Source organism: Pelmatolapia mariae, linkage group LG22 (genome assembly GCF_036321145.2).
Source record: "Pelmatolapia mariae isolate MD_Pm_ZW linkage group LG22, Pm_UMD_F_2, whole genome shotgun sequence".
Classification (NCBI taxonomy): Eukaryota; Metazoa; Chordata; class Actinopteri; order Cichliformes; family Cichlidae; genus Pelmatolapia; species Pelmatolapia mariae.
This window is the reverse complement of record NC_086245.2, coordinates 10,186,912-10,331,090: the sequence shown is the minus strand read 5'-3', so window position 1 is coordinate 10,331,090 and position 144,179 is coordinate 10,186,912. Positions and strand designations below refer to the sequence as shown.

At 40.4% G+C, this 144,179-nt stretch overlaps 3 protein-coding genes, 1 long non-coding RNA gene and 3 other non-coding genes across 10 annotated transcripts; 1 reads left to right on the top strand and 6 right to left on the bottom strand.

Moving 5' to 3' along the window:
• The first annotated feature begins 42,859 nt into the window (after nt 1-42,859).
• si:dkeyp-92c9.2 (uncharacterized protein LOC571482 homolog) lies at nt 42,860-50,176 on the top strand. The gene is made up of 2 exons (XM_065470518.1): nt 42,860-43,406; nt 44,081-50,176. The coding sequence occupies exon 2, from the start codon at nt 44,217-44,219 to the stop codon at nt 45,207-45,209; it is 993 nt and encodes a 330-aa protein (XP_065326590.1). The 5' UTR covers nt 42,860-43,406; nt 44,081-44,216; the 3' UTR covers nt 45,210-50,176.
• An 11,462-nt stretch (nt 50,177-61,638) lies between these two features.
• Nucleotides 61,639-126,522, bottom strand: myo1g (myosin IG). The gene is made up of 22 exons (XM_065471803.1): nt 126,357-126,522; nt 121,457-121,665; nt 119,032-119,125; nt 118,711-118,876; nt 116,388-116,441; nt 116,097-116,192; nt 115,774-115,890; nt 115,472-115,678; nt 115,168-115,313; nt 114,951-115,065; nt 113,173-113,343; nt 111,086-111,156; nt 105,499-105,573; nt 105,186-105,318; nt 101,061-101,227; nt 99,499-99,706; nt 98,766-98,989; nt 97,392-97,536; nt 93,618-93,722; nt 92,858-92,971; nt 86,987-87,144; nt 61,639-62,924 (listed from the first exon to the last, which is right to left on the bottom strand). Exons 1-22 carry the CDS (start codon nt 126,449-126,451, stop codon nt 62,762-62,764), a joined length of 3,033 nt encoding a protein of 1,010 aa, XP_065327875.1. The 5' UTR covers nt 126,452-126,522; the 3' UTR covers nt 61,639-62,761.
• Nucleotides 126,523-130,981: 4,459 nt separating this feature from the next.
• Nucleotides 130,982-135,872, bottom strand: si:dkey-154b15.1 (uncharacterized). Of its 3 annotated transcripts, XM_065471799.1 has the most exons (4): nt 135,817-135,872; nt 135,270-135,359; nt 133,978-134,053; nt 130,982-133,878 (listed from the first exon to the last, which is right to left on the bottom strand). In XM_065471799.1, exons 3-4 carry the CDS (start codon nt 133,984-133,986, stop codon nt 132,703-132,705), a joined length of 1,185 nt encoding a protein of 394 aa, XP_065327871.1. In that variant the 5' UTR covers nt 133,987-134,053; nt 135,270-135,359; nt 135,817-135,872; the 3' UTR covers nt 130,982-132,702. The 3 variants fall into 3 exon arrangements, with proteins under 3 accessions (XP_065327871.1, XP_065327874.1, XP_065327872.1); XM_065471802.1 differs by lacking the exon at nt 135,270-135,359 and having other exon boundaries at nt 135,817-135,868; XM_065471800.1 differs by lacking the exon at nt 135,817-135,872 and having other exon boundaries at nt 135,270-135,799.
• Nucleotides 135,873-137,262: 1,390 nt separating this feature from the next.
• On the bottom strand, nt 137,263-140,413 carry LOC135933672 (uncharacterized). 2 transcript variants are annotated; one of them, XR_010573882.1, is made up of 6 exons: nt 140,319-140,413; nt 140,018-140,166; nt 139,831-139,892; nt 139,213-139,316; nt 138,427-138,519; nt 137,263-138,304 (listed from the first exon to the last, which is right to left on the bottom strand). It is a non-coding gene; the product is annotated as an uncharacterized LOC135933672 (long non-coding RNA). The 2 variants fall into 2 exon arrangements; XR_010573884.1 differs by lacking the exon at nt 140,018-140,166.
• LOC135933372 (small nucleolar RNA SNORA9) lies at nt 139,026-139,159 on the bottom strand. The gene has a single exon (XR_010573744.1). It is a non-coding gene; the product is annotated as a small nucleolar RNA SNORA9 (small nucleolar RNA).
• On the bottom strand, nt 139,658-139,792 carry LOC135933373 (small nucleolar RNA SNORA9). Its single transcript, XR_010573745.1, has one exon. It is a non-coding gene; the product is annotated as a small nucleolar RNA SNORA9 (small nucleolar RNA).
• On the bottom strand, nt 140,001-140,135 carry LOC135933371 (small nucleolar RNA SNORA9). Its single transcript, XR_010573743.1, has one exon. It is a non-coding gene; the product is annotated as a small nucleolar RNA SNORA9 (small nucleolar RNA).
• Nucleotides 140,414-144,179: the final 3,766 nt, after the last annotated feature.

Here is a 144,179-nt window from a genome sequence, read left to right as displayed (position 1 = left end):
GGTGACAGGAAATCCCCAAACAAGTCCAAGCCAAACACAGACTTTTGATCAGAGCAGAAATAAAGAACTAAAGTCAACCTTTGCAAAGTCTACCTCCCATTTCTCAGCCAGGAAATGTTGACAGAACAAGAGGAAAAGAAAAGGGAGGAGGAGAGAGATGGCATTGAACTACAGGAACTTTGACTGAAATGCCCGACAATGCCTGGCCTACTGACTGGAACTTAAGCAGTCGCACAAACAGACCGGCTGTGAGGACGGAAAGGTCGATAAACAACTCATAACTCGGCTTCATGCAGCTTGTGCGGTCTGTCCACTGCAGGTGGCACCTGGTGTCATTCATTCACCACCAAACTGTGTACAGCACCCCCTTCAGCAGCTTGCCACCTCTCTCAGCATCATCCTGACGCACCCAGGGTTTGTTTGTTCACTGGTGTGTTGCAGACCTTCCCACAGGTCTGGAAAATCTCCACCAACTGCAGAGTTCAGGTCGAGTGAAATCAGCTTAAAAACTTGAATGGAGTCGCTTGATGACTCTCGTACGCTTCAGGAAGATTTTCCACATAGCGGCTCGATATAATGAGCAATCTGTTTTCCATATTTTAAAGAATCCACTTCACTTCAAATGGCATCTGGGACTGCTGAACATAACACAGTGCTGAACAAGTCAGCCTGATTACAACTGTGCTTTTTCAGACATGCTAGGAGAGCACAGGTACGGCAGATGAGGAATGAAATTACCAAGAAGTCGAGACTTGCATGATATCAGGGCTCCATAGTCTCCTTAGGGAAGCTTACACGTACAGTTAGCATGTTTGAAGGCACCTGCTAAAGATTTTAGCAAACAAAATTCCTCACATTCATGTCCTGTGTGCTCAGCAGTGACCCCTCAGTTCAGACACCAGCATTCCCAAGGTGCTGGGAGAAGGAATGATAATTTCTTTCCAGCTTCGCTAATGCAACGAGCCACAGCTTTCGTCCTGCACACATTCCTCTCACACATGGAGCAGATTAACGGAGGCATGACAGCTGATCTGAGCGTCGTGAACATCTCCGGCTGCAAGCGGCAGAGTCTGTGATGGAAAGACATTCAATCAACCAAATAATTGCGCACAACTGACTTTGATCAGCACCACGGAGAGACAAATGATCTCGTAGACGGTACAGTTACTTCAGAACAGACAGAGCGTGAGTCTGAACACGACACAGCTGGCTGCAACTTTGTTGTGTGGAGTTTGTTCTCGCTGTGACCACAAGTTTTCCCTCAAAAAGAACAAAGAACGGAAAGTGAAAATGTCAGATTTCTTTTAGGTTCAGCTAACAACAAGAACTAGGATTGTTTCTGGGGAGCAATTTACTAAAAAAACTACTAAAAGAAAAGATAAATCACACAAGTGAACAATTCTAAAAGTCACTAAAAGTTCTGAAAGTTTACTCTATTCAGTGCCTACATATTACAGTACATAAAATCCACAGTTTATGTAAAATGATTGGCACAGACAAGGCAATGCTTACATCTTACCAATTAAAATGACAACTCCCAAACCATACTTGCTCTTCTTTATCTTTGAAGTGTTTTTACACATGATTTTGAAACAAAACATAAGATAAAGAGTCTTTAGATAAACAGATCATTGTCACCAGCTCTGCTAGAAATTTGTTTTACCGTTTGTTTGTTGTTACGTAATCTGGACAGTGATACACACTCGCCATAATAAGGACATTTATCATATCTTTATATCTCAGTTTAACTGCTTCTGTCCACTAAAGAGAACATAATGAATAGGCTGGGTCTCAGGAGGATAATACAATTAATTAATTAATTAAAATTATTTTTTTAATGTCAAAAAATACAACACTTGTATCCTTGTGCCTTTTATACCTTGCACAGACACACACAAAGTCAGATTAGTTTGCAGACTGTGGCTAGCATTAGCGGCTATAGAGTCCTTGCAGGTTAACGTCCACACAAATGTGCAAATGTGGCTTTCCACTGATGAAACCCTGGTTAATCATGTATGGTGCACTTTTAGCAACCTTTTAGGTTCAACAGTTACCTGCTGTTGCGCATTATTATATAACTATTGACTAGCGTTTCAGATGCTAACTAGCAAGAGTGGCATTTAAACACATGGCCTAGCATCCCTGTACTTCTTTGTTGAGAGCAGGCAGCAAATGTTAGCAGAGATAGAAGCAACATGTCAAACAACAAAACAAAACTGGCCTGTTGCATTAATCAAAATTAGATAACATTGCTTTTTAAGAGACTTGTTATGCTGTGACATTGCTACTATGAAAAAGTGGCATTACAGGATTACCGGCTGAGAAAGTTGCATAGTGATGTAGGTTGCAGAAATGCTCATTCCTTATATAAAACCTGGATCGGTTTGAAAAAAACAAAAAACAACAACAACAACAACATTGCGTGTGAACACAGGTCCTAATGCACAGGCTTAGGACAGAACTAACATCACCTAAAGTTGTTATCATACATCACTTCACAACCCACTCCTTGCACTGATTTCAACATGAGATATTTTCAAGCACGAACATTTTACATAAGAAGAAGAAGATAACTTCAAACAGAGACAACACAAGGAAAAAGGCAAACTAAAATTAGTTTGATGCTTATTTTTAGAATTTTTTCCACCAATAAGGGACCTGTCACAAGGTCAGAGCGTTTTAATGTAGCGCCTGTAGGCATCAGAATATAGAGCTGGTCATAAATAATAGTCCGAACTATGAGAAATAAATTCATATCAGTTAGCTTTATCAGTGGTAAAATGTATTTCTGAAACAGTGACGTCTGTGTAGACTATTTTCTGTAAAGACTTTCTTTCCTACAGAAAAAGATTGCATGAATTAATCTGATCTATAAACAGACACAATAATTCCACTGATATCATTGAGATTACTTTAATATTAAATCATGCATTTAAGCAATCTCACTGAGATCACGTGACAGCTATATATAGAAACATATGGAAGATATACTCTATCCTACCAAAGACATGCCACCAAACATCAGGTTCATTTCTTACCATAATGATAAGTCCATGTATTTTCTACCACTATGGAGAGAAAACAATACTGTACTGGCCTGAATCTAAATAACGGGAGACGATTTTTCCTGCTTAAAGCAACTTCATGAGGCTTTAGCCACATGCAATGGGAAGTTCCCCGTTGCAATGCCATAATAAAATTGTTATTTTTGAGAGTACTGTCAATTTAGGCTGCAGTAACCAAAGAATAAAGCTCTATTGCTCTACAAATTCACAGAACTAACCAGAAGATGCATCCATTTCTTTTAAATAACCTAAAAGTCCCATTGTCTTTAGCGTATGCGTGAACCAGTCATTCTTGCATCTGTGGCTAGTCATCCCCCAAAGGGTGATTCTTAGCCAAAAAACCCACTGTCAAACATTTTGTGACTATACAGATTCGCCTTCATGAGAGAGCGTAATTATGGTCTTCAGCAGAGTATCATTAGGGAGTGCTTATGAGGTGTTTGTAGCCTTGATGTTGCTAGGCTAGCAGGTGTGTTTATAGTAGTAATAAGCACTAAAAGTGTTTGGCTTGCTCCGGTTAATTTGCAGGAGTAACACGTTGTGCTTCCACAAAGGAAATAAATTCATGACAAGTGAAAACAAGTTTTGAGCTTCTCAAAACATCTTTGCAGCAGAAATGAACCGGGGAGAAAATCCAAATTAATCAAATCAAACAGCCGCGAACTGCAGCTGTCACAGATGATGAGCTCAAAGTCGGTTTAAGTCAGAGGAATGAGAGGAGCTCCTGCAGATGGCTGGTGGCTAAAAAACACTGAGATAGTGACCTGCAGGTGTTCATCAAGCAGTCATTTCAGTAAGTAGTTAAATTCTGATTAACCATCAAAGAGAACAACATCAAATTTACACCCAAGTGTCACCACGGCACCCAAGACTTTCAGACACTTTACGAAAACCCAGATTCATATCTATCACAATTTAATAACTCTGTGGTTTAGCAGCGATGAGTGTGGTGAAAGAAAGTTGATGAACTTGATTGGCATCACATCAGAGTGTCTTATTTTGTTTGTTTAAGAGGAGACTTGTTATGCAGCAGATTTGCATTCACTGATTCAAGATAATCTTTATCTTAGTGCGCCTCCGCAGAGCCCCACACTTCATTCAGCGGTGGGACTCGGAGCAGCTTGGAGCATTTTTATTTTTAACAACAACAAAAATCTGGTATGTGAGACCTTCTGAATGTTAGAACCCTAAAAACTACTAAAATAAGAAAAATGTTTTCTGATTGGCTGCCCCTCACAAAAAGGCTGTTTGTAGAACAGGTAGTGTAGCATCTTTGTTTACATCCAGCTCCATGTGCTTTGCTGTAATGACAGGGATGTCACATCTCGTTTTACATCGAGGGCCACATACAGTAACACACTGATCTTAACTGGGCTGGACGAGTGAAACTTCACTTTCTGTCAGCATAAGCACATTTAACTACACATTAGTTAGATATCTCGGGGGGATATCTCCCCGAGATATCTCCACGCAAGATAAAGAAGTGCAATTTCAACATCGCATCTCAGTTTTTCTGCATCATAAATGTTTAAATTACAGAAAAAGGCCTGGTAGCTCACTGCCCAGACTGTCCTATGTTTATAAAAATAAAGTTTTTGTTGATTGATGAAAACTTTCTTTTAACCGAAATGTCCTTAGTAGACAGTGAAAAACAGAAACTTGTCATTTAACTGTTTATCTATTACTTAACCACTTTGGTGAAGGTCTTTATCAGCAGGAAAAGCTATAAAACTTACAGTTAAGTTAAAAAAAAAATGCATGCCCTCCTTCATATTTAGTTATCCCGTGGGCCGGATTGGAGTCTTTGGCAGGCCGATTCTGGCCCGTGGACTTTATGTTTAAAAAAAATTCACAAAAAGTGGCTGCATTTCCTGATAATGGATTGCTACTTATACAGTGCTTTTCTACCTCCTGAGTCACAGCCACCCAAAAATAAAGGAAAAGTGCTTCTGCGTTGATGTTTGAACCTGTTCGGAAACCTCTGGTAGTAAGTCACTGTTTTTTAGGGCACTATGTTTACATACGTAAATATGTCTATATAGACATTTTAACTAATTATAGACAATTGCAGCACATTTATTCAAGCCTCTGAACTCCAATTGGTTAAATTAGATTTTTGAAAATTAGCCAGGTAATGCTGTCACTGTGTCTAAAATGCTGTTTTTACAAACTTTGTCGTAAACTTCACAAAACATTATGATTTTAGGAAACGTTGCTGAGCGTTTGGTTCACCTATTTGTTTAGGGTTGGCGTATCTGTGTGTAGCTGCAGGAGGTCTCTGCTCAGCGTCGCGGCGAGAACAGAGAGGCCCCACCTGGAAGTACTTCACTGGGTTCAAAGGTCAATACTATTGAACCTGAGTGACAACATCTATGAATAAACAGAAAACACTGAGTGAAATGAGAGAAAGGTTCACAGGAACAAAGGAAAATGTCTTCTCATGTCACATGAGACTGTCACTGTTTCTAAAATGCTGTTTTTACAGACTTTGTCGTAAACTTCACAAAATATTATGATTTTAGGAAAAGTTGCTTTAATTAAGTTTTCCTGAAAAAAGGAAAGAAATGCATATTTTTATTCAATTTGATCTTTTAAAGGTCAACTGTTAATATCTGAAAGGGGAATGGGCACAGCTCTAATAACAAAAATAAACTGGTTTATCAAAAGTAGTCAAATATAACAATTTTACTAATTTTCTATTACTCGATTAAAGCAAAAATAAAAGATTTATATGTGACACATATAAAATGACTGCAGCACTGCATCACCAGCATCACTAAAGGGGAAACTGTTCAGTGAGCTGCATTTTTCAGACACAGTTGTGAGACATCTTTTAGAGCGGTGGCCCGCAGGTTGTGGAATGCTCTCCTTCCATCATTACGTCGCCTTGATTGTATTTATTCTTTTAAAAAGCAGCTTAAGACTCATTTATTTAGATTGGCTTTTAATTAGATTTGTGCTGAACGTTTGACTGTGCTGTTTTTTTTTAATGGATATCTGTTTTTATATTACTGTGAAGCACTTTGTGGTTTTTATCCAGTGAAGAGTGCTAGATAAATAAATTGAACTGAAAAAAAGATTGCCATCTTTACTTCACTGCCTGCAAAAATCAAACACTGCCAACATAGGGAGGTTGCTCGTGATTCTGTCATTGCTTGGCTGTGTTTGTGCAAAGTGCCTGTCTTTAACTGTCGTTTCCAGTGTTGCGTCACAAATGTCTTTTATATTTCCCACTAAGCATCACATTTTCTATATGAATATGCTCCTTAAATTGTGTTAACCAGTCGCCATTCACTCCCCTAACACCAGTTTTGAGTTATATAAGTTCAGGAACTTCATATCCCATAGTAATAGCTTCCTAGGCTAACACTGAGACCATTTAACCTTCCCATTTAAAGAATGTCACACACAAAGGCCGATTGATGCATCTTTCTTTGTGTGTTAACTTGTAACAATCGAGAAATCAATTATAAGCCAAACGTCTTTTTTCGTCTTTGTAGCTTTTCCCTTTGTGTTACCGAATTGTTTCACACAATGATGGGAAGCATTAAAGGCTTTAATATCAGGAGGGGCATCTCTCCTGATATTGTTTATCATGTGCGCACGGAGCAGAAAACTGACAGCTACAGGAAGGCCTCCGCCAGCAGAGAAGAATAGGTGTCATTTTGCTAGCAGCTCTGCTGGAGGATGCCCCTAACCCAATATTAGAAAGTCCCTGATTAACCCACAACAATGCCAGCTACGCCAAACTAATATGAAGCCCGATGAAGCTCAGGAAAGCCCCGTCGGACTGGAAACAACAATATCAACAACAGCGCTTGTTCCCGCAGACCGAGTCCTTCGTTCTCATTGTCTGCTGGTGGTGATAAGACACATTTTAAGAAGCCGCGCTCCGCTGTGTTTTCATTCTCTCCAAAGAAAGACAACGCGACAGATAAAACAGCTTTTTACTGTGCACGAAGGAGGTCATGAGACTTTTTAAACTAGTTGGGGAAAAAAAAGCCTGGAAAACACGACCACGAGGAGCACTTTGACCCACAAAGAACAAGAGTCCATATTCGACCAAGGTCACCGAATCATCTCGGAGAGTATTTAGTCTATTCAGCGATGGCTCCTCATAACATCCACAGGGGGTTCACAGTCTTCGTGTCTCTGCTTATCGAAGCATGCCAGACATTCCCTGCGCTGTGTGTGAACGTACGCTTGGATGTGTTTGTGTGTGCATGCTCTGACCTGAGCACAGACATGAACATAACATGTGAATTCACCTCCTCAAAATTCCAAACACTTGTAGCTATCACGAGCCAAAACAAGGGGATGGTTTCCTGTTTTGTTCTCGGCCCTTTTGAAAGGAGAGACTCCCACCTTTCCACCGCTCACCGACCACCTAAAAAAAAAATAAAAAAATCCTCCCTCGAACACACAAAGCACATGCACACACTTCACTCCTCGGTCTCATAAGCAAAGGATGGAAACTCTGGAAAGGAAAGCTGAAAAGCTTTCAAAGTCTCCATCAGTAAGTAGTTTTCCATTTCAGATGGTGCTCATGTGGAGCGATTTCATTTGCAGCTTTTGTGTCTTATCTCGCTCACAAAAAAAGCTACGTAACCATCTGTGAACTACCTGTTCCACAAATACGCAGCACAGCTTCCTGTTGTTCAATCCAAGATCAAGTGCTACTACCCACAATGAGTGTGTTTACATGAACATGAATGCGCTGCTTCTGAGGCTTATCCAATTTTTGATCATATTCAGGATATTACACCTCCATGGGGCACAGAAAATGCCTGTGTACACACTAAACATTAGTCTCCGTGTTACTGATTAGTGCATTTTGTTTGTGCATGCAGCCGTAACTATACAAACACAAACTCTGAATTTTATAATGGGGAATGTGACATTCCTGGAAAAGTCACTGGCTTCAGCCTTGGCTAGTTCTTTAAACAGGAGAAAAAACCTAACTGGTGGACTGGACGATATTAAATGTTCTCCAAACCAGTTATTACTGCACTCAAGAGCCCTCTGAAACCATTAATCACATCCTTTGTGATCAAGTCATATTTTAATTCCTGCTAAAATGTGCAGGACTTTGAGCTATGTGCGTGTTGGATACACACGATGTCAGGTTAATTTGCAGAGTACTAATAATGTTAGCAGTGCAGGTAAACGTCCACACCCCTGTGCAGAATGTGATTACCCATTGCTCCAGTACAGCTTACTCTGACCGCGCCTTCATGCGCTCAATTTCTTCAGAACCAGTCTGATTCATGTGGTATCAGTAATACTTTCACCTTCTATGTTATAACTTCCTGATAGATAAAAAGGGAGGGAGAGAGAGAGCACAAGGGGCGCTGAGGGGGTGGCTTCATAGACCGAACCATTTGAGTCTAAGAGGTATTTTTATAGTGGCAGATGGCTGATCTCTCTGAGCCTTCTTCCTTTCAAAATGGAGTTTTTCCTTCCCACTGTTGCCAAGTGCTTGCTCACAGGGAGTCATCGGATCATTGGGGTTTTCTCTGTATTATTACAGTGTCCTTATCTTATAACATAAAGCACCCTGAGGTGACTGTTATTGGGATTTTCCCTTCATAAATAAAACAACTGAAATAACTGATTCTGTGTATTATTAACCGACTAGACAGGAAACTGGTCTTTAACTGTTTTTTTTAATTACACATATTCTAGCTGGGATCTGGTCTTCTAACTATGTGGCGTGAGACTACAGTGAATCTGGATTGGTCCAGACAAACACAGTGTAAAAGATGGATGCAGCCATTGTGACATCACCCATTGGACTTTCATTCTAAAGTCTCTGTGTTAACATTTATGTGAGAATGTGGAGTTAGCAGGTAATCAAGCAGCAACCATTAGCAGCGCGACTGCAAGCTTCAGACACACTTACCTGCTAAATAATGCTAACAGGCTAATAAAATATTACAATTTCACTCAGCAAAACTAAAACACAGACATCTTGGGCTGTTATTAGTCAGATAACTTCAACTTAAAATGCTTCAAAAGGCACCAAGAGCACAAACCTGGCAGAGAGATCTAATTAGCAGAGTTGAGGCCTAGAACATACTGATCAACTTCGGATTCAGGACAGCCCCAACTCCAGTAACCTGGTGGATCAAGTATAAAAAAGTACTCTTGCATACATGGGAATCTAAGAGATTTGGCTTTTGGAGCGAACCTCAAGTGGACATTAGAGAAACTTCTATTTTTGGGTTGTTTTCAAGCTTTCCGTATGAAACCATCACTTCTAAATCTACAGAGTACTTCAACCTGTAAGAAGAACCTGCCTTTTAAATTATGTTTACTATTTACTCCACATGAACACTTCAAAAAGAAATATAATGGTTTTGTCATTTGATAGTCAACATAAAATGCCAAGAAGGACAAAAATGACAATAAGAAATCTTGAATAAAGCCAGTTCAGATATTCATATCATGTGCAGGTATAATCAATGGCAGACTCGATTAACAGACTCTGCTGACTAATTTTAGATCTTCCCATGTGAGAGGGTTTAGATATGTCAAGACTCTGTCCTAAACTTATAGAATGAGGCAGGGCTGAGACTTTGCTCCCCTGGATGACAAACAATATCCTCTGACTGAAGAGTGGATGACAGCATCCACATAAAGAAAAATCACCAAGTCTAGGAGACAGATGACAGTGGGCACACTAATTGTTGCCTGGCTGAAAACATGTCTGCCGAAAGCTTAACTTTCTTGTTTTTTTCCCTAAACATAACCTTCACAAAGTTAGGATTTATGCAGGACTAGACTACATTAGCTTTAACCTTAGACTGTATATAAAAGATGGACAACATAATGTCACCCACTTGTTTATGAACTCCCAAAGTGAGGCTTATATTTACTGAAGAAACAAACACAAAAACATCCCGGTGAAATCATCTAAAACACAATTTTAGTTCGGTTAGCCCTGTGGTAAATGTTACCACCATACCAGACACCTTAAAACCGTCTTAAAACCCCTAAAAATCAGAAGAACCTTGAGGCCCCACTTTCACAGTCAAGATCATGTAAACATTTGCACTACTGCTCCACGTGAGGCTTCTGTCCTCTTTGACTTCACCTTAGGACATCTGAATTACAGTATGACAGGCGTACCACTTTGGTTAAACTGGCCGCATGCCACTGTCCCAGACTGAGTTACCCAGGGGTGCTGCTCCAGAGCTCCTCCTATGTGACCCTGATTTGAATAAAGATGGGTGGATGCTTTACTAAGATTTAAGATTTTTGGACTCTGGGAAACAGGTAGATGCTGACCTGGATGCTGTTTGATCTTGGATCCGTTTCAGGTCCATCAGTGTATCGACACACCTGGCTAACCAAGCTTGTTAGTGTCATCTTTAAAAAATAGTTTTTGAGTTTACTAACTGCAGTCACCAAACTGGATCCTCTACACCATGTTTGTGCTTTTTGGAGATCTTAAATAAACCCCATTCCATTATTTTATAACCTTGTTTTGTGCCATGAATTGAGAGGTTACTTTTTAAACAAGACACTAAAATGTGAGTTTAATTTGTGAATCCAGCAGCACTGTCATTATAGACAAAGCTCTGCCTGGCAAGCACTACAAAGGAGGTGGGACTTAGCCAGTTAGGTTAGTTACAGAGGATTCAAGTGAGTGCACTTTAGTGCAGTAAATGCACAGAACCATAAAGGCACTATGGATGTGCTGAGAGTGCAATCTGCTGTAAAAACTTTGAACATATTCATTTTACTTTAGTAACCAACACACCTGTACTGCAGTTTTAAGATGCCCTCATTCCAGTTTTACATAACACTTTACATAAAGTTTTAATTATTGATTAACTCGGATGTGCTGCTGACAGCTGTCAACACCGCAGGAAATTCCTACTTCGTTTCAGATCATAAAATGGAAAAGCTAGAGGAGCTTTATCTGGCCCAGTAAAAGTAAGACTGAGGATCTGAGAGTGACATTTTAAGAGGATTCCTTGCTGTAAATAAACAGAGAAGAGAAGGGGGTTAAAGGGAAGGGGTGAGTTGTGCAGGGAGGGAGGGAGAAAGGGAGGCTCTTTTATTGCCACAGTTGATTGTTCTCAGAGTCAAAACAACGCACGCTCAAGCCACTGTGGACTGGCATTGTAATAACAAACAGTCTTTATTTTCTGCCATTGAGGTTTATACAATCTGAATTTTCTTGCAGAGGAAAAAGAGCCCGGCCGCAGCCAAAGTGGGTGCAAGTATCTGCCTGCACGCCGGGGGATCGCAATAACAGGAACACGCACAGCGACTCCTGCAGCGCTGCAGATAAGAGCCATGCTGAATGAGGACCTCGGGCCACATGAAAAGTTCCAGTAATGAATAATGCTGATAATATTCAGCTATTTCAGACAACATAGTGCCTGGAATCTAAGGGGACAAAGCCAAAATGGAAATGACACACTCATCACCAAGGTCCCGCGTGCATCACAGACAATGTCACAGCTCACGGTGACGTGAGGTCGACGAGATGCATTTGTCTCCCTAATTGTTAGTTATTTTCTTCTCTTTATGTCTTTTACACGGCGCTGGCGTAATGGAACACATAAATGACAGCAACTTCTGGAATGCAGCTCTCTTTAACTGCTTTTCTCGCCCCTCCGCCTTCTCAAACCATAACACTCAACAGGAAGTGGTTATGAATGTAAAGGTGGAATAATTGTATACAACACACTGCTTTGCTGTACACTGTTTTGGACAAGAATCCAGGACCACTTCCAGTTAATGTCAAACATCTTCGCTGTCGATCTCTGTGAATGAAAATATTATGAAACTACTAACCAGTATTTGAAAAACAAATAGGCTTATCAGCTTTTATCATCAGCAAACAGAGGAGGTCTGAGGAAAAGAGCTTCCACTGTGTTATGCAATTCTAATAAAATGAGGTCAGGAGTTCCCTTTATTTTACATCTTGTTTACCATTTAATACAAGTTTGTATGCCCTGGGTGTGCTCCTCCTGACAAACTGCAGGAGTGAATGTAGACGCTCCACTCTGTGATTATGAAAAGCAAAATGAATCTGTTCCTTCGAAGGGTATACTTGTCATAAACAAACCCGTAGTTTGCGCAGAGTTGCGTTTCGAGGCCTCGTAATCATCACAACTTAGATTAATCACTTTAAATATAGATACAGGCTATTGCGTACAACTTTTCTCATGGTGGAGGTGCACAAAAATAACATCACAGAAAAGGAGGATATAAAAGGCGTATCTGTCAATTGCTGAAATTGGAGGGTAAACAGTAATTAGAACAGAAATTCAGTTCAATCTGAGATTTGTGACTAAAACTGTGGAGGTATACGCTAAAAAACCCCCGTCTGCAATAAATTACATTTATATGCTGCTAAACTGTTTTTCCAAATACATTTAAATGGAAACATAATTACTGCCTGGAACACCAGGAATTCAGTTTAGGCATCATTATGTTCCTGAACTGTGTGTGGTTTTGTGTACGCAACAAACCGTTGGCTCAATTAATACAGAATAAACTTTTGTGAGACAGTTACATGTAGTTACACACTTTCACTTGATCACAAAGACTGTATATAAACATGGACACAAAGATCTCAATTGCCTGATCTCGAGCCCCTGGTGGCTTGTTGCGGTATAAGCTCCACCCCCTACCACCTTAGCAGAGCTCAATTTACACAGCCAACTCGCATACAGGTAAACATTCAATGTGTAAAGGGCAAACAAGTCGTTTGAAAACTTTATTTAAATAATTTTGCCATTCTAACGAAGCCCCGGCCTCATCTGGTTACAATGGAACCCCCCAGATATTGGTTCTTCTCGACAGATACTACATCAGAGTAGAAGTTGGGTTCCCAGATTGGTGGATGAAACAAACGACACTAAAAATAAACCATAAAGTGCATTTTTTAAAAATGACCAAATATGGTCATTATAAGAAACACTACATATGAATGAATATCAAAATGAGATATCCATCCATCCATCCATTCGCTTCCACTTATCCTTTTCAGGATCGCGGGGGGCGCTGGAGCCTATCCCAGCTGTCATAGGGTGAGAGGCGGGGTACACCCTGGACAGGTCGCCAGTCTGTTGCAGGACCAACACACAGGGACAGACAACCATTCGCACTCACATTCACTCGCACATTCACACCCAGTGGCAATTTGGATTATCCAATCAACCTATCCCCACTAACTGCATGTCTTTGGACTGTGGGAGGAAGCCGGAGTACCCGGAGAGAACCCACGCAAACACGGGGAGAACATGCAAACTCCACACAGAAAGACCCCTGATAGAAATGAGCTAATGAGCTTCTATTTAGTGTTATATCTGTCCTCAGCTCTGTCAAATCATAACTATGTTTTAAAAAAATTAATGTATAAAATAATTCCAAATATATATATATTTTTAAATATGCCGAAGACAAATGCAAAGACTGAATACATATGAAAATCTATGTCTGAATTAATACAATTTGAATGTGGATTCTTTAGTGAGAACAGCAAAGTGATGTCTCACAAATTTTTCTGTGCATTTGTGAAGCTTTGCCAAAAATGTCCAGTTTTGCTCTGTATTGCATTCCTGGATCCAGATTCAAATCCCGATTGCTTTCAAAACTTAGTCATGCAAATTTGTCCATAAAACTTTGAATAATCCTGCTAACAAACACATAAACAAAGAAAAATAATAACCCTCTATGCCATCTTCCAGTATTTGTTAAAAATAGGGCTACTGGGACCAGGAACCAGTCATGAAAATCAGAAATGACAACCACACCAAAGAACATGAAACTGTGTTAAAAATTCAGCAAGTGTCACCCCAGGTCCCCATTTAGCCACAACTTTGTGTCTTTTAAGTCCTAATCAAAGAAACCATGTATAACAACTAGTACTTTTGTGGCTACGTGACCCTTACAGTTTCAGACTACAACTAATAAATCAACAAATAAACAACACATTAAAAAAAAAAAAATCGCTGACATGCTTGAGGATTTAGAATGAATTAGGTGCCATTTTCCCAACTACAATTCAAAGGTAATATACCCAGCAAACACGGTGAATAACTGTCGGCTCGTTGTCCCTTCAAGACGTTTAGTTTTGGTTCAAAAACAGCTCCAAAACCAAAGTTGTGCTAATGTTGAAGACATAACTTTCCTGAACAGCACCTGGATGGCCTTCTCGGGCTTTCTAGCAAGGGGAAGTTTGTGTACAGTAACCATTTTATCTTTATTGATGAGAACAAACCATAAACATTCTCAGTTGTAAAAAAGAATTTAAAAAGAAATGAAAAAGAAACTGCTGCACAAATGAAAGTCAAGCTGTTGATGTCTACCTTTATTGACATATCAGAACAGATACAAATTCATACCGCATAACACATTTATATGTTTATGTTTAAAATACACTCTTCAAGTAATAGTGGTTTGTGCACTTGAAGTAAACATTATCTATTCTAATGATTTATTTAACGTCTTTAAACTTGCTTTTTTCACTGCAAAAATGTGAACAATATTTCTTCTTTTTATGAGACGGGCTGACTGAATTACTATTGTCCTTAGAAACAATGTCAGCATCTCCATCGGCGGTGCGGTTTCTGTTCTCATACTGTGACCAGTTTTGACAGGTGTTATAACATAAAGGGAAGGGTTCAGTTGCTCAATGTAATTTTAACAAAGAATCTCAGATTAACTTCCCGTTTCAGGCTAGTAGCTATCATTATGTGTTGTGTAATAAAAGGACACAAACGTATGAAAGCAGTCATTTTGACCGTCTTCCATTAAACTCTAAAGAAGCACCTTTTTAATACTGCCAGTCAGCCATTAAGCTGCTGAGAACTCAATCTCTCTGAACTATGGATGCCCTGAGGACACTGGCATGCGAGCCAGAATCACATTCTTGCCACTCCTTACGAAGTATTCCCAACCAATCAAAACAATTAATGTGCAAAGAGGAAGTCGAGACGAAAGACTGCTTCAAATCGATGGCCTTCGAAGAATTTTTGTTGAAAAAAGATAAAGACAGGTCCCCAAAGCAGAAGCGAGAAACGCGAGTGAAGCATTGTCCCTTCAAACACTTCAAAACAAATTTGCCACCACTGTCCTGCACCCTACCTCTGCTAATGTTTGCTGGTTATTCAGGTTAAACAAGAACAATCACACGTTCCTCCTCACTGGGGACAAGGAACAGTGCCAGGTAATTCTGATAGGCGTAAAGGTTGTGTTGTGCTCGGGGTTTGCTGCTTTCTGACTTTGATCTATTAAGTGCTACTGTATTTCTAATTAGTTGTGAGAAAAAATGTTGCTATGGGCGAAAATGTTTCTACAACAAACCACTCCCTGTAAGTGCTGCAGTTGAGTCACTTAAGCTTCAGTGCAAGTTCTTCCAAGTCTTCAGTGTTTTGAACTAATGTAGCCCAACTCCTTTATGCCAAGTCTACAATTCACAGCCCACAAGATCAGATTTATCATAAATGCTTTGGCAGTTCTCCCATAAATAATTGCAATACCACAAAACAGGTAACAGCGGACACCCTTACACCTGTCCCACTATGTTTCTCATTACGTTTGGTAGAAAACATTTAGGAAAGACTATGAAAGAGTAAAAAAATGATTTTATATCTCTGTGTTTAAAAGGAGAGAAATATAAAGGAGAAAAGCAAAAACATAACCCATAATCATGAAAAGGCATCTGCACATTAGTAAGATCCATAGGCTTCTTTAGATGCCATAGCTCACGTGGTTAAGCTTGTGACCCATGACGTTTTTGCCAAAAGGCTGCAGGGGCCTGGGTTCGAATTGGCACTGGACCATTTCCTGAATGTCATTCCTCCTGATACTTGTTTTACAGTTCCACATTTGTGCCTGTGTAGGTATTTGTGTACATTAAACCTAAGCAAACTAGGTGAAGATGTGCAAAGCTGTCCATACATACGACCACCGCAAAAAACACATTCAACCCATCACCTACCTACTTTCCCATCTGTTCTCTACTATCCTGTCAAATAAAATATTATTATGACCAAAAATGTTAATTCAATTATAAAAAGAAAGTTTTAAGAGTAATCTTAAAAGCAGAGAGATTATCTCTATCCAAACTGGGAGTTGGACCCACGGACAAGGGGTTTGAAAGCTGAAGGCTCTGTCTCCCCTCCTACTTCTAAATACAAAGTACAAGTAAGCCAGTAGTCTGAAGGCGGAGTGCACTCACTGGACATGGTACTAGGAGGTCTTTAAGATGGGGGCTGATTATTCAAGACCTTGTATGTGAGAAGAATTTTAACTTTTAAACTGGATTTAACAGGGAACCAATACGGGAGAAATATGCCCTCTCGCTGCAGCATTTTGGATCAACTCGAGGCTTTTCACTTACTCTTTAGGACATCCTGATAATAATGAATTAGAATAGCCCAGACTAGAAGTCATAAATGTATGAACTCATATTTCATCATCACTCTGAGACAGGATGCTTGTAATTTTTTAGATATTGCGCAAATGGAAGAAAGCAGTCCTACATATTTGTTTAATACACGCATTGAAGGAAAAAAAATGACTTTAAGATTCCTCACTGTGTTACTGGAGGCCAAGGTAATGCCATCCGGAGTAAGCATCTGGTTAGACTAAGGAATTTAGGAGCAGGAAATTAGAGGTCATCATGTGTTTAAGACACTACTGCAGTCAAACTGATTTATGGATAAAGCTGGGTATCATCTGCATAGTAATGAAGATGTATGCTATGCCTATAATTCTGCCTGAGGGAAGCATGTATAATGTAAAGAGAAGTGGTCCCAGCGCAGAACCCTGTGGAACTCCATAATGAACTTTAGTGTGTCATTATGGCAAATTGGAGTCTAGATAAAATTAAAACCACTGCATGGCAGTGTCTTTATTACCTATGGCATGCTCTAATCTTGATAATAAAATATTGTGGTCGACAGCATTGGGCACCGCATATAGGTCTAGCAGGACAAACATAAGAATGAGTCCAAATTATTAAGTCAATTAAGTCAATTCAATTGTATGTATATATGAACAAATCACAACATAGCTGATTCAATTAGCAATAATACAGAGAAAAGAGAAATATAGCGTAAAAATTTTCATCTTTGCTTCTGTTGTTTTTTGCTTTAATCACTTACCAGAAAGTTAAGAAAAGTTTAACTCAAGACCCACCCTCTCAGTGATGCAAACAGTTATTTTACTGTTATCCAGTTATTAAACTTCACAGACATTTAACCTCCTAAGACCCGAACTCTTCCACGGCATGCATTTTTAATTTCTCTTTGATATTTGGGTATATTGGGACCTGATGAATGTAAAAACAAAGAATTACCAGATTTTTTTTTTTACCTGATTTTTGTTTCTAAGAAAAATCAGAGCCACATATGAGGATATTCGTTTAAAATTTCGATAGAACAGTAGCAGTATAATGTCCTCGTAAGTGGATATCAGGCCCTTGTAGAGCAAAATTGAGTATTTTAGTCTAAATAACCCAAAATGCGATGTCCACATATGTGGACGCCAGGTCCTAGGAGGTTAAGGTAAATGTAAGGTAAAAAAGGTAAAAAAAAAAAAAAAAAAAAAATCCTCTGTTCTTTTTTTTGATACATATTAATTGGAGGTCTTAATAAATTAGTGAATATGATTTTTATTTAAAAAAAAAGGGTTGGACTTTGTCTGGTCATTTCAAATTAACATAATTTCAAGATGATTATTTTGCACAAAAGCATCACACACACACACACACACACACACGCGCACACACACCTTTTGTTTCTTTCATTTCAGCAGCTTTCCAAAACTATGTGTGGAATTTACAGTCATGAATCAGAATGACACGAAAAAATCTCACCATTCAGTAATCCACCGTGTGTCACAGACGAGGCTGTTGTTGGTGTCACGTTTCTTTGTTTTGGCTTGTTTGGACCGTTTCTGTGACACTGGTGGCGTCTGACCAAACCGAAACACTCGACGCCTTGGGAGTGAGAATGGGCTGAATGTATACGATACAATGCAAACAATAACGGCAACACAACAAGTTGTGAATAGAAAGTTTCACTGTCCATTCTGTGTACAGATTCAGTTGTAAACTTTACGTGTTTTCTCCTTTCATTTGAAAAGCTCTGTGGCACTGTTTGCATAATGGCTTTTGGTCTTTTGTGAATTATTTCAAACAGCATGAAAGCCGATTTGTGAGCTTATGGAGCTCTGAGTGCCGCGACTGCTGAGAAAAGAGAAAAGTATTACACGTGACTCGTTGTTTTTCTTGTTTTTTTTTTTAAACAAATAACATTATATTAGTTAATATTATTAAGTTAATTACCCTCTGGACAAAGTAATTAATTTCACTACTCGTTACATTACTTTTGTATTACCCTGGAACATGTCCTGAAGCGTCACATAATTACTAGGTAACAATACAAAAATTAGGCAATATGATTTAATGACATAAATTCTTCTAATGAGGATGCAGATCCTTCTTTTAACGTATTAACACAAATTGGACGGCAAATTTCACAACCAGAGCAAAGAGTTTACAGAGATTGTGCTGTAGAGACAGGAACAGGCTACCATCCTGCTTATTGATGCTGTTCTTACTCATCAAAGATCAGACTCTGATTGCTTATCTGGGCTCAACATACAATCACTTAATAGGCCACTAACATTACTCTGGGTTCTTTGCTAGCTCTTGGTGTAAATGCTTGCAAACAGCCAGTGCCCTGTTAGTGGTATAATGCAGTAATTGAAGTAAATTGCAGATGACTCTGACTTTCTGCCTTCTTGCACATGAACTGAAGGCAGCTGCCTGTAGGGCAAGCACGCAGGAAAAAAAGAACGTTTTTATTACTTTTTCCTTTGTTTGATGCAGATATTGGCAGAACCTTTGCAATGCAAGTAATGACAACTGTAACTACAATTTGATTACTGAATTTATTACAGTAATGACTTACTTACTGCATTACAGAAAAATGTAATTCGTTAAAGAAAAATGTAATGTGATGACAGCAACAGGTTATGCCTAAGGCGTAACGTGTTACACCCAGCGCTGCCCATTGCTTACTGGCAAAAGTAACTTGTTTGCCTTTAATACCCAGTGCATCCATGTGTCTTATACTGGGATTCTCCTCCCTACTGATGCCCAACATTCAGCCATATTCTGCTTTGTTACATCAAAATACCATCAGAACTATGCAGCGCTCAGCTCTAAATGTTAGAGGTGAGGACTCGGTGCAGAGCTACAGGACACAGCCAAAACTCTGGCACTTTTCAAAAATCTCTAACTGTAATTGATGCCCTTAGTGGCAACTACTGTCTAAAATCAACACGATGTGAAGAAAAGACGTGCTTTTATTGCTAACCTATAAATTATTTGCAGGATTAGATTGAATAATCTTCTCTCAATGTTTTGTCTCTGAAAAGGAAAGTCTTAGAAATGCATGATTAAAAAAAAAATAGAAAAACAAAGTAAGAAACACCAGTTGTAAAATTAACAACAAGCTTCTTCAGCGGATCCTAATAATAGAGCATAAACTTTTTTTTTCTTTTTTTTTAACGGACCCCAATAGACCAGGTGTTTTATCTGCACTTACTATCACCATCCCAGATGTCGTTGTCCAGTATCTCCAGTTTGGTACCAAAGAAAAGTGCTAGCTAAGAATTCTGGCATCGACTTGGTGTGAAGTATCAGCTCTTGGAATTTCATTGTGACTGGAACAGACACTAAAATGGACTTCGGGGTCGGCTTATTCTATCAACACAAGTTAAGAATTATCTTTGAGGTTTAATTTCATCTTAGTTAAAGACAATTTAAAGACAACCCATCATTATTGCTCTCTGAAGAGAAGTGCAGTGCAGTTCCATACATGACAGTTAAACTACATTGATCTCTACACACACCCACACTCTTATTTAATACCTCTGAGGGCTCTGATTAGGCAAACGTGTTGCATGTACACAAACACACGGGCACATGCACACACTTCACTCTAATAATACCATAGCGTGCCGGCTGTGCTTCTGCTTCCCTACTCTCTCGCCGTGACATCACAGGGTTAACATATTCGTGTGTTACCGAGCGGCTCGTCTAAAGTCAGACTGACAGCCGGTGACATTAAGCAGCATTCCTTACGTGCTGCCCTGCTGGGGAAAGCAGTTAGAAGATCATAACATATTTGAGTGAAGTGTGATGAGCGTGCAGAGCTGAGGGGGAGAGGCTTAGAGAGGATTTCACTGATCACATTAGAGCCAATAAATGGTGTTGCTCAGTTCAGCTCAGAGTGGAGCATATTAGACAGGAAAATCACTGTGACATCGAAAACATTCAGAAATTTAATCTGTTTCAACAGGTCTAATGTCGAGACACAAAAACTGCAAATAGGCCGGTGTGTTCCAGCTGTTTGCCTCAAGTTCTTTAAAGCCATTTAAAGGTAATGATACTTCTAATGTAACTAAAGTGGCCTTTCACTTATGAGTCCAAAAGACTTCTTTAAAATCTCTAAAGATATCAAGTGTGATGTAAAGTATTTACTGAGGTGATTCACACACACACAGCCGCACCAAATCCTCAAGCCTTTGATCAGCAAAAGCAGGCCTCTAAAGGCAATGATGTCCCAGAGCACAATTGTGTCAATGGCTCCATCATCTGAAACAAGAAAGTGGGTAAAAAACAAACAAACAAACAAAAACCTGTTTTTGTCTGATACAGACCATCCAAGTAGTTTATTCTCCCATTTTAGTAACTGAAAATCTTTTATTACAGCTTGCTGATAACTTAGCTCTCACTTCTGGCATCAGAACAACTAACATGTGGGAGCCAAAGCGCTAACACAGAGGCAACAACTGCAGAGTGCAAAGTGAGTTGGTGATGCCACTGAGGCAACTTCTATCTGTTAAACTGTCTGTGATACATCTACATTAAATCCGGTGCATTATTATTTGGCGTTATTATAAATTTTACTTTATATTTTTGCACACACCGTTTGAGTAAAATGCATTTAGAACCACTACATACAAAGAGCAGAAAACTTATTAATTAAATTAAAACAGACTATGAAGTGAAGACATAAATTTGCATTCTTTCTAATGGCCAGCAGGGGGCGACTGTGTGGCTTGTGGTTGTTTATAGAGCAAACACTCACCGTTTACTCTCCTGCCTGCAGAAACACGGGAAAAGTGCTGCACAAACCAGATATGAAGAATTTTCCACCTTTTAAGTCAAAGTTGTATCCAATTGCTGGAACCAACATAATTCTCTTAATACTCTCAAGACAGTTGATGTTTACAGTTTGTGTTGCACTTTTCAAAACTCGTAGGCCGCATCCTCCTGAGGACCCAGCCTTCACGGTCTACGTGGGCCGGATCCTCCGAAGACCGGGTAGGCCGGAAGTGAACGGCTGTGAAATTGGACAGTCTAGCCTTCAGTTTTGCATCAACAGCTGTCTCGGTGGAGTTTAATAACCTCAGCTGTCTGCTCCTTGCTATGTAAAATATAACAGGACACTACCGTAAATTCTCGACCAACTCACACTTCTGTTTAATCAGTTTTCCGTTTGACGTTTAATTAGCTGTAATCTAAACCAAACCGATTTACTCAGAACAAATAAAACACAGAAAAAAGCCAAACAATAACATTTTTAAGTGAAGTGACTTATATATCATGTTTAACCTGAGTAGCGAAAGACCGCAAGGGGTTTGAAAACAATGCAAGTTCGCTGTTCTCGCCCCAGTTAGCTATCGAGCTGGTGGGTAACAGACGTCTCCAAAAACGTCGGAGCACTTTTGCAAATATGTGATGTCTTGATAAACCCAGCAGATATTTGAAGTTTACACAGCTACATTCTCGCCTGAAAAAATCTTAAAAGTTTATTTTGTGACCCAGAAAGAGTAATAAGAGTAATATTAACACTTAGTAGCTGCCGCCATTTTTGGAAACTGGAATTGGCTGGGCCGCGTTATGAATTCTGGGACATGGTGGGCCACGAAGGATACACCCGACCCATCCTTCAAATCTGGGGAAAAGGAGGACGCATTTGTCGGCTGCATTTGGAGGAGTGTACGAATCTGACAGCCTTCGTCGTGTAGCTGTGACATAATTGGCCTACAAATGCGACCTCAGGAGGATGCGGCCTATGAATTTGGAGACCCCCAGGATGTGGTTTACAACATGGCTACACTGTTATTAACAGCTCACAGCATGAGTGTGCACTGTTCTTCTCTTGGTTTCTCAGTCACATCCATCCATCACTTATGACATCATCGATAAAAACAAAGAAACAAGGTGGCGTCTTGGCAACAATGAAGAATAAACAGACAAAGGAGTTACATTAGACAGGCATGTAATGTACAGCACTGAAGTCATGGTGGGTGAAGTTATGACATATATGTAACTAATATTTATAGAAAGCACATAAAGTGTTGATAATACACAGCATGATTAACAGAAAAATGATAGCTTTCTTATCATATAGTCTGAAAAAAAATACATTATCACAGTGAAAAAAAATTGGAAGATACTTCATCACCATCTAAGATAAGAGATTATATCCGATGATTGTCTACCTCCATAACTGCAAATGAAACGAGCTGAAAATTTGACACCGATGCATCATGATGACGCGCTGAAAAAGGACAAAGTTTACACAATCATCTGCTAGCACAAACCCCAAAAACGTCACATGGAACAAACGTAAAACGTATTCACATTCCTACTACCGTGTTACAATTATGTTTTTGTATGTTTTGCCATTGGTTGTGTAGGGGTTTGTCAGATAACAACCCGATCTCAAGAATATCCGCGGATAACTATGCCCTGGCTGAGACAAACGCGTCCGGTATGCCATCTGATACGCCTCGCCCAAACGGTGTGAAAACTCCTCCGCGTGAAAAGATATGGGGTGAATCATAAGAGAAGAAAAATGTATACAGTCACGAATACCCTCATTGCCGTTTTAAGCTCTAATTAATGCATCTTAAAATGTAATAAACGGTTCTGTCGGCAACATCGTGACAAAATCTTATTATTAACCACATAATTCAAGAAAAATTAGGGAAACAAAAAAAAATAAATTCTGAGGTTTTACGATCTTTGTGCAAAACAGAGGGGTGGCGTGCAGCCTGCAGTCATACGGGTCAACCCTGCCAGAGCAGAGTTGAGGTGGTATCACATTCCTGACACATGATGTCATGGACGCCACTACTGTCTGCTATCTTTGTCCATACCAAACGACTGCTCATCCCTATCAAATCAGGGTATGAGGGTTTGTAACATCCCTGCTCTGTTTTCACAGGCAAACATCATCTAATCACTGAAGGAAAAATAAATGTTACATAAAGAAATCAAAGACGGCAAAGTGAAGAAACACTTTGACCTGCTAAACATCTCTTTAAAATGGGTCCGTTGCCAGCCTTGTTTCCTCCGGCTTGTAAACTCTTGGAAAGACACAGCAGTGCAGGAAGCAGAATTGAATGCATCCCTCCAGGGTTAGCATGATCCCAGGAGAGCCTGCTCGCTTTGCTCCTTTCTCTGTTTGACTAAGCAGGATGAAAGTTTGGCTGGAGCTGCCATGCTGGAAGCTGACAAATGAACATTGTGCTGGCAAGCGAGAGAGTGGTTATGAAAGAAAGCAACTTTGATGCAGTGTTCACCCAAAAACGAAACAGTAAACAGAGTGAAGCGAATGCACGGTCTAGAAAAGTGAGCACTGATTTGCTGATTAAAGCCGTTTGGGTCTTTCCACGAGTGAAAGACACAATTCATCCAGACCTACTTTACTGTTTTTACTCACACAACCACACACATTGCACAGACACTCACACATGCAAAGCCACCTTTACCTAACTTTATCCTAAGTACTTTATACATTGGCAAAAGTAAAAGGGGCACTACATTCACTCACAAAGACAATCATCTGCACCCAAACACGCTCTAATGAACAGAAATCTAATGATCTTATGATAGGCAGAATTGATTTAAAACAAATAAACAGTTTTACCTCAGTTACTATCAACTATTCTGTCTGCACGTGTCAGATTGCACAATCCTTTAAAATACAGTCAGTGTCTTTTTACTTGGTCACAGATAAATCATGTATTAGTCATGTCACTCTCAGTAATAGGGAATCTAATTCAAATGAACAAATATGTACAATTAGAATGAAACTAAGGAAAGCATTAAAGGTCATGATCCAGTGGATTTGTGCTTGTATTTTTAGGCTTTTACACTGTGCATACATGTTATTTAGCTAATGTTTACCACAACTCTGCCATCTTTGATTGCTTTTTGCACATCGTTAAAGTCCACCCAGTGACTACAGACGAAAATGATCTTTTTGCTACACCTGGCACAATACATCTATTATCCAATGTTCCTGCTGAAGAAACTAAATATGCAGCCATAGCTCGCTCTACCACAATGAACTCAGACTACAAATGCACTACTATAGTATCAAATCTTGTGCTTTGCCCATTGTCGGCAATTAAACATAACATAACAGGGAAAAATTGAAATCTGTCTTGTGGCTATTTTCAGAAGCAACTGTTCAAACCTAGACTGAAGAAGCTTTCTCCTGGCACCTCTAACAAACAAGCCGCACTTGTTCAGTCTTTTTCTAACTTTACTCTCATGAACTTCAACATTCAACGTGCTAACTGAGGCCTGTAGAGTCTGAGATGTAGCGCTTGGGTTTTTTAAAATTCCACCAAGAATTGCACTGTCTGACCTTCAGATGAATTTGCTGGGATTTCCACTCAGACTGAGAATTGCCTTGAATGTTTTCTACCTAATAATCTTTCTCACAATAGAATGATAGACTTTAAATTGGTTGACTTTATAACCCTTCCCAGACTGCTACGCAACAACCGTTGCTTCTCTAAGATCATTACTGATCTTTCCTTCTTAATGCTCTGTTAACACACACCTGAATGCTTCATAGCAAACTGCCAAAATGTCTGTTTTTACTAAGGTGTTCACACTTGCTGACGATCAATTAATCAAGTGCATTTGACTAGCAGCAACTGGCTGCTACTTACACTCTTAATTCCTATGGAAGAAGTAAGAATTTGCTTTTCACACAACAGCGAGAAGTCCTGTGAAAACTTTCTTTTTCAAATGAATGCATATATTAAAACAGAGTATTTAAAATCTCAACAATATTGCACACAGTAGTGACTGGACCATTTATTCTCCTTAACACAGATGATGCCTGGCCAGTATCTCAGATATGTTGGAGAAGATGGGTACAAAATAAGGCACAAAAACAACATTTGTATTTGATAGAAGGGTGCAGGCAGCAAAGCATAAAGTCTTAATGACTCACAAGTCTCCCTCAGTCTTAACATCACAAGGAATGAATGAAGAGAAGCAACAAGCCGGTCCAGAAATTAAATGATATGCAGTCAGACTCTCGAATAAAGTTATTCTAATAGCAGTAAAGCTTGAAAACTGGATGTTAGAGGTTTGAAAAAAAAAAACAAACAAAACAACTACAAGTGCCATCAGCGCTCTGACTCACATTCACCAGGCCTGAAATTATCAAACAAGCATGCATTGTGTACACATGCTGTAGATGGCAGTGTGGAAATTACAGAAATTATAAGGTGACTCTCACAAACACAATGTAAATGTGAGACTTCTGCCAGATCTTTGCTCCATAATCATCCGAGCGTTACCTGTTTGGGTGCCTATTAAGCATGACTACACTGTTTTCCAGTGGCCATGGCAACAAAGGAGCCTGATTGAGCTGCATGAGCAGGAAGTGCTGCAAGGACAACAGGATGTGCCCTGGCTCCGCCGCCGGGGGTCGAAGAATTCAAGGAAGTTATTGTACTTTGTGGAATGAGCTCAGGAATGCAAGATGTCTGCCATTTCTTTTTTTTTTTTCCTTTTTTTATTTTGAGCTCTGAGTCGTATCACATGTTGAAGGCGACAGGCTTTGAAGATAATGCGACCCCGTTGGATGCATGCGTGGCACGGTGCTGGCACACGGATGTTTGCGGTCACCCACCTCCACATTCCCCGACGACGGCCTGAAGGATTCACAGACAGGAACAAAACCCTCCCTCAGCAGTTATTCGGCTGGGGTACGCAGGCATCCAGTCAAGCCACCGAGGTGGATGGAAAACTTGTCACCTGAAAAAACAGATTGAAATATGCACCTTGTAACCTCACTGGAAGGTAGCTAACAACAAAAACAGTGATAAAATTCAGTGCGGTGTCACCGTCTGATAGATGCAGAGTTTCAGAGAAGATAAAGAGCAGGAACACTGACCATATCGCTTCAATGTCCCATTTAAGTTTGGCTTTCATTAGCTGGAGCTAAAAATTCTTTCCACGGTGGAAAACAATGTACTGTATACAGTGCATTGACTGTGTGGAGAAAAAAAGGAAAAAAGCTTTAGGCCTGCAGCACATGTGGGTGAAATTTCTTGAATTAAAACAATGTTTTAAATGCAAGAAATGAGAACATTTAAATGTGCATGATTTTACACCTGTTATCCTCTGACCCACCCGAATATATTCAACACTGCTTCGAAAACAGGGATAGGATCTTACTGTAAAAGAGTTAATAGATAATCATCAGTTTTTAAATCAAGACAAAAAAAAAAATGTCACATGCAACGTCAGTGCAAGCTGAAATTTTTCCACTTAGACTGCAAATAACCTGCGACTGGAGGATACATCACTGGGAATTTTCCACTTTCCACTCCTTTGACGTATTACCCAATACAGCAACGTGAATGATTTGTTTTATGCACACTTTTACATATGATCGCCTATCATTTGTCTCATAATAATGTTATTGTCTATTAATCATTTACCAGTGAGGAACGCCAAAGACTAGCCAGTTAAATGTGACGATTCCTTCTGCCTGTCCCCAAATAGTTCACACTGAATTTGGAAAACGAGCGCTCAGATTTGTAGCTCCTTCCTCCTGGAACCAACTGCAAAATCAACTAAAACTTGATTGATTACTTCATGCTGATGTCAATTTAAGATTTTGGGTTTTGAATTTAAGGAATTTGTGATGAATATTTTTGGAGATAAAATTTATCAAATAATTCAGAAGGCAGCACAGATTAAATTGATTGGTGATTATTTAACATTTCCCTGATCTTATTGACCACTTAAAGCTTTTACACAGGGATCCATATTAATTAATCACTTTATCACACTCACTAATCAATGTATGCAAAGTGTAAAATTGGTCTCTCAGTTAGTGAGAAACACACTCTACCTAGTAAGCTAAAGCTATTCCACAAAGGCAGAAACAATTAGTTAATAATAGAAGTGTATACGCGTCTTCTAAATTCTTAAAATTAGTCTAAATGGATATTAAAAGTAGAAAACATCCATCCACTTCCATTTCCCCAGCCACTTTCTCTTGCTCTTCCAGTAGTGGGCACCGATGAGTTCCCAAGCCAGCTGAAAGATATAAGAAAGAGGAGCAGCTCTACTCTGAGTCTGAGCTGCTCACCCAATCGCTAACAATGAGCCCAAATGCTTTATGGAAGACACTCATTTTGGCTGCATGCATCAAATATTTCATTTTTTCCTCTCACTATCCACAGCTTGTGGTCATAGTGAGGGTACCTGTCACTAAGCACCAGTCATAGGCAGAGGCCTTTTACATTTAATAAAACATTAATATTTTGTGGATGTATAAGTCTGATAATCCAACAAGCTAGGCCCATGTGATCAAGCTATTTTAGCAGCTAAAGCGTTTTTAATGTGGTTACTTATGACTAATAAAATTGATACCTAAAAAACAGGCAGCCATTCACACCTATGGCCAAATTCTAAGTTAATCTAACGAGCACATCTTCTGGCTGAGGAAGAAAACTACAGTACCCAGAAGCTCTGTACTCACAGGCACAGAGACAACATATATCTTCAAACCAGGAACCTTCTCCCTGCGACGGGTTAACAATTTCAAACTAGAAAATAGTTTTATAACTAGACATATCACAGTGGCACATATAAATATACAGCTAGGATCATAAATGAGCCACTTGAATTGAATTCAACTGAGCTTTATTTAAATAGCACCAAATCACAACAGCCACATCAAGGTGCTTCAGTACCAATGATAAAAACGACCCCCTGTGAGCAAGCACTTTGCGATGGTGGGAAGGAAAAACTCACTTTTAACAGGAAGAAACTTCTGACAGAACCAGGCGGTTCTGCCAGGGGGGCGGCCATCTGCTGAGACAGGTCGTTTGGTGATTGGAAGGAGAGGGGAAGAAAAAAAAAGAGTGCTGGGATGTCAGGACAAAATATAGACTAAAGCAAAGACTAAAGTTTACTGACGTGATGCAGAGGTGTATAAACATGTGGGGAGTGAAAAGAAGACTCAGTCGGAGCCTTTAGAAGCTTAATGACGGGGTGGGTATGGAGTCACCTGAACTAGCCCTAACTTTAAGCTTTACTTTTCCATAAACGTTTGAGTCCAATCGTAGAAGCAGAGAGGGTGTCTGTTTCTCAAATCCAAACTGGGAGCTGGTTCCGAAGGAAAGGTTCTGCCTCCCATTTTAATCAGTCGTTTAATCCACTCACTTGCTCCACAGAAACCTCCAAGAACCAAGCTGCTTGTGGCATCTATTCGCATATCCTGTAGTCAGATTATGTATCCAGTAGCCTGACGTTGTCCTCTTGTGCGGTGTTTTTGATCCTGACTCTAATTGCCCTCCCTCCCGGCGAGACTTGCCCGTGTTCTGGATGTTTCCGCTGTGAAAGCCCTTCTCCCTGACGCGTGGATAGAGCTGTTGTGCTGGGGGTCAGAGGGCAGCGGGGTCGTGGGTTAACACCACAGGCTGCTCTACAACAACAAACAAGTTGTCCCAAAATCCCCAAAAGGGAGCTGAAAGGCTTCACTTTCAGGTCCCATAAATCCCATCACACCCCAAATAAACAGCTAATTTTTACGCTCAAGGCGCCACCGTGAATGTCTCTTTCAAAGCCGCTGATGAGTTTGCGAGCACGTGGATCTCGTCTTTCACAAGACAAATCTATTTTCCACGCTGCCGTCAGCTCTACTGCATCTCCTCGCTCTGTATCTACAGCATTAAAAACGGGTAATGGAGTGAAACACGTCGAGCTAATGGGGGATGAGGGTGAGAGGCCTGATCCGCTGACGGAAGAAATGTTTGCTCGGCGATGAAAGCTACGTTCTGCCTGTGGGATCAGGGTGTCTGTTTGTGCCCCTGGAGGTGTAGTGAACTGCACCAAATTCCCCGCTGATGATGCGATCTTCAATGGAGAGGTTAACAAGTTTGACCCCAAAGGCCTCATGGTCAAAGACAGACAGACAGGCAGACAGACACACAAACATACAGGACGCCAGCAGAGAGGATGTGTAGAAACTTAAGCTGTGATTAAACAGCGTACAGGAACATGTAGCACAAAAATGTTAAGCTATCTGAGCTGTTTTGTTTCTTAGCGGTGTTGGCAGACCACAAACCTGCGTCACACAATGTATAGACAGCTTTAGAGTACACTGATCACTGCTGAAAAACAGTATGATCATTTCCAGGATTATTCCATTAGAAGTACTTTGTAAGAGAAAACGAAAGTCAGAAAAAATAAAATAAATAAATAAATTCATAGACTAATTATTTATGAATGAATTAATGATTTAGGCAGTTTTGATCCTGATGCCTTGAAATAATGGATCTGTGGTCTCATCTCTTGTAGAGCACCTTCAATAATAAAAGTGGTGATATCTGATGGATGGAACAATGATTATGCACTCAAACACAGTCACCTCAAGCTGCAAAAAGCTGATCACTGTGTAAAATGCTTGATAATCTATTAATCAACCGAGATATGAGAGATGTTTGGACTATATCTGAGCTACTTTTGGCACTTTTGATCTTTCAAGTGCCATGTGGGTTAAACCTAATGACACATCTGATCTGGCAAATATTAAGTGTGTGTAGCAGTCAATACGTTTGACTTGATTCATGCACTACTGCCCGGTCACTATAATTATTATTTGTGTGGTGGATCGGACACAACAGCAGATTAGCATATGTACAAGAAGAGGAGGGAAGCAAAGATTTAACCTTGTTTATAGAATTCATTGTATACAATGAATTATTTAACCTGCAAATATTAGTGGACATGAGCGGGTGAGAAAAATGAACAGGTAAAATGGAGTTTTGTCATAAACTTCTACTTGTTCGTTTAACCATTTTTTACTTCTTTGAGTTCATTTCCAGTTTGTTTGTTTTTTTAAATAACATTGTAGTAGGCTGAAGCTGGGCAATTAATCAAATCTCAATCTCAGGCAGGATTTTGGCCTTCAATGAGTCTAAAAACACCATAAAAGAAATAAAACTATGACTTATTTGCAGTAACTTTCCTTATAAAGCTTTCATTTTGTCCTGTTATAAATTCAGCATTTCCTTTTCTTTTACAGCATTTCTAAAAGCTCCAAATCTCTTATCGTTTATTTCAAATCAAGCCAAGATGACTAAAAGAGTGTTTTTGGTCCAACTAGAGGAAATAAAAGTCATAAACGGTTTCAGTCGGCAATTTTTTTGGATGGACTGTTAAGAACTGAATCTTTCTTTGTCTCTGGACGTTCAAGGCCCCCCAATTTTCTCTCTGTGGCAACAGTGCAGGCCCCTCGAGCCGGCCAAGTCTCTTGCCACATGGGCCTCCTGTTTCCTCTGTCTGCCACTGAAGACTTTACCTATGGTAAAGTTTTCAGGCTGGTAGAAAATCATGCAGTAACACGAGGTCACACTTATGATGAAGAACAGCTGCTAGTCCAGACTTAAAAGTCCTAAGTTGGACCAAATATACTGAAATATTCAGCTACTATTCACAGGCAACAAAATACTTCAGTTTAATATCAGAGGCTGCTAAGAAAAAGAGTAATTAATCACAGCGACAAGCATGAAGTCACAGAATGTACAGCATTTCTCTATAAAAAAAAAAACTTCAAAGCTTGACTGTCTTCTTAATCCAGTGATTAATTCACTAATTGTTTCAGCTTTTGTCTCTTTATCTGATAATGGTTCATTTATCAGGGAATTATTAAACAATTTACATGACAGGCTGGAAGAAAAAACTACACAACAATGATAGATGACTGAAATAAATGTGTTTGTTTTTTACTGTAGTGCATTTGTTTAGACAGGCGGATATGAAGCAGCCAAGGCCTCCAACCCTGCCTCGGGCTTCGCTCCAACATGGAGACCTAGTATCTCTGATCTTGACAAGTTCGGTGTTCCTAGTTATTATCTTCCTTGCGGGTGTTAGTATGACTCCACATCCAGGACCAGGGGCTAGCTACCCAACTACACTGTGATCACATGCTCACAGAACCCCTCCACCATGATTCATGAAGTAGCTCCTCAACATCAAACTGAGCCATTTGAGATGGTTTAGGCATCTGATCAGGGATTCCCCTGGTCACCTGTGAGGTGTTTAGGACACGTCAAACTGTGAGCAGACGTCAGAGCAGACTCGGGACACACTGGAGAAATTTTGTCTTTCAGCTGGATCGGGGAGGCCTCTCTATCCCCTCAGAAGAGCTGGAGTAGATGGCTGAAATTCCAGGCATCTCTTCCTTAATTACTACCTGCAACCTGGATAAACAGAAAACGGATGGATGGATGGATCTACCCTCTGTAAAACCCTGAAACCTCTTTTTGCTCCAGGATCCCAACAGCAATGCATGAAGCAGCTCCTCCAGTGTTGAAAAAGGCAGCGCAGTCAGTAAAAGCCAGCCCACACCTCATTTGCAACAGTCACACTGATGTAGCGTCACTACTGTTGTATTCTGCCTAAACAGGTTAGGTCCAGACTAAACTGGCAGTCAGTGATTTAAAATCACAAACAATACACTGAGAAGTTAAGGCTGGCGTGCAAGGGAATAATCATCATCCATGCACATGGATCTACTGCCCTCTACTGGGAAAGAATATTTGAAACAAACGCAGAAGCAAAACCCCGCAAAAACATTTCACCTCCCTGTACGAGCCATTTAAAGCCACTTGTGCAGTGCTCTCGTTACACAAAGATCACAGGAAATGAAATATACTCAGCACAAAGTGAGCAAAGGAAAGTCGTTAGGCTGTGGGACAGTGACATTTGATTTTTACGTGCAGCCATCACCTTAGAAATTAACAGCACCGACTGGAAATTCAACAATAAAATAATTAACATGAATTCAAATGTTTATTTTACCGCTTTATCTGCAACAATGATGGATGTTACTGCTGTATTTGTGTCTCCTGTACACATTTATAATCACGTTTTTAGCATCATCTGATAACGGCGCTGATTGGAGCAGCGGCACTTTTGCGATCCTTTACGCGCAGAAGAGTCACATGACCCGTTTAATCCAATCCATTACGACCGATTCATAATATTTTTGGTTCAAAATGTCTTGATATAATTCATAAGACACATATTTGACATATTATACTGTAGGTCAACAAGTAACAACAGTTTAAACATTTAATTACTTTCCGACACGAAATGTTTATGAGAGAAAGTTGATAACCACTGTGGTCGATGCCCATTATCTCCAAATGGGGTTTTAAGTTTTCTCGAGTCAGTTAAAGCTAAGAAAGACTGGCTATGTTTAGCACACCCAACGGGTCACTTAAAATAATGCTTAATATTCAATATATGTCAAACACAAATAGGTTTCAGCGCAGCAGAAATAACCTGCTGATAATAAAAATGGTAAACACACAAATAGTGACTGACTCCAACTGCTGCAAACACTCAAAGATGTTTCACCTGTGGGTTTCACTGTCCCCTCTTTATCCCGCTGAACAGGTGGTTGAAACCTTTAGAGAGCAGCTCTTTCACCTCTTCCATCATTTTTATTTCGTTTCACTTGAGAGATGAAAGTTTTCCGACCATCTGTTGTTGGTCTGTTAGCTTGTCAGCAGGCTAGCAGGCCACGCCCACCAGCACCTGGCTCTCCATTTTTATTTCTCTTTTGCTCAGCGGGGTCCTCCAAAGTTCATCCTCTCAGTTCAGTCATGAAACCCCCTCCGTGCAGCTTAAAGGTCAAAGTTCAAAGAACCTGTGGAACCGGTTCCCAGTTTGGGTTCAGGAGACAGACTCCTTCTCTAGTTTTGATATTGCCATGAACCTTTTCCTTTCCTAAAACTTCAGGTTCAGACCTTTATCTCCCTTCTATTGCATGTCATTAAATGTCATCTCTCTCCCACAGCTTGTGTTTTGGCCTTTTTCTCCTCTCTTTCGCCCCTCCTCCCTGAGCCTGAGTCTTTCTGTTTAAAAGGGGTTTCTCTTTCCCACCTTCGCCAAGTGCTCCCACAGGAGGTCGTCCAATTGTTGGGGTCTTTCTCTCTAACATTTTAGGGCCTTTACCTAAAAACACCCTGAGGCAACAGTTGTGTTGTTGTTATACAAATAAAACCTGTATAGGACTGTATATATGAGTATTATTTATATACAGTCTGATTGGTTTACATGAATGTTGCAGCTGTATAAAATATTCTGATTTTATCATCTACATGTTGTACTTTTTTATTTTATTGTATCATGATCACATTATAAATTCGGTAACTGTTATGAGCTTAAGAAGACAAATAACTAATGATGTAGAAGTCTCAAAAACCCTCAAAAACTCACGTATCAAAAATGACACTCTTGGCTTTAAAGGGTTAAATTGGAAAAGTAAACCAGCTTTCGCGCTACAGCTTTGCACAACCATTTTTACCCCCTAGATGGCAGCATCACCACATGGATCCACAGTATGGTTAGTCTGTATACAGCACAGCGGCAGGCTGCTGTAAAAGCCTTTTTGTTCATTCAAACAGAAGCAGGCAGCCTTGAACTCCTTTACATATGTGTTGACACAGAATTTTGAGGCTCTGTGAGGCACACACACATACTTTTGAAGGCTAAAACAACGTATATTTTCCATTTGATAAAGTTTCAAATGTGATGTAATTTCCTTCAGGATTAATAAAGTATTTCTGATTGTGAATGTTCAAACAGAATTTCTGCCCAATTGTGACAGGGAAGTCACCGAAACAGGATTTGCATCAGTGTGGCACGCAATGTAAAAACACACACACACACACACACACACACACACACACACACACACACACACACACACACACACACAAATGTAAAACACTTAATTTAAAGTGCATTCTAATTATTAAATGCAGAAGAAAAATACTGCATCCATTATTGCTGCTCCTGCTGAAAGGTGTATCCATCATATTAATTACATAATTGGTCAAAGCGAGGCTAATTTTAACATTTTCTTAATGTATTTGGCTAGTTTAATCAGAGCCCCTGCATATTTTATAAGTCTGTGTTTTTATGTAATTTCTTAGCTCTTTCCAATCTGCAGGTTGCTCTTCCAGAGTCACCTTGTCTGACCGTTATTTTAACAGGATGCCACATTTTTGTGCTTCCTTTCTGTTGCATGAAATGTGGTTAGAGGTGCACTTCAGAGCTTTCAGAAAAGCCTCAAAACCCTTAGTGTGAGAAACTCCTTATTTTATTGTTGTTATTTAACCTCCTGTTTAAAGTTTTGAATCATTGCAGCCTGGAGATAAGGATAAGGAGACTTATTTTGTTAGAGAATTCACTCAGGAATCTCTGATCCACAGATAAGCTACTTATCTGTTTGACCTTTGACTGAATTTGAGCATTTCAGCTTTAAGTTAAAGGAGTTCAAATCACAAAAAAAAACCTCTTTTATTGTTTTTCCTTCACGACAATACAAATGGATATCTGCTGTTTAATATGAGCCTGAAAACTGGCCTGAAACATCATGTAATCCATCTGCGGTGTGTGTTGTCTTTTCCCAGTGTGTTGTCTGCTGCTTCACGCAGGTCTCTAAGAGAGAGATTACAGAGTCTGGGTGAGTCAGACTGACAGATGTGTCATCAGGTGAACCAGCCTGACTTCGGCAGCAGCCACAGCTGAGCTTACCGTCCCTCTCTGACCGTCTGTGCCCTCGTTCTGCAGCCCCCGTTATTGTCTCCTCTCACTCTCGCCCTCCTTTATCCTCTCCATCCATCTCTCTCCTGCCGCTGTTCCCTTCTGTCTGTGTCCTCCTTTTTACGCCTTTCACCCACTCCCTTTCTGTGAAGTCCCTGCCCTCATTTCCCTCATGTCTGCATCCCTTTACTCGCTCTCATTTTGATTTGTTTGTTTTGATGTGGCTGGCTTTGTTTTTGTCCCTTAAAGAGCTCAGGGTGGGATCCTTTCCAACCTGAAGTGCCCCTGCTGCTGCTACTGCTGCTGCTACTGCTGCTGCTGCACAAACTGACTGAACTAAATGGCCTGAAAGAATACCAGTTGAGGATGTAGCACGCAGACAAGCCATTAAGTTATAAAGTATTAAACGCAAATGAATGAGAAAAAGCACCAGCGAGCCATAATTATACCAAGAAACACTTAGATGAAACAACTCAGGGAGCTCTGCTGCTACAAAAAAGGAAAAGAAAACACTGAAGGCTTCATTTCACAGCCTTCCTGTAAGTCTTTTAAAGAAATTAAATAAATAAAATAAGATCAGTGGGTGTGTGACAGACAGACGAGATGGATCCACTGTGTGTTTTGATGTGAGCAGAACAAAATACAGCTTGTGGGCTTCTTTGTAACTGAAGCCTTGCTGCAGAAAAAAAAAAGAAAAAGAGAGAGAGCGAGAGAGAAAACTGACAGGAAACAATTTGTTGACTGCACCCGCCTTCCTCTCCTGCTGCAAAATGTGGGACATGACAGTACAAATCACAATTGCATAATGGATCTAGGTCAAACAACAAAAAATGACAGACCTGTGGAAAAGCAGCTCAAAACAAGGGAACTTTGGGAACAGTTCAAAGATTTTTAGGCAAAAGCTAAGATGCAGCTAGGAGCCTTTCATCCACCTTTAATCTGAGGATTCAACAAAGTAAAACGCCATAAATGGGGATTAGGATGACACCACAAGTCTGTGCTTGTGATTCCTGCTGCTGTAAAGTGATGTTGTGCACGTGTGCTTGTGTGTGTATGTCTGTTTGTGTAGGGATACAAAAGAGGGAGCGGGTGGGGAGGGGTCACCAGTGGACAACAACAGCTCTTTTCATTGCTGTCAGTATATCCGGGTCAGCTGTGCGGGAGATGCTGAGAGTCCTGCAGCTGTTGGAGGGAAGAACAGCAGAGCAAATGAGGACGGAGAAGGAATAGCAGTGTGTGTGTGTGTGTGTGTGTAAGTGTGTGCGTGCTAATCATGTTGTGGGTACAAAAATCAGTTTTACACAGGCACATTGTGGGAACCTGCCTCCTTTTTTGGGGGGCAAAAAAAGTCCACATAATCATAACTAGAGTATGAAGACCTGGTCTGAGGTGAGAGTGTACCTCCGGGAAATTAAACAAAGATATAGACAATGTTTGTGTGTGTGTGTGTGTGTGTGTGTGTGTGTGTGTGTGTGTGTGTGTGTGTGTGTGTGTGTGTGTGTGTGTGTGTGTGTGTGTGAGAGAGAGAGAAAGAGAGACAGAGAGAGTGCATGTGTGTCTGTTGAATGAGGAGATCTCCCCTATACAGCTCGAGCAGCCAATCAGCCGGCTCACTCTGACATAAAACCTAAACAGAGGCGAAAACAAAGATGGCTTTATGCCAGAAGACGACAGCGTCTGCTTACTCAAACTATTCCCTCCGTCTGTTATTTGGGTTTAAGCATGTGATATGACACCATTTGAATAATCCACACACACATAACCTCGAATATGAAAAACTCTGCAGAGCATCTTCCCCTCTCATACACTCTGAATTTTGGCATGGAGCTACATCAGAGAGCCACGCTGTATGAAATTTGTTGAAATATGTGTGAATCTTGGTGCGTATAGTTGCTTTTTCCTCCATTTCTGTATTTTTCTTCTTTTTTTTATTTTCCCATCAGCACTCTCCTTTTGTGGTGTCACAGAGTCTTGCTGCTGTTGTGACAATAGTGGTGAGTCATGCTCTCAAACAATGTGCCAAATTTGTCCATGATTAAATTCAGATTTATTATGCACAGTGACTCAACTCGACACTTTGATCTTCGATCTTTATCCTCTGTATCTGGGCAGAAGGCTTCACTAAGACAGACGGTAATCAGGAAAGGCTTTTCAGAGACAACAATAAGGAAAACTCATATTTTAAACTGTATTGAATTTTCCAGGAAACTAGTCCTGTAAGAGCTAATTTCTTTAAAACAGCGTATACTCAGAAGTGCAGGGAGGCCACGAGACTGTTGGGTAAAAGGTTTAATTCACAGAAAATGATCACAATGTTGGTTTAAATATTCAAAATGTCATTGCATGTTGAAAAATAATCTTCAAGTCTTTAAGCTGAGCTAACTAGTTTCGATATGAGAGTGGTCTCAGTCTTCAGAGTGAGCTCCCAGGAACATCAAATTAAGCGTCTTCCCAAAATGTTGCACTATTCCTTTAATACGTCTATGTAGTTTATTTAGTTTGGTTCTTATAAAGCATTTGTTCTTTATGTGATGGGCCGAGTGGATCAGGATTTTGTTTTTAAATCTTGTTTTCAAACACAAAATCCTTCATGCGTCAGTGAACATTTGCTGTACCCATGAAGAGATGCTGCGAGTGCACAGTCGGGCAGTTTTATCTTATTAAGCCTTCACTCTTCTGGAGGATGAGTCAGTAATAAATACAGTGGAGGGCTGTTTTTGTGACAGCTTGTTAGAGAAGCTGCCAAACAAGCTTTTAGACACATTCTGCAAGGTTCAAAAGTGATTCATGATCAATCAGGTGAGTGGTTTCAACCAAAATAACTTTTGAGAGGTCCTTTGTTATGGTTATCCCTTTCACCATTATTCAGTTCTTTTATATTCAGTCTTTGGAAAAAGATCTAATTAACCTCTTAGAAATTTAACTACCATGTTTTTTATCTTCTAGTTGGGGCACCTAAATACTGGAACTTTAAACACTAGTGGAGAAAAAGCTGAGATCTGCTTTCATTAAATGAAGGGATGGTGCCGTTGACCTGACCGTCTCTGGGGGATTTTTGTCCTTCAGAGGTGCTGAGCTGGGGGATTTTACCACCGGAGGGAAGGAATGAAGAGTCTGTTTGACAGATTTGAAGACATCAAGGTGATCTAATTTTGCTGCTTTACTATCCTCTCTGAGAAGCTGATGTAGCCGTCCTTGAAAAGATTGAACTCCTCATATGTTAAAACTCCCCATCTGTGCACTCATGATGTCCTTTTCCATTCACTGCGATTATGGACAGTGGATGATACAGGCCGTATTTGGTGTACAAACATATGATATGATTTTATTCTCATCGCCAAGCAAACATTCACTGGACTTATAACAAGATAAATTATTGAATGTATTAAAAGATTCAATATTTCAGTTCAATATTTGTTTGAACTTGGTGAGAGTTACAAACCTCTGTGTCACGGCTAAATCTTTTTACTGTGCACAGGATTGCAGCCCGGTAGCGCTATTCACAGCTTTAATTGGATGATAGAGTGGTCGGCAGCTAAATTTATCTGATGTGTTTATTCTTGGACCTAAGCAGAGAGCATTTTACACTCTGATTAACTTTCTTCATGGAAGCAGGTTAGTCAGAATATAAAAGGAACCTGAGCAAGGGTTTAATGTTTAGAATGAACCTGAATTCCCAAAGAATTTAAAGGGGGGTCTACTGTAAGTTAAAGGGGAGCCTTCATAATGATTTTCAGCCTCAAATAGTTTTGCATGACTTAGAGTTCAAACTTAGTCTTTTTTAAATATCATACTCGGCTTTAGTTCAGACTCTCAGTTCATCTCAGTTGAGCTGTTTTGGTTCCCCACCCTTTAAGACAATGTTTTTTTTCTGGTTGGTTGCCACTCACTATCAGAAAGTCTAAATAGCATGTGGGTGGGGCTTCTGTGCTCACAGCCAGGTAGAAAACAGCATAAAATAAACTGTCTGGAGCTCAGGACAGAACCTTCATAACATTCATCACAGGCAACAGTGGGCAATTAATATTCCCAATGGGCCACGTGAGAAACTGGGAACATTGTGGAGGGCTGCACCAAAAAGCTGAACTCAGTTCTGCTTAATATTAATTATGTGTCTGTTTATAAAACTGCTACCAGTAAGACAATGAAAATGTAGTAGGCATGGTAACCAACATTCCCAAAACCAACTTTGACCAAAATGTCCATGTCTTTGCAAAATTTAAAATACTTCTAACTGTATGCAAAGGACTGCTGTTACTCTGCTTGTTCATCTGCAGTTTTTATCCTGTGTTTTCTTGTTCAGTGAGATAAGACTAGTCTGCTTTGGGCTTGAATAAGTGAATTAAAGTCAGCTTCAGTGTCTGAGGTGGATTTGTGAAGGATAGTTACATTAACAACAAATGAAAGATCTGCCCTCCATTCTGCATCTGAGATCTCGAATGTCTTTCAATTTTTTCTTATGAAGCTCTCAGATTTTTGCTCTCAGGTCCCAAACTCCTTTAGCACTTTGCCCAGGCGTAGCCACCAGACAGCTGTGTGGTAGCCTATGTCACCGTGCTCCTCCAAAACTTCAAACTGTGATTCAGCGATCTTGTCCTGATGAAGTTAACTATTTTAGTTACAACAAGAGCAACATGGTTAATTTTTGGCACTGACTCACACAGCACCTGCCTGTGAAAATACGAAAATACCAGTTTTGGGTTCATTCCACTTCATAATAGCAACATTTTTTCCTCACAGATTTGGACAGCCATCTTTTGTAACACCTGCCAGTTTGCCCATTTCAGCCGAAGCGTTTCCAAGCATGCACTTACCTCTGTGAACGAATCGCTCCATGATGTAGGGCCTTTCATTGAGCACATTGCTGCCAGCTCCTGCTTCATTTCAAACTTTCATTATCCCGTGTGCAAAGATAAGTAACTGGGATGTGCCGTAGTAAAGCCAAAGAAGTCAGAATTGTCCATTTTGTTTTCCAGTTGAAGCTCCAGATTTCCTCCATTGTCATTGATCTGTTTTATTACTCTTCACCATGGAAGGGGGCACGTTCTCAAATCAAAGTCCACCAAAATAAATAAACTGATAAACTGATAAACTTGATAAATTGATAAACTCCCCCATTAGAAAATGGTTTACTGTATTTTGTGTGATTGTGAAAATCACAAAGCTGATAAAGGTAAAGCACACTTTTTTCTTTTTCATGTGAGCCGACATCTTCCAGGAATTGCAATCTCACATCCTTTTCATAATCATCAGGTCCAAGACATTTACAGTGAAGCTTACACACATATGTTATATAAATCTTTAAAAAATATCAGTCAAACAAAAGCAACAACTGATTTGTGATTTCCCACAACTGCCAAAAAAACAGTTTTCTGATGGGGAGTTTATCAAAGAGTGTTTGTTGGTTTGACGTATACCTATATGTGTTTGAATCCTAATTTCACACACAGGTCAGTGTGGGGGACACACAGATGTGGCTCGCAAGAAATAGAATTTAATCTAAGGGGACAAATAAACCTAAACTGCACCAGGGAAAAATCACCTCTCTGCAAATATGTGGTCACATTCTCACAGTAACATCTAACAGTGTTTCTAAACTCCAAAGACTTCACCTCTGTCTTGTCTTCACTCCTCAACTGCTTGTTTATCTTCCGCCTGCTTCTTCCCGTCCTCTGCACAGTCCCTCCTTATCTCTTTGGCCTATTATTACTTGTTTAAAACTCTGGTTTCCTGCAATCCTTCATCTCTGAGGAATCCTTGAGATACAGTCTAAATTTATCCTCTGTTTTCCCAGAAAGTCCTGAGCTCTCCATTGATGCCAAAGTGCCAGGGAAAGCCTCTGAGTCCCTGGCATGGAAAATTAAAGAGTGAGCTAAACAAATGCACGGAAGCACTTTCCAACAGGAAATCTTTTTAAAGACAAAATTAAACACATTTTTAAGTTGCAGGTATATTTTGTTGTGTTCAGTGGTCAATACATTATGAGTGCTAAGTTTTTATAGAACTGTTATTTTATTTAAAGATACAAAGTTATAAAAGGAGCAGTAAAACAAGTTAATAAGGCATTAGTTCTGCAGTTGTAACTATTAGGAAGTTGGTAATAAGACTCAATGGGATTTTACAAAATCTAAAAACAATACTTATTAAAGATTTCTAAAGCTTTAGTAAATGATATCTTTGTTCTAGTTTAAAGTACTCGCAAGCACTAAAAAAACCTTTGGTTTCACAGCACGTGGCTTCATGACAAAGATAGACAAAAACTGTACAAGTTATTCTGCACGTGACTTCATTTCCTCACATATAGATCCAAAACAGTAGAAGAACAGAAGATATTTTATCATCCTTCCTTCCAAACAATGTATCCGATCCTCTTATGATCAACAGCTCAGGCTGACAAATGACCCGCAATACAGGATGGACACATGAAGACTGTTGCATAATACCAGCAGACCTGCCTCCACGTGAGGGAGGCTTACTCACTGTAACCCACAGTAAACCCTCGCAGGTATAGGTTACTCACTGTCATTTCATCATCATCATCTGATATTTCATTTTCTCTGTGATTTGATTTGTGTCCAAAGGGTTATTCATCTGAGGAATGTCACGAAAAAGATTATCGTGACCAGCAAGAATCGCACTGCAGCAAAAACAAGGCAGAAAAATACAATAAAAACAGTAAACAGGAGCAAAGGCTTCAGGGATGTGCTTCGTGTGCAGTTTCATATATCTGTGAGGAGGACATTTAATCTAACGATTTTACCTTAATGTTCCTATAAATCAACACCAACCGATAATTTTAGGCCCCCTCTTCCTCCTGTACTCGACACTTCTCTCCAAGCTTCTGGGAGACTATTATACAACTTCATTCAAGTCATTACACCTTTATTGGCCCGAATGCATTCTGCACCATTTGCGGTTTATGTAGCTGAGAGCGTTTATTAGACAATCCCATCATTCAGCAGGTGAAGTGCTGCTTTGCGCAGAGTTGGCAACAACATTTGTGCAAATGTTGCTTTACAAACAAATAATACTACAGCTGCTCCTGCACTGCCACATAGACCAATAAAGTAGCACTTGCCTGACTGTGCTGCTGTTTCTGAGCCCGGGTTGTGTTTCTCTGCAATTTAGCTTCATCACAACTTTCAGATGTCTTGAACACACAAATTCAACTTGAGAAAACACTCAGAAGGTTCAGGCTTGTGTCAAAGCGCAGCATCACTGATAAAAATCCAACACCTCTAAAAATCACGACATAAGAGCTACTTAATGGACCGTGTGTTGAATATGTTATCTCAAAAAGTTTTAAATATTTTTAGTTTACTGCGGCCTAAATTTTAATACCCATAACTTTTTAATTAAGTACTTTGTTGCTTTTTTAAAATCATAATTTTCTATCTATTATCAGCTATTTTATCCGTATAGTTTAAAAAAATATTATTTATTGTACTTATTTAATTTCTGCATCATTTCGTAAATTGCACATTAGGTTATTTTATGTTTCTTGAATTGTTATATTTTAACGTCACTTTTATTTATTTTAATAATTATAACTTATATGACTTGTACTATAGCCTGTTTTCTGAATAAACATACATTTTTTGCGCAGATACTATAAAAAACACATATTTAAGCAATCGGATGCATTGTGCTGCTGATGAATCTTGATTATGTTTAGCTTAATGTTTGAGCAAACTGTTTGTTTATTTATGTGACTGTATGTGTGTGCGCGTGTGCGCGTGTGTGTGTGTGCGCAGTCGAGCGCTGTTAGGAGGAGTCTGTGTCGGAGGGGGGCGGTGTGTGCCGAGCCGCTCCGTGAGCTCACTGGCTGCTCTGTCTCTAATGTGTGAGAGTCCTCTCAGAGGTCTGGCCACCGGGACCGACGTTTGGTCATTAGGTGACTGAAGCTCGCAGTGTGCGGACACTCCAGCACCGCCTTCAGTCCGACCCCGGGACCGGGAGAAGTCAGACAGAGGAGACTTTACGCACAGCTCTGCTGAGGAGATGGAATGCATTGAAAGGACTCCGACTCTGTGAAAGTTTGCGTTTTTCTCATGGGAAAGCAAATTACAGACAGTTAATCGGAATGCAGTCACGCTTCACATTCGCCTTCTTTTGAGGTGCAGCAGAGGATGACACCTGCACCCCCCTTGGCGCGGACCACACTTGGCATCTTTAAATAGTAGGTCAAAGCTTCTGCGAGAGTGACTTTCTGCCTCTCATTCTGCACTCAGATCACAGTTCCGCTCGCTCTGGTCCTTGGTTATTTTCTGCAGCTGCAGAATCAGTGCATGTGTTGCGCTCCTATAGCCTATGTCTTCATCTTTGCACCGTCGCGGACTGCGGCAGGAACACACAAGCGGGCAATCATCTCGTACCTGGACTGCGCGTAAACGCAGGTGAGCTGCTCTGAGGACAGTCATGTACATTTCTGGTTCTGCTGTCACATTTTTCATCTCTTTAAACTAAAGAGAAGGTTTAAAGCAAGGAATAGCCAGATATAGCTGTGTAAACAGCCTGAAGTGCATTCTCTGCTCACTGTGCTATATATTCACCATGTTGGTTCAAGCATTTGCTGATTAAGAGAGGAATCCCTTTAATAGTTTAAAATCCAGGAATCTGGAGGGAGATTAAATTAGACTGGTGGTTAACCCCTTACAGACCAGTTTATCCCGTGAGTTTTTTGCCCTTAAGGGTTGAAACAAATGGTGTTAATCCACATTGACTAAATATGTTAAACATTAAAAAAGCGATACACCAGCAGTTTCAATTAGCTCCCCAGAGATGTTTAGTCTTAGTGAATTTTTATCCCAAAATGGTTTAATTACTGCAAAAAATCATGATGTTTACCCAACATTTACAGGATGTTGGAGGGGCTTTTTGGGATCTCCTCTGAAATTCAATGCACAGTTGAGTCCTTTTTTGGCTGCACAAGATGAGCTTAAAGAGGTTACAGTCAGCCACTGGGTCACTTGGCAATAGAGGATGTGTTTGTGGGATTAGTTGGCTTTGTTTACGTTCATTCTACTTTGCATTAGATTAAACTCTTTCTTTTTTTGTCTCTGTCATTCAGCACTCTCTGACATGCCTGTACTACTCACCTCTTCATGAGATCACACCTCCTGGATATTTAGAATAAAAGAAAAGGAAAAACTTCCTCCTCATCACCAGTGAGGCAGTATAATCTGTGAAGCACTGACTGACTCACCATGGGCACCGTACTATCATTATCACCCAGCTCTCGCAAATCAGGCTACTATGACAACCGTCCCGGCTCTCTCAGCCACTACCCGAGCCTCAGCAGCCGCTCCCTCAACAGCCAGAAAGACCGCGGACTAAAGAGGGGCCAGTCCATCTTCCTCCCAGCACTCACATGGAAGAGACTTGTGGCCTCTACAAAGAAGAAGGGCAACTCGAAGAAAGGCTCTGGTGGCCCGGTGGCCCTCGGGGATCCTCTGAATAACAACAATAACATTAACATTTACCAGAAGGATCCCGTGCTGCACCTCAATCGTGAGAATGTGAAGAAGTCGCTGTCATGTGCCAACCTGTCCAGCTATGAGGGCCCAGCCGGTCTGGGTCTGGGGCTCGGCTACGGACTGGGGATGGGTCAGGGACATGGATATGGCTACAGCAAATCCCAGCAGCTTTCCTCTGTGAAAAAAGTCCCCCAGGGCACGGTGACCTCGTCTCCGAAGCGCGTCATCGTCCAGGCCTCCACCAGCGAGCTCCTCCGCTGTTTGGGGGAGTTCCTGTGCTGTCGCTGCTACCGCCTGAAGCATCTGTCTCCGGCCGACCCGGTGCTCTGGCTGCGGGCTGTGGACCGCTCGCTGCTGCTGCAGGGCTGGCAGGACCAGGCCTTCGTTACTCCGGCCAACGTGGTCTTCGTCTACATGCTGTGCCGAGACGTAGTGGATGGTGATCTAGTGGCGTCAGAGCACGAGCTGCAGGCCATCCTGCTCACCTGCCTCTACCTGTCCTACTCCTACATGGGCAATGAGATCTCATACCCTCTTAAGCCCTTCCTGGTAGAGGCGGGCAAGGAGGCCTTCTGGGACCGCTGCCTCGCCATCATCGACGCCACAAGCTCCAAGATGCTGCGCATCAATGCAGACCCACACTTTTTCACACAAGTATTTGCTGAACTCAAGAGCGAAGGAGGCTGCGGCCCTCAGGATTATAGCCGGGTGCTTGATCGGTGAGCACCCATCCTCACTGACCACATGCCTTTGTGTACACTCATGCACTCGTACACACACACACACACACACACATAATTGTCATGCAGATTGCTCCACCCCTTTTTCTTCTATGAAGGCCTATCTTAAAAGAATTATACAGAAATATTGAATCATTGCATTTGTGCTTGTTGCCATTGTCCCATCCGTCCACAGATAACTGGTTAAGTGGGGCTTACAGCTGTTTCTGAGTTTACTTTAACCATTTGGGGAACCATTTGGTCCACCTGCTCCCTCCCGTGTCTGGTCCCAGTCGTCCCAGCTGGTCCTCTGCATCTGCACAGCCTCACCTTAACATTATCAATCTGTATGCACAAGGCAAGGAGATGCCATCACCTTACGCAAAGCACTTTTTTTTTTCCAATAGTGACAGAAGAGAAAATAGGGCTCAGACAACATAGTCCACATGAAAATTTCATGGATAATACAAAGCAACATCTTGACATCCTCCGCGGTTGCCCGCGGTTCAGACTGACGGGAACAGCTGAGACGTCCATGTCTGCTCAGTAAAACAAAACGAACAGGCAGTGTGTTTTTGTGGAGCCTTTTGAGGGAACACTTGCTGTTTGTTTTTCCCTTCACTCACTCAAACCTGCCAGCGGCTCCCCCGTGTGTTAAAGTCTCATTTAACCCTGAGGAGGAAGCCGAACATGCGTTTACCGTGGGCATGTTTGGTGCGAGCACATGCATGGCTGTGTGCGCAGGCATCGTGCGCTGGACGGCAGCCAAGGTCATCAGCTGTTTACCCCATCCTTTGTTCCCTGCGTCTTGTTGACAGGGCACCCACAGCCGTGGTATTAATGAGATTAGCCGATTACTGCTGCCCCTCCCCTACGTCAACCTCTCCCCCCTTCTTGTCCGGTCGGCAGCCCTGCAGACCTTCAGTGGCTAATCCAGCCCAGGCAGGACTATAGACACACACACACACATTAAAATACTTTGCTGTGTGTGCTTTATTCTCCATGCTGCGTGAATGTGCGGCACACGTGTGCAGCTCGGGGTCCGAGGTGGAGGCAGGAAATCTTTCCAGAGGCCATTCAGGCAGAAATGACAGACGAAAGGCGTTTGTTATTGCTGCTTCTGAATTTGTCCCACTTTCTCATCCCTCACCTGCGCATCCTCATCTGCCATCAAGAGGCTCTCAGGAACTGGGAGTTCATTTCTCTCATGTTCCTCCCTCCGCTCGACTATTCCCTTGAATGAAGCCATTGGCATTTGTGCTTCAGTGGCTTTAATCCCTGGTCCTCGTGTGTTTTACTGTGCATGTCAGTGATGGGTCACAGATGAGCTCCAAGTTCATCGTTTTTAGATTTTAAGGGCTTATCAACTGCATTTGAGCCACTGTAGTCATAAGAAGATTTGGTTCTACAGTAATTTATATTTGGTGGCTTTTTATTTTTTTCTGGGAGCTCTCTCTTCTTTCACATGCATGCAGGGGAAGCCAGAGGAAGGGAGAGCAGCTGCAAGACCCAGCTGAGAACAGAGCAGGCATCAGCGGCAGCAGACGTGATATTTATTAAGTCAGACAGAGCGTGGAAGGACGAGCTGGGGTGGAAGTGGGTTGCAAAGTGACTTGCCCTATATGAGATAGCAAGTTGGCTCTGTAGAAGGGTATCGGCTGAGCAATCAGCTGATGTGGGCTGGCGTCAAAATCAACTAATCTGCCAAGATTACGGCTAAGCTTGACTTCATGGCCGCCCTGAACTAAAGCTACATCTTGTAATGATGACAGCACAATAAAAGCTCAATTAAAGCCTAAATGTTCAAATTTTCAGAAAAACGCTAGAAGTAGGGATTCTTTTAGATTTTTTAATCAAAGTTGATAAACTCACATATTTAAAGGGTTTTGGGGAGAAAAATGAAGAGGCTTCCCAACTTATTTTGGACTTATGCGCCTTTAAAAATGAAATGTGTGTCTGTGACTCATCACTGATGCACGTCTAATTGTAAAGCTTGTTTTTAAAAGAAAAATGTAAGTCATTTACAAAAAGAAAACAAATGTTTGTGGAAAATAAGATATCCTTTTGTTCTCCTCCTCTTTTAATCATCTCAAGATCCTTCAAAATCTTTCCTGTGACCCTTATTTTGGGTTCTTGAGGGGGTTTATGATGAATTTGAACCAAAAAGCTGTTTAAAACCTAAAAATCTCTTATTGTGTGAAGTGGAAATGCCTTAATCTTATTGTAGCAGGGCATTTGGAGGTTTTGGTGCTCCACCACCCTTCTCCACGTGGCAAACACTTTGCTGTGATGCTTCGCTATATTTTCGGCCACAAGGTCGTACGATACACGAGCATCCCTGCAACAGATTTGACCTTTACACACATGCAGACGGGCTGTTGCACATGTATTCTCCTTGGGTAATCCACTTCTAATCCTGCAGCCAAATCAAACAGAGAGAGGGAACCCAGGATGAAAACATAGAGAAATAAGCAAACAGTTCCCCTCAAGTGAAGCTTTCAAGCCCAGCTCTGACAAACTGAAGGCTGCCCCACCGCCTACTCCTGCTCATCCAAGCTTACTGGAGTCGAGCCTCCCTGCTCTCCTGAGGGGTCTCGCATGAGCTCACACCAGCCTGAGAGGAGCGACGGCGGTGAGTCACGCTCGGAGAGTCGAGAAGCGAAACATCGCTTTCTCTACAGCGTTGACCAGCAGCCATTTTGGACTTGTAGGTCAGCGCAGCTCTCTCTGCGGCCTGGTTTCGTCTCTAACAAGGACACTTGTGTCTTAACTCACCCCCTCCTGCCTCTCCCCTCCCTACACACACACTCAGCTGTTGTTCCCTGCCTGTTTCATTAGATTTGACACCCCACACCCGCCAGCCATTGTCAGGACGAGGAAGGGCAGAATGGGCCAGTTTGTTGGCACCGGCTTGGTTTGTGTTTGCGTGTGCATGCAGGTCAAAGTTAAGGGCAACATCTGCTTCCACCATGCAGCTCGTGCAGACCTGCTGTGATAATTAAATCATCTCATTGACATCAGCAAGAAATGAGGAGTAGAGGAGCACATCGCGACCCTTTTCTTTTAATGAAAAAGGCCTTTTTCTTACACGTGGCCCATTCTTCACTCTCTGTAGCAGCACAGACACAGCACAGAACCACGATTATATCAGCCTGATCGTTAGAATTTGACCCTAAACAAAAAGGCATCACCTCCCCCACCCCTTTTTTCAGCACATCTGTCCAATCAGTCGGCAGCTGGACGGTATAGCTGTTCCTTAACTAACTCGCTTTTTAGCTGGAACTGTAATTCTGTTTTATCCAATCAAAACCCCGATATGAGTCCCGAGCGGATTCTTGGTTCTGACTGACGGTGGACACACGATGCCTGTGACATCTCCAGAGATTTAACCGTGATAAAACATGACATTCAGTGCAGTTTGGACCTCGCTCTGTAGATGGGACCTCCGTCTGGGACTTTGGCAACTGAGAGTTGCAGAATATTTCAGGTGGCTCTTTGCAGGAGGCTTTGGCCGTTTGTGAACAATGTTACAAAAGACTTAAAAGATAAGTCTGGTGTTGTTCTTTATTTTTCTTACTGTCAACAAGCATCAGACTGGGTTTTTACGCTTTCAGACTTGTCTGCAAGCTGGTTCTGACTGAAGACGGGACGTGAATGTATACTTTTATTTTATGAAAAAAAGGTGGGCACTTTAGTTTATAGCAAACATCAATGACACAGGAGGAAATTAGTTGGGGAATTTACAGCTGCAGGGTTCGAGTTAGAAAAACTACAGTGCCTATGTTCATTAAATTAAGCAGCATGTGTTTGTGTTTAAGCTGCTGCGTATCAATAATTATTTGATCTGTTGACACTAAGAAATCTTGAAAGTACATCACTGCTTATCCTTTAAGCTGCCACAGCTCTGTGAGCTGTGTTATTTCAGTGCTGCTGTAGGTTGGTGTGTCATTTCAATGGCACGCCTTAGACTGATGATGTAAATATGAGGATGTGTAACAAAAAGAGCTGTTAAGAATGAAAAAATGAACAAAAACAAATAGTGTTGCTGTGTAGTAGCATGCATGCCAGCCAGGTAGTTTAGATATTTTTCTTTCTTTTTTTTTTACTTCTGCTTTTGTTGGATATGTGTGATGTTTTAAATGAATTTCTATGGTAATTTAAAACTGGATCTCATTGGTTACAGGAAACACGATGTCGTCAGTATTAAAGTCTGTCATGGCTGCAGGTGTAACGATCAACATTATTATGGTCTGCTCATGTTCAGAAACACTAGAGACATTTAACGAAACAGAAAAGCTCATTTTTCGAAAGTCCTGAAAGATCAAAGCGTGTCATGTGACTCACTCTCACACCAGGCTTCATTTGTCACTTCGCTAAGTTAGATGTGGTCAGCTGGAGTTTTTTTTAAAACCCGAGCTCGCCCCTTTCTTGTTGCTAAATTCGTAAAGAACTGATCGAGTTAGAGGCTTTTCTCATCAATGCACCAGCTGGTGAGACAAAGGCGTCCATTGTGCGTGCAGCAGTCGTCGCAGGCAGCTCCGGCTCGGCCTGCGTCCTCTCTGATGCAAAACAACACGTTAAAATTTCACCACAACTTCACTTTATTTCTGCGTCTTTTCCTGTGCCAGGAGTGGACAGATGTTAGTCCAGAGATAAATATGTGATTGTCCAGTCCATCTCCTCCTCCACCGCTGCTGCTGCTCCTGGGTTTCCATGGTTACTTTCCTCAGCCATCTTTTATAACTGTCACACCGAGATGAAGCAGCACCTCGAGCGACTTTTGTAAAGCCACTCAAGTGTGCGTCTCTCTAAAAGTGAAAATACTGTTGATGGAGAAAACTTGAAGAAAAACAAATGTGACTGTTTCATTTTTTTCTTTTTTTGTTGTTGTTTATTTCCTTTTTCATGATGATGACGATGATGATGTTTACTATATTGATTATTTAATAAAGTATTGAGCTGAAATCCAAACCTGCTGCTTCCCATTTTCCACTTAACTAAACTGCCTTTGTCCTCCACACAGCGCACATGATGATATATTCCCTGCATTCAATCCAGCGAACTTAAGGCTGGCTGTAAATTCATGTGGGACATAAGAAAAAAACTTAATGCACAGACACACAATGGCGCCGTGCTGCAGATGGCCTTTTGGCTTCCTGTCAGTGAGGGCTGGGCTCCATCTGAGCATTTCTCTGCACTCAGTTGCCACCCTTTCCTCTGTTACCACAGGTGGAATTGCTGTGATGTGAAGCTGCCTCTGCTCTCCTCCGAGTGCGATGAGAAGATTTTTATACGACATGAAAGAACAAAGTTGGTGCTGCAGAGCTGAGACGGCTTTGTTCTGCAAGCGTACACGAGTTTAAAATGAGAAACGCAGAGAGAAAAGCAGGTTTTGTGTTGCTGATTTAGTAGCTGTGGTCAGCAGAGCGTCTGCCTCGGGCTGCCTTCACACCCACACACACACACGCACGTATGCACACACACACACCGATATCTCTACATCTTAGCTGCTTCTCTTCCCACAACTTTGCATTTTTTAAATCATGTATCAAGTTAAAATTATGATTCAGAAACTACAAAATGTATTCCTTGTTACGTTTACATTACTTTAAAAAAAGGACACCTTCAAATTGGTGCACTGTTACTACCTAATAATAATAATTACATAAATGAACCGCATACATGAACTTTATATGTAATACTGTGAAAGCAGAATATTCTCCAATAGTTCCAATATATTCGAACTGGCACAAAATCACAGCACTGAGGGAAAAAACAATCATAGGCAGGTAATATTGAATCAGATACCCTAGCAGAAGCCATTAAAGGCGTTTTAATGGCTGGCTCAGTAATAAATTGAGCTGAAGTTTTAGACTGTTTTGCTTTATAACATTTAACTGAGCCATTGTTAGCCTGTTCTAGGCCTCAGTCACACAGGCTTAGAGTCTAGTTGCCAAACCTTTGGCAATCGCAGGTCAATAGGGAAAAATGCACATTCCCTAAATAGCTGGTGAGAGGATTGTTGTTTCTTGGTGATGGTTGCTGCACCAAAAACTCCGTGTGATTGTTTTGGTTGCTCGAAGAAAGCTTCCATCGCCTGGAGTTTGCAGCGAAGACTACCAAGTGATAATGAAACTTAAAACAGTGCGATTAAGAGCAGAAACGGTAAGGCTCGTGTTGTTCCCTGAGGCTCGCTGGACTTGGGAGCTCAATCCTTAACGTATTCTACAGATGTGTGGTGAAGGCTTCCTCTGCTCCTGCATCACTGCGTGGCATGGCAGAAAAGAAGGCTTTGCTGACGATCGGTCCACCACCACCACCATCAACTCCAGCAGATGCAGGAAAAGTGTCTTCTGCATCTTGAAAGACCTTACTCACCCAGCACACACACTGTTTGTTTCACTTCCCTCAGGCAGGAGGCTGTGGAGCATCAACAGCAGGACCCCCAGACTGAGGAAGACCTTCTTCCCTGAGGCTGTAAGACTACTGACCTCGGGTGGTGCTCTATAGTCTGCTGCTCCAAGCTAAAGATGACAGGCATGAGAAACCACTTGAGTCTTCACACTAGTCACTGCACTTTCTTTGAAACTTGTACTCTGTGACACTGTCATTTTATTATTTATAGTTAATTCACGTGGTAAAGATGCTTCTTTGGTCCCAAATAAAAGCCAACAACGTTAAAAATATAATAGAAATTTATGCAAAAATGAGGACTGAGTACAAATGTGTGAACATGGAATGACAATAAAACCCCCTGAATCCTTGAGAAATGCAGCTTTTAAGGCCTTTATATACTGGAAGCGTAACATCCGTGTGATTATTTTGTGCAATAAAACATTTTTCAGACTCACCAATCCTTAATGCGACCCTCCACACTGACCACAAAATTTACTTGGATGAGTTTATTTAGTTATTTTTTCAAACCAAGGTCGACTTTTCCAATTTTTCAGATCCGAATAAATAAATCTGACCAGTCAGACCACAGCATTTGGCAACAATACACCCATAGCTCAAAACACACACTGGTACTGAACATACAATGATATGAAAATAGTGAAATAACACTAGTTTATGTCAAACACTGTAATGGCCTTTTCTTTGATCTCCTCACTGTGTGACTGATTAGACAAGCTGGCATCTCCCATGCAAACTACAGGCAATCTGGTAGTGACTGGAGAGGTTTCTGGCAGAGCACCGTACCTTGTGACTAATTTCACCTAGCAACTGCCAGAAACCACTCCCCAACCTGTTGGTAGAACACACATTTCTCCATAGCAACGGGTGGTAACCAAGGAGTTGCAGACCACACTCTAAACCTTTGTGACTGAGGTCTTTCCTTTGCTATTCCTTTTACAGTGAGTCCAAATGTCTGCCATGAAAATAAAACCCTACGTTGAGTTACATTTTTTTACTTTAAAGCTTTTAAATGTCCCAGAGGAGACGGTTGCTAACAGTTGGCTAAATGACAGTGGCACCGTTATGGCTCGCTCATTAACAGGTACTTTTTTGTGTGTTTAATCCACGTTCTTACTTTTTACCAAAGCTAGAAATGGTTAAGTGCTTCTTAACAAATACATGGGTTTTCCTTTTAAATGCATATATTTAGCTTTTGTCATGTAACAGCTGTTCTCCATCTAACTATGACTGAGAAATGAGTTTCGGTGAAAGCAGCTTACTTGGCGCGGCACTATGTCACCCTGTCGATGATACTAAAAAATGATTATTTAAATGCCATTTATTATCTCTTCACAATGCGAGGGTGAGAGGGCAGTCGGGGAAAACAACACAGCGGTGGTCAGAGCTGGGGTCAGTGGCCGGCACGGGGGACCCTTCATAGGGCAAAGAGGTGAGGGAGGTGAGGCCTGGGGTGCTTTAATAAGAAAAAAAGGAAGAAGACAGATGAGACGAGATGGAGAGGATTCGCTGCAGATGGCTGCCGCAGCCTGACCGAGTCCTTTCCAGCTTTCTCCTGTCCTCAGAGGACACAAATCACCAGCTCTCTGCCTCCCGGTGTCACTCTTCTATAGAGCCTCTGAGCTCCCTGTGGCTTTTCAAAGCCTCGGCTGCTGTTCACTGACGTTTATCGGTCCTCTGGGAACCAACATGCACCAAAACCCTGCTGCCATTCTTCCCATAGATGGTCTCCAAAGACATTATCTGTCCAAGCTGTGCTGCACTTTTCTGCCTCAGTCCCTGCTTTAAGACACATATTTAAAAAAGAAAACATGTTCAGTTATTAATATGAAGAGCAAAACAGTTGCTTTTCAAACTGTATATCCAGCATATCCAGGTATTGGCAAGCAAGGCCAAGGAGCATATTACTGGGTAATTAGGTCACATTAGTGTGTGGTGGTCATAATAATAAAACCCTGTTTACAAGAACAAGCATATCCTCTGTGGCAGCTATATCAGTTATGTCTACTCTCCACTAATGTTAGACGCAGGGGTCATTTCCAACGCTCAATGCCGTGTTCACGTCATAGTGTAATTACCAATTTACCACTTATAAACAGCACTGGCGTCAACACTAATTAATACTGAATGGGGAGGCTGTTTGTTTAGTGTTTAAACAAGCCAACCGACTCATTATTTCCTGCTAATGGTCAATCATGGGAAATAACTGTAATCTCAAATCCCACTGGATTCCTACTGTAGAATGGAAATTCTTTTATGTCCATTAAAATGATCAGAGTGGCTGTTCTTCTAGGTGTTGCAATAAAGTTTGAAGTCCAGGAGGTTAGCAAAGCGGAGCTAGTTGATGTAAAATCACCGTGTGGCATGCTACAGCGCTACGGTTAAGCTAATATAAACACATTAGCAGACCTAGAATGGCTAAACTGCTTTCAGTGCAAGGTCCATGGTGCAACCAAGAGAACATCTGCAATGACCCCATCCACAAGACAAGGTTAGTCATTAATGCTACAGTCACAACAGCAGTCAGAGCCAAAATTATTGCGACTTTGTGCAACAAATTCCACCGTATTTGCACTGTTGGTGACTTCTAGAATATTTTTTAACTGGATTAGATGACAAATAAGACTGACTGTGTGGTAGTATGTGTCCAAAAAGTTTGTACTTCACTTCTGTTAAATAAAACTTTTGTCCTCTGGTAAAATTCTGAGGCAAGACCTTACTTGGAGCCAGTTTGATGCAGCTTGTTGGCTTATATCCCAGAGCGGGATGAAGCGCTTATCCAGTAAAATTCTAGTCTGTTACTTTGGATTCCACTTTCATCCAAACATGGCACCTTCGAAACCAGAGGGTGACATCATGGTTGCCATGTCCGTGTTTTATATACAGTATGTGAAGTGCCTTTATACTGCGTATTATCAACAAGCACACCACTTAGAGTTGCTTTGTCTGCTTTGACCACGTATTTTCACCCTGTCTGGTGATGTTCAACACGAACACCTGCTTCTTCACTATCGATGCACCATTCAAGAGTCAGTGTAAGAAACAAAAGCAACAGTTTAAGAAGAAGATTTTCTTCATATTGCACCTTTGCAAGCTACCCAAACAACATAAAATGTGACTCTTTTTTCCCATGTTTGGTCGCTGTGGTTTATCAAACGTTTCCTGATTAGTAAGCATTTGGGCTGATGGCATGCTGGCTCAGAGCGAGCCAAAGTAAAAACCAATCTCCCCCCTCATGTTACTGTAATCTGCAGCATGTGACCTCCTCTGACGGAGGGATGCTGGAAAACCTGCAGGGCTCACCAAACCAGTGGCCGCTCTGCACTGAGAGGATTTAAGGGGAAAAAACACAGCAGCTCTGGGACACGTTATATTCCCACTGGTAAATCCTCTCCAACTCATTACCAAATCCTCACTGCAGGGCTGCTAAGCTCTAAAGAGAGACGGACCAGGTGCCAGTCTTTTTGTAATGGAATTGCACGGCGGTTTAAGTGATTGCATCAACAATTGCCACCCCTGATAAATTAGATTAGACATAGAAGAATCCTGTTTGCACACTATTGCTGTAAGAAACCGAGAAACTTCATGATAATCCAAAGCAAACATCAGATGAAAGGCTTTTAGCGTCGATCTACATTCTAACCACATGGCTGATTGCAGTATTGTGTTTGTGCCGGCGAGATTGGGTTTTATTCACAGCGAGGAGAGACGTGATTGGAGCTGTCAGAGAGGAAAATGACTGCAAAAATGATGCAGAAGAAAAGCCTGGCAGCAGCTGTGACTGTGATGGGGAAACAATTGGGAAAATAACTGTTGCATTTGTGCTAATGGAAAAGATGCCATTAAGCTAAACCCATCAAAAAGCAGGGGGAGCACTATGAATTTCAACTCTGTTTTTGTGAAAAAGATGCTGATTTGGTGAGGCAAAATATCCCGGTTTGATCTGATGATTAACTCTTCATCTGTTCTGAAAACGTGTTTGCATGGATCGAAGACGCACGCGAAACACACTTAATAATCGGAGATGGAGAGGCTTCAAATGCTGCTCTAACACGTAATTGATAAATCACTGCTTTTACATGAATGATTAAAGGATTACACACAAACAAATGCAGCATATAATCTCTGTTTTCTAACATACAGCCGCCTCCAGCGAGTGATTGGTGGAGCTGTAACTGGGAGAAGAGCTGTGGTTTTCATCCACAGGAGCGACAGCAGATTAACACAGAAACTCTGGAGGCCTTCGTTTGGCGCCGAAACACAGAGCTCACGCTGAGGCGCTGCTCGTGGCATCTTGGTAAACAAATCTCGGTCAGTTGCCTGATCTTCCCTCTGCAGCTGTAGAGACCTTGGGATTCTCTCATTTTCTGAGACTCAAAGTCGAAATTAGATTTACAATTAACGTTGTTTTGCTACTAAATGCAATTTGCTGTGAAAATAGCAGCATGAGGGCAGAGGGCTGAGGTGTGCCGACGGCCGTGATTTCTGCTGCATGCTTACTTTAATTTTTCTTTGACTAATGAGATCTCAAAATAACGAGACGCGAAAGATGAAGCTGCTGACTTCGGTCACCTAGTTAATAAAACCTGAGGGTCAAAAGTTCACAAGAAGTTCAGAGAAGAAACCAAAAAGACTCACTCATCACTCATTGAAGTGATAAACACATTAATAAATACATAATAATGATCCAGTGAAGTAATGTAGTATAATAATTACTTTTACTTTGGGCATTTTAAGCATATTTTGATGCTAAACTTTTCTTACGTAGGATAATGACTTTTATTTAACAACCTAAATGATTCTTTCACTACTTTTCATGTAATCTAAACTTTTCATGTATTATGGCGTATGAAAGTGAAAATCATGCCTTGTGTTTTGTACACTATTCATTTGTGATTAAACATTTTTATTTATTCCACTGAGAAATGGGCACTGAGCAAAACCACCTTGTAATAAAACTACACAAAAAGTTGCACAGTCACGAAGGTGTGTTGCTTCAGATAGCAGTGAGGCATGAAAAACAATCCAATTCCCCCAGTTTAACAAAGTCTTCAGTCAGGTAGGAACACTGGGCATTTTTTTGTCAGTTCTTTGAAGCATAATCTAAATTAACTTTAATTTAGGTGGTCACAGGGATGTAAAAACTGCCTGTATAAAATTACCAGACAAATCTGACAAAAACTAATTTAAATAAGTTTTAAAAAGTAGGTTTTTGCCCTCTAGAAGATATGCCTCTTCCATCTTTGTTTCCAGGCCCCATGAACTTCTCTCTCTGTTATATATGTCACTATGCAGCACCACCAGATATTTGATCTTTACAAGGCCTGAGTTATTAGTCGCTTTATTTAGCTGTTTTATTCTTTAGAACTTCTCACACACCTGTAGCTCCCATTTTCCAGAGGAAGATTATGTGTTTTAAACTTCCTCTGGATCGTTCACACGTTAATGTCATGTTGCAGTCATGCGAGAGTCATTACAGTTGCAAGAATATAGGTGTGAATTGGCATCAAACCTCCTGAGACAGGATGTCAAGACAGCCTTGTAGTCCCAGCACCACTTTAAAGTGAAGAGAAAAAAAAAAAAGCAAGCTTTAGACTTTTTGATGTTTCACATTCACTAGCTGTTTAATTTGCAGTGTTCCCTAAATACACCTTAACAGTGCATTATTTATTTTTAGCTTGGTGATAGCTGAGCAGTGTGCCTCGAGTGTAATCTGTTAACGTTTTTGGAAACAACTTTGAAAGGCTCTACACATGAAGTCCAAACAGTTTGAACAGAATTAGGCTGGGATGTTTCCCACAGGTGTCCTCACTCACACGTGGCACACAGCAGGAAACGGTCCAGTTCAAACTATTAGAAATACTCCCCATCTCTTGAGCTTATTTGATGTCTGCGAGTCTGCTTGGGTCCCAGTGACGTAAATTTCATCATCGGCTACTGGCTGTTATCTTTATTGTTGTGTGCCCTGAAAGCAGTTACATTGCTTTTCTGAGCTTCTGAGACAATGATGTGGGCAACAAATCATTGTCATTTATTTTTATAAAGAACTCAGAAGCTTAAACACGGATTTAAATCAGAGGAAAGACATGCTTTTTCCGACTTCCACCCAGTATTCAGAAGGTGTGAGCATCCTGGTCCAGCATCACGGACGATTTTGGTGGCTTTGGTGTAACTTACAGAGCTACAATATTTTCTCCTTCCACATTATGCAGATCCTACTCATGAAAAATACACACACACATCTGTTCTCTCAGAGTATTATGTAGCACTGAGATTTGGGGAATCACAGCAGGGTGTGCGTCAAAGAGCAGAAGTCACGGCGAGGGCAGGACGTCACCCAGTCGCACTAACAGGTCACCGTGGAGACAGATAAAAACTGGCAGCACATCTGAGAATTAAGATCTCAGACTGTGAACAGAGACACGCACATATTTACTCAGAGGAAAAAAAAACTACAAGTGGAGCAGTAACCTCACTAAAAGAAAGTGGAAGTTTTGTTGTGTTTGAAATGAAGCTTTTGCAATAAAACACTAAATCTAATTTTCCACATTAAAGTCTGCTTGTCCTTCTTTGGAAACCTGCTGCTAATCTCGGCTAAAGGCTACATTAGCTGCTACTAGCATAACACACCCGAATCTGCAGTTGCATTGAGAATAAGGAGTAATAAAGGAATAAAAAAAAGTCCAAGGCTGTTTTAAATCCACTCTATAGTGGGCATGTATAAAAGAGGGACTGTTATGTTTGTGCATCCATCCATGCAGGCATTTTCTAGCACTTAAGCGGTTTTAGCTTGAGAGGGCAGCAGTCAAAGCAGAGAAACCCAGATCTTCCTCTCCCCCCACCTCCTCTAGCTCATCTGAAGGGGATACCAAGGCATTCCCAAGCCAGCTGAGAGATATAATCCCTCCAGCATGCTCTGGGTCTTCCCCGGGGCAACTCCTGGTGGGATATGCTTGTAACATCTCTCCTAAGAGGACACCCGAGATGCATCTGTTTAAGGACCCAACACACGCGATGGTGCTTACTGGTTTTCACTTTATTTATCAGTTGCACACACAAAGACACAGTGAGTCCAGACCTCTGTCTCTCCCTTCTTCGCTCGTCTCTTCCTTCACTATGAAAAGAAACGGAGACCATCATCAGTCCAGTCGCCACGACCTGTGGCCTCACCTGCCTCCCGGCACCGCCCCCTTGAGCTCACTGGACCACTCCTCGCCTGCAACTAAGTCAGGGACCACACCTCCGCCACAGCATCCTAGTCAGATGCATAAACCACCTCAACTGCCTCCTAGAGATGAGCAGACTGATCTAAACATCTATATCGATACCAACACTGGTAGTGGTATTTGATCGATGCTAGCGCTAGGAGTGATAGGATGCTTTGTTTCTATCCTCTTAGTATGAAGCCTACTGAATTGTGTTAAACATTTTTTTCTTTGGAAAATTAAAAAACATACAACCATTATAATCTGCGAAAAATGTGCAAACCTTTTTGTGCTGACTGTCATGTGAATTGTATTTATAGCCTGTAGCACATTTAAACAACAGTAGCTGACCCAAAGTGCTTTAGAGGGTGGCACAAAAAGAAATTGCTAACTGATGATGATTCATTTATAAATCATGAAACATAAGCTGCCTTTACAGGTTAAAAGTATCTGTATTGGTATCAGCACCACTGGCTGATTTTCATTTGAGCATTGGCCGCAGGTATAAACTGTGTGTTTACTGGTAGTTTAAAAATGACCAGAATGTGAAACTGAAGCAGACTTCTTGGGTCATTTGTTAGTACAGTAAGCCACACAACATTTTTTGGCTGATAATAAATGTAAAATACAGTGGCTTGCAAAAGTATTCGGCCCCCTTGAACTTTTCCACATTTTGTCACATTACAACCACAAACATGAATCAATTTTATTGGAATTCCACGTGAAAGACCAATACAAAGTGGTGTACACGTGAGAAGTGGAACGAAAATCATACATGATTCCAAACATTTTTTACAAATAAATAACTGAAAAGTGGGGTGTGCGTAATTATTCAGCCCCCTGAGTCAATACTTTGTAGAACCACCTTTTGCTGCAATTACAGCTGCCAGTCTTTTAGGGTATGTCTCTACCAGCTTTGCACATCTAGAGACTGAAATCTTTGCCCATTCTTCTTTGCAAAACAGCTCCAGCTCAGTCAGATTAGATGGACAGCGTTTGTGAACAGCAGTTTTCAGATCTTGCCACAGATTCTCGATTGGATTTAGATCTGGACTTTGACTGGGCCATTCTAACACATGGATATGTTTTGTTTTAAACCATTCCATTGTTGCCCTGGCTTTATGTTTAGGGTCGTTGTCCTGCTGGAAGGTGAACCTCTGCCCCAGTCTCAAGTCTTTTGCAGACTCCAAGAGGTTTTCTTCCAAGATTGCCCTGTATTTGGCTCCATCCATCTTCCCATCAACTCTGACCAGCTTCCCTGTCCCTGCTGAAGAGAAGCACCCCCAGAGCATGATGCTGCCACCACCATATTTGACAGTGGGGATGGTGTGTTCAGAGTGATGTGCAGTGTTAGTTTTCCGCCACACATAGCGTTTTGCATTTTGGCCAAAAAGTTCCATTTTGGTCTCATCTGACCAGAGCACCTTCTTCCACATGTTTGCTGTGTCCCCCACATGGCTTGTGGCAAACTGCAAACGGGACTTCTTATGGTTTTCTGTTAACAATGGCTTTCTTCTTGCCACTCTTCCATAAAGGCCAACTTTGTGCAGTGCACGACTAATAGTTGTCCTATGGACAGATTCCCCCACCTGAGCTGTAGATCTCTGCAGCTCGTCCAGAGTCACCATGGGCCTCTTGGCTGCATTTCTGATCAGCGCTCTCCTTGTTTGGCCTGTGAGTTTAGGTGGACGGCCTTGTCTTGGTAGGTTTACAGTTGTGCCATACTCCTTTCATTTCTGAATGATGGCTTGAACAGTGCTCCGTGGGATGTTCAAGGCTTGGGAAATCTTTTTGTAGCCTAAGCCTGCTTTAAATTTCTCAATAACTTTATCCCTGACCTGTCTGGTGTGTTCTTTGGACTTCATGGTGTTGTTGCTCCCAATATTCTCTTAGACAACCTCTGAGGCCATCACAGAGCAGCTGTATTTGTACTGACATTAGATTACACACAGGTGCACTCTATTTAGTCATTAGCACTCATCAGGCAATGTCTATGGGCAACTGACTGCACTCAGACCAAAGGGGGCTGAATAATTACGCACACCCCACTTTGCAGTTATTTATTTGTAAAAAATGTTTGGAATCATGTATGATTTTCATTCCACTTCTCACGTGTACACCACTTTGTATTGGTCTTTCACGTGGAATTCCAATAAAATTGATTCATGTTTGTGGCTGTAATGTGAAAAAATGTGGGAAAGTTCAAGGGGGCTGAATACTTTTGCAAGCCACTGTAGCTCAAACAAAGTGGATAGGTCTGGTTCAGTCACAGACTATTTGCCTTAATTGAGTTTAAAATGATTGGTTATGTAAAAAGCCCTCCGGGACTAAACGACAACAAACCCTGTTCAGTTGTTATAAGCACGTAAATCAGCTACAGAGACTGAAACCATGTTTGTAGCAGGCTGTAAACATGTTTATTCCTGCTGTAACATGGGAGTCTGTGGGGATTAACTCATATTTGGAGTTAGTCTCGAGTGGCCACCAGAGGAACTGTAGTTTATAGTCCTGGCTTTATTTTTTTTTGCCACTTGTATTATGTAAGTATCAGTTCCTTCCACGGGACAGTGGACAGTTTGCATCAAACATTGAGACAACAAACTTAAGGACTAATAATAACAATTATGCAGCAATCTTTACCATTAAAGGATCATTTTCTTTAAGCATGTCTGGTTCATACCAAATGATTTATCTGTTCTTCAGTTGTAAATATTCTGGGAAGAATTATACAAAATAGCTCAAATTTATCTGCAGCTGCTGTTAGTTAGACCCGGAAAACACTCATAATTATTAATGTAAAAAACATTTATTGTCACAATTATTGTTTCTACAAATCTCAAAACGTGAACAATGCAAAGGTAGCACGATTTTCAATGGCACTGTAGAAACACACAAGGTTCAACTTAATCACAGGTTTTCTATGATTGGTTAGCTTTAACCATGATAAACAGCTGGGCTTCAGTTTAGTGCGGCTTCTCCTGAGATGACAAATTTACATTTTATTTAATGCCGTACTTTATTTAAAGTTCTGTAAAAGATTCCAATAGAAGACGTTTGTATAAAAGCAGGTTTCATGGTGAGTTTGTTCACTATAAAAGAAACATATCTGGACAACCGGAAAGCACAATAAATAAACAAGGAATGTTCAGTTTCATTCCTCAGAAATCATTTAAATTACCTCTCCAGTGCTGGTTTCTGTTTATCAGTTCAGCTATCAGGAAAGGGGACGAGAGAGGAAGCAGCTCCTGCGTCACAGGGTCGTTTTCTGTGGACGGCGGGCTCATAGCTGCCACTTAGAGGACGGATAGAAGCGTCTTTACTGATTCATTATGTTCAGTATATTTGTGCAGGGAAGCCTTAAAGCCACTTAAGGCTGAACATTTTAATGGGTTTTAATTACTGCGTAAAGTCGACATTCACTCTGTTCATGTGGCAAAACACGAGAGAAACATTAACATACAGAGAACTTAAGTAAACATTGAATAATGAATTTTCCCCCACTGTCTTTTTTCTTCCCCCCTTTTATTACTTCTGACATAATTATCTCAGTCTGCAGGCAGCGGTGTGTTACAACACAAAAACACGTCCATATTTAACATCATAAAAAGTGCTTTTTGTTTCTGTTTTTTTAATCATATCTTAAAAAAACATCTTTATACTTCATAAAAATACAAAAAAAGCATAAACAGTTCGATACATATAAATGTGTTATAAATGAATATAAAAGTATTTCAGCTTTCAGTTTCCTCTGCGTGCTGAAGAAAGCAGATTCTCCCAGAAAATCTGCTCAGATTACTACTTTAACATCTTCATATACTGCAAAATTGTTTATATGTATTAAAAGAAATTCCTGCTAAAGTCCAGGGTTGTCTGTGGCTGATATTTTCTCCTTAGATATCGATGAGGTGTAGCTGTTAATGGTTTGACTGGGGGACTGTTAGTTAGCGGGGACCAGCAGGATGAAACCATCTTTACTCTTCTTGAAATCGGCGATGGTTTGACCGGCTTTGGTTTCCACCGAGATGTTCTTGAGCTTGCCTCGCATGTGAATCTCCAGACCTGAACGGCAAACCTTCACAGGAAACTGGACTTTTTTCACCCTGGAAGACAACAACGCAAACATTTGGGTTTTAATAACTTTGCCAGAACAGATACATGATTAGCTGATGGTTATCATGGTTACAGGGACCAGGATCATCCATTAAACTGCTGGGATATTGATCTGGTCAGTTAAATAGCAGAAGAGGTTCAGACACAAAGATGTCCACATCCATCCATGTCCATATACGGGCTATAGAAATCACTTTTATTGCCACTTAAATATTATCTTGGATATTAGAGGAAAATATGAAGCTGCTTTTGATTCACTTGGAGACAGACTTTTTGTTAAGCCTATTTTGACTGAATTCACAGATGCACAGATATAAAACTAACTTTGATCTTTATTTCATTTTTACCCAGACATTAAAAGACAGGTCTACACAAGCTAAGATTCAAGAGTCCCAAACCTGCCCACTGGTGCGTGGGTTTTAGGAACATCGCATTTATTGCTGCTAATCCAAAATCTTGGGATACCAAAGTTGCAGTCTGCTCCTCTTAGAAGTGTGTTTTGAATGTCTACCACAACATGACTACAACATCTCCAGAGCAGGTCAGAAAGTAAAAGACACAAAAAAAACCCCAAAACTGAAGCATCACCACAAAATATTTGTTATTGATCACCTAACACCTGGCTGTTTGCTGAGTTCCCCTGATCAAAGCAGTATCCAGCCCCTCTGCTGACAGCTGGGGCATGGAAGTGTGCCTGGGCTCGCTCGGCTGCTGCACAGTCAGCTGAAGATGATCCACTGTGAAGTCGCTGCTTCCTCCTCGACCCCCGGGGATCCCGCAGCCTCAGCGTGGCTGCCTTGACCCCGCTGCTCCACCAAACACAAGCTGGCCCGGCACATGGCTGGATCTGTGCAGCATGCTTATAAAGAGTCTAACACTGAATCCACCTACGTCATAGTCAGAGGCCCAGGGGAGTTTAAGGCTCAGACTCCTGCTTGTAAGAATGTTTCTCTTGCGAATGTATTCTCTTCTTCTCCAATCAGCAAACACTCTCAGTTTCAATTCAAGTTAATGGCTTTAAAAAAGAGATGAAAGGCAATATTTACATAATGACTATTTGTGGATGCCTCTGAATATTGGTAATGCGACTGATGATAAAGGCTGGCTTGTAAAGATAAGCCAACTTGGCAAGCTTGAGGTTAGTTTGGCAAGACAGACGAATGTGTTGTTTCAAAGTGTTTGTGTCATCTTCTCCCCAGACTGCATGGTCGTCTTCAAAAATATGGCTGGAAATCATAAAGGATAAAGTCCCATTTTTGGGAAGATTGCATAATTATTGTTATGCAACAGTGCTGGCAATCGTTGGTGCAAATCTGAGGAGAAACACCTGAAATCTTAGGTTTTAAATATACAGTTTATTATAGTGTTATATAAATATATAACGCTATATACATTAGTGGAATAGAGATAGGAATAGGGTGAACTGGATTATAAGTATGCGGTAATGCTTTTGTTTTGGAAGTGCTAGGTTTTTGTGTGTGCATTGTGTTTTAACCCTTCACCAAACTCTGGGGACCTCTCATAAAGTCAGTTAAAAGTACAATAAAAAAAATCTCCTGCATATTAAATATAATCTGAGGCTTTGCCCCCTGGCACTAGATTGCAGATATTGATTGCAACGTCCTGATCCAACATTGTTTGGACAAATATTTTTGCCTCCAATTAGGCTGAGGTTCATGAATACTCGAGTTTCTCTTTGACAAGTAAGCAAAAAAAATTTTTTTCTGGAAGTGGTATTTGCTGGAACTTTCAATTTTTACCTCATTTGTTTGAATTGTTTGAGTTGAGCAAAGACAAGTCTGTATTGAACATTTAAAGATGATGATTAGTATTAAATACATTTAACTTTCATTTTCATGAAACTGGTTGTCAAGCTTTTACTATAGCTAACCAACATGATTAGCCTAGCTTATTTGCTAGTTTAGCAAATTTGCTAAACTAGCAAATAAGCTAGTTCAGCAAATGAATTTTCTAATTCATTTGGTATAAACTAATCATGAAGTTTTTGTTTAGCCTAGCTGATGGTATTCAGGTTTCTCATGTGATGTCAGAGGCGCATTGCATGCATGTGTGTACTCCCTGACGGGTTGGTGAGTGGTTGCTGGTTGTCACTAGGTCAAATAATAAGAGTGCTTCACCAAAAACCTCCTTTTCTCTGTACTTTGATGTCTAGCAGATTGTCAAGTTTCTTCATGGTTTGCATGGAAGACAGCGGGTTGTCTGCAAACACTTGCTAACTTCTAGTTGAACTAGAAAAAAAATTGCAATGGAGAACATATGTCTTAGTGCTGTAGCCAAAATGTTAAAAAAGTGAAACTTTTGCTTTGAAGGTAAAAGGGCTTAATTTCCTGTTTTAGCTGCTTATATTATAACATTTATAAGAGAAAATGAAGCGTAGTCACTCTTTTATAACTATACAAAACTCATTAAACACGTTAAGCTATCAGAGGTGTGACATTTTACTTTGAAAGACAGCTTTTTCCAGCACACAAAAATTAAACAGAAATGTCTTTTTGCTAAGACAGTTCTGTCACTACCTCGTCACTGATGTGAGCCTGACAGGGACAACTTAGTAATGTGGATTCAAGGCCTATTCTGATTTAATTAAGTTGATTAGCTGTGCAGGCTAATGTAATAAAATAGTGACTTCCTTCTTTATTCCTTCCATTTATGTTTCTATTTAAAAGCCATAACAGACACCGGCTCAGACTGCTGGCACAATTACAGAGAAACGCAGCCGCATTCTGAATAAAACAAAAAGATTATCCGGTGGCAAACCTCATATTTGGATCAGGTAATCAAATTGCTTAAAAATATGTTTCAAGTTGATCAGTGGGGACATATTTCTTGAATTTTGTGACGGAAACTGAGATCTCTATTTTTAAAGTTGCAGATGCATTATTTGCTGTGCTCTTTCTAAAAGAGTTTGACCTCAGTCACTGCAATTTTCCAGAGCTGTGTTGCTATTCATCATGAATCACCCCAACAGGTGTGGCCCTGCTGTTTTTTTCTCAGCCAAGCCAACCCTTCCTGGCTGAACCCCCAAACCAGCTGTCCAGCCCTGCTGGGACTATGATAAACCTGACACAAAAACCCACTGACCTCCAGAGGGCTTTTTTAATTTGTGCACAATGCTGACCTCATCGTAGCACTACCAGAAGTGAAACCCAACTCCGGCAGCGCGCATTGAGAAAAGCCTCTGGCTGCGCCTGAGGACAGTGGATGACAGGCTGCAGAGGCCTGTGAAGTTTTCTGCTGCAGCAAGAGAATTTTGTTTTAAGGCTGAGATTGTCCACAATAACCAGACTGTCCTCCACCAATAGAAATCGGCCCAGATGTTGCTTGTGCAAACATTTAATGTTCACAAGCACTAGATGGGGAACCACCTTTAACTAGGGGGTCATTGGAGGACCTCACTTTGCAAATTCATAAAAAAAAAAGAACAGATTAGCCATCTTTAAGTCTACATAACATGTTTTAGATAACGTACATAGCAGGAAAGACATTCTCTCAAGGTGCATAAGAGGATTAAAGAAGTAACTGTGGACTGGGACAGATGGGAGTCACTGACCAAGTGCACGATTTCTCAACACATTTCCATTTTTTCCCACTTAAATGATGCTTTAAAGCTGCACAAAGCATGTTGTTACATTACAGCCAAACCTCCCAGGAAGCAGTTTGGGGTGGATGGATCGGTGTACAACCAAACCGTCAATGTCTGACACTGTGGTGTCCAGCCTGTGGTTTGCATCCAGCCTTTAACCAACAATTACCACGACCATGACCCTGCCCTAACCAAACTGTTTCATTTACCTAAACCCACCCTTTAGACAACACCCTTATGAATGATTAGTTTGTTTTGATGTATTGTTTTTTGCAGTTATGGACTGCTGGATAGTTTTTTTTAATATATGAAAGCTTCTCACAATAATTTTGTAGTTTTGAGTAATTCAGCTCAGACTACAACTATTTAACAGTTGTTTTTTTTCAAACAGACAAACTGCTCAGACAAACAATCCAGATTCTGGCCAAATTCTTGCATAAACCTGTTGCTCAGTAGCCAGAAATGCATCCTCACTCGCTCGGAAGTTTCTGGCATGTTTGAAACTATCACCACAAAATCACAGATGCTCTCCTATCAGCCCTGATTTATGAGAGCAGCAGTGAGCGAGAGTGAGAGCGAGTACGGAGCTGTATTAAATGTAGCGGAAAATAAACAACATGGTGGCTTTAATTTGATTTGATTTGTTTTCTCGTGTAAGGTCGCACGAGTATTGATTTCAGATGTCTCCAATCTTGTCTCACATCTATTAATGAACAACAAAATGCCAAACCCCCCCCCCCCAAGACAGAGACAGTTGTGCAGTTAAATAAGTGGTTTGCGGAGCTCTTGTGGTCTGAGTTTACTTGGGTGAAGGTTTGATTCTTCTATTCTCTTTGAAAACCTTCGATATTAGATGTTAGCATTCTCTGTTGGTACTGTGTACTTAAATAGAAAATTTAAATATGGCCCAGAAATGCAGCTCGACCTTGACATAAAAGTGAATTTTTGTTTTTGAGAAAAATGAGAGCCACATATGAGGACATTTGTTTCAAATTTTGATAGAACAGTGTAGTGCTGGGCGATATGGAAAAAATATTTATCACGATATGAATTATTTTATATCACGATAACGATATATATCACGATATACCACCTGACCTGTGGTCATCTAGAAAGTACGCAGTCTGTAAACAGCGAGTGGAGAGGGTGCAGTCTTTGTTTTGAGTTACCGTAAAGCATGTCGCAAATCCGGGTGCACTTAAAGCAGCACCATGTCGCAAAACCACAAGATGAAGTTTCTTTGCGAAAAATATAAAAAAAATTTTATACTTTATTATCTCTTGCTTAAAGTTAAGAATATGTATAGTGAGAAGACAACACTAATATATTTGCACAGGCTATTTAACCCTTTAAGATCTACCATAGAACCAAGTCCGCCAGAGCTTATCTTTACATTTTACATGCTGTAGTGCCATTTGTGGGAGCATTTCAAGTTGCTATACATCAATACAACTGTTATAGCCCAAATTTTAATAATATGTATGCATTAAGTCCATAGTAACTACATAAATTGCAAAAAAGTGCAATAAACTACAAAAAATTGAAAATCTTTTTTTTTTTTTTTTACATACATTTTTACATTTTCTAGTTAGAGAAATTTAAGAGGCTTATCCCTCAAAACTGTAAATACAAAAAAGTTGCACAAAATAGTTTCCAACCACAAGAAATTTATTTTGAGTGTCTTCATAGTTTTATTTTTGAGATATACAAATTTTTATATACTACAGGAAAAATGAAAATAAATAAATGCAAATTTGCAAAAACACAGTATGTGCATCAAAATAAACTATTTACAACAGTGTAATTTGACTTCTAAGCATCCCAGAAACGATACAGAAGAGCATAAAGTCAAACATGACTTTTAAAAACACCAACATAGGCTTTGAAGCTTAAAAAACTACATCTTCCGCGAAATGACGTCACTTCCGGTTTCGGACAGGTAATGGCGGACATGCGATAGTTCGCGCTGACTTATATTCCAACGTAGGAAGTGTTATGAACGGCAAAGCCTGTTTCTGGAATATTATGTTTTTGTTGCTGCAAGTCTGGAATATTATGTTTTTGTTGCTGGAAGTGCTTTTTATGCAATTTTTGCAAAGCTATATGTGGAAGGAAACCGTGACCTAGGGCAAGCTAATGGAATAAAATGTAAGTACAACTCCTACGGTTTCATATGCAAAAAAAACCATTATTGCACTACCTTACGTGGTTACAGTTCTACAGGGATTTAAAAATAGTTAGGGAAAACGGAGTGTGCCTGCTCCGACCGGTTGTAAAGAGTTAATGATATATTTTATGTAATAATTTATAAAATTCGGGTTAGAAACGATAGAAGACAAATGGCACGATAGACACTTTTCTATCGTCCACACGATATATATCGTCATATCGCCCAGCACTAGAACAGTGGCAGTATAATGTCCTCGTAAGTGGACATCAGGCCCTTGTAGAGAAAAATTAAGTATTTTGGTCTAGACGTCCCAAAATGTGATGTCCACATATGTGGACGCCAGGTCCTAGGAGGTTAATGTAATCATCTGTGAGCATCTTTACCTGCAGGAGGGGCAGTTAGTCAGAGGATAGTTAAATTATAGCTCTGTCAGTAGGATGACAACCTCCTTGCTACTAGGTTAAAGAGGTGGGTTGCCTGATGACCGCATTAAGTTTTTTTTTTGCTTAGGGAAACTGATTGCAAGCTGCTGCAGTGACCAGTTGGTTGCAAAGTGACTTCACAGGTCAACTGGTGGAAGACAACCGGTCTCCAAACAATCGTGCTCTGAATCAGACTGGCTGTAATCACTCTCCGAAAGACTGAGAAAGGTTTGCAAATCTTATTTATAAACCCAGGGAATACCAACACGATGCTATCAATCTATTAGTGTGACTCAGTCTTATTGCCATTTTATCAGTGTCTTGATGCACCAAACTCACTTTGAGGACAGGTCACAGATCCGGTCGCCTTCTTCAACAAGACTGCAAGCTCACTGAACAAGGTCGCAATAATTTTGTTTGGGCCATCGTCTACAAACAAATGTTTTCCAAATGTTCATACAGAGAGAAGCTAAAGCAGCTTGTCTCAGATAAACTGAGGTGCTGCACCAAGGCTTAGAATCAGGTAAATAAAGATTATTTTAACTTTGAGCTGTGGACAAGCTGCTCTATCACAGTCCACAAATAAAAAATATGCAGCTGGTAATGAACAGAACCAGTCGTCTTTTGTTCTTTCCTCTCATGAAGAAGACTCACACCTCAGGTTGTTGTGAACGCTGTGTGGCTAAAACAGTCACCATGATTGGAAAGCGTTAGCAGGGTTACACGTGCTGCTCTCACTGCCTATGACAGGAGGAGTGAAAAGCTGTTTAATACACAGAATGCTTCGATAATAATCTTTTTTCATCCATCTTTTTTTATATATATACAATTTCTTCACATATTTTCAAACAAAGATGTAAAGATTCCCCTCTGCAAACTACCCATCGTAGTTGTCATTGTGATAGCTTATTTTATGAACATCTCCCCTTTGGTATTGAGTTCAAAATGTCCTCCATGGAAATCATAAAATCAGTGACACATATTAGGAGACAGTCTGTACGGGAGCAGTGGGATGTGGTATATAAACATGGTCCACAGGCTCCTGTCTGCAAAAACGTCCTCATGCTGCAGTCAAATAATTCATGGAGACGACGGTGCAGACAGAACTGGGGCGAGCAGCAGCTCCTGGAGGAGCCCTTGGACCCTCCACTCCTCATCTCATCTCCCCTTTTTTTCTGCCTCCTCCTCCCCCTCTTCAGCTTTTTCTAGGATTTCTCCCTGTCATCCCCAATATGATGCTGGATGCTGATAATCCGATGTGAGTACATGCCTCTGGTGTCTCCATTATGGAGAATTACAGGCCATTTCATTTACAGCTGAGCTGCATGTGTGGTGAGGAATAGCCAGTGAGCCTGCTGAAACACAGGGCTTCTGATGCTGTGTGTCACTGTAGGAAAATCAGATCAACAACAACACTCCCATGCAGCATAGCTCAGAGGGAGTAATGTGCCAACACAGATAAAAGATGCTTCTAATGTCTTTTTACACAGTTTTCTTTAGAAATAGTTTGTCCTGCTGGAGGACACTGCTCAGTAAACTGAATATTTTATAATATTATCAGAAGCTTCTCTTCACTTTAAACAGAAAACGGGGATCAGTGCCTCCAAGGGACAAGCGGTGACACAGCAACCACGATTAAATCATGACTGATAATTAAAATGTAACTGCTGAACAATAAAAAGATTATCTGTCGCAAGGAGACAGAAGCATCACACACTTGTATGGGATATGCACAGTATGATTAAAACATCACCTGCATTTATGTTTATGAGCCTGTGTGTCTGCATCGCTCTGCCATCAAGACTTGGAGCTGATGAATACATATATCAACTGTTAGTTTCACTAAAACAGACTGGAGAGAAGACCTCAGTCTATACACGCATTGACAGAACTATGACTGGGAAAAAGAGCGCATGTCTACGGTGGATGAATATAAGCTATTTTATTATGGCCTATTACATTTTTGTTTCACAGAGGAATTATCCTTGTGCTAATAAATATGCTGTAACTAATACTATCAAACAAACTTATCGTAGCTGCCTCACCACGACTTATAGTTACAGCTGTGGGTGGATGCAAATCAGCCTGCTTAATAAGATAATGAACTGAATGGAAGTATCTGATTCAGGACATCCCCCAAACTTCACCACTAACAACGGCTATTTTTTATTCGCATAAGGCGAGTACGTCTGAAGTTCATCAAATAGCTTTATGTTAAATAATTTCATAAAACATTAAATCACAAGTGTGATTTGCATTTTAGAAAGCTTTGATTTCAATTCACACGCTGTTGCTACTGATTAGAAACCATGTGCTTGAGAGTTTATAGTAGATGGACTGTTTTACTTTAGCCTTACATTAAACTGAAGCACCTTCCACACCATGTGGATTCACTTTTTCTGTTGTGCCTTTAAGGTGGCAGTGTGGGTACTGACAGCTAAATTTATGTCTATACAAAAGAAGTCAACACCTCCATCTGAGGTGATGCAAAACATAACAGATGCCATCAATGTTGCTGTGCTGCGATGGTACCATGGTGACTAGCTGTGACCCTAAAAGATGGATGCAGTCACAATTTGAAACTAGACATGACACGTAAGGCGAGATCTGATGGCGGCTGCATGCTCACTGGCTAATGGCTTGTGACTGACTGATCCTTAGCCAATGATCTTAAAAGGTTTACCATACTTTAAGTCTAATGGGGACCATAACTTAAAAATAATGTTTAGCGTTTCAGTGTGACCTGAAATTAGTGATTGAGCTCATAAACTTTGCCATAGATATTTATACAGTTTTAAGTGTAAGTGGTTTAGCCCTCTAGAGTCGAATCAAATGACCAATTAAAAACGACGTGGCAGCAAGATACACTGCAACAACAAAACATAGTATTTTGCTTAAAGAAACCCCAAAAAGTACACAATAAAGGAGGAAATGCAGCGTCTGTTGGTTGTTGCTAATTCTCTGATGTAAAGAGTTTGTATCAGAGGCCTGTCAGATTAGATAACAAGCAGAGAGAGCGACAACGTCTGCTCCTAATGATCCCACAGACCCTAGACAACATCAGACTGTCAAAACATACAAATTCTCTTGTGAAGCCATAACTTTCACTTTCTGCTTCCACCGCACATAAACACACATGAACACACATAGCCTGCAGATAACACTTGGGTGTGTGAAAGAACAGGCAGAAACCTGTAAAAGAAACAACAGCTTGACACCTTAAGTCATGTAACGGCACCTTCCATCAGACACTGTTAATGAGAACTTTTTGCACTGTGCAAAAGATCAAAGGTTTCTTCTTCTTCTTCTTCTGGGTTCTCTTGCAACTTTTTTATCTGAATCCTCGGGTTTAGGAATAACTGGTTCTTGAACTACACAGGTGTGTACAGACTGACCGTGCAGAGCAAAATCTGAGCATGCTCTAAAGGGACTCCAGGTCCAAAGAGGAGGCAAAACTGATGACGGCATGTTGGACGACCAAGATGAGATGCTTTAGTTTGCAGACTGCGAACTATGTATGCGCTACACAAGATGTAGTCTGTTTATGTTCAGCTCATCTGACTGAACTTAAAGTCTTCTGGTTACTTCCTCTCCCACTCTCCTTTTCCTTTGGTCTGTGTGTTTTTATGAAAAAGATTCACAAATAAAATTTTCATACAAGTGGGAACAATTTCAGTTCATGCAGAAGCATTTTCACAACACTTCTTGCCACCCTGGACATATTTGCATTTAATAGTTTTTTTTCCCCATTCACTTTGTATTCAGTTGAAGCTGCACAACTGAATACAGTATGAACACTCAGTTGTGATTGGAAACTGGATTAAAGGAGAAGTTTGCCATTTATAAAACCGTGTATTTGGTTCATGATGTTAAAACTGATCTCATATTGTTGTCAGTTTAGTACATCTGAAAATGTTTAGCTTAGCACAAAGAAACAGAGGGAAACACATCGTCTGAGCAGGGTGATCAAAATAACCTGCAATGCTAACCATAAAAAGGAAAAACCATAGCAAATTTGAATTTCAGCCTCACAGGCTGTTTATTCAACTCAAGAGCACTTAAGTACTGTTTTGACCACTGTATGCAACTCACAATTTCACCACAAATCTCAAGTTTTGCTTTTGTAACTTTGGTTTCAAGCCAAGCAGATTTTAATGTTACAGCGGCAAACAGCAATTTTGATTGGACGAACCCACAGTCCCAGCCAGAAGGCAGAACATCAGTTCAAAAGGGTGACCAGAAACATGCTCATTTTTGTGCACAGCGAATGCATACTGCTGGATGGCCTGCACTGAAAAGAAAAAGTAACCCATTGTTTGTTCACACCCTAGCCTACCTGCTAAAATGGACAATGTCAACATATCGATGAGTTGGAGGAGATCCAGCACACACATGTGGCCAATGGACTTGTAGTTTATTTTTGTGGCTAGATGCACACAGACATCATCATGTCACCTGTTTTTGGACTGTAGCCAGACACAGAACAAAAAACTACCCAAAATACACCTAAAAACATCACACTACAAACACAAGCTCACACGCAGTCAACACGCAAGTAAAGACACTAAACAGAAACTGACATATACAATACTAACCAGAAACCAAACCTCTGAAATATAACAAAACCCACAGAGCCTTACACTATGGGGACTGACTTGTTTTGGTGCAAGACGCCAATAGGTGGGTATAATCTGTAAAACAAAAAAGTGTAAGAACAAGATGCACAGCTAAACCACTTCTTAGGTTGGAGCAATAAACTTCCTGAAGCTACTCACATAACAGGCATTCCCTTCAACACTACATTTTTTGTATAGATCACACACACATTACATAACATCAGTCGGTTACGATTAATTATTTGTCATTACTTAATGTGACCCTGTTTGCTGTCTCCCCCTCTTTGCAATCTTCTATCCCATCCATCTTCTTCTCAGAATTTGACACTCTGTCCTCGCAATCCTCCAGTTTTCCCCTTGCAGTCTTAATTAGCACTTCCCCAGCTGCCTGGCAACCATCGCTGGGGCAACAGCATCATCTGCAGCCCCCACAGCGGGGACAACGGGGGCTGAGGCCACTCAAGTCTTCGGGTATGAGGTGGCTGGGCAGGCGGGGAGCCGACCATCCTGCAGGGTTCGCTTTAGCGTCATAGCGTTGATCATCACCACCCATCCATTATGATAACCATCAGCGTCATCGCTAACAGTGGGCCTATCTTAACTGGCTGCACCCTGCGTCGTGAGCCTCAGCAGGGGGGCATTCTGGGAAAAAAAAGTGATTCATACTGTAACAACAGCAGAGTGGATGCATACAGAGCGACTTCTCCGAATGGATAAAATATGATTTAAGATGCGACGCCAACACTGTGCAGACTTAAAAATGGCTCATGCACATGGCTTGAATCACTGAGTGAAAGGCACTTAAATAATTTTCCTGGTCCTGATTAATTCTCGGGACCACAGACATGTTTCTGAGATAACAGCAAATCCGTTTAAGAGAGAGTCAATGACGGAGCGCACAAAGCAAGAGCCCAGCGTCTCCTCAAATTGATTATCGATAAGGCTGTCGAACTTTATCAGGGTTTTTTTGTGCAGCAGGAACATTTGTTCCACCTCAGGGTGAGTCACTGGATAGGCAACTCTTAGTCATGCCTGCTACTGAACCCGTACTGGTGCAGATATCTTCATCTGAGTGACGACAAAACAAACAGCCAATCATGTGCTTTGTTAAAAACATTTCATTTATTACTGTTTAGTAGTTGGCACTAAAGCAACATTGTAGTGAAGAATGAAAATGATTGTGAGGAATCCATTTGTTGCACTCGGAGGAGGATTTCAGGCGGCACGTGTGCCGTTTGAATCCACAAAGAGGCCTTTTGATGCAGTTTCAAGGTCAGTGGCTCAGTCTGAGTGCACCCAGGAGGCTTTAAAAGTCAAACGAACAGGAGCCAACGTCTTCATAAACCTGCTCCTCCGCTGATGTTGTCTTTGATGTAAATGTGTGAGAAGGCGCTCATTAGGAAAGCATGATGTAGTATTCACTTTCTCTAAATCTTTCACAGCACACTTGATGTTTCGAACACATCTCACGGCTGTACCGTGGCATCTCCTTCATCTGCATTCATGTCGCTTTCAATTTAATTCAATCCAATACAGTTTGATTTATATAACACTGGCTCACAACAACAGCCATCTCTTCATCATCATAAAGAGCCAACGGTTTCAAAGAAAACCTCAACGAGCAGACTCAGCAATAGAGGGGAGGAAGAATTCACTTTTAACATGCAGAGACCTCTGGCAGAACAAGTGTTAGGGATGCACAGTTGGTGGGGGTGACAAGAGAGAGAAGAGGAACAAGGAAGGAACAAGACTTTTTCATGAGAAGCACAAAAGTGAATGCAAACAGTGCACATGGACACATTTGCAAACACTGTGCTCAGCATGTGGATAAACATGCAGGACACAAATCAGACAGGAGTAAAGCAACAAAAAGCAAGCTTTAAAGGGGGGCGAATTGTTTTCCCTCATTTTCTGTCATATTTGCAAGTTATACCAGTGAGCCAACAGCTTAGAATATTATTTTCCACTCTCTCATCTATATGATTTCATTAGACGTATCTCTTTAAAGCTACTCTTTAATAAAAATACTGGAAAAGAACAGTAAACATCTACTTTAATAATAAAAGCTGAAACAGAAAATTAATATTCCAAGAGGGAAAACTGAACTGTGTCTTTTCAGAAAAATAGAGCAAAACCAAACCAGGAAAACAGGAACACGAGAGGAGCACAGAAGAGACGAGAAGTCAGAGAACATGGGCTGCAAACTCAGGTAGGCAAACAAACAGAAACAAACAGATGTCCTGACAGCGAAGGAGTCAGGGAAGAGAAGGTTATATATACACATGGAGCGGAAAGGGAAATAAAGAACAAAAGAAACAAATCAGGGAGAGACAGCCAATTAAAAAGGGGGCGAAAAACAAAGACTTCAAACTAGCAGAGAAGCAAACCAAGAAATAAATAAGAAACAGGCACCGAAACACAGGGGACACGTGCAAAAGTACAAAATACTAAAACACAAGAGGGGAGCCAAAGAAAAACTTTGAAAGCACATAGTACCAGAACGGGCTGTGTTAGGAAGAAATACCTGACAGAACCAGTTGTGCAAATACACAATATGCACTCTAACTCCACTGTGTGAACACCATCAGGTAGTAAACTCAAATATGAGAATTTAGAAACTTTGCCATAGAGTTCTGTGACATTATTATTTTAAGGAGTATGCTGTACTGGGCCTGTTGTTAAAGGCTATTCGGTCCATTTGGTATACCTGTAGTGAGTCTGTTTGGCCTTGCTGACAGTAAGTCAGAGTCGTTCCTGTTGGGAGCTGGGCTTCACCATGGTAGCCATTTTTTTTGACAGAATTTCTTGGTGCAGTCAAAGTGGTGAAAAACAGGCCTAAGTCTTGACATTGTCCCTCTGGCTTCATTGAACATTAACATCTACAGTAGCTCAGGCTAGAGCAGTTTGCAGCTCAGTGTGAAGTAGCAAGAAGGAAAATTATCACCTCCAAGTCAAAAAGCGCATCCACACTGAAACGACTAGCAGTGATGTGAGAACGGGAAACAGCAGAAACTCTGCTGCATTCAGTGACTTCAAGTATAAATGGGTAAAACTACTGCTGGTGATCTGAAGTTGCCAAGTCCTGGGTTAAACTTTTCTCAAGTTCAAGGCAAGCAATCAAACTACCGGCAACTACCAGTGAGAATAAACGATGCCACTGACTGATACATTTCAGCATGGTAATTATATGAGAAGGTTACCTAGGCAGCTTGAGCCTGGAATGTCTGCCAGCTACTGACTTCTAGCTACAAAGCGACATGCGACAAGTGAATTGCTCTTGTGTGGACATACCCTTGACGCCATGGTTCTCTGTAGGAGAAAGGTTAAATGTCCACTCGAGTTTGGGAAACAGCTCTCGCCCCAAGTGGAGGAGTTCAAGAATCTCAAGTTCTAAGGTTGTTGTTTGCGAGTGAGGGTAGGATGGATTGGTGCAGAGTCTGCAAGGATGAAGAAGCTGTCGTGGAGAAGAGAGTGGTGAGTGCGAAGCAAAGCTATACACTTACACAAGGTCATTACATAAGGGCCATGGACACAAGTGCAGAAACGAGTTTCCTCTAAAGGGTGTCGGACAAGCATTTAGAAATAAGGCGAGGAATGGAGTCACTCCAGAGGAGCATCTGGATGAGATCATTGGGGTCTAAACAAGATGTGTAAACTGGACTGTTAATAGATTTTAATCTTGTTTTTCACCACACAACCCAGTCATTTTACAGTCCTAATTCCTTGTTGTTCCTCAGGTCTAAATCACTGGTCACCCTGTAATTTAAGGCAGGTTCAGACAATGCCTTTACATTTTAAATACGAGTTTGAAGCTGCGTTTGAGCTCAACTTCATTACCCCATGCACAAGGTAACAACACACTAAAAACAAAAGGTTTATGGTGATGTTGTAACCCATATTCTGAGCTGTGCTCTGAATGTGAACCCTGCTACAGGTATCCTCTTAAGTCTATACTAAGCAGCAATTTAGCAGAAACACAATAATGTGTGGATGATGAGATTACAGCTAAATGATTTCCTGAACATAATGTGATACCAAATGCATGACTATGCCTGCCTGTAATGAAAGTCACATGGTTTTCCTACACGGTTTGCCAGTGGCTAAAGTGCCATCCAGAAGGGCGAGGGAGAAGGAGAGATATTTTATTACCAACTTCCTTAACATTAATGCTCTTTGAATTGGCCTTTTGTGAGTCACTCTCTAAAATGGATAAATGAAGCTTTTTCAAAGACATTACAATCACGTGTTTCATATGAAGTCTCATCACATACAGTCTGTCACACTGGAAAGTCCAAATAAACAATAAATTTGTTGTTGTTGTCAGTCTGTCATGCGCCACACACACTGCCTGTAGTCAGTGATTTAACTTCCCATTTTGTATCCTTGAAACTATTGAATGTTTTCATTTCATAAAACATCTCTGGCTCTCAGTCTTTTCTGTTGATTTAAATAAGTTTATCCAGATGCTGAACACAATCATATGAACACTACCGAATATAGTGTCTATTGTTGTGAAAATGAAGGTTAAAACCAATTATCTATCTATCTATCTATCTATCTATCTATCTATCTATCTATCTATCTATCTATCTATTATTATTAAAAGTGAACATTTCTGTGCTTAAACATCCATTTTCTGCTGCTTAGCCAGGTTGCGGGTGTAGCATAATTAACAGAGAGAGAAGCCCAGATGTCCCACTTCCTCGCTACCTTTTCCAGCTCTTGTGGGGGAACGCTGAGGAATTGCCAAGCCTGCCAAGACATGTAATCTCTTCAGTGTGTCGCGAGTCTGCCCTGGAATCTTTTCCCAGTTGGACTGGGACTGTTCAGTGTGGAGGAGTAGCAGCTCTACTTTGAGTCCCCTGGCCTTAAATGACCATGTTCCTCAGCCTATCTCTAAGGGACTGCCCATACAGCTTTCAGAGGAAACTCATTTCTGCACTTTTGATTTTATTCTTTCAGTCACTACCCACAGCTTATGATCACAGGTGATGGTATGAATGCAAATCAACAGCTTCGCTTTCATGACCAGCTCACTCTCCACCACAACAGTTCAGTGTGGTAGCGGCATCACTGCCAAAGCTGCACCAATTGGCAGCATTAACAGTCGAGGAGAGAATGAACCTCCCACTCCCCTCACTTGTGAACAAGACCCTGAGATAATGGAGCTCCTGTGCCTGAAAGCAACTAATCTGCAAACTGGAGTGAGCACTCCACACTTTTCCAGCTGAGAACCATGACCTTAATGTTGTTTACATTAAAAAAAAAGGAACAATATGTGTTATTTGCAATGTGAACTTGCAAATCTAAAATGACACCCCTGATTTAGACCGTGTGTCTGATCTCTCAAAACGAGCATCTGGTCAAAGCCCAAAAGAGGAACCAAGAATATCATGGATAATGTATCCCTGCCAGTTCTTTCTATAGCTGCTGAACTATAATGTGTGTGGCTGTGCCATGTGATTTTGTGCACATGGGATGAATCATTCACACTTGTGCTGGTGGAAGTCAACCACACACTGCACATGTCAACAAGGCGTTTTGACCGAATTTAATTAGCAGTGCGACTGGGGCTGGATTTTGTGGCTAAATGAAGAAAATCTGTGAAGCACATGACCTGCCAGCTCTGTGGGAACTGAGAAGGAAATAGGTCAGAGTTTATATACATTATTTACACCCATCTGGGTTAAAAGCTGCCCCTGCAGTTACTTTGTATTTGATCAAAACTCCAATAACAAGCAATTAAGTCAAAACAAGAACCTGATCAGAAGCTGCAGGTCTGGAAAAATCTTAAAAGAGACAAAAGAATTAGGGACAAAAACACAAAAGAGGGGACGAGCTGACCGAGGAGAGTTGGAGCACAAGATGCAGCTCCTTTTGCTCCAGCCAGCAGGACCGACTGTGAGACGAGCACATTGAGGACAGCCACTGAGGGAGAAAAAAAGGGGGAGGCAGAGAAACAGGGGAGGCTATTTCAGGACTTGGATGACGCCTTTCACGACCTAAAAACTGAATTTAGAAATGAGAGGGCTGATTTCTCTCACACCTAGACTAACTGGCAAACTGTTGATGTCCAGCGAGGTCAAACAAGTCCTCGAGTCCATCATTAACAGGTGAGCATGTGTGTTTATGTGATTCTCTTTGATCTGGGCATTAATGCCTAATCACAAGTCCTCTCACATATACTTTAGGGTTAATGAACTCGCACATTATTCTTGCTAAGCTGTAAAGGGATGGGTGACCCAGAAGATTGCTATTAATGCAACATCGTTCCAGGTCTTTCCATATTCATAAATGAAACTGCTGATGTGGAGACAAGTGGAGAAAATGCTGGAGAAGAGTCTGGAAGGAGCAGACTGAGGAAATGAAAACAAATAAGAGTTAGTGGAGGAGAGTGCAAGTGAGGAAACTAGATCTTAACACTTTGTGGACTCCTCAAATCATTCAAGTATAGGTTTACTTACAGTTACAAAGTTTAAGACTTTCATTACATAGGTAGTGAAGACTTTAAATTAAGGCGGGCTATAAAGATTAGTGCAATAAATTGAGCATCTATATGTATTAAATATGATAAAAATCTCCCATCTGTTCCTGAGTTACTGTGCTGTATAAACACCAGAAATATGGAAAGTCAATGAGAAGTTGACCTTTGACCTTTTTAATGTAAAATGCCATCATTTCATTATTATATGGTAAAACATTCATATAGACATTTATAGTCTGCTAGATCACAGAGACCTCTAACCTCCAGAATCTAACCTACCAATAAGGAGGTTAGAGTGATATAACAATTGGAAGGTCGGAGGTCAGTGTGAGTGTGCACATGAATATTAGGCAAGGTGCTTAAGTTTAGACAAAAAGACTTGCATTGTTTGTGTGTAATTGGGTGAATGAGGCTTGTAACTGGGCTTTGAGCATTCAGAGTAAGGTGGAGTAAACTCATCTTTTAGTTCAAGACGTTGTGCAACATGAAGTTAAATCCTTCTAGACAAATCATTTATCAAGAATGGGGCAGTCATGTGGTCACTGTGACGTTCACCACTTCATCCTTGAGCTCCAGCGAGTGTTTGTGTTAAATATGAAAACAGTATCTGTTTCACAAGAATGGCACTGATGAGTAACCTGAAAACAAAAAGCTACAGCCGACATGAAGCAACGCAGCAATTTGGAGCTGAACTGACATGTTGTTCAACCACATCAGAAAATAAACGGGTGATCTTAGATTGTTGAGTAATATCATTAATATAACATCTTACTAAACTAAATCCAGTAATTAGACCAACGTTACAAAAACAAATACGTCATTAAAGAAAAGAAACATGGTTGTTTCCTGCACACTCATGCTACAATAATCTGACTCCTGTGGAAGGAGAAGGAGAAACAGAGAAAATTTTAAGGAGTAGAGGAATAAAAATAACTTTCTTTAAATGTGACAGTCAAGTGCAAACTTAGCTCAGGACAGGTATCGATCTATCGACGCTGTACTGCTGCACACAGCATCCACTTAAACAGGCTAATGCAAAGCTAGCAATGAAGAACCTCTGACCCAGAGAGATAGTAAAGCTGAGTATATCAGTCAAAGTTAAAGTCAGCATTATTGTCAAAAACCATATGTACAGATGATGCACAGGAACACTAAACAACTAAAAAATAAAAAGATAAAACTTTAATAAAAGCCTTATATACAACACAACACAGTACAATACAGTCTTATATACACAATCCAGCAATGCAACCAAAGCCTGATAAGCAGTGATGAGCAGTCAGGCAGTCAGCTTTCTGTTCATACATAAAACAATAAAGTAAAAATCTTGTGTATGTCCTTTATGACTGTGTTTCTCAACCAATGTGTCATTAGAAATGATCAGGTGTGCCGTGGTTCCACCTGATTAGTACTCTAAGCCAGTGGTTCCCAAACTTTTTTTGTTAGGCCCCCCTTTGTTTTACAAGAAAACTCTTCGTGTGGACGAGGAATACAGAGTTCGTCACGCAATGTCAAAGGTATGTGCCTTTTTTCACGTCACGTTTTTGTTTACATGAGATGAATTTCTACAATGGTGGATAGAGACAAAATTTACTGTCAATCTTACTATCTTCAGTTTTTGCACGCTTACATATACACATGCAGTTACTGTCCCTCCATTTACAAAGGCAGAGGCGTCATGGTGTAATTATTTTACATGTAGTTGTTTTTTTCTTGTGTAATAATATTCAACATTGCTATCAATACATTTTTCAAAAATGCCTCTCTGTGGGTTTTGCACAGAGCACCCCCCCCCCCCTGCCCAAGGGGGTGGGCCCCACACTTTGGGAACCTCTGCTCTAAGAGATCAGCGTAACGGGCAGAACAATTACATTCTCTTCCACTAGGGGGCAGTACAGCTACCTGCTCTAAGTAAATCGGTTGCCAACTGCCAGTAAAACCGAAGAAGACGAAGAAGTGTGAGATGAAAAGAAAAAATAGCCAATCTGACCTGGGTCCTGGAGAATATTCCAACCCAGATGAAGGCCCTAGCATGAGCAGTGGTCAGAAGAAAGCAAAAAACGTATACTGGGGACAAACTGAGCCAATTCCACTGTACCTGGTGCGCAGGGAAAAAATGATCAATATGCTTTTTGTGACATTTTTGTTTAGTGGTGTGTGATTTTTCTAATTTTTCTTAACACTGACCTGTGTGTTATTTAAGGATACAAAAGGCACCTAACTCAAGGGATAAACCATTGCTGTCTCTACACATAACAGACAACTTATCACTGAACCAATTTTAGACACTTTGTTACGAGGAACTTGATACAAAAATGCATCTTACCGTGTCTTTAGTTCAGTCTAAAAGAATGCCAAACGTAACACAGTTTGACAGGTATAAAATTGTATTTTTGCACAAACAAGGTCATTCCCAAAGAGCTTTTAGCTAAAAACTTGGCATAACTCAACAAATCATAATTAGAACATTAGACATGTGGAGGACAAAAGAAGAAATGGCAGCACTAAAAAACTACCTACGGCAGATAAGCAGTGTCTGAAAGTCATCCAGCAAAAACCTGACGTAGTACCTGAGAGATGAATCTGGCCTTTCAGTTATTCCATCTGCTGTTTGAAGTCTCATTAGAAATGGTCTCAGTGGAAGAATAGCTGTCAAGAAGCCACCCCACTTACCTACCTATTTCCTACCAAAATATAAAGGAATGAGTGGTAGCTCAAGACTTTTGACAAAGCACTATAGTTAATAAGTTGTACATGATGTCAGGGTGGGTTTTGGACCAAACCAATTTGATAGAGCAATTAAAGTTCATTTTATCTTACATAAAATAAGTACTGATACATTTAATATATACAGACAATAAACAATGTTCCTCTATAAGAGGAACAATAAACTCAATTTCTGGGCTAAGTGAGCTAGTGTTGTATTTTTGTATTTTATATCCTTCATATCGAAATCAATCCACAGACTGAGAGTTTTACAATCGGTTCAAAACTGTCAATATAAAGCATCTAATATGTGAAAAGTTGCATGAAGGATGTTAACAAACTGCACATTTTGTACAAACTTCTATTTATTCTGAAAGGAGTCTGTGGCCGTGATCAATAAGATTATAAACCCCCCAAATTGCCTTTTAAGTAAAAATCCTCCTAAATCTTTTGAGGCAGGAGCAGATCATACCCTAAATCCTGCCTTTAGCTCACTCATACTCCCCCAGCTGTCCCAGCAGATGGTCCAACCCCCCGAAAAACACACATAGAAACACACACATACACAGTATTTCTCTCTTTGTAAACAGACACACTCAACACACACACACACACAGCTCATTCATACTGACAGCTCTGACCCAGGTGACAGGAAGAGAAAGCAGGAGAGAATCAGGGATGAGAGGATGGGGTTATGTACAGGAAAGGAGAGAGTGAAGGAGCACAGTCCTCTGAGGGAATGAGAATCGGATGTGACATGACAGCACACCAGACAGCTTGTCTTTGCCATCCTCACCGACAACACAGAGCGGCTTTGAAGTCAGATTTTACCTTGCGCCTTTAACGCTGACTTTTCTGACCCAGTTTTGTACAACTCACTGTGTCACTGCAAACTCTCTCGGCTGTGAACACCGGCAGCCTCACAGATCTACTCACTTACTCTGAAGAGACGAGGAAAAGCAGCAGGAGTCACAATCACTCCATTGACTGTTTCCTCCTCTGACCGTTCTCCCCACCAAACATAAAAACTAAAATGACGTGCGCGTGACTCTCAGAGTCTGGCATCCCATTTCCTGACAGAAGGAAGCACAAGAGGAGTGTGTCTGTGTGTTGTCATCCTCACCCCCCTCTCGCACATGCTCACACACTTGCACATCTCACCCCTGACTTTGTCTCATGAGTCTCCTTTTGATGAGTAGCCTAGCTGAGGTCGCGCCCCCTTCCATTCACCGCAGATGGTGGCACAATAACAGGCGGAGAGCTGAAACCGACTCCCCCTGAGACGCCTGCCGCACCCCGACACAGAGCCACGCAGCTGCCACAGGGACCCTGGTGATATAGATACCCATACACCCCCCCTGAAAAAACCCAGACCAAAAGTCTAAGACTCGTAAAATCCACAAAAGCCTCACCGGGGATCTGGGATCAGGAAGCTGAACATACACACAGAGAGACTCATAAAAGTGGGAACACACAGAAACACATGCACCCTGGTGCGACTGCTGTCTCGCCGGCCTCTGAGCTGAGAGCAAAAACAAAACGACGGACGGGACAGAAGAAATAAAAAACATGTTGATGTGAGTCAGCTGATGGCTCAGTCTACATTTCATCTGCACTCAGTGATTCCAGAAATCACATCACATGGTTTTTAATGATGATTAGAGCATTTTGTTTGGCTTCAAACACAGCACAACTCAATAAAAGTAACAATTTCAGCCTCTAACGCAGTAAACAACTCTAGAATCTATATGAAGGGATCACAGTCCTGGGTTTTTGGATTCTTTGTTATTCTAGAAACTTCATAAGTCATACCTATAGGAATGCAAAGTCTGTGATGAATTTTACAAAAAGGGAAATGAATTCAGATATGAGCTCCACTGTTTATTTCTTTATTTTTGTAAAATTCTCTCAGCATGAAGCTGGCAGGATTTGCAGGAGATCGATCGCTACAGACTGGGTGAGGACTCCGAGGGCAGTACTTACGACAACACGGCCACACTTAAACACACACCCGCCCACGCACGCACAACCAAAACAGTCTGCTGTGTGTGAAAACTCGTGGGCCGTGCCATTCAAACGGAGTCTGGCAGAGATGAATGCGGGTGGATGTGAATCAGGTTTATAAACAGCAACGACAAATCGGAATCCGAGTGATAAATGTGATAAATGTCAGCGTGACTGATTCATTTCACGGTAGTTATTCAGAGCAGGACACAGACAGCGACAACTATGACAGTGATAAATGCCAAGGATATGATTTACGTAATTGTTATGCAGCGTTAATAGAGTTCGTTGTAACCGAGACGTTTGGCGGGCAACAATGGGGCTAAAGCCGTGTCGTTTCTTCATGTGACACCGAGGCCTGGAAAGCGGCAGGTTTTCATTTTGAACAATCACTTCGCCGGCTCATCTCACTGATTAATTCATTAAAAGTTTTATGAAGAGTGTTCTGTTCTAATTAAAACCTATGTAATTTTGTCAAATGAAATGTCAAAGATGTGAATTATCAGCATGAGAAAACAAATTTGTTTCTGAATTTGCGGATGATCTCTTTGAGAATGATGGCCACTCTGTGCACCCTGTTACGCATGCCCCAGTGGGCCGACACATCCGCCATCTGGTTATTGTGTTTTTTTGCATCCTCATTAACCTGCTCTCTTCTCTGCTTCACTTCTAGTGCTGATTGTCTGCGGAGCCACACCTGCTGAGCCTTGCCTCTCCTCCAGCATCGGTATTCCTCAGATGCTTCTTGGAGTTTCGCTTAGTATTAGATGAGTTGGGAGTTGCTGTCAGCCTCTCTTATTTGTGTTCAACACTTGCAAGTAAATTTTCTTTTGTAGAAATAAACGTTTCCTTAAAGGCAGCAGTGTTGTGGCATCTCTTTTGAGCCATGAACCCCTTCAGTTAGTGCAGGGGCAGGCAGCATTTCTCCCCAGAGAGCCATACTGACTTCAATAAAGTAAGCAAAGAGCCAGACATTGGATAACTCAATCGAAACCAGGTTATATTTAACATCTTGCCAATTGTCTGAAATATACCACTGCATAGGTCACTGATGAAACAGACTGCACTGAAATTGAGTTAAACAGCGGTATAGACTTCCTGCAATCATTGGTCTTCAGATTCCTGTGCATGATGCTGCCTCTGATCGACTGATTCATGGGTGTTGTTTTCCTGTTTGCTATGTCTGGCCCAAAGGCTATATTTTACCCTTGTGAGTTTATAATTTCTTAAAGTAAACCCATTATGCTCATTTCAAGCTCCATATTTTTATCCCTTAATTCTACTAAAGATGCTTTGCAAGATTCAGAAGTTGTTGGTTGTTGTTGTTAGTCTTGTTGTAGCCCCTCAGTTCATCTACTGTCTAAAACAAGCTGTTTCAATGCCTCTCCTTTTATCCAGCTTTTTTCTGATTGGTTGCCCCTTGCAAATGTGCGATGACCGTAACTCGATATCTGCTCTCACTGACATCATAAAGATTCAAGAGAATGAAAAAAAAACTGAACCAGAGCATTTGAAGCAGTTTTTTGCTGACAGGGATTACTTGTACATACACTTACCTCATTATCATTAGTGTATCATCATTGTATCAACTGTAATGTATCATCATTATTATAACAGCATATTTATGGTAGAAATTCTGGCTGAAATTATTTTCTGCCAGAAGTTGTTTGACTGTGTATAGGGTAACCCACAGTCAGGTTAGGAGCCATTGCTACAGGAGAAAATCCCCCACAGATGTTGAATAAGTATATGTTGATGTAAGGTAATGTAATCGCACATAGCTGTAGAGCACAAAGAATCAGATTTCAAACTGAATAAACCATTTTAAGATACCATGACCGAGGCCACGGCACTTTCATATAAGAGTGGAAAATGGTAGTTTATTATTATTTCTGTCATCTTTAGGAGCAAATTCTTGCATTGCAATTATCTGCAGGCTAGTATTGAGTACTTTTACCCTGAAGGTAATGTGCATTACAGGCTGACAACATAAGTATAAATAAGCGCGGGATAAAAGACAAAGAAAAAAAAATGTCTGTAACTGACCGTGTGAAGTGGTCCACAATCGCTCCCACCAGTTCACCCACTCTGTCCTGGTTGGGGCACAGCTCGCCTCGCTGCAGGCACAGCAGGACGTCATCCTGGGAGGACGTGTGTAACGCCACCATCTGGTCGACCCCGGTGGTCACGCTCACGCCGGTAAACTGTGGAGGAAGAACACGTTAAAGAAAGATCTCAGCCAGATCCAAGCTTGAGCTCATGCTTTGTATGACTTTTTCATGTAATATGATACACTAACAGATAAATAGTCTTTAGTGAGGGTCTTTGGTGCTTTTATTGATAAGTTGCTTGTTATTTTTTCTGATTATGGCAGCATTGGAGCTCCATACCCTTTACCTCCAAAGGAGTATTTCATAAACGCTGCATTGCTATTTTTATTTTAGCAAAAGACCAAAGGCGAGAATTCTCCTTCCACTAAAGCCTCATGCATGACCTGCCTATAGGCTGAGTGACCTTTAATATTCATCGACACAGATTGCAGCATTGGGGATTCATTTGTATAAAAGTGTCAGGGATTATCACAACAATGTACAAAACCTGTGAGTTTAATACAGTACAGCGCAGCATATCTTGGATAAAAAAAATTCAATGCCATAGATGAAGCCGGCGGATTATTTCTGCTCAGAATATGTAAGCTGGAGGTGCACGTGTGTGGGTGCAGTGAAGGGGAAGTCATGAGCTGTGACCCAGTTGGAATTAATGTACTGATTTACCGCAACGGAGGGAGAGGAGGGCGGCGGGGTGCAAATGAAAGAAGGAGGAAGAGAGGGGAAAGAAATGTACCCATATAGGTCAAAGACAAAACCAGAGGAGACATGCAGACAGAGAAAGTGTCATGGGTTTTTAGAAAGCAAATGGAAGGACAGAGTAGACTAAGCCTCTTACGGCCTCCAGCCATACAGGTTAATCCAGCAGGGACGACAATGTGCAGGATGTCCCAGCACCGACAAACGCTGGTTAAACCTGCCCTTCAGTGAAGGGGACGCTGCACAGCTGATCTAGCAGCGTGATACTTTTTACTGTGTTCCAAACATATTTTATAAATTATATTACTTTACTTTGTTCTATTGTATCTGCAGTACTTCTCTTTGCAGTAGCAGTGCTTAAATTACAGCTCTAAAATAACACAACATGGATTTGATTTGAGGCTAATTTATGATCTTTTCAGTTAATCATTTACTTCAGCCTTTAAAGCTTCACTAAATAGACAAACAAACTTTGGCTGCACAGTACAAGACCATATCTTTTAGGTGCTTACTCCGTCAACCCAACAAAAAAATCTAAAAATATCCAATTTATAATTACAATATAAACGTCACAAATTTAAGAAATGCAACTGCCCTGCATTAGACATTAGTAGCTCTTTTAAGTTTTTATACTTTGCCTTGATTATCTGCTTTATTCTTATGATTAAGGTTTAAACTGGAACATAATCTAGGGGTGTCAAACATAAGCCCTGTGGACCAGAATTGACCTGGCAAAGACCCCAATCTAGCCTGCTGGATGGCTTTGGAAAATGTGAAGGAGTCTTTTTTTGCTAGTTTTACAGCTTTTCCTTCCCATAAAAATCTCCCTCATTCACAAGTAATAAAATTATAGATATCTGTCATTTTACATATTTCTCCTTACAACTGAAGCTTAAAGACTGCTGACTGATTTCTTTCATTTACAACAGCAGCATTTCTTTACCATGTAGGAAAACTGAGAAATAATGTTGAATATTGCACTTTTTGTCTTATCTCCTTGATTAAATCTGTAGTTAAACTTTTTACACCAACAGAAAATGGAGTTCTGACTTTATGCGGGTTCAGCCCACATAAAATCAGAGTGGGCTGCGTGTAGCCCGCAGTATAAAATGAGTTTGACGTCCCTGATCTAGAAGAAGACTTCATGGCAGATAAATTGAACCTAAATTCAATCAAGACTGATTGAATGGGAGACTTCTATACCTCAAAGATCACGCTCTTTCCTGTTTTATTTTGAAATCACTGTTCCTTGTGTATTCCTTTCATTTTTATTTCTTCCTTTTCCTTGTCCCCCCTCATTGGTCATCGTCTGCTCCACCTTGATTAATCCCACTTGCTCACTGTTTGCCAATAGCTCACCTGCAGTATATAAACTCGCCTTCTCCTCTGTTGCTGTGAGATTGTGTTGTTGTGTAAAGTTTTCCAGTGTTCCTATTGTTTTTAGTATTCCTTCCTAGCGGTCTTTTAATTTCACTTAGATTTCTACTTTGAACATTTGACTGTTCTAAATAAAAGAGGCATTTTCACATAGTTTATCTTATAAACAAATCAAAGGTTTAATGACTGTGGAAATACTCCAGTGTGAGAAACGTCCATTAACTTTCTATCAGTTATTTAAATGACTAAATGTTTTAACAGTAACTATTTAAGCTTACAATATGTTTATGCGAAGTGAATGCTTAGTTTTTAATTTTGTCTACATTTTTTGAAGACTGAGTAAACATAAGTGCCAGTTAAAGTCAGGTTTTCTGAATTTGACCAGTCAGAGGTACAGAGCTCGCGTTTTGCTTCAGGTTTTGACCTCAGCTGTGACCTGGGTGATATTTCTGGTGTGAGAGTCAGATGTGCACTGCTTCTTTAATGCTGTTTTCTGAGTTTCTGACCTGGATAAGACTCATATTCCTCATTCTGAGCACCAGAGTCTAATGGCACCAGCTATCTTTAGCCACTCCGCTACTGGATAATGATAGTTTTTAACCCTCTGGCATGCAAGCGCTCTCTCTCCATCTCTCTTCTATCTAAAAAACCACTGCTGGACATCCAGCTGTGCTGACTCATTACATCTCACGAAGGTGTTCTCAGTGAAAGCTATTTTGCATTCAGTACGTAAGTCTGTAAGTCTGATGGCACTTGGTAATCTCCAACTTTTGTTGGAATCCATCTTAGTCTCAGATTCTCGCCTTCGAATTTACCTCAGTGAGGAAATAATGTAAGAAAAAAATAGGATGGAAATATCATAAACTAGTCAAACTATTACATACATCTCAATGTTTTAATTCAGTTTAAGACATTTTTCTGGCCAAAAAAAGAAGGTGTGCTGCTAGCTATTACAAAACACACACAGCCACTTTATTAGGTGCAACAGTTAAACTGCTCATTAAGTCATTAATCAGCTGATCACATGGTGGAAGCACCATGCATTTAAAGATGCAGACACTGTAAAGACAAAGTGGATGTTTTAAAAAAATCTCTTAAATGTATGTAATATGTATCAGAGAGCAAAGATTGGTGCATTAAATGCACCATGACAGTACCATAGAGGTTTGGCTAAATGCCTCTACCTGAAACAATACCCCCCCCCCCCCCTTTTTTTTTAGATATAAAAAGAGACCCAGTGTTCCAAATGTTAAATTCTTTAGTCAACCCTTCACTTTCTGTATGTTTTCCCAACACCAAGGTTCATGCATCAAGCTGTAGAAGAAAATCATGATTTCTGTTATCTCAAGAGAACTTCAGCATCATATTAAACACTTTCAGCCTCTTGCCCTGCAAAGCCAGCAGCCCTTTGAGATTCCTGATCCAGTTTCTCAGCTGAGGTTCGCCCCATATGGCAGAAAATCTAAAGCTAAGCTTGGCAGCTGCCTCCCAAGCATGACCACGGCGTCACATGTTGACAACAAAACTTAACGTACACACACAAACACGCACACAAACACTGACTGACTGATCAACAACCTCACAATTCTTAAAGGTCATCAGCCCTGAGAGCCAAAGGAAGACAGTGTTCTCTCAGTGTGAGTCCTCTTATTGCTCTTGTACTTGTTGATGGATGGCTGTGACCTGGGTCAAACAGGACGGAAGATGAGTAGGTGTGTGTGTGTGTGTGTGTGCGTGTACACAACTGAGGGGACAGAGTAAGAAATAAAGAGCAGCCAGAATAAAGCACAAAAAGTCTGACCACATTCATAACAGCTGTTATTTTTGTATTTGTACCACACTGTAAGGACAAAACCTTTTATAAACCTACGTCTAATGTGTAAAAAGAAAAAAAGTGCCTGAATTAAGTTAAAAGACTGGTTTCATAAACTAGGAAACACCACAATTATTTAACTCTTTCTTGAAGGTTTTGTTCAGCAAACATGGTCAAAATATTCATGTTATTTCCTCAGCTGAAAAAAGTCAAGATACATCTGCCAGCTGTAAATATTCCTGCTTTGGTGATTTTCCAAGTTGCCAGTTGCAGACCTGGAAACCCTAGGTACAATTTTTTGTACCTAGGGTGACCATGACTTTAAAATAAATCTACATAAATCTCCTGGTTTTCAAACCTTAATCTAACAGTAGTCCACTTTCTCTGTTTTGTAACAAAGAAAGCAGTCTGATTGTTAAATGATTTGGTCACTAAATGGTTATGAAAAGAGATATATTTTGTCAAATTAATTTTTGAGTTTCCTCTGTGATTTGTCTTGGTTTTTCGTTCTTCGGGAGCTAACAGGAGAGTAACTAACGGCATGAGCTACACCTGGGTCCAGTGAGCTTGGCTAAAAAAGCATGTTTTTGCAGCAGTTGTGTCTCCCTTGCTTTCTGTCCTGATTTTGACATCAGCCTTCTGATTTGTACTTGCTTCGTGGCGGCATGATTTCTGGACTTATTTACTGCTTTTTACACACTGCCGCACATTTTACTGACTTGCTGTACACAAGTACAATAATATGTTTCTTCAGTGCTTTAATGTATGCTGTAATGTTCCACTTAAGTGATATTTGGATGGTTAGAGTTCCTGACTTGGGAATTTACTTTTTATGTGACTTTACATAATAATGAGAAATATTGGTAATTTTCATGCTACTATCAAAATTTCCAGCTGGAAGGCAAAAGTTACAATCCATCCATCCATTTTATAAACTGTTTATCTAGTTCACGTCTGCAGGGGGGCTGGAGCGATCTGTCACAGGCCACGAGGCCTTGACACCTGTGGCTAATTACAATCCCCAATTACCCTAACACAGCAGTGTCCAACTCCAGGCCTCGAGGGCTGGTTTCCTGCAGGTTTTAGATGTGTCCTTGACTCAACACAGCTGATTTAAATGGCTAAATTACCTCCTCAACATGTCTTGAAGTTCTCCAGAGGCCTGGTAATGAACTAATCATTTGATTCAGTTGTGTTGACCGAGGGTGAGATCTAAAACCTGCAGGACACTGAACCTTGAGGCCTGGAGTTGGAGACCCTTGCCCTAACATGCATGTCTTTGGACTATAGGAGGAAGTAACGAGAGACAAGAGAGAGAACATGCTGACCTGTGGATTCAAACCAGTGCAGCAATGAGCCGTCCAGTTACAATTAAATCTCAGCCACAAACATTATATGCAATATATGTGTTTGTACTATTTATCAGAAATGTATTATGATGAATAACTCTACAAATTCTGCACCAAAAGAGTTGAGCAGACATTCAGTCACTCTGAGACCACATGAAAGCACAAAATAAGTATAAGGACAGTAAAGTGAATTTAGTACTGACTAAAGCAATTCATGAAAAATGAAAGTATTTATTATTGTATTAAAAACTGTAAAATCATCATATGGTCTTATGGTAAAAAGTCAGTGCCTCCAACTATGAGCATTGTTGGGGACAGACTATGTTTAATCAGTCTGGGGTTTAAGGGTGAGAGTGGTGCTCTAATGCAGTGAGTTATAATGTATATCAGGCTGTGGAAATGAGTAACATACGCTCAGATCCCAACAGGGTACGTTTGCAATGCTGGAAATATTGGATAAAGACAGCAGGAGTGAAGGTAAGAGAAGGGATTTATTCACTAGAGATGCTAGCAAATGAGTCTGTGTGTGAGCTTGCATTCAGAGTGTATGCCCTCCCACGTGAGTACTTACTGAGTCTAAAGGAAGCTTCTTCAGAACCTTATACTGTTTCTTTGGCTCTAATTTGTAGATGTACTTGTCTGTGATGAGCAGGCCTCGGTCTGTGCTCTTGTTGAACCTGTTCACCTAAGAGAACAGAGCAGGAGAAAGAAAAAGCTTCAACATGTTTGTTCATTTTCTATTTTCTGTGAAGAGCCCTTCATGCGTCTTGCAGGATCTTTTAGTTTATTTCATTTCAAAAACAGGTTTTCCTTGTAAAGCAGCAAAGAAGCAACACACAAGAAAACATAAAAAAGACTGTGGTGGGTCTGTGAGTCGGGGGTTGCTTCAGTTCACTGTATCAAAGGCTACGTAACTTCAAATATAACTAAGCTGTACTCATAACTTAGGCGAAGCCCTCAATGTTCAGTCCCTGATATGGAAAGTATGGCCATTATTATCCCCAGGGAGACGATAAGAGGTTCAGCATGAGGTAAAATAATAGCAGAGCTTCATTCAGGTTAAGGGAACTTGAGGACTGAATTCATAGTTCAGTTCCTTTTTATGATTGATCCTCAGATTACTTCCTGAGAAGGCTGTGTTCACTGGTGGAACATGAAATATTGAAAGATGAGCTGTTACAAAAGAGAGGAAGCATGAGGGGGTGGAATGGGAAACACATCGAATCAGAAAAACATCCCAAAGCTAAAAGGAAGCAGCAGAAGAAAGAAACTCCTTGTGGCTACAAAACAGACATTTCCATTTCCCCGTGTTCTTTCCCCACATACTGTACCTTCCTACAGAAGCTCGAGAAGAGGACCTGACTGTACTCGTCTTTGTTCTTCAGCTCCTTGGAAATTCGGATGAAGCTGGCGCTGGTCTGAGGGCAGTCTCGGGCCTGCAGAAATGAAAGACCAGTATTATTTCAGGAGGTCGGTTGAGGCCACCATCTTCAGTACAGATGGAATAGGAATGCACTTCGCTGTTAGTCCCAAAACTCCAGGTGACCTCTCCCAGCCTCTTTTAAGCCTTTTTATCGCTTTAATTCCATAAGCAGCAGATCAAAGCTCAAGGCCCCCGGCTGCTGTTACCAGACACGGAGCCTGACGTGCCATTTGAGAGGGACCAAAGCTGATGAGAAATACATTTGGTGGCAAATCTAACACTCGGTTATAGTCTTCCTCCAATAAAGTGCAACTATCACGGTCATTTTGTTAACATTTCTCCTACAATCTATTTTACATGCTTTAATATATACAGTACACGGTTTAAAGCTGTGGTTCCCAGACTGTGTGCACTGAGGAAATCCAGGTGTGACCATCTTACATTCATTTTGCAGTAAATAACTGTAATAAATTCAGTCTCTGTATCAGTACTTTCTGCACACTCGTTTCCCTTAAAAAATCTCTTCTATCAAAGTGAACCTCAGTCTGTTTGAGGAGTATTATAAGAGCATGACACATCAAAGGCACTGACTGACAGCAGGGAGGATACAAAGGGGAAAACAGCTCACTTTCTTGTGTGAATCAAACCACAACTAACCACCAGTCCAGCCTACTTGCCAACTAAAGAAAAGAGAAAAAAATCAGTAGGGAGTATAGAGGAAAGTGGAACTGCCTAATGGCTTCATTTGCCCGAAGACGTCAACATCCCTTAATCTGAATGTGTGCTAACATGACGCCAAGAAAGCCTAAAGAGCCACTTGGAAACCAAATATCCCCTCTGAGAGAAACTAGGCCTACTTCAAAAGAGCACCCGATGCGAACCAAGAGGCTCCATGACCGCCTGTTGATTGGTGTGAAGGTGTTTCATAAGGTGATGGAGGCAAGGTGACACTTCAAAAAACTACATCTCTCTGTAGTCTGATGGTGTAATCAAAACAATGATGTCAGAAGACAGAGGATATATTTTTCACAGGGATGAATACTGGTGTACTCTTATATGCAAACCTTAGTCTGAGGTTTTTAAACTTCTACCAGCTTCCTGAGGTAAATCTCAGTACCACTGAGTGAACTTATATGCTAGTGTGATTCCAAATTTCTAGCAACAGCTTAGATTCAACATTTCTGACTATATATAAAAGATGAATGTAGTCACCAGTTTTGCTGAATGGGAGAAAATCACTGTGTCTAAATATGTTCATCTAAGTATTACGAAACGGGGCAGGTTCAGGCACTTTTTCCAGGTCTTAGTGTTGATTCCTTGAACATTTTCCTTTGTTGAAGCTTAAGACTGGACATGAACCCCCTGAACTCGGTGAACTTACAACCACAGTAAGGATTCAGCCTGACTGAATGCCACGATGCATGCACTAATCTACAGGTCACTGTGGAATTAAATGCAATCACATGAACTTAGATCCCTGAAGGAGGCCAGCAAGTCAGGGGCCGGCTGACAAACTAGCAAAGGGAATGACTCAGGACTCTGCGGCAGTCACGCTCATGCTCCCCGAAGGCATCTTTAAAGTCAGAAAACAACCTCATATTAGCTGGTAAATGAAACAACTGTAGTATTCATCAATAAAGGGCTGTGTTCACACGAACAGCCCTCTTTTGGTCACAGCCCAAGGCACATCACATGCACAGTATACATTCACAACAAAAGATGATCCTATACACAGCTGATTGTTCAAGTCTTTTTTCATTACTGTGATGAATTTGTGTGAAAATTTCCTGCCAGTGGGCTGCAAAATTTCCAGCTGAACTAACTAAAAGGGAGTCATGTGAAATGACAACTGCTTAAGAAATTCTTCTGTTTTGGAAACTAAAGAGGCAGAAAAAACAAGCAGAAAACTATAAAACTACAAAATGCTTTAATGTTTTTATTAGTTCACCAGTGTTTGAGAATCTGTTTCAGAGAAGTCAACTACTCCAGCTTTTCAATACAATGCATTGCAATATCATTTCAGGTGATTTCAAAAGTAGTTCTACTTTTCTAGCTGAGATTTAGGTGTGTAGTCTGAATCACAGTGATCACAGAATTAATGGCTGGTTTCTTAGTTTTAGTTTTGCCATCTAGTTTATTTGGTGGTTATAGTTTGCTTTTATTCCCTGTTTCAGTTTATTCTGCCTCGCGTGTGTTTCCCATGTCTTAAGTATCCATCTCTGTGTTAGGTGTTCTCATGTTCAAGTTCTAGTTTGTCTTGTGTGTTTATTATTCAGTTTTGCCTCCCATAATTGTGTTTCCCTGATTGCTTGCACCCAGGTATTTTCCACAGCTGTACTCATTTCCTCTAAGTAGCCTGTGTGTACAACAACCCTCAGGTTTAATGTGTTTTGTTGGTGTTTTCATGTTTTCTTTTCTCGCAGATATAGTTCCCTGTTGGATTTTCTTTGTTTTTCTTTGTACTATGCTATTGTACAAAATCATTAAATGCACACACAAGTTTCCATTTTGTCTGTGTGTCACAGTGACGTCACAGAAAGGTGGATGACGAAATCTGGAGGAGTCCTACTCCAGATTTCTGGTGGTCTACAAGTGAAAGTTTCATACTTTTCCACTGTTATCTGTAAAACTTAATGCACAAATAAGGGTGGCATTACAAAATCTTAAATTGCACTTATTTCTAATGACATGCCTATGTCTAATGACATCTCAGACATCTGATTTTTTTTAATGGATCACTGATGTATTTATATATAATATACTTCTTTACACTTAAAGAAAGGAAAAAGTCTGGAGAGGTGGGGCTTTGTTGGTTTGTTTCTTTGTTTTTTGTTTTTTTTTGCAATGCTTGTCCTGGTCTGCATCACTCTAAACCTGTAAATATACCTCAACAAGAATGATCATGAGCCAAAACGAGTTTGACACTCCTGACCTCAGCCTTAAAAAAAGTAGGAGAGTCAGTGCCTTTGTTACAAAGTCTTGACACTTCTATGGGGTGCCTTAAATATCCTCTGTTGTTGTTTCTGCTTGGAACTGTGCAAAATCAGCTAAGGTATCAGCCATACAGACCTGTCAGAGACCCCACCCCCCTGGCAACAGCTAGTTGCTAGGGAAAAATGCATAGTTGTAGTCACACAGAGGTACACCAGAGTGCTGCACTAAAAAGCTCCTTGTTATTGTTTTGCTCACTAGCAGGTTTTCACAGCCAACTCGTCTACAAAGACAAACTATTTGCCAAACTGTAGTGAAACTATGAAAAGTGTGATGTAAACTGGAAACAGAGACTGTTCATCTTCAGACAGTAAATGGTGAGACTGCAGAAAAGTCAGCATCTTTTACGCAAACTTTAGGAGCACCAATCAGCTAGTGACCTATCCATCCATCTTTGAAACTGATCAAATGTGGTAACAGTCAGCATCTACTCACCAAACAGTGTGGCGTGCGTGTGTGTGTGTGTGTTGCCTCATCTTTGCATATTAAGGTGGACACTCACAAATTTGTGAGAGATTTCATATCTCAAGAGTCCAATTTTCTTGCTTAAATAAAGGTTAAATAGATCAAGTGTCTTCCAGAGGTCAAAAATAAATCCCAAAACAAATAATTTTACGACCTATTCAAACATGAAAAACTGAGAAACAACAAAGGTACCCAGGATTCATCTTGTTTCTACTGTGATTCTTACATTTCCCAGGTAGTCCCTCTCCCAGGCTCGGCTGACTCCCCAGTCTTTTCTCTCTCCGCTCAGAGCTGCCATAGCTGCCACTTTGGCCCGAACCTCCAGCATGTCAGACGGCGGGATGTTTTTCACGATCTGCCTCGCCCACCACCTGACACCAAGGGATGAGAAGGAGACAGCATGCCATGAGGGTGGATATTACTTCAAAGGCCCAAAGAAAGAAAAGTTGGAGGAACAGCTTTAAGTTAGAGTCACATAAAGGATAAAAATCAGTGATCTAAAACTCACTCAATCACACAGCCAAACACTGACTCGACTTATTCTGCAGCTACTGAGAATTTAGTGACCTGAAGAGATGAGTTGATTTCAACACATGTGCTTAAAAAAGAAACCAGATTTTTGCACACTTTACAAAATGAAGATGAAAGAGACGGAGGAAGAAAGCAGGGAGGGTAGAGAAGAGGTGGAGAGAGTGGTGGGGGTGAGGGAGACGAAGTGAGGATAAAGAGGTAAGGATGAAGAAGAGGGAGTAAGACTTTAACCCTAATGGATAGAATTAGGATTAGGTTAGGGTTTGGCACTTAGTTCAGATAGTTAAACCTAGGGTTAAGAGGCTTGAATATGTATAACTCTATGTGCAGTGGGGCAGGCAGCAGTCACTGTATGGGAAACACTGCTAACAGAGAATAAATTCCAGCTAAAATATAGAACCACTTATCCAAACAACTTCAAACTCAGGGCTGTTCTTCCTCAAACCCCAGAAAAGATCCACCAAGTCTGAAGTGGATCAAAAGAACGGCAAAGAACAGACAGATGAATCACTCTTGCATCTGTGCATTCAGGCTTTAGCCAGCAGCCACTCAGCTTAACAAAAAGGCTATAAACAAGTAGAAAGGGCTGTTTCTCAATATCTCTAAATGTTAATACTTTACTAACCTCTAAAACTAATCCACTAATTAGAAAGTTACATCTCTTTTGTTTCATCTGTAATAAAGTGTCTTCACATCTAAGCAGCAACCTCTGGGGACGAAAAATGAAGCCAACATGAAAATCCCCAAAGCGGCGTTTCCTAAAACTGCCACTTCAGCTTGGCTCCAAAATCAAGTCAGTCCCCAGAGACAACGATTTATTAACACCCAAGTTTAAAACTGTGTGACTGTGCATCAATTGTTATGAAGGCCAAAGTTAAAAGAAACACGGCAGCTTTGAGTGGCATGTTGGTAGGGTTCCCATGGACGCAGTAAGGATGGATACTGCTTCTTTTGGCTGAGCTTTTATTAAATATATAATGACACAGCATAATATGTCAGTACATGTAATGTAAAATATCCTTAGTATTTCACAGACCACACAGAGTTGCATATTTTTATGTGCTCTGACCTGCGATGCAGCATGACTGTGATGCTGTGAAACTGCGACAGTGCTGCAGGCGGCGTCGGCCACTCCAAGCTCTTCCCATAGTCGGCCATAGTTCGCACATTAGCAAACCTTCGCTCCACCTCCCAGAAGTGTGCCTTGACCTTGTAGCGCTTATAGCAGCCCATGATGGCGTAGATGGCCCTCATCCGCCGGCACCTTGCACGAGCTAGAGTCCCGCGCCACACCTGTGGATCAGGTTAAAAAAACAACAACAAAGGGGCGTGTGAAAGAGACAAAACAAGAGAAAAATTATTGCCTCTGCATCTCACAGCACTTAAGACAAACTTTTCCTCCAGTTAGAGTTCCAGATTTCTCTGCAGTTATAAAGTAGGTCAGAGGAAAGAGAAAAGAGAGGGGTATTTCATTGAGCAAGCGAAGTAATTGACTTTAATGCAGCTGTGCTCTGGATCGCATTAATTATCCCAATTATTGTTACAGGAAATTAGGATTCAAGCTGGCAGATGAATTTCAGTCAAACATAACCAAGAGCCACATATTCATGAGCCTGAGACAAACTGCAGTTTCTATTCTGATACCCTGAAGCCTGGTGGAAAAAACACTGTATGTTATTAACTTCAACACACCATCTGAACTGTTCCTGATGCTGAATTAGATGTCAAATTATCACATCAACGGATCTTTAAAATTAAACATTAAATCAGCTGTGAAGCACTGTGACACTTTCATGCCTCACCTTCTGCAGGAAAGTCACCAGGATGGGGATGAGGTTGTTTCTCTCCTGCTCCAGTGTGAAGAGAGACCGCGGCGTTCTCACAAACAGCTTTGTTTGGCCGTATGCAACGTCGTCCTGGAAACCGTGCTGGATGACGATGGCCTCGACAGCTTCCCTATCTGACGCCATCAGGTGGTTTGGCCAGGTGTACTCGCACGTCATTTTATACCTGAACAACATTCAGCAAGAATCAGAGACGATGATCACATAAGTGTTTGCAGTCTGACCTCAAACTTGGGTAGAGACGGTTGGTGTCAGTGAACATCACTAACTCTGCTACCTGAGAACGTGAGTTTCCAAGTGTCAAATTGAGGGATCAATATCAGAAGCATAACTGAGAGAATGTTTACTGTCACTGTGATTTTGACATTTGCACATTTTTGTGCACCATGAACTCTCCCTGAGGGTCAGACTTTAACCAGATGCCTTCTGTGATATCCAGAGGCACTGGAGAGCAGATATCTTAATTTATGGTATTAGAGTCAAGTGTAGCTTTGATTAAAATTGGAGAAAACATTATGACTACACCACAATAACACTCTGACATTGTCCATGTTTTTGCTTCCTTTCATTGGCTCTCATTGAAATTTTTTAAAATCGGCATTTAATTACTTACATGGCCATGCTTCTGCCACATCTGCTGAGACCTTATTATAATATAGCACTTTCCTGCTCCCAGACAATTTTGTAACTTTAACCTTTTGACATTTGCTATCGTGCCATTGTGCACCTGCTGACAGGCCGTTAAAGAAAAACAGTAACACAATCACACTTGAGCTTTCCAGTCTCCAGATCGGGCTCACTGCTACTTTCTCCTTTTCCCAAAAATGGAATTCAACTTGAAGGTTTGCTATTTTGAAACTGTGGAGGAGATTCAGCAGATGGTCAGAACAGGACTTTAATCCTAAAATAACTAGGGTGCTTGCAGTGGTGCAGAATTACACAAGAAGACAACCCTGAAGGGAAAGCAACCACAGTATAAATACTGAACATAGTCTGACAAATGAAGCCATAAACATTTTCTTTTTAATTACCAGCAGGGGGCGATCCCTCTAGCTCCCAGAAAAACTTCTCTTGTGATGGGACCTCAGAAAACACTGTCCTCATAACTAATGACTCATTTTCTAGTTTCAGGTCATACTAATTAAATTATGGTCATTATAATGACTTGTCCAACACGTAGTGACTTCAAAAAATACAAAACATATCATGCATAAACCAGGCTGGTAATGTTGGTAATGTGTTTTTTTCTTTTGGCCAACTTTTTGACACACCTTAAATGTTAACTTTAGGTCTTTTTAGTCGTGTTAGGTTTTGTTAAAAGAGGCACCAATTGTCAAATAGTCTAAATCTCTTGGGTAGTACTATTTACATAAATGTGTGCCGTCTTTTTAAGGTTTCAGATCAAAGTACATTTTGGGTAAGAAAAGTTACTTTTTTTACTTTTTAACATATTTTACTCATGGTGTTACACTCCGCTGCTGAAGAGACCACTTCACTAGACCGTAATCACGTTGTCTTACCTCTGCAGGAAGCGAGCATAGAGCTGCCTGTAGGCAAAGCCCGCCCTGCGTACCCTCACGTTTTCCAGCAGGCCGAGGTAGGCCACCTGGTGCTGGCAGCGGGCGTCATCAAACAACACCGGTGACTTCATTTCGTTGGGCTTTATACATCGCACATAGTATGGCTCCTGCGAAATAGAACAAGTTGTTCAGCTGGCATTGTGTGAGCTTTCTTTGGCTGTATTTCAACAAGCCTGTTTGCATTTTCAATAAAGTGTTACATCACTGGTGACACAGCAACACTGCACTTGGTCTGATACTCTGAATGTATTTTTTCATAACACTCTTGTTTTATCACCTGCACAAACTTGAACAGGTCTTTGATTTTTCTCAGTGTTCGCGTCACCGCTGCGGTCATCACTGTGCGAGTAAATAAACTGAACTCAGCTTGCAAACTGTCAATGAGCTGCACCGCAGCCAAGCTGCAAAACTGGCAAACTGAGTTCAGTGACCTTAATCAGACTTGCAGAATGTTTCAACAAACGCCACAGTGAGCAGCTGAGACTCACAACAGCCCAGCCCCGCGCAGCTACTCGCTAGCAGCACGCCGAGCTGCACTTTAGATGAAGCAGGGTCATGGCTGGATGCCTGAACCTTGACAGTTATAGCGGGGATGCACTACATCCTGTCAAAGAACAGAGGCTGTTGTGTTTTCACTGATTTAACTGCTCTGTCCATTAAAGACAAATAAGGCGAAGCACTTTCTGACACCAAACACTGATCCCTGTGCAGGCTTTGCCTGGAGTTTCGACTCAGCTCGGCAGCAGTTTGAGAAAATGTCAGAAAATGAAGGCTGAGAGGAAATGAAGTGGGAAGTCTGAGCACAGGTGCTTCAGTACTGCTGCTGAAGAAAACTGTCTGCTCTTTCAACGTGACCTACAGGAAAAAAAAACCTTCAGGCATGGGAGTTTACTTTCATTTCACCTCAGCCACATCATGACGAGATGCTACAGCAGCCCGGAAGCAGGCCGTCCCAAAATAACAGCAAGAAATGTCAGACTTCAGTCAGTGAGATGAGGCCAGGAGAGGTGAGGTGCATACTTTATGTACCACCTCCATCTCCTTCTCCTCCTCAGCACCCTCTAAACGCCACAAAAAGCCAGATAGGATGAGGACAACTTAGAAACACTGCTACTCCCTGATACTAGGGATGGGTATTGATAAGATTTTCACGATTCCGATTCCATTTTTGATTCTGTTTAACAATTCGATTCTTTATCGATTCTCTTATCGATTCTTTTTAAAAAGGAGAACACTAAGGTCGATTAGCTCAGAACTTTGTTTTATATCTTCTCTTTGAACAAGATAGAAATTTAGGAGTAACATGGCCTTACAAACCCAGATCTTAAGAGATCTATCCTAGTGTTTCCTCCCTTAAATGAAGGAAACACTACGAATATGCAAAAGCATTTGCTCACAAAACACGCGATAACCTTAAATGAATGTCGTGTTTTTAATTCCGCTCCGGACTCGTGAATCTCAACCCAGCAGCAGCGGTAACGTTTGCACGTCCTCTCCCGTTAATGCGGCAGGTAAATAATCAACTAACAGTGCATATTATATTAGCGCGATCTGCTAGCCCCCGGGATGTCGGGCTAGCGATTTTGCGAGCCCTGTACTTTGCAAGTATTGCAAGTTGCCCTGTTGTCATCCGTTCTCGTAAAGTATGACCAAACTTTTGAGCGTTTGACCCGCTTAGGCGCCATGTTTCCTGCCAGGTAAATGACGCTGCGCAACGTGGTGACGTCATTCGGGGCGACTGGAATCGATAAGGGAATCGTTTGCAAAAATGGCAAACAATTCCAAGGAATTGAAACAGTGGGAACCGGTTCTCAACAAGAACCGGTTTTCGATACCCATCCCTACCTGACACCATAAGGAACAGACTGCGATGTATACATGTATACATTGCATATATACATGTCTTCCGATGTTTATTATGCACCATCCAAAGGAGACATCACACAAACACATTGGCAGTCTCAGAATAGTCTGTGAGTCATGCAGGCTTACAGGGACCAGAACCGCCTATAACTGGTGCAGAGTATCAGTACAGACAGCAGAGTAAACTGGGGAGATGACCTACGCTGGCACTAAACACAAACTCTGACACAGAAATATAAACAAATCTGTAGCTTTCCAGAGTATTTGATTTGACTTCAATTCATGTTCTACAAAATCAAAGCACAGAAGCAAAACCAAAATAAATGCTCCACTGGACTCAATCTTTCATATGTGTTTTACTAGATTAAAATCTGTAACCTATATAAACAAATGTGTTATGTATTTAGGAAAACAGCATATAAAAAACACAAACCATAGAATTATAGGCTGGCTGTAAAGCTAATGAGACAGTCATTCCACAAAGCTAAATCAGGAAGTAGCTAAATCCAATCATGATGGAAGAAAGCAGTCTACTAAAATCCTCTAAAGCTAACAAGCTTAGAGCAATTCTGTAATTGGGTAACTACCTAGACAGTGATGCTAAATAATGAAAGAAAGGCATATGAAATTTTACCTGATAAGACTGGCATGTAGCTTAGCTAAAGCTAAATCTAAAATGATTGATTCAAATATATCTTTTCTTACTTTTAATTAAATTATATCTTAGTAATTTATCTAATGATTTGAGGAAAAGGCATTTTGCCTATTTCTAAAGTTAGCAAGCTTATAGAAACTCGGTAACTGGACAGAAACTAGGTAGCTAAGCTAAATAAAGCAAGAAAAGGCTAATTAAATGCAAGTTTGTGATTAGCCACCTACATTAGCTTTAGCTGAAGCTAAACTAAACAACAATTTTACTAGAATCATTTTTATGCTATCTTTTTTAGTGAGATTTTATTTTGGTAATTTAACCAAGGTTTGAGCCAAAAACTAAATTTCTCACTAACTCACTAATTAGGTATCTAACTACACAGCTAAGCTAAATAAAACGAGATATGCAGCTGGTGATATGACCACTTTGTTTTAGTTAAAGCTAAATCTAAACTGAAAAAATCCCCCTTAACTGGTTTGTGCCTTTTAATAATATGACATTTTGGTAGTTCTAATAATTGAGAAAAAACAATTAAACTCATCTAAAGCTAACAAGACCACATTAATAAGTAGATAGCTACTCTATAAAAAAGAGAACTATTTGAAATATCATCTGGTGAGACAGCCACCTAGAGTATATGTGTTCAAAAGTACTGGGTCACCTACACATTAAACCTACAAGAGCTGGCCATGGAAACGGTACCATGAAGCTCCCAGCGCACAGTTTTTGTGCTGATGTTAATGCCAGAGGAGGTCTTTGGGACTTTTAAGCGCTGTGCTACATTGTGACTCAGCTCTTGTAGTTCCTAAACACCACAGATATTGTGGGATATCTAAGAGGAAAGACATTTCACTAACTGATGGCATCTTACTACAATACCACACACAAATTCAGCGAGCCCTTTAAAATGACTCAGAACATTTCCAATAAAAGGAGAAATCCAACTATTTCAAATTCTGGCTTGAATGGACTGACCGGCGCTACAACCTAAAAGTGTAATGGTGATAGGGTAAAAGTAACATATATGGCACTTTTCATTATATTTTCAGTATAAAAGCAAATACTTTACTGTAACCATAATGGATGCCACAAGTCATTTTAGAGCATTTACCATTTTGACTTCACACCAAACTACTAACATTTACTAGCAGTTATCTTACACAATCAGGTGCTATCAAGGTAGCACAAAGTAGGAAAAGGTACCGTTATAAAGCCTTAACCATCCAATCAGCACACTTTTGCAAAACACTGTTATTATTTTAGCCATTTAACGTCATTCGTGTACTGTCTCATGGCAGCTCTCTAAGTAGACGGAGTGGTAGCGATTAAAATAATTATCTTGAAACAGACATAAAGCAGCAGTATTATGGATTAACATATTTACAAACTAGTTTAGAAATCAGTTTTCTCAACTTTAATGCTCCTTCATTTACTACTCTTTGACTGTGTGGACATCAAACGTGCATTAATTAGCTGAAAATACATCCACAGCCTCCCTCTGGGGTTAAGAGAAGGAACGAGGAAGTCGATCATAAGCAGAAACTACTGACCTTGCACGCCAGTTTATCAACCAAAGCCACAATGGAGTTCTTGAACAGGGTGGCAGCAGTCAAAGGCCGCTTGGTGACCTCTGTGATGCTCAGATGTCCATCTGGCCACATCTCCTTTAGGACTGGATTGGCACTATGAGAAGCAAGAAAGCGGGGTAAAGAGTAAAGACAGGACACCATTAACTAGGCTAGCAGAGGAGGGATGTGCAGACCGAGGGAAGAAGAAACTCATATATACACATGACCCAGTTAATGAACTGTCAAGAGCATTATGATGCTGGGAAAAACTGTCAGTGATGCTTGTGTTTGGCACCTGTTGTACATAAGGCGCTTGAAGTCTTGGAAAAGCAGGTCCTTGTTCTTGTCCAAAAAGCCCTCGACGGAGTATCTGCAATAGATGTAGAGAGGGTGATATGAGAGTAATTATTTAGTAATGAAAGGGAGGCCCCATTGATGAGTATTTGGAGCGAACAATAACAATCAAGATGCTAAAGTTACACAAAAGTCAGACTAAAATAGCAATAGAGTTTAAAGAGTAAGCGTCTGCCACTCAAAGGGTCGCTATCATTAACTGCACTCTCTGCTACTAATGACTCACAGACCTCCGGCAAAGGATTAGAGCAAGAGTCATGCTGCTTAGTCAATTTACAAATTAGGTACATGGTCAAATTCTCCCCATGGCTCGCGTTTAGATAAAATGAACTGTCTACAAACTAATCTGTCTGCTTTTTTTTTCCCTCCACAAACTGCTCAGTTGGTTTTGATGAGGCATCAGTGGGAGGTCACGGGCACATTGTAAGGCACAGTTACATAAGCTGTCCAGCTCCGGGGGATGAGCCTGCTGTAGTGTAAGCATTGCCTCATAAAAACCTCTCCCTCATATTCACAGTGTAACAATACGATGCACAGTGTGGATGCATTTCTGACTTTAAAGAGTGCATCCCTTTTATTGGGCTGTGCACATAACCTGTAAATGAGAAGCTTTAAAACCAGTAAATGCACCAAAACAAAAATGTATACAAATATTCCCCTAAAATTACATTTTTTTTAAAACTACATTATATATAGGGGTTTTCTACTCTTATCACCCAGTTGCAGGACTTTGGACTATAATCCATATTAACATATTCACAACAATGACACGTTTGGGGCACTTTTGGGTTCAGTGTCTCACTAAAGGACACGTATGTATGCTGACTATCACAAGCTGGGACCCAGTCACCAACTTCCTGATTACTGCAGGACTTGTTTTACCTTCAACTGCTAAACCACTGCTTCTCAAACGTTCTCTCTCTTTCCCCACTGGAGGTGGCTGTAGCTCTGGAGGCAGAGGCAGGTCATCTACTAATTGGAAGGTTGGTGGTTCAATCCCTGCCATGCCAAAGTATCCTTGTACAAGACACTGAACCCTGAGTTGCGCTCTGATGTGTTCACTGGAGTGTGAATGTTATATAGAAAAGCACGATTGTAAGTGAATGAAAGCATTATATAAGCACCAGTTCATTTAGAAGCTAGAAAGCCCTGAAACAGCCTTACTTTTTTCCAATTATTAACAATAATAAAGTATTCAACATGAATTTTACTTTCAATAAAGGCCACCCCAATGGCTTCAGAATACTCTTGTTTATTTTAGATTAGCTTCCCTTCATATTCAGTCCAATGCCAGAGCAAATTAGTCAGTGTCTGGTCTCATTTGCACTGTTTCTTGGGGGGCATATGAGGGCAAAAACGTCCATATTTGGAGTCTGGAAAAGCTGATGCTGGACAAAATTATTTCACTCCACACTCTATCATCCTAAATTCAAGGCCAACATGTCACAGATTTCCACAATAGACAGTGTAAAAGTTGGACATAGCCTCCAGATCTTAGAAGGGATGCCAACGTGGAAGTGCCTTAAATCTGTATTTTAATGGCCACCAGAGGGCGATACCTGTGGCTCCAAAGAGACTTCCAGGCCTATAGAAGTCAAAGGGGAAATGGTCAAGTCAACTTATCAATGCCTATGACAGATGTGTCTCCTTGGCTCTCAGAAGTCAATATAACCTGATCAGATTTCTTGGAGGCTCGCTGAAGTAAGACAGTATGAAAAAAAAGTAAGGGTTTAGGACCCACAACAAGAAGCCACAGCACTTATTTACAAGCGTAGGAAAGCTGATGCGACAGAGCAGACAGGAGAGGACAGGCAAAGACAAAGGCAGCCGGTCTCCAGAGACACGACAATGATTTAGAGGAATGTATATTAAAGTATGAAGGTCAAGGCTGGTGCAAGGAGACCGCTGAGTGGCACAAGGTGAAAGGCAGCACATATAGGGAGAGTCAGGTGACAAAGATGTGAGATGCCTGCAATATAAAGCTGTAGAGTAGGAATATATGAAACTGTATATCTTTCCTGAAAGTGCTGCATGTGCAGGCTGAAATTCTGCAGGGATTTAAAAGCACGGATAGCAATGAGAGCTAGGTGAGTGTTGCAGAACAGAAGCAGGAGAAGAGGAAACAGGATAAGAAAAGACAAGAGGAAAAAGGAGGAGAGAACAAAGTAGGTCAAAGCTTCTGATACTGGTGGTTTGGTGAGAGTGGAGAAGGGGGGCTAGCGGGTGGTGAGGAAGAGAGTATATTTAGCCAGAGTAAGGAAAGACTGAGACGGGATGGGATGGGACAGGGGATGGTGCCACCAGGAAGCAATATACGAGAGGTGACAGCTCAGCTGGAGAGACCCCGTCGTGGCCCTGAGGTGATCAGGGGCCGGATGATGGGGACACGTAGTGACAGGGACAGCCATCTGTCATGACTTACTGCAGGTCTGTGGCACACGCTCTTATCCAGCCCGTCATATTACTGCTGGCAGGACCCTGATGACATGGTTTTTCTCGGATGCTCATGACTAAACAATTAAACAAACGTAATATTCAATAATTTAACCCTCTCAGACTCAGCTTACGTGTGTGTTTTTCCTCTGACAGCGCAGTCGTCTGGCGATCAAAATTAATCTGCTTATCTTTCCAACATGTCTAGCCCTAACCTTAATGTCCAGACGAAAAGGAGGTTTTATGAGCGTTAGAAGTTAACAGGGAGTTAGTTGAATTTTACACAAAACCGTGTTCTGACTGAAGTATTTGTATAAAATCAAAAACATAAAGCGCTGCTTTAGCTTTAGACATAAACAAGGATGAAAAACTAAATACAAGGAACATTTGGCAGGTTAGTGAAGTTGGCCTAGTTGACTTACAGGAAAGTGAAAAAAGCATTAAGTACAACCTTACTGCTTCCATATGTACATCATCACTTAACAAGCCTGAATGGAGCACTCCATCTCTGACCTGATGTGCCAGATGTTTGTTACTAAGAAAACATCTGGGGAGAACGTTTAAGGACAGGCACTTTCAAAAATTATAACCTGGTACTTGGATGAACCATCTGCTTATCACTGTCTAACTGGCTAATTTCATCCAATCAGATCAACGAACCACTCGACATAGAGAGCTAGATGCAGCTGAAAGGGAGTGAGCGGTCAGTCCAACGAGACAAATGGTTAGCATGTTGTAAGATGATTCTTTGTAAGTAAAATCTTCGTTTAAAAAGCGCCTGCAGGCAATGAAAAGAACTTCGAAAAGTTCTTGACTAACACTGATGTTGATCAACCAACTGTCAAATATTTTGATGAAGTGGTTGACTCAAACTTTTTCTTTTGGAGTCGCATTAAAAAAAAAGCATAAATTTGTGAAATAATTAAAATTAATAGAGTAATTCTTAAAAGAGTCTTGTTAGTTACAACCCTAATTAATTTAAAAAATAATAAAATGAACAGCTACTTGCACATTACTGCATCAGTAATAATAACATTTTGTCTCATATACTACATCACTACTACAAGGACCTTTTCTTTTATGCATTTCAGGGGAATAGAAACACTATTGCTAACTGTGGGTGAGAGCGATCCTGAGCTGATGCATGAAATTGTCCTGTGTTTCTGTGTGTGTTTGACATCCTGTTAGCCTGGATTTCCCAGCGTCACAGAACCTCAATAAACCTCCTTCAGTACTCTTTGATTACTGCTGCTGTATCACACAGAGACAAAATTGTCTCATCAGCTGGCTCCATCTCTCCTCATCCTCCTCCACTTGCGTGTTCCCTTGACATATTAATGTCCTTCCCTCTCTAGATTGAGGGCAGTACACGTGAGCTGTGGGGATCCAAAGCCACGGTGGCTGACTGCTGGCCAGGGGCCTCATCTGGCCGCCGCAGTGTTTAAATTCCGATAAGGAAATGGAGCAGTGATGGAGAAGGAAGCTGAGCAAAGTGTTTCTTCTTTAGTCTGTGTGTCATAAACCAAGCAACCACTAACATCAATGAAAAATAAATTCAACTTTCGGAGCAGGCTAAAAGCTAAAAAGCTCAATATGCATATATCAGTTTTATAGCCATACATGTGATTTATGATGTCATCTGTCCTATAAATTGTTTTCTAGCAGCTCAGAACGCCTCCTGTTTGACTTTAGTAAAGTATACTTTTGCAAGCCGCTGCTTTTTTTTTTAAGTTTTTAATTTTTAGATTTAGTCTGCTTTTACAAGTATAATTTATCTGTGCATTTACTACAGGGTCATGGTTGCAGGGGCATGTGTAGATACCCAGACCTCCTTATTAAAGGCCACCTCATCCAGCGTGACATTCAAAGCCTGACATTATTAACATTATTTCCCCAGTGTCCCGGGTCTTCCAGAAGGCCATCTCCTAGTTGGACTTGCCCAAAATGTCTCGCATAGGAGGCATCTAAAAGACATCCTAGTCATATATCTGAATCACCATACCTGCCTCCTTTCAAGGTGGAGGAGTAGAACTTCTTCCTGGGAGAGCCCAGACAGTTTTAACTGCTTTTATCTGCTTCAGTGTTACGTTTAGTGTTTTTGCTATAATGATAAAGGCTGATCTAAGCAAGTTTTCAGAACATATCTTACAAACACTTGACTCATAGTCATGTTTACCCTCCAGTCTCAATAAACATAAGCAAAACTGTCTCACAATCCTGTCTATATTCAAAAATGTCACTACAACGAAACGCGCTTTTTAAAAATCTTTACTATCTCTACTTACCTTTTATTAACATTCATTAAAATATCTTATTTTTCACACATGGTTTTGATTTTTTGTTTAGTTTAGTGAACTAAAATAACCTTTGTCACTACAACAAAGACGATACAAGTAATGAATGGTTGTCTGTCTCTCTGTATTAGCCCTGCGATGGACTGATGACCTGTACCCCGCCTCTGTCTCCCTACGACAGCTGGAACAGACTTCAGCACTCTTGTGACTCCAAACTAGATATTTGGTCAAGAAAATGAATGGATGGAATTCATTCTATGTGTTGTAAAACATATATTTAAATTATCTTTATGTGATTTAAAATTTGACACATAAAATTTTAGCGTTTTGGAAGTTTTTGGACATGAATATCCACTGATCCTGTTGAAAATCATGTTTTTCCAGCTCTTGTAAGCAGATGTGTGCGTGTCCTCTCTGTGCCTCCACATTGCCCTGTTTATGTGCAGAGTAGTGCCCTACTCACATATCTATATGTGACTTCTGAACCCTGCTGTCATCTGTGGAAACATCCACTGTCCATACAATTATACATTAAGTGGATATGAAAAGTGACAACATCTTTCCAGGATTGCACAGATTTTGGTTAACATGGGAATTTACTACATATTCTGCTCAGTAAAGCTGTCACTCTGGACCACTAGAGCCCAAATGATGTCATTGCCATGAGCTGACCTCCTTTAATAGGATTTTATGGCTTACATTCGTGAACTCAAGCACAGCAGCCTGTCATTATTTTTTCTCCACAGAGAGGCCTTGGACTGAAAAACATGACAACAAACAGTGCAAAATGTAGCAACTCACGTGACGTCTCCGGCATAGTGGCGAATACGGAAGTGTTTCTGAAAGTCCATGCTTTTGTCAGTGGGGCTGAGCTGGAAACAAGAGAGGACAATGTGAGTGAAATATGATCTATTTAACTCAATTACAGACATCTTCGGACTCAACTTTACGAGGAGTTTTGGAGATCCTGCACTTCATAAAGCATCTCATATCTGGAGCAAACCTAAAAGGAAAAATATTGGAGAAACTCTGCTCTCTAGTGGTAAAACCTCAAAACTGCACCTGTTCTCTTAGGTAACTATGGGTGTTTTTATTCTCCTCTATATTTAAATTAAAAAAAATTGTATTGTGCAAAATTCTCAAACCGCCTCTCATTTCTTCACATTTTGAACACTGAGAGACAAGATCATTGATTTACTGAAACATGCAAACATGAATACAAACACAGTATATAAGAAAAACTTTGCCCCAAACCCTGACACAGCTTAAATCTTGTTTTACAGATGGCCGTTGACCCTCTCTGTACACAGTGATAAAAATTTGGACCAGAAATTTCAAATTTGGTCTCATCACTCCGTAACATCTGCTACCACTGATTGTCACTCCAGTTCTGATATAATTTGGCATACCTCAGCCTTTTCTCCCCGTTTCCCTTCCTTAAGAGTGCCATCTTGAGCGCCACCCTTCTATTTCTGATGAGGCTTCAGTGAACAGTGGATGATTGAACTGAAGGACCAGATGCATCTCTCAGGTTCTGTGTCAGGTCTTTGCTGTTTTTATGTCTGATTTCCTGACAGGACTTTCAGATACTGTTCATTTGATTTTAGGACTGTCACTTCCTCTTTATCTCCACTTGTTTGTTTCCCTCAGTTTCTTAATGACAGAGTGCACACCATGCTGAGTTATGCATGATAACTTTTCAACCAATAGTTCTTTGGGAATCAATCTCTTGGTACAAAAATATATTTTATGCCTGTCAAACTGTCATCTTTGGTATTTTTCATATATGCAATAAAGAAATGCAAATAGACTGTTTTTGCATCAGGCTGCTACTAAGCACCCACAAGGCTATACCCGCAAGACAATACCGGTTGAAAACCCTTGACCCCTTACCCTTGAGTTAGGTGCCTTTTTATCCTTGAATCATGTATAAGTCAGTGTTAAGTAGCTTAACAAACAAGTAAAACAATCCTCTGAAAATGGTCAGGTAAAAGGACTGGACTGGAAATGAGTGAAAAAGCAGCCAATGTCCAAAGTAAAACATATGAAGGACCTTCTAACAGTCTAAAAAACTGTTGCTCAACAATTCCATTAAATATTGTGACTGGTTAAATTATACGTCCACATAAATGGACATTTCAAGTCTTTCAAGGCTCAGAACTGCCTTCCATTTACTAATATCTGAAAGAAGATTTCATCTCATTTACTGATTCTGATTAGTGTGGATTTGTCTCAACCTTTATCCAATAAATTGCTTCACAGAATTGCTTCACTGGCTTTACTGGTTTTGTTTTTACATATTTACAATCTACCCTTCCCCAAAATGAGCGAAACTCAATTTATTTTAGGTTGTAGCATTTCCACTGCTTTACTTCGGTGCTTCTAACCTACAAAAGGCAAATATTAGCATTTCCATTTTGGCAAATGATCAGATTTCTTCCTTCTTTTGCCTTTTAGGTTTACTGTAAGTCTGATGAGAACATGTTGAGAATAAAACCACTTCCTTCCCAGTTAATTCTGAAAGTTCGAGATCCTGTTTTTAAACCACTATGTGTTAAAAACATTTAAAGATCTTCTGCTTTTGTTGAGAAGCTTGATAACCTCCTCATGTTATAATTCACAAAAACATATACTTTTGTTATTGTGCACTGGCAGAAGTGCTAATGAAACCCAGTCATTATGAAAGCATCTTTCCAAGTATGAAGCAAATTTCTCCTAAACTTGCTAAATAATGCACTGGCCTTGGCAGAGGATGTGCTCTTTGAGTGCCCTTTTAATTGTGTGCTACTGTTATAAAGTATAAGGTTATTTTCGAACCTTCAAGTCTATTAAGGGAATCATATAGTTAATGTTACATCACATGAGGAGATGTAGTAATTAGTTCTGACCTTGCGGGAGGTGTAGTGGGGGTGCTGTGCCAGTTTGGTGTCCATGCTGTCCAAGCAGACTGTGTCAGTGACTTTTCCAACAGTGAGGCAAGCCTCATCCAGAATGGAGATGATGCCTTTGTGGGCCTGCTCCACCAGGTCGACAATGATCTGGTTGTTGAAGTATTCGATCTGCGCATAAAGAGCACGACTGTCAGTTCAAAGAAAGAACAGATTGGTCTGTGAATGAAGTGGTTGCTCTTGTTACTGCAAGAGAATTTTGTTCTGTTTATGTGAGCTTTCGTGACAGATGTGTCCACATACAGCGAGTGTGTGGTTTCGGTCAGTTTCTTGGTTTTGCAATGACACCCCCATACAAACAGATTCACACATTGTTGTATATCTGATGTTAAAATAAACTACAAGTAATGAGAGTTAACACAACAAGAGACTAGCAGTGATGTTGTAATCAGAAGCCATGGGATCTCAGTGAAATCCAACAACATGTGGCAACAAAAGGCAACATAAGAGTCAGCAATGCAAAGCTAAACGGTAACTTTTCTCAACTTTGAGGTGAGTGATTGAAGTGACTACAAATGGGAGCGAAAGATGCTTATTGACATAAGAAAGTGTGTAAAAGACATGAGAGGGTTACCTAAGCAACCAGGTGTCCACTAGTGAGCAGACAGGTCAGGGTTTTAAGCTCACACGAAACTCGTGTCTTTTCACGAGACTTTAAATCCAGCACTCGATTAGAGATTTTCAATTTGAAAATCAGTGATTTAAGAGTTTCCTTTTTGGATCAACATTATGAAGGATAGCTGTAGCTTCTGGAAGTGAAAATTGAAGCCATTGCACAAGTTTCTTTAACCTGCATTAGTTTTAATAGAATCCAGCAGGGGGCGACTCATCTGGCTGCAGAAAGACTTCTTGCATAGGCGTCTATGGGGAAAAGGTCCTTGGCTCACTTTGTCTGTGTCCTCAGTAAACACTTTGATGAAGACTTCAGTGGATAAATCATAAATAAAACATGAAGTTAATTTGTAATTTATGGTCCTCATTAAAGTCAGAAATGAGGATTATCCAGGGTATGCTAATTTGCAAAAAAATTGCAGTGTCCTCAGTTTCCCATTCAGATCAGCCCCTCATTTGAACTGACCAAACAGTGAGGGGCTTTCTGGGTTTGGGGGACAGTAATGCTACATGGGTTATATAAAGTAAAAGTATAATTAAAACACGAATTTGAGATGGGATGGGAACCACTGAAGTTGATGTTGAATGCAAAATACACTTTTAATCTCCCAGCCTGACCTTTCGATACACATAGACACAACATTACATTTCAAAGTCAGAGTTGATGGGTAGTTTTGCATAGTTCACTGTAAGATTATTGCTATTTATCTCATACTGGGTTTTGATGCCCACTTCATCCCCTGTCTGAAATGCAGCTTTCCTCTGATTGGCTGCCTCTCTCAAACAGAAAGTTTAAACAGCAGGTGTGTGAGGCTTCAGTGCAAGATCTGTTTAAGATGACCATATAAAGACATCTCCCTATTTGAATCACAGAGACAAGGCGAGAGAAATCTGTCTGGATCAGAGCATATCAAGTGAAAGTCTGAAAATTGACCTTTTGACCTTATTATTTGAAATTTTGTCATATTTACATATGAGCATCCACCACTGGAAACGGATATATAATACAAGAGAAGCAATGACAGGCCCACTTTGAGTAAGAACAAATATGGACGCAGCAGTTCTTGCGCAAGTGCTTGTGTGTGTGTGTTTGTGTGTTTACTCACATGTTGCCAGGTGATGCCTTCTCTCTGATATTCGTCTTGTTCCTGTCTGAGGATCAGCTCGATGAAAAGCTGCTGCAGCTTCTCATTGCAGTAATTGATGCAGAACTGCTCAAAGCTGGCCGAAAACAGCGGAACAAACACTTGAGCAACAACATCAACAATGACTAGTATTCACAAGAAAAGTGGGCGGATGTCAAAACACTGTTGTGACACCCACCTGTTGTTGTCAAAGATCTCAAAGCCATAGATATCCAGCACACCAATTACAGTGTTTTTCCCATGCAGCACTGGGTCGTAGTCTTTCACCTCAATGATGCTGTTGATGCGGCTGACGATCCAGCCGAAAAGCCTTTCATAGAGAGCCTGTAGGAGAGAAGGCAGAGCTTAAAATATGTCACAACTGTGAAAATATGATTAAAGGAAAACACGTCACTGTATGTTGTAAACATCTACATTCATCCTCAGTAGCTGTAACACCATTTAGTTTTACTGTTGAGCTATTTTGGGCCTGTTTCTGGCACCTTGGCAAAAGCATCCCGTCCAAAGCAGGCATCCTGCTCTGTGTGCCCCTTCTCAATGACCTCGCCTCCTCCAGTGGCCACCGTGCGGTACAGGAGGCTCTTATTGACGCTCTCCGGGTCTGTGGCCGTCAGTTCTGAGATGTGGTTCACAACTTCTTGTCCCACAATATTAACGTTCTCACCATCACTCTCAAATTGCATATTGCCCTGAAAAAGAAACCAATATATTGCTTAAAGAATATTAACCAATGTATGTTTTGAATGTATGTCAAGAAAAGTCATTAAACAAAGCTCTAAAATACCAAAAGCAGAATAGTGGCGAGGATCTGATAAACTGAGGAGATCTCTTCTTTTGAGAAGCCAATAACTTCCAGTGCACTCAACACGGCTTTGTGGCTCGAGCGATCGTTGTTGGAGGTCTGGAAAGCGAAGAGATAAAATAAAAATGCAAAATAAAACAAATTTGCTTGTCCATGACAGATGGGCTTCTGAGAATATTTTTCCAAATTATGCAAAAAAATTTAAAAGAGAGCTATTTTAAAATTCAGACAGTTTGTTTAATTTATATCAGTTATTCAAACTTTTATTCACTCTTGAACTAAAACTCTCAAGATGATATACTCACAGCAGTTTCCGCTCCCTCTTTGGTATAAACATAAACAGCAGGATCATTCTGCAGGTGAAACGACTGCAGCATTTCATCAGAGCCTCCACGCAGCAGCTATGAAAACACAGCAAATATACCAGCTCAGCACCATTGTGACTGTACAGCTGTGCAGGCATCACTGGGCAGGTGACATTTATTTGTGGAGGTTAGATTGCACAGCCTCGTTATAGCTGCGGAGTGAACGTGTTCATGTGTTCATGTGATAATTGCGATAACTGTTTTACAGCAGAAGTGCAGACTGCAGTTTACCTGATAGAACGAGTGGAAGTTCCTCTCACCTCCTTGCTGTTGCACCACCCTGGACTTGAACAGGAAAACAGATTATGGTAGCAAATAAAAAATGCTACCTAAGGTACTCTTACAGTGTTATACAATTATTCTGTGATGACGAAGCTTTTTCAAAAGTTACTTTCAGTCAGGTGCAGTTTCTGTAACCAATGTTAGGGTCATTCCTCAAAATGTGTTACACATTATTCTGTTGCATAATGAAAAATAATGCATTACTTTACTTATTCCTTAGAGGAGGAAATAACTTAAGACTACTCCATCCAACGCCTTCTTTTATTCAGGGTCACATGTGGGGTTTGAAGGCTATCCCAGGTGTCATGAGGTGAGAGGCAGCAGACAGCCTGGACAGCTCAATAGCCTATAACAAGGTTAGACTCCCTAATTAAGCAAGAGTACACAGAGAGAACCCCAAAAGAAAGCTCAGATCACCATCACCTGGATGACTGAAAACACAAACATCCATATATGTTCTTAATAAATATTAGAGCTGGAAGAATAAGACTAAATGTATCCTAAATATATTTGGTCACTTTGAATGCAAAGCTGGCAATAAATGCCTATCTGTGTCTGTTTGTTAGAATTTGTTCTCTTTTGTTCACTGACATTAAATGAAATATTTATCTGACAAACTCAACTTCTAACCTTAAAATTGAAAATTGAAAAATACCATTATACCTTTACTACATACTACATACAATTTCCCAAAGGTCAGAGCTCATTGGTTTAAGTTTTTGAGACAAAAAAAATAGCTTTGGGGGTTGAATCAAGTGGGATGATCCAAAAAGGAAATGTGAAAACAACACTATGCACTCAGAAAAATGAAATTGGGTGGTTGTTACATTTACACAATTCTAACTTGTAATTTGAACAAAATAATTTCATGTTTATATGGTGAACGTAATTAAATCGTGTAGGATCTGCGTGAAATTCAACAACTTCATTTGTTCCAGTTGAGATGACATGATGCAGTCTAGTTGGAGTGGAGTGGTTAGTTGACTGGACTCATGAAATGCACAGGTTCACACGAGAGTTCAAACCACAGGAAAACCAAACTCACACTGCGTATATGCTATTGCTACTTATTGTGGTTTAACCTGTCAAGTACAAAAACGTAAAGAAAATTCTGTATCAAGCCTTATAATCATAGCTTTCTTACTTTTTTAAGTCTGGATTGACAGCCCAGTGGCACGGCAGTTAGCACTGCAGCCTGGGTTCAAATCCAAATCCACAGTCTGGCTGAGTTTGCGGTGGGTTCTCTCTGAGTACTCTGGTTTCCTCCCACAGTTAAAAGTCATTAGTTAATTTGTTAGTTGGTAATGCTAAATTACCCGTAAATGCGTGCAAATGGTTGTCTGTCTTTATGTGTTAGCCTTGCGACACACTGGCCCCACACCTGTCCAGGGTTTTCTCCGCCTCTCACCCTATCACATCTGGGATAGGCCCCAGTGTGAACAGAGTGATGCTAGTCAGCTGTCATTTTCAGATATCAAAGATTAATATTTCCCTGGATGTTTCTGAAACACTGGTGAAAAGTTTTACCTCCAAGAAGGACTTTCATGGCTTTTCCGAACACCAAATGAGCTTTTAGTGGAAGACTACACATGTACAGTCCACATACAGTAAAAATATAAGCAGTTACATATGTATTGTCCTAATAAACAATTATGCTTTAGTAAATGACTTAAACAGCAAAAGTAGTGTGGAAGAAAAGAATTTTCACAGTGCTGATGGTTTTCTTTTGTCTTTGTTGTGGTGTCAAAATTCATTTCTCCAGGAAAAACCGACTTTGCTTTTGTTTTAGACAGCTACAACTCCAGTGCACCATGCAAATAAGACCAGACCACCTAGTGTTGGAGGAAAAAGTCCAAATCTCCACCAGCTGTATTTCTAGCACTGTTTCAGTTTTTCATCTCTGGATATTTTTTTTTTTGCTGCTCCGAGACAGCGTGGTTATTTCTGCCCTCTGAGAATAAATCATGGCACCATCATTTAAACTGGATCTGAGTGTCAGACGGTTTTTTAACAGAGCGGATAAATACAGCAGCATCAAGTACCCCCAGGTGAGCAATTCATTAACGCGCAGCAGCAGGAGGATAGAGACTTCACAGACACATCTATTCATGGATGTTCCCTCACACCTCTTTGTTATCACCTCATGAAACATTCATGTTCAGCAGCAAAGATGTAATTTAAAAGCTAAATGAGAAGAACTTTTTGGTACTTTTCAGCAGAGGCTCGCTGTGAAGGCCTTCTCTCTGCAGTTTAAACCCTTTCATCATCTTACCTTCTCCAGCAGGTAGTTGTTGATGTGTCCTCCGGTGGGATCGCCGTTGAAGTTGAAGTTGATGTCCATGTACTTGCCGAAGCGGCTGGAGTTGTCGTTGCGATTTGTCTTGGCGTTCCCAAAGGCCTCCAGCACACAGTTGGACTTCAGCAGCACATTCTTCACACTGATTGATCACGTTGTGGTAACCGATGATGGATTTACAGAATCAGCCATGAGGGAGGTAAAGCGCAGTCAGAGGAATAGAAGAATGACAAGTTATTTATGGCAACATGAAATTAAAACAAAACTTATGAACCTAATGATCATGTGAGGGCTCACCTCTCGACCTCTGCCCTCTGGCTTGGGTTTGTGATTGCTGCAATGTACTGCATGATGTATTTACTGGCTTCTGTTTTTCCGGCCCCACTTTCACCTGCAACGCAAAAAATCTTTTTGAGCATGGAAGTAAATATAATACCAGAATATTTACAAGATGTGAAAAAAAATGGCATCTCACTGACATGAGGATGTATTTAAGCAGCATGCCATCTAATGAATGGGGATACAGACATTTGGTCAACGCAGTAATAATAACTATCCAGCAGATCATATTGTTTAACAACCTTTATAGAACTATATCTATTCCTGTCTGCATAAAATAAGTCTTACATCCTGCCTGCCTACAGAGTGAAAGAAATAAGTAATAGTAAAATACAGTATACTTTATTTATGGCAAAGGTTGAAAAAATCCCCCTCTTAAAACAGCCAACAATATATATATATATATATATATATATATATATATATATACACAAAAAAGCTTGCATACACAGAACAGGCATATATCTGAATGCACATATACTTACACAATGATAAAACAGTTTGATCAATGAGGTAAAAACTACACAAAGGTAAAGCGCTCAGAAATAAACTAAAAAATCAAACGTAAGCCAAACACCTAAGCTATGGTGTGACTCATCACCTGATGACATCTTGCTTTTGACCAAAAAAGGAGCATAAATTACATTTCCAAAAATACCTAGCTGAGTATTAAAACTGCAGAAAGCGGAAACCCAACAGCAAACACAGGGCTGATATGTGTATGTGAAAATACGTCAGTGTTATTTTTTTGCCTTCATATAAGTAAAACCACACTCTCCCATGCTGTCACCTGTTTAACCCTAAATTGGTTTTACAGTCAGTGGTTTTGACTTTATCTCAGCTCTGTATCCCTATAGTAAAAACCTGTATAGGTTTTAGCTATACTAATATGTACTACTGTGATTAACAGTGATAAAAGTCTCCCATTATAGGACTAGATTTTCTAAAGCCTGAAAACAGTGTATGAATCTAGGTTGCTCCAGTAGAGGGACGCAAAAAATTTATTTTTAAATCCAGATTTAGGCAAGCCGCCTGTTCAGGTAATGATAGAAAACCAGTTTACTAATTAATACTGCTACTGTGATAGAAGTATAGTTACAAGTACAGCATCCGTGCTTCCTAACTGTTCATTATTTCCTAATTAATTAAATAACTTTTATCGCTAGCATTAACCTCAATGTCCCAACATAACAGTTAACTTTGAGATTAGCATCATGCTAGTTGGACCTTGGAAAAAAACTAAGAAAGCGACTGGACTTCTTTAAGTGAGTTGAAAGGTCTTCACAACACTTAAAAAAGTCCAGTAGCTTTCTTTGGTAGTGTAGATCCTGAGACTACCATGACCTGAATGACAGAGAACCTATACAAGCTAGTTAGCTTTGCGTTTTAAATGTTAGCATGGTGCTTTAAGCTAAATGCTCACCATATTATGAGCATGAGCATTATTATGTTAACTGTTGAATAAACAATGATATTAAGTGCTAAGTGCAATGTTTTTATATTAGGTTGAACACAACTTGCCTGTTCTTCTTGGTAACTGTGTAAAGCTAACTGCTATGCTAAGAGACCAGCTAAAAAAACCCTTTTTGTGTTCTGAAGTGCTGATAGAGAATTCTAAGAGTGAAAATCAACCTTCTATTAAACAATAGTACTATTGTAAGCCTACAAAGTCGTGAGGTCACTTTTACAATAGAAAAATCCTAAACAGTTAAAAATTATAACAACCTGATAACTTACACTCACCAGCCACTTTGTTAGCTGCATTAGTTCAACTACTCATTAACATATCTAATCAGTTAATCACATTCCAATACTTCACTCTTCATGTCTACTATAGACATGAAAGTGAGTTCATTGTACTCAAATGTGCTCCACAGTCACTTGATCCTTTGAGATGTGGTGCAATGGGTGAATGACATCATGTGCAGCAGACAAATCTGCAGCAACTGTGTGATGATGTCATGTGAACATGGACCAAAACTTTAGAAGAATACTGCCAGCAGCTTGATGAATCCATGTCATGAAAAATAAAGTCTGTTCTGAAGGCAAAAAGGGGTTCACCCTGGTGCTAGCAAGGTGCACCTAAATCAATTTTACATTTTTAATTCCATATTTTTGTCAAAGCACAAACGAAGAAAAGCAGAGTCATACTTAAGAGGGTTCATATTTTGACTAAAGTTTAGTTTTCTCTTTAATTTCCCTTCAAGTAGCTTTAAAGTTGTTAAAATGATCTAATTCCTCATTGGATTGTTCCAAATATTTAATAAACATAAAATCAGAGAAACCAAAGAAGGTTTCATCATTGAACAGAAATCCCACCAGTCAGACATTACAAGCTTATTATGAGGTTACTGAAAGTAAACAGCAGTGAGGTTAGTCTGACCTGATATGACGATGCAGGTGTCTTTGGCCCGTCTCTTCATGGCTTTATAGGCAGCATCAGACACTGCATACAGGTGAGGAGGGTTTTCGTACAGCTCGCGGCCTCGGTATGCTTCAATGTTATCTTTGCCGTAAATGTCCATCTGTCTGTATGGGTTAACGGAGACGACCACTTCTCCGATGTAGGTGTAGATTCGGCCCTTCTCAAACCTAACAAGACAAAAGGCAATCACAATCACATACACCTGCTGTTATTAAAGATGGCATTTGTGATATAGATTTTCCAATGCAGTAACTGCAGACCTGCTGTGCACATTTGAGATTAAAAGAAGACACAAAGCATAGCATTCAGCCATAGAGTCAAGATCAACCACAGATCAGCTGATCTTAGTGCTAACTCATATCTACTTATACCCTTCTACACATCAAGTTAGCAAATCAAATGCATGTATTAAGCTCCTTTGTGCATGAATAAGCCACTGTGCAACCCACCTCTACCCCAGCCCCCTTTCTTCAATACTTTTTCTGACTCAGCCAATGTCATATATTTTCTATCTATATCTGTTTCTCCAGTTACTGCAGATTTAACTACCAATCTCCTTTTGACTATGGTGGTCCTGTCTGGACTGCATGTCAGATAGAATTATGTAGTTTATTCACTCTTTTGTTAATGGGCATGCAGGTGCAACGTAGCTGCATTTGCCATTTATTTTTTCACAATGCACATTAAAATGAAGACCATGCACCACTATGTCACAGCTGACAGGAAGTGACACAAGTGTCTGCATACTAAAAGCAGGAAATGAAACTTGCGGCTCGAAGGGCGTCACCAAGCCTTGGGTAATCTAACTGTGGGTTTGTTGAGCTGGGAGGGGTTAAGACTACATGCCACAGAGGTTAAACAGGTTGCTAGAATGAATAAGACCTAACAGTCGTGTTGCATGTATAGCTTTGTAGATGGTAGGTGTTGTGTTTGCTCAACATGTGGCAGAAATGCTGTGTCTCAACTCAGAGGTTGGAATCTGTCTTAAAGAATGATTACTGTTTATTTCATGGTGTTTTCCATTTAATGTGCTTATGCTGGCTCTTTGGGTCAGGCTAAGTTTCAGGCTCCACAAGGATATGAAAGTAAGTTCAGACCACTTGCATAATTGTCTAAAACTTTAACCTAAAAACCATCAACATACTAAAACTTGCGCACGTGCTTTTATTATAACCGTTGTGTAATTTGTTAGTTTATTGTTCACACATAGAGCCAGTTTAGAATCACCAATAAATGGCTATTTTTTGGACTGTGAGAAGTAGCTTGAGTACCTGGGCAGAACTCACAACAGCACAGGAAGAACGCACAAACTCTTCAGAGAAAGGCCAGCCAGCAGATAGGAAACAAGGAATCTTTTTGCAATGAGGCCATAGTGTTAACCACTCCCTGATCAGTAGTGTGAATGTGAGTATGAAACATTATCTGTCTCTCTGCATCGGTCCTGCGATTCACTGTTAACATTATCATAACATTACACCTGCCTCTGGCACTGTGACAGGAGAGATACGCTCCAGGCCCTGAACTGGTTCAGCGATTAAAAATAGATGGATGAGTAGTTTATTGCATCTAATTCATTTTATCTGCTCCAATCTGGTCATCGTGCTCCTGATTTTAGTCATGCTACTAGCTGTCAGACACCAAAACTGCTTCTTCTTTTGGCTGTTACCACTTGGGGTCACCGTAGTGGGAACAGTTCTTGCATCTCCTTCTGTCAAACCAACCCTCTCCATGTCCTCCTGCACTACACGAAAAAAACATTGTAGAAACAAAAGTTATTTTTTGCTTTTTATTTTTATGTTTGTGGACTATTTGTGCATAGTTTATGTATTTAAGCTCAGTTTGACAGCTTCTATAGTTAAGTTCTTCCAACCTGAGTATTCAGGCAATAATTAGCTGTACCAGAGAAACAAGAGGGAGACGTGGCTCTATCAGAGAATCCTGAATTTGAAATCTATTGGAGAATTTTATAACAGCAAAGATGTTGATAGAATAATAATGTTCAAGAAGAAAAAGCTGTTTAAAACTTTATCTCGTGCATAGTTTTGAAGCAGTTTTCATTCAGATTCGATGACTATGCAGTGTTTACATGTTAGTTGTCATCAAAGTCATTGGAAATTAGAATAGTGTTTTTAAACAACTGACAAAAGTGGCCAAAAGCATTTCCAAGGCAGTTGACAAGTGCTGAAACCTGTTTCTACTACTACTACTACAAGCATCTTTTAAATTTCTTAAAATTATTTAAGAAAATAAGATAAAAAACGTGATTTCTTCATAATTTGGGGAATTTGTTTGTTACAGCTGCTAAAATTAGGTTAACCTTTTGAGGTTTAAGTCATCATAGGTGGTAACTCCAACACTAAAACCACCCTAAACCATTAAAAAAAAAAAATCTGTGTCAGTTAGAATGAGTTTTTATTTGTTTCTTGATAGCCAAGCCTTGGCAGAACAGTGTAATGAAAGCAAAAATTAGATATTCTTGGTTAGGGCTAGGGTTGGAGTCAACTCAGAGGGTCAAGCACAGGGTGCTGCACACTCAACCCCTGGGTGACCAGATTGGTCACTTTCAGCTGCAAGGTGATGGCTGGATTGCCTGCTGGGAGCAAGTCTCCACACACTGTCAGACTGACTCTACTGGTTACAAAGTGTTTGTATTCAGGTTATAATCCTACATTATATTATATAGTGGTAAACCTACATTAAAACAAGGTTGCCCAGCACATATGACATTTTGATCTAAATCCTGTGTCTGTGCATGAAGACAGCAGCTGTAAAAGACAGCAAAATATTTGCAGTGTTTGACTATTTGTCGCAGTTGTTGTATTATCACAAACAGATTGCATGTAATTGGGAACTTGACCCCATTAAACTGCAAGCGGATAGCAGACTGTATCGAAGTATATGTAACTGAATGTTGTAAATTTTGTTTGTGCATTGTGAATCGCCAGCAAACAAGAGTTAGAAATTAGCAGTAGCTGTAAAATCTATGTGTAGCACATCTGTGTTGGAACAGACGGATTGAAACTATGTTAAATTGATTGTCCCTTTCAAACAACTGACAGCGAGTGGTCACAAACTGGTCTTCATTTCCAAAGCAACCATTTGAAAGGCAACGAGGCTGCAAGTTCACTGCACACGATTGAACTATTTTTTGGTCGTGCCGCAGTCCCCAGCCATGATGTTCCTTAGTATGGCTGTAGCGTAGGTTAAACTACTTTACATATTAGTAAATGAGGGTTAGTCCTTAATGATTTTTAAAATTTTAATGCATTCAAATACATCAATCCATGTACTAATGAAGAGTTCAAAGTAATTAAGTAAACTACATTAATATTAAATTTTATTTAGCGGTGTCAGTAATCATGTAGTTTCTGTAAGTATTTATAAAGTGTCTCCCAAATGCAGCCAAGAAATGCAAAGTTTCTTTCCCTGAATTGAGAGAGTGCAGCCATTGCAGACCTCAGTATCTAAAATTTATGCCCCGTTCAAGTTATTCACGTCAGCTCATACAGTAAAAGTGTTCTGACTGACTGGATGGTACTTAGTAGCATTCCCAAATTGCAGATCGCTGAAAAATCTAAAGAAAAAAAACATGAAGAATTTGATAAAGTGTTTGGGCACCAGATATAACCATTAAAAGCTCCTACACACCTTAGAAGTCATTCTTCAGGTCTTGGGAACTGTTAGGAAGGAATATCATTTTTCCAAAAGATATAATACTTTTGTGGTATTTTGATTAAGGTGGAAAGCAAATGAGTCATCAAAACATTTACTGACCTCTTGAACTCTATGAATGGGGACCCCATCCTCAAACAGACCACTCCCATTAGGAAAGAAATGTTTCATTACTGGTAAAAGCCTATCAGTCACAAAACCTTTGCAATGATTCAGTGAGTGTTTCCTCATAGAAGACTAGTAGACTTAGATCATGGCACTAAAGTACTTCTTAAAGTGAACAGACACCTATTTCAAAGTTTTTCCTTTAATTTGTCTCCTGTCTATAAGTTTGGTAGCTGTTCTTTGGCCCCAGACAAGTCTGATCAAGCTTCTGGTGAAACTCTATGGTGCCAGGCCAGAGTGATGTGAAAAATGTTCATCTAGAGCCATCAGCGGTGCACACGTCAGCTGATATAGTGTGATTATTCTCTCTAAGTCTCATTTAACAGTGTCTGACATTCTGGTGTTTTGGCTCCCTCTGCTCATTCTTCAGGATGATGACGGCCTGGATAAAAAGTGCTGTGTGACTTCTCACAATTTGAAAAGAGGACACGGTGCCCCTCTAAGAGGACTCTGAGGAAGCGAGAAAAGTCTGGACCGAAAGCATTTACACGCTAAAGGTCATAAAAACAAAACCAGAAAAAAGTTCTATCAGGATATTAAACTGTTTAGGTTTGGTCTGTTGCCATGTGTGTAATTTGTTTCCCCTAACAGTGAACGAGGTGTGGTGGTGAACAGATCAACCACAAGCATTTACACTGAAGCTGAGCGGGAACGTGGAGGTAGAAGTGAGTCATGGTCTTTTTTTCCCCTTTCATGTTTTATTGTAACATCCTCTCTTAGCCACAAGCTTATAAATTCAACACGCCAAACTGTTAGTATCAGTATTGTTGTCTGAAATTTATACCGTTGTTTTTTTTTTTTAACTTGTACATGTTAAATCCTGTCAGTATTCACCTTAATTTATCTTTTATTTTTTTATTCCTTCATAGCTAGCTAAACAAAGACAAGTAAAACCCAGCTGTTTTCCTTCACATACCATCCGGTACACGTGAAGTATAACCCTCTGCATCTCTACCATCCAGCTGCTTCCACCCTCCTCCTCCCCTCCCTTCCTCCTCTCTAGCTGTATCTCAGGCCTTACCTCAGCTTCAGATTTTCCATAAACTGCTCCATCGTGACCTCGTCCAGGAGCACAAAGTCCGACTTCCCAAACTCCAGGCCTTCCAGCTCCGCCATCCCTGTTTGAACTCGCTAGACACACAAAAAATAAAAGACAGACCAAACCCGGGGGAACAGAAAGCACCTCAAGGAAGAAGAAAGAGAAGTATGCTCGACTTCTGGGACCCGGTAGTGTGTAGAGAGTGCGCTGTAGGCGTGGCGTGATCTTTGGTTGGGTCTTCAGGCTGTGTTCAGTCAAGTCACTGCTGTGGTAACATGCTACAGCACGTCATGCTGTCAGTCACTAGCCTGTGCCCTCACACGGACCTATATAAATAGGAGGAGGCTATCTTTAAAAGCTCAAACCGCTTCTGCATCCTCCTCCGGCTCTGTCTTCCTGCCACAAGTCGTCCAAATTTCTTAGCTGTCACTGAACAGTGCTTAACGCTCTTGCCTTTCAGCCTTGTCTTTTTGTGTGTCTGTGTGTGTATGTGTGTAGATGTGCACTTATTTTTACTTATATCTTTACTTTCCAGGAACAGAAACTCACATTTGAGAAGCTGCCAGACAAGCGCAGTTAACCTTACTAATTTGGGGGTAGAGAAATGGTCTTTATCTCGTGGCATTTCCTTTCTTAGGTCTGCATCAGCAGTGCATCATGTTCCTCAGAGATTTCTCTCAAACCAGTTTCCAGTTTGTAGATGGTGAAGATAAAGTTTTCCAGCAGTGTGTTAGTATGTACGTATGGGTGATTAAGTTCAGAGCATACAGGAATGTTGACAAAGACAGATTTCCAAACCCATTTTGACTAAACATTGCCTCGTTTTTGGCTTTTAGTCAAAGATCATGAAGCAATGAATAAGTAAGAGCTAAATTTAGATAAAAGGTTGACAATCAAAAAAAAAATTATCGAGACTTATCCACGGTAAGCAGCTATTAACTTCAAGATGACTCAAGATCTCAAATCTAGGAAACGTTCCCACCTCACACACTCAATTTCATCTTCATACTGTGAAAATTTCAGGTTCTTGTAGTGCGTACACTGGGGTGGGTTTGGCACTCTTTACATTGCCTGATCCGTTTCATTCTCTCAACTGCAAAAGGTGTTAAATCTCTGTGGAAAAACTGCAACCTAATTAATTTTACAGCCTTTTCAAGTGTCAGAACCTCAAGCTAAAATCACTTTGACACTCACTCAACTTTAAGCATTAGTATCATGGGGCTTATTACTGCACCAGTTTCAAATCTAATAACAAAAACAAGCATTAGTATTCTGGATCTTTTATTTAAGATACTCTAAGCTGCTTCTTTGGCACCATGGAGCAACTGCACTGGGTGTTTTATCCGTTATCTGAGAATTCATTGAAGAAAACATCAAAAAATGTAGCAAAAACACACAAATTAAACTGAACAAACAAGGGACGTAAATCAAAGTCAATTTTGTTTCTTAAAGTAGATTTCTCAGTTGAATATTAATCTGGCTGAGAAGCCTAGAAAACACTGCAGGCAGATCTTTCCCAGTATATAAGCGTTTCCCTGTTTTATTGTCTGTTTGTCTCTAAATGGGGCTGTAATTCACAAAAAGAGCATCAGTTCTTGTTAAATAGGACTTGAAAGTAGAGATTGAGGACAGTATATAATCAGGAAAGTGTTTATTGGGGTCTGAAATCAAGTGAGCAGTTAGGTCAATTTTCCACAGAAATCAATACAGTGGAGTTCCCTTTTGAAACTAAAACATTGCCCCCTGCTGGTGATCAGTAATAATGCAGGTATTTCAGACGCTTCCACATTAGCTTCGCTTTATAAACGTGGCAGTCTCATTTATATATATATGTATATTCAACCTCATCTTTTCTGAGTGGTTAATGATGAATTTGGCTTTCAGTTGACTTTGATTAATTATATCTTCAGCCTTTATTAGGAGCATGTTCAGATAAAAATGGTGATGTGTAGAAAATGACGGAAAAGCATCACTTCCTCTAAATGTGTCTAAGTATAGAGCAAGACCAAAGACTTGATGAATAGATGTCTAAAAATGTATTTATTCTCAAACCTTGAAGCCCATTTAGCCCATTTGGATGAACTTATACATTCAGATGATTACATCTGGATTCCTCTCAGCACCGAGTCACTGAGTCTAAACTCAATCTTCATTGCCAACATGCTCCTGTAGTTCTCACTTATCTTTCCAAGCACAGGCAAGTGACACAGCATGACTCAGTTGGACTGTTTTTGCCATGATGAGCCGAATCCATGCCTGTATTGTCTCTTTGATAAATGGAGTCTGTGATAAGGATAAGAAGCTGCTCTTTATGAAAACCATAAAAGTTTTGCTCTAATATGGTGTGGAAGTGCTTTTAAACCTGCATTTTTTCCAGTGACCAGCAAGCGGCGACTCCTCTGGGCGAAGAAGCCTGGTTTTATATTGTCCTTTAAATGTGCTTAATGACATTCACGGAAAGGATGTCTCATTTTGTTAAATGCCTGTTGCCTTAATTTCCTGTCCTCCCTTGCCTACTCCGCTTGTATCTCTTGTGGAAGAGATTAAAATGTGAGGAGAGGAAGTAAGAACCTGCACACTGGGAAATGGACATATTTTGGCAATCCCCACTTACCCAACCAATTATCCAAGAAGAATTATACACATGATCTGGGTTAACTAAACTTTCCTGTCTATTTACAAGAAAAGGGAAGTTTTGAACCCTGATCAGTGTGTTAAGAACTACTTGTACTTCTAAATGATAGAAACCATATTTGGGAAAAATGTTTTTAGGGTGCAGGCTTTATACCGTATCCTTAAGTCAGACCACAGTCAGTCACACCATGAATCAAGTAGTTGGTAAATCCACACACTCACTGGCTAATGACTTGTGATTGGTCACCATGCCCTGGATAATCATCCTTTTTTACTCTAATACTCTGGCTATGACACAAAATCTCTAACCTCTGTCTTTGTTTCTGTCTATAAAGTACTTTTACTTTTGTATAAAGTGCTCAAGCAGAGTAGAAAAGCACTATATAAGAATCAGTCCATTTACCAAACTGGATCTGAAAACTCCTCCTGTGCCTTCAGGAGTTTAACAAACAAACACAGGTACATCTTAGCCTCTTAAGGTTCTTATCTATTTCAGATATAATTATGACATCATGCTACGAACACCTAGCAACAACCTAAAAAGTCTTAACCTGAAACAAACAAACCATTACACTGCCTGGCAACCATCTAGCAACAGGCTAAAAAGACCTGGTTTTTTTTTTTTTTTTCATTTTAATTTCTTGTCAGTAGCTCAACAATAACTATCTGATTTATATCCACAAACGTTTAATCATAACTGTACAGCAACCACCTAGCAAAAGGCTAGCACTGACTATTTTTAGCATTTAAACAACATCTACAGCCCCTTTGACTTTGTATGTAAGCTTTCCAACATCGCAAACAGGCCAAAAACACTGTAGCCCTTTAAGCACTAGTGATCATAATTCATTTAATTTCCCTAATTAATTTAGCAGAAAATAAAGTTAGCAATGAGCTCCATCAAAAAAGTGTACTGTGGTCACAGATTAAGGAAGTTGAGGGTTGTTTTCCCATAGACTATGTGACTGGAAATCTTTTTGCATCTGGAATTGTCGCCCCCTGTTGGTCAATAAAAAGAATGCATTTTTCAGGTTCTATACTTTTCAGACACTGAAGCTGTTTTCTGTGGTTTTCATATTTAATGCTAAGAATCAACTTGCTTAACCTTTAAGTCAGCATGAATGGGGGAGTCTTTATGATAAAAAATGCCAACAAAAGTCATTTGATGAAGTCTGTGAACAGCTGACAGTAAAGTGCTAACTTGAGGTTGAGATATGATTGGTGTAATTTTGCTTCTCTAACCCTTGAAGTAAAACTGGTTGTCTTTAAGTTTTCTGTCTTGATGAATAAAAATATGTCAGTATTTGATTTCATGCTCAGTGTGTGACTGAACCTAGCAACAGACTGATAAAAAAACAGGGAAACCACAACATGAGGCTGCATGGAGACATTTCACATCATACTAATGTGTTTTCATTATTACGTAAAAAAAACAGCCTTTGAATCATAATCATAGTCATCAGTGTGTGGTCTTTATGATTTACACTTGATACATACACTTACTGGAAACTACACGTGTAAAGGGACTTTTTGACCGAAAAACAAAACGCCTACCTACTGCAGGGCGTTCATCTACCTCTTGACATCCTCTAGTCTCCTTTAAGTGTCCAATCCTAAATTTATTACCACAAAATGGCAGCAAAATCAACTCAAACACTCAGCTGGTCTTTCAGTTACTACAGTGAGCCTGTTAGATCCTCATCAATACTTCCTCTCTCAGGTCAGATCAACGTCAGAGACTTTTTCACTTCCTGCTCTGGCTTCCTCTCATCTTTTTCTGACTCCATCCAGGCGCTGCACTTCGGTGTTACAGGGAAAATGTAATAACACAGAGCACACAGTCACTAAAAGATCCAGAAGAAAAACACAGGTGTACCATATTTCATAAACATCACGTGCCCTTAAAATGTGCACAGTGCTTGTTTTTTATTCACTGGTTTATACATTCACATACTTTGCATTTCAGTGAGCCATTATGATCCAGAGCAAATACTGATGTGTGAAAATATTAAATAATGGTGGTGCAACCATCAAACATAACGATTAAGAGATGTCAGTCAACTGAGTTGACAATAAAAATGATTCATTAACTATTAAATACAGAATCATTTGTATTTTCAGTTAGTCTCATTGTCATCTTATCTTTGGGCTGCTCAATTTATGGCTCACCAAAGTGGATCATCTGCCTCCATCTCACCCCGTCCTTATCATCCCCCTCTGTCACACCAACCCTCTGCATGTCCTCCGTCATGACATCCTGGTCTTCCTCTTTTACCCCTTCATATTAAGCATGTCCAGTATATCCATTATCCCTCCTCTGCACATGTCAGTGTCCTGCCTCTTTAATGTTAATCCTTTTTATGTAAAGCTTATTTTTAGTGTTTAAAATGTTTAAAAAATCTACTTTTGAAGAGTGTTGTGTCAGAATCAAAATCAGAATATTGCACCACAAAACGGAAATAAGTCAATGTTTACACTTAAAGTATTAAAAAAGTTATGGAGATAAACTGGTACATCTACACAGCTGATATTATAAAGATAGGCGTACTGGTAGTGGTGTATCTGCCAGCATTGATAGGTTTGAGGCACAAACCTTCATTCTTCAAGCAGTCTGGACTTTATCCAAATGAACCTCTGGAAAAGTCTGAACAGCATAAATGACCGACTTCATTCAAGGGTCATCAGAGGATAATTAGATCTGACCCGGCCATCAGCCAGACCTTCGACTGACAGATTACACCATCATCTAACAAGTGTGAGTGTAAAAAAGCAGCAATAAAACAGTTCAATCATCAACAGAAAATGAACAGAAACCGTCCTTCGGTTTAAGCTCCTTAAACATGAAAACAGCTTTTTTTCTTGTTTAAACAGAACATTGATTCACATTTCTTTGGATTTTGAAAGCTTGCTCACAACACTACACACACCATTTATTCATTTAGTTGATTTTAAGTAACAGTGAGGTTTGAAACTCCTCAAATAATAAAAAAGGTGGGATGGAGCTGTTTCTTTAAAATGACTAATCACTGGGTGGCTCCATCGACTACATATTGACCTGAAGACTCAGAAAAGGGGAAGAAGGCAGGGCTCACCTCTGCCTCCTCTGTTGTTGTATGTAATTATTAAACAGGAAACTGATTTCCTGGGTGTTTTTTTTTTACTGGTGGGGAGGTCCACAGTCTCGTGCTTTATGCAGACATTTTATTACTTCTGGTTTCAGATGCTTTTAGACGTTTGAATGATGAGCTCTGTTTCAGTATTGTCAGGTGAACAGAGCTAAGTCAGACACACTGGTGGCATCTGCAAAAAAAAAATATAACCTTGTGTCTCTTTTCAGAAGAATAATCGGACATGTTGAAAAATATGTAGATTAATTATAAATCTAGGACATATTCTCCCCTCAAACAACGTGTTTTGTCTGGATTAAATAAACAAGATGTAAAGTGTTTCATGGTGAGGTTTAGTGTCATTCTCCAGTCGTTATGCTAAGCTAAGCTAACCACTGATCCAGGCTGCATTTCCTTAAAAGGCAAACACATACTCCTTTCAAGCTTGAGCCCTGGTTTCAGTATTAGTGGTGTAACACCACACAGGTACTCAGTAAGAAAAAAACCCCCTTGCATTTAGACCCTTTTAAATACTCACACACATGAGGAACAACGGTGCTCTGTTTTGTGTCAAGAGAGATTCTCTCTCATTTCTTTTTTAAATTTCTATTTATCTTTTTAAATGTGTTCTTTATCCCATTGGAGGTAAATGTGAAAAGGTTTTTTAACTTCTGAGGTGGAGGTTTACTTTCTCTCTTTTTCGGGTTGCCATTGACCCTCTTTGCATGTTTATTTTCAGGGGACAGAGACCGGGTTCTTGGCCGACTGTGGAAAGCATCAATTTCCCACCCAGTCGTGGCATCTTTCTGTTCATCATCCTGGTGCTTCGATTGGGAGTAACCTGTGGCTCCACCGGGTGATGTATCAGGGTTGGCAGCTGTTTCTGTGCTCTTGCGATTAGTCGGTGGAGCGGAGTTGCTCCTTCCTCTGGAGCCTTTAGCTGAGGCTCTCCCTGTGCGTCCGTGCCGGTCACGCCCGTCCAGCAACCTCTGCTTTAACAAGAAGCTCTCGCGAGATGAGCCAATAAGATGAAGCCTGTCGCCCATCTCGCACACCAGCACCAAACCGTCGACGTTTCCTTTTTTCTTAATTTTCGCTAAAAGCATTTTGCCATCATCAGACATGTCCTGCAGAGGAACTTCCTGTGTGCGTAGTGTATTGCTGAGAGAAGCCAGAAGGCTCTGCACTTTACTCAGTGCTGTCTTTGAGTTCTTCCCCGTTAAAGTGATGTTGACCATATCACCACAATCCTCTGTTTTCATTTTCACATCATGGCTGATCAGGATGCTGTCCATTTCTTTTTTCCTGAACCGGCCAGCATACTTGAACACATCTGCATCAATGACAAAAGTCTCCTCTCTGTGCCTGAGGGAACCACGCTGGTCTGGGGACGAGGCTGCAGCGTACCCCTGAGAGGCTGGACGGCTACGAGAAGGGCCTGGCGCTGATGATGATGAGGAGGTGGGGGAAGATAGAGCAGCATGTGGGGGCTTGTCTCTGCGACTGTAGTTTTTGGGAATGGCTCCAGAGGATGCAGCTGGGATTGGTGAGGATGATGAGGATGGCGACATCTTGGTTTGTGATAAGGGAAGCTGTTCTAATTGAGCCTTTACCTCTTTGAGCTTAGAAAAATGACCCTTTACACGCACACGACCTTCTCCTAGATCATGCATCTCAAAGCCATGTGACCTGACGATATTCTTCACTTCTCTCTCATCTTGAAACTCTTTCAAATGTAGTGTTGCCTCCACTGGGAAATCCATCTGAGGACAAGGGAGAGGGAGAGAAGGACCAACAGCATGAATACATAAATGATATATCTGACCTAATAGAACATAAATAACAGTAAATGTTCAAGTTACCTCAGACATTTTCACGGTTAACCGATACTGTTGATCATCGATCTGCAGCACATCAGTCTGCTAAACACAGCAGGAACTGTTAAAAAAAACATGTTAAATTATTTTATAGCCTAAACCTGGGCATTAAAGTGTCCTGATTCACTGAAATAAAATATCATCAAAACCTTCTTACCTCTCACCTAGTGCTGGTAAATGTATTATAATGTATTTTTATTCATCTTTAGGCATGAAAAGATGAATAAGAATACTTAAAAAAAAACCTGATTGATGTTGTTATACCTCATGCATGACAGGGTTAAATAACAATAATTAATAATTATGAAACACGTCATACATCTATAGTAACATTAAACGACCAGTGGGTGGCAGGGTATGCAGTGACACATCAGTGTCCAATGGAGTGGTTTTGGATTGTGCAAATATACTATCAGTTCTGACACAAATACAAGAAAACAGCCCTTTGAATAGCTGTCCACTGTAGTGACCACTATGTGTGAAAGGCTTAATTGTTTTGACGTTTTAATTTATTTATTTTTAATGATGATCTCTGACTTTCTATCATAAATAAACACATTTTAAAAACGACTTTTAAGGATGAAGCAAGAAGTATTTGGAATGATACTGTGCACTCAAAAACTGACTAAAACTAAATAAAAACATGCAAAACAATGTCTTTATTTTTGTCAGTTTGGTTGAATTTGTTTTTCTATTTACAGAGGCTCGGGGCATCTACGTGACAGCAACTTGCTGTTAAAATGGGTTGTTATTGTGATATTTGTTCTGAACTTTAAAAAAAATGTACTCCTGACAAACATCCTCCATCATATAATAATTAAGAAAACTAAAGCTTACAATGAACCTAACAAAAACTAAAGAATAAAATAAAATAAAAACCATAAACACCAACCTAAAACAAGCAAACCCACTCTGCAAACTAAATTAAATAAAACTGAAGTAAAAACACCAACAATATTTACTGCACAGCTTTTTTCAGAGGATGAACTGAGGGTCTGCATGAGGGCCCAGGATCAGATAAAGAAAGACTATTTTGACCTGTGAATCATGCAAAGCTACTCCATCAGAGTCCAAGACAGAAACGGGAGCACTGAGGCATTTTTAACGTTGTTGCATTTCATTCTAACGCCTACAGAGGGCGCTACAGTATCACAGATTAATGCACCTTGAATGGCTGAAATTATTATTATCCACGCAGAAACTTTCAACCCACAGCAAACACCTTCACCTCCACCTGACCCCCTGTTTAAGGTCAGCTGAGCTCCAGGTGGACTCACCCTCTGGTCCTGGACTATGATGACGGCCTGTCCGGGCTGGTGAGAGGGGCACACCACACCTACAGCACCTCCCCTCCTCCGTGCTTAGGTCTGAGGAAATAAACCGGTGTTTTTTAGCTGTCTTGTCACCTGGTGAAACACCTGGAACCCCCAACAGCCTAACCAGGCTCCCCTGCTTATGCATCTCCAGGAAGGAGCTGGAAACACCGTGAGAGCCACTTGTTTTCTACTTTCTGGTGCCAGAGAGACGAAGCACGGCATATGTCGCGTTTAGTTAGTTTAATCGAAAGTGAAAGTAGCGATTTGAGGTCAGTCATAGACACAAAACATGTGCAGATTAGCATTTCTGACCCGCAAAATAGAATACAAGATGTGCAGGTATGATGTGCAGCCACTGCAAAGCAAAAACTTCTGATTTTAAACCCCTCTAAAGTTTTTTACGAACACTGCTCCTGCTGACTCATGAGATTACTCCATCATAGTTTCATTACAAACACCAGAAACAGAGTGAACCGGCACACCGAGGATCTGACGACCCACAACTTACTGTTACTGCTCACTTCTCTGTCTTCATGACACCGGGTTTGTTTACTCCACAGTCCCGTGGAAGTCAGGACGAAATCGAAACTCACACGTCATGTCCGCCACACACTTTTCACACAGAAAACCATGCAAAATATATAATTTATCACCAGCAATAATTAAATTATAGCTTAAAAATAAACCAGTTTTACATGAAAATCTCTTGGGACACATTAAAATAGGTTCATTTACACTTTAAAAGGGTGTTGGTTCATTTCCGCCTCATTCACAGACTAAAAATGTCTCACTGCTGTGTAAAGGTCGTTAAAAGCCATTAAACTTGTCATATCAATTTATTAGTGTTAGATAAACAGAGAAACCCAATTAGATCACGGTCACCCTTTAAAGTCAAACAGGTCTTTAACCTTTAGTGACAACATGTAGTGCAATGGCGCCCTCGCGTGGATGTAATGCAGAATTAATCATTTAGGCAGAATTAGTTGTTTTGGGACAAACCTCCACAGCTGCTAATCCCCCTACATAAAGCATCTACACAAAACATTTTGTAGAGGGCATTAGCAGCCGTGACAGTTTGTCTTCAAATAACAACTTAACTTTTTATCTTGAAATAGTACTTTTTTCAATATTTTTTTCTTAATGTTCCCCTAATACTCCATCGTACCCCTCAGTATCCTTCTAGATACACTTCTGGCATCAGTTTCAAAATCCTGTCACCTTGTTAACACATTCATGACTTTATCAGAAAATTTGACGTCTGAGGTCAAGGTCACTGAGATTTGAACTCTCCAAGATTTTTAATAGATGTACCCACGGTATCAAATCAAATCCAATTGTTCTCCAGTTATCACATTTACAAACTTTGCCCTCACCCAGCAAGGTGTGGACAATACCCCACAAGCCATTTATGGCTCGGGGGTATAAAAACAAAAATCTTACCATCTATGGGCAGGAAAAACTCTTTTATCAAAAATATTACTGTTCTGTAGGGACAAATTAGTGTACACTTCTGCCTACTCCTTTTCAAACAATGGAATGATAATGGAATGGTATTATGTAATGATTGTGAAGGCACATGTTTGAAATAATGAAATGAACTGAAACTTATTTTTATTCATCATATGTTGGGACAAAAGAGGCTGAATATGAAGCTGCCAGGCAGAGGAGGAAAGGGAAGACCACAGAGAAGATTTAATAGACATATTGAAGAAGGACATGTTGGTGTGGCAGAGGAAAGATGCTAGGGACAGGGCGAGATGGCCTGTCCCTAGCATCCCTAGCTGGCTGCTCCTCTAAAGGGAGCAGCCAGAGGAAGACAAAGCAGCTTACCGATCACAGATTCAATTAGGAGACAGATAAATGTGCATTTAACAAATTCTGCAGAGAGAAGAGAGACCTCTAATGTTTAATAATCCGTATTTCACTGTTTTACATTTTAGTGCAGTTTTGATTACTGTAGTGTTCTGTCTTTGTAATTTTGTGTTTAAATACTTTTTTTTGCTGGCTTTTAAGTTTGTTTGGGTTTTCTATCCAAAGTAGGAGTGGGGAACTCCAGGCTTCAAGGTGTCCTACAGGTTTTAGATGTGTCCTTAATCCAACACAGCTGATTTAAATAGCTAAATTACCTCCTCAATCTGTCTTGAAGTTCTCCAGAGGCCTGGTAATGAACTAACCATTTGATTCAGATGTGTTGACCCAGGGTGAGATCTAAAACCTGCAGGACACCGGACCTTGAGGCCTGGAGTTCCCCACCCAGCTCTAAGGGGATGGGGTTTTGGGCGGGATAACAGGAGCAGAGAAGCTGCAGAGGCGCGTGAGACTCCAACTCTGCCAACCCTGGATAGTCACGTTTTGAGGGGTTTAATAAATTTGGCCAGATTTCTAGAAACAAGAGCAGCTCAATCCAAAGTGGGATGGATGCCGTCTCTCCTAACAAGACCAGTTTTCCTCCAGAAAGTTTCCCAATTATCTATAAAGCCCACATCGTTTTGTTGTACACCACCCAGACAGCCAGCAATTTACGGAGAACAAGCAGCTAAACATGTCACTCCTGGTCTAATGTGTCATTACTGCCGATGTGAATTACAATTTTACTGAATTTACATTTAGCCTTAGTCAGCAGTTTTAAATTTCTCTCAATGTCACCTGCTCTGGCTCCTCGAAGGAATGAAATAAATAAAACAAGATCCATTTTCATGATTTTATTTTAATGTTTCTCTAGTATTAATTTCAACTGGTCGAACACTTTCATGTGTTTAAATGTGTAACAGATTACAATCGATTTATCTCTGTGCAATACCTTTTTCTAGTTTCTTTAGTGTCACCGACCCTTTCCACATTAAACCACAGAACTGGCAAGTCAACTTAACCAACAAGTGCTTCAAATGACAGTCAACCTGTACATTACTAAAGCAGTGCAATAAAAAAATATTTTAATATTTATTTCTTTTGCTCGATCAACTGGTTCTCCGGCTCTCTGGATGAAATGATGAAATCTGCAGAGAACAAATTTAAGAAGAAGAAAAAAAAGAAGAAGAAAAAGTTTAGTAAAAGGGCTTTAAAAAAAAAAGAGAGAAAAAAAAAAAGATGTCAGATATTCATGGGTTCCTTTTCTCACCTGTGAAGTCAGACTCTTAAGTCTCTGGCGCTTTGAGCAACAACAACCATCTGCACGATGACTGGAGAGCTTTCCTCTGGAAGCACCGCCGTGCTAGAAAAGATGAAACACAGGTTTCACTTACAGAACTGTTTTTGTGCAAACTGAGAGACATCACCCAACAACCTGACTGAGCAGGACTGAACGTACACACACAAAAGTTCACTAAATAAACATTTGTTTATTTATTTGCACCAGATGTCTAAATGCTTCAACATGGCAGATTTAACATAAAATATCTTACTGATGGTAAACACGTAATTCTTTATGTAAACACAGGATTTAGTGGTGGGTAATGGAGCTGAGTGAGCCTCCGTCTGTGAGAGGACCGTAAAACAATTCGCACGTCTGGATTTAATGAAAGAGCCTTTGTGTTAGTCCAGAACTGCTGCTATGACACTTATTACAGTTAAGAGATGTCCAGGTGAACGTACCACTTGACATCTATTGAGACATCAACAGCAGACACATGCAACAGAAAAACAGTTTCAGTAAAGAAGCTAAAATACAACGCTCGAGTGTTACAACAAGCCTTCAGCTCCAATTTAAACAGAGTAAAATAATGTTGGAGGTTTACCTATAACCCTGCAGTGAGTGGTCACAGCAGGGCCTCAAACAGCCTCACATTACTCTAGCAGACACAACAGGAAAGGACAGAGCCACTGCAGGCTGAGCCTCGCTGGAAAGTCTGCACACCACCTACACATTCACGTCATGCGTGACGGAAGATGGCGATGGAGAGATTACCTTATTTGCAACTCGTGGTCCACGCGCCATAGAGGAACTGAAGATGGCAGCTGCCCATCTTCATGTGCTACTCTTTATGAGTCATTGCTGAAGAAGCCAGCCGCCTGAGTAAACACAGAGAAAGATAAATGTGAGGTTCACGTGGTTTGAGATCCATTTCAAATATTAGCATCTGTAAACTTCAGCAAGGAATTTTGCCTGAAATGTTACCTAACTTTACTTCTGACAGTATTTTTGAACTTTTTAGAAATACTGAAGGTTTCAGATTCAGCAGGACCAAAAGTCTCTTTGCAGAAGGTTTAACACACATCTTTTCACACCTCGAAGCTGCTTCTATCTTTTACGCCGTCTGTGTGTGGACATTAGTAATGCACAGAAATAAGGATTGCCTGCAAACGTAACTAATAAATCACTTAAAAAACAAACAAACAAAACAACCTGTCCACTTTGTCAGAGGTTTACCTACAACCCTGCAGCGAGTGGTCACAGCAGGGCCTCAAACAGCCTCACATTACTCTAGCAGACACAACAGGAAAGGACAGAGCCACCGCAGGCTGAGCCTCGCTGGAAAGGTCTGCAAACCAACTACAAGAGGGAAGATTATGATGAAGAAATTACCATGGTTCCATCTCGTGACCCATACGCCATCGATGGCAGCAGCCAGCCTTCATGCACTGCTCCTGTGGATTAATGCAGAATACAGACACCTGAATAAACACAAATGTACAGAGACAACTGTTTGATACACTGAAAACCAAAATGGCTAAAATGACTCTAAAATCTGTTCACTTTGTCAGAGGTTTACCTATAACCCTGCCATGATGGGTCACAGCAGGGCCTCAAACAGCCTCACATTACTCTAGCAGACACAACAGGAAAGGACAGAGCCACCGCAGGCTGAGCCTCGCTGGAAAGGTCTGCAGGATTTTCAGAACACCGTAAAATGTTTTCAGCCTGTGGACCCAAAGTAAGAAACACCGGCTGTAGTTAAACTCAGTCTGCCATGTGTGTGAGACAGCCAGTTAGAAGAAACGAAAAAGAAACACGGCGTGTAAAACTTTAAAACGCGACTAACGTAAAAATAAGTAAATTGTAACGTAACCTACCCGCTTCAACGTCATAACTTGGTGTGTGAAAGTTGAAACACTTCATATTTCAGGTTGGATGGAAGCAGATTAATCAAACGCACCGCCATGTTCGTCCACTGAATTCAACTGGAGACTCTGTGCGGATGTGACGTAGGTTTAGCATGTGCACGGGGTTTCCCAGCAGGGGGCAGTAAAACACCAAAGATGGCTACCGAATGTTGGTTTTATTTTTTTTTCCTTTGTAAATTTTTTTATACATAAATACATAGAAAAATACATACACGCATAGATAAATAAAGCTAAACGGTTAAGAATGTAAAACTATGACAAAATAATAATAGACACAATAAATGAAAATAAGTTAAAATCTGTTTAAAGGATAGGGGTTTTCTATTGGTTACCAGTTTCAGTGACTTACTCAGGAGGTTAAACTTGTTCATCCACTGATTTATACATGATCAGTTTTGAAGTACTTACTTTATGTGTAAGCAAGCCTCCCTAATAACAATAAAGGATTGACAACACTCTCCATACAGGTTGTTGCACTTGTTAGGTGAAAAAAGGAATTTTTAAGCAATCTTATCGGAATCAGAATCAGCATGCTAAGGATATTATGTAGGTTACAGTTATCACATTCTCAAACAAAAGATACATTCGAGTTCTTAAAGCAGAGAAAAAAGTGGTGGTGGTGAGGAAAGAAGCTGTAGTTGGTTGGCAGGGTTGGCAGCAGACCACTGAAGACAGATAGGCAACTACTGTAATTTTGATGGGAGTCATTTGACGATGGCCTTTGGCTCAGGTCACTTTGCTGTTCAGAAATGGATCAATGAACTGATCATCACTGGGACAGTTGACTTTGAGCAGATAATATCCTTAACACATATCCATTTGTTTTGCAGTTTTCGAATAAGGTTATGTTTAAAAACTAGATGCAAAAGCTCTTCATGGTTTCAGTGTCCTTAGTAATGCTGGGTACCATGATTGCTGCAGAACACTAAAGTACTGTGACAGGAATAATTAGACTGATGTTATACTGCAATAGCTTATTGGCAATATGGGCGGTTAAGTTTTACATTACCAAATTGTAAGAATGTTTGTAAATTAAAGTATATCAGTAGAATTCACCTAAGGGGGCATATTGGCCTGGGTTGGCCTGGATCTCTGAGGTTCATCCATAATCCTGATGCTGTTGGTTGGTAAGTACGCAAAGGAATTTTAGTGTACAGTCTGTGGAAAAACATCACCAACACTGAAGTTAAATAGAGAAAAAAATAATAATTTCTTAAGAAGAATTTACCAAAACCAATACATATGAAGCAAATCATAATATATTAAAAACTTGGGCTTAATAAATCTGTTTTTCTCATGCCATTTTTTTTAGAATCACCACATTATGGGATCACACCAAAGCAAATACATGCAGGTTTAAGGAAAGTGCTTTAAAAATATTTCATTTTCCTTGGACTGAGCTGTTGTGCTCTTCTAATAAAAATTTTAATTAGCAGTAGTTTCTCTAATGGATGTTACATAATACTTTACTGAATAGAACCTTACCCATATAAGAAAAACATTTTGAAAAGTGCTTTTTATCTACCAGCATGGACTATTTCTACGTAGGAGGGCTTTTATAACCCAGTGGACAGCCGTTGGTGGTGGGTGTTGGCAGCTCTGGAGCGTCCATGAGGAGATCTCTTGTGGTCGATGACTCATATTGCATGGCGGTACAACAATGCGAGCTACAGACGAGCAACCGTCTGCCCGGGCCTGCACCATCAGCAGACGTCCGAAAAGAATTTCAGCTTTGTTTGCCTGCAGTGACGCTTGCCCAGCTGACACGGCCTACATACAGATGAAGGCCTAAAAGTGACAAAACACAGGTTAATATTTTTGGCAAGATGCTGAGACTTAGATTTTTAAAACCTGCATAAACTGTAAACAATAACCAAATATATTATAATCCTATTTCAGCCTTTAATTCCAAAAGTGTTTTGTTTCATGAGGAGATCTACCCAAAACAGCTTCAATCAGTTTCGATCAGAGAGAGGTTGAAATTAAGATGACTTTATTTCAGCCTCTGGTCAAAAATGACCGTAGAATAAGAAAAATCTTATTCTACTGTTAGCTTTCCTTTCATATCAGTTATTAGATCATAAAAAGAAAGGAAAGTAGTCCCTGCTGGTGTCATGTGCTCAGGTCTTTTACATGGAACTTTGGGATTTTACAAACCAATATCGAAAACTTGGGTGTTTTTGGTATTGGTGGTGTTCAACATTTAATTGAAAAAGAAAATCAACTAAATTATGATTGGTGCTTGCTTATGATTTAGCTTTATTTATCCAGGAAGAAGGACACAATAGTGTCCCAGATCTTCAGAAGAAAACTAATTTCTGGGTGAGTGCAGGCGGCAGCTGCGCTGTGTTGATTGGTTGTGGCTGCGTCTGATGAACATGCTGACCCAGTGTATCCCAGACATGTTCAATAGGAGACATACTGGCACTGAATGTGAGTCAGGAAAGCTGCAGCAACAGCTCAGCTGCACAAACCCAGCCTCAGTCAGCTTCAGTTAGTGTCTGTATCAGTCAGTGAGTATGGTGCCACTGATGGCACCGCTGTGCAAACACTGTGTTGTTTTGTTTGTTTGTTCTTTGGATGTGTGTGTACTGAGACTCTCGACTTGAGAATGCGGTAAATTAAACTAATTTTGTGCGAGTGAGTTGATTTGAGTTTGATAAAACAAATTATCATCTCACCATTGATTTAAAGTAATCACAGAACACTTTGGGTTTTCTAAGGCACTGAAGACAAAGACTAAAAAGATATTTCACAACATAAAGCTCGTGCTTCTTTAATGATACCAGCATGAAATTATTCTAGTGTCCTGTTTGAAGCCTGTGTGTTGCTTCTAATTTCCCCCCAAGAAACATACACTGAATAAAAATTAAGAATCACATAGTTGAGCAAATATTTTTCAGTTTTTCAAAGTTTTCAACTTAAGTGTCAAAAATAATGTTATTAAACAATTTTTTTTAGCTTTTAACCACATCTACAGCCGCTCTACACATCCACTGCAGCTCTTTACAAGAACGTTTTTATGAGTTGCGTGCAAGGATGCAAATGCACAACACAGTCATAGTGGACATTAGCTGATCTTTACCCTGCCAGATCCTGAACACAAAGTCTTTGTAATGTTGGATAGCACAGGTAACAGCATAGTGTGTTACCCACCAGTGGTTGGATGCACACTCTACCCAGGGAGCACCTGTATCTAAACCACATCCAGCATTTTGAAGTCATCTGAATCAAATTATTTCCTGCTGTGTGTGTTGCAACTATACAAAAATGTCTAACTTATTCTCTCAAAATGATCTGAGATCATGTGTGAAGAAGGCTTATATACAAGAAAAGCTTCCAAAACACAGGCAGTGTTGTATTCCCCAGTTTAAAAGCATGACATTAATACCTTTATCATCTTATAATGACGCCACTAAATTGTTATTTATGGCAGCTGTAGAACATTTTGTTTCACTGGAGGGGTTACAGAGGTCACTTCCCAGAGGGACCAAGCACAGTTCACTTAAAAGAGGAGCTCCGATAGTCCTCGATGCCTCCACACAGAAGCTGAGTCATTACATTCATACAATTGAGGCTTCTTTGTTATGTGAACTCTTAAAGGCGCCCCTTGGTCCTTTATGCATGAGTGAACCCAGTCTCAAAAGATTTCCACTACAGCACTGTGGGTTGCTTTAGACCAGAGGTGGGCAATTAATTTTCCCAGGGGGCCACATGAGAAACTGGGACTGTTCTGGAGGACCGCACCAATAAACTTACAAAGAGACAAAATTAATACTGAGCATAATTGAGTTTAGTGTACCCACCCAC

Bases quoted from the DNA above. Each gene is read 5' to 3' on its own strand.
- myo1g (XM_065471803.1), bottom strand. From the start codon at position 126,451: ATGGCGGAGCTGGAAGGCCTGGAGTTTGGGAAGTCGGACTTTGTGCTC. The intron at 116,442-118,710 runs GTAAGATGATGA...TTCCTGTTCAAG, and splicing joins ACAACTACCTGCTGGAGAAG to TCCAGGGTGGTGCAACAGCA. The intron at 105,319-105,498 runs GTGCCAAACACA...TGCTTCTCATAG, and splicing joins AAGCGCCTTATGTACAACAG to TGCCAATCCAGTCCTAAAGG.
- si:dkeyp-92c9.2 (XM_065470518.1), top strand. From the start codon at position 44,217: ATGGGCACCGTACTATCATTATCACCCAGCTCTCGCAAATCAGGCTAC.